The 144179-nt window shown below is 32.8% G+C and overlaps 2 protein-coding genes across 2 annotated transcripts; both read right to left on the bottom strand.

Annotated features, from left to right (window-relative positions):
* Positions 1–28454: 28454 nt before the first annotated feature.
* Positions 28455–119994, bottom strand: LOC139867999 (uncharacterized). Its single transcript, XM_071856341.1, has 7 exons — positions 119853–119994; positions 76491–77048; positions 75082–75172; positions 29462–29608; positions 29041–29380; positions 28874–28946; positions 28455–28819 (listed from the first exon to the last, which is right to left on the bottom strand). Exons 1-7 carry the CDS (start codon positions 119992–119994, stop codon positions 28455–28457), a joined length of 1716 nt encoding a protein of 571 aa, XP_071712442.1.
* Positions 119995–121069: 1075 nt separating this feature from the next.
* On the bottom strand, positions 121070–121606 carry LOC139867998 (uncharacterized). Its single transcript, XM_071856340.1, has one exon. It carries the CDS (start codon positions 121604–121606, stop codon positions 121070–121072), a length of 537 nt encoding a protein of 178 aa, XP_071712441.1.
* Between the last annotated feature and the right edge of the window lie 22573 nt (positions 121607–144179).

Here is a 144179-nt window from a genome sequence, read left to right as displayed (position 1 = left end):
ATTTTGCAAACACCGGTGAAGGGTTATTCCAGAAAACTTATCTAGGGTAAAAGCTAGATCGTATTTTCAAAAGATCAAATGTTTTCATAAAGATCCAATTTCCTTAAGGATCTAAATTTTCATAGTCATGTGGGACTGTAACCACAACGTTACTACCATTATTCATACCGCCGTATAGAAATCACTGATGTACAAAGTGTGAAGAATAAAGAAGTGATTCTAGTATTTTTTTATTTCAAGACTATATTGCTTGAGGACAAGCAACGCTCAAGTGTGGGAATATTTGATAATGCTAAAAACGAACATATATTTCATAGCATTATCCCTCAAGAAAGACAAGCTTTTAGTTGCAATTGTTCTATTTACAAGTGATATTCGTTTAAATAATAAAAGGTGAAGACAAAAGACAGATTCAACGAATTGAAGAAGCAAACGACCAAAAAGCTCAAAAGTACAAAGTACAATCAAAGTGGTTCAAATTATTGATGAGAAATGTCTCAAAATTACAAGAGTACAAGATACGAAACGCAAAGTACAAGATATTAAATTATACGCAAGGACGTTCGAAAAACCGGAACCGGGACCAGAGTCATCTCTCAACGCTCGACGCAACGGACTAAAAATTACAAGTCAACTATGCACATGAATATAATATAATATATAATTAATTCTTAAAATTAATATATATATTATATTATATATTATAAACGTCGGCAAACAAGAAAACAAACATATGTGAGCTGGTACCTACCTCCATGTGATCGCATGGCCTGTAGGCTTGTTTTCCATGCGATCGCATGGGCCACTTTTTGTGGCCACATGCCTATAAATTTCGCGGTTTTGCTCGAACTTTAACACATCTTTTTCCTTTCATCTATCAACGTATATATATTTATATTTATATTATAATTTTAATTTTAATTTTAATTCTAATAATAAGGGTATGTTAGCGAATGTTGTAAGGGTGTAAGTCAAAATTCTGTCCGTGTAACGCTACGCTATTTTAATCACTGTAAGTTATGGTTAATATTATTTTTAAATTAATGTCTCGTAGCTAAGTTATTATTATGCTTATTTAATGCCAAAGTAATCATGATGTTGGGCTAAATATTAAAATTAGGTAATTGGGCTTTGGACCATAATTGGGGTTTGGATAAAAGAACGACACTTGTGGAAATTAGACTATGGACTATTAATGGGTTTTATATTAACTAAATGATACCTCGTTGATTTAATATATAGACTTATAATTTGACGTATTTATGTATAACCACATACACTTGACTGGGCACGGTGGGCGGGATATCTATAAATACCAATAATTGTTCATTTTACCGGATACGGAACTAGATTAATAGTTAATAGACTTGTTGAAACAGGGGTGGATTACATTCAAGGGTAATTGGTGTAATTGTTAACAAAGTATTAAAACCTTAGACTACACGCAGTCGATAACCTGGTGTATTCATTAAACAAAGTATTAAGACCTTGTTACAATTCGAATCCCCAATAAGTTGGAATATTTGACTTCGGGAATAAGAATAATTTGACGAAGACTCTCGCACTTTATGATGATGACTGATGGACTATTATGGACAAATCCGTATAGACATATCAAATAATCCAGGACAAAGGACAATTAACCCATGGGAATAAACTAAAAACAACACGCCGAACATCATGATTACGGAAGTTTAAAATAAGCATAATTTATATATTTCATATTTAATTGCACTTTTAATTATCGCACTTTTATTTATTGTCATTTTATTTAATTGCATTTTTAATTATCATACTCTTTAATTTTTACAAGGAAATACTATTAAATACGATACAATTTTTATTAATTTACGGATGGGATATACCTAAACCTTGCTACAACACTTATAGGCAGTGTACCTAATCGTAGAGTAGTATAGTTTTTAGTAAGTCCGGTTCGTTCCACAGAGAGACGACTTATTTTACACTATATTTTTAAACAATTATATTTGTACAAAATATATTATATATAGTAATAATATATAAAAGGGGGTTTACTGTTTAATGACCGGTTTGTCAATTTTTAAAACTTTAGTCGCAGTTAAAACCTAATGTAAAATATTAAAAATAAATATAACTTAATTTTAAGCGTAAAGTAAATAACGATAATGAAATTGCGATAAATAAAAATGCGATAAATAAAAAGTACGATAATTAAAGAGTACGATAATTAAAAGTGCAATTAAATATGAAATAAAAGAATTATGCTTATTTAAACTTCCGTAATCATGATGTTTGACGTGTTGTTTTTAGTTTATTCCCATGGGTTAATTGTCCTTTGTCCTGGATTATTCGATATGTCCATACGGATTTGTCCATAATAGTCCATCAGTCATAATCATAAAGTGCGAAAGTCTTCGTCAAATTATTCTTATTGCCGAAGTCAAATATTCCAACTAATTGGGGATTCGAATTGTAACAAGGTCTTAATACTTTGTTTAATGAATACACCAGGTTATCGACTGCGTGTAAACCAAGGTTTTACTACTTTGTTAACAATTACACCAATTACCCTTGAATGTAATCCACCCCTGTTTCAACAAGTATATTAACTATTAATCCAGTTCCGTGTCCGGTAAAATGAACAATTATTGGTATTTATAGATATCCCGCCCACCGTGCCCAGTCAAGCGTATGTGGTTACATATAAATACGTCAAATTATAAGTCTATATATTAAATTAACGAGGTATCATTTAGTTAATATAAATCCCATTAATAGCCCATAGTCTAATTTTCACAAGTGTCGTTCTTTTGTCCAAACCCGAATTATGGTCCAAAGCCCAATTACCCCATCTTAATATTTAGCCTAACATCACGATTACTTCGGATCAAACAAGCATAATAATAACTTAAGTACGAGACATTAATTTAAAAAGGAGAACACAACTTACATTGATTATTTATCGCGTAGTGTTACATGGACAGAGCTTCGACTTCAAAACCCGTAAATTAACCTTTACATAACCCAAACTAATCTAATATAAAACTAACCTATACTATATATATATATATATATATATATATATATATATATATATATATATATATATATATTACATAGGGAGTATGATAAAAATTGGTGGTTTAAACTGCCAAACTCGTTGCCTTTTATAGATGTGGCCTGCTTTCTGAAGCCATGCGATCGCATGGAATTTGCTCTTCCAGGCCATGCGATCGCATGGCCAGCTGGATCCAGCTACATTGCTTTGTTTTCTTCTTTGTCGACGTTATTTAATATAATATATAATATATAAATAATTTATATAATTATTTAAATATTTTATTATATTCTTTTGCATAGTAGACTTGTAATTTTTGGTCCGTTGAGTCGGGCGTTGATAGTTGGCTCAGGTCCCGGTTCTGGTTTTCGAACGTCCTTTCGTATAATTTAATATCTTGTACTTTGCGTTTTGCAATTTGTAATTTGCACAAAAATTATTTTCCTTAACTCCCAAAATCAGCGCAAGTCTTTAACTCACTTTTAGTGGCACTTTTGAGTGCACTATGGCTTTAGTGGCACTTTTCAGGCTTTAGTGGCACTTTTTCTTCAATTCTTTAATCTTCGTGCTTTGTCTTCACATTTATTTATTTAAACGATTACAACTTAAAAATAGAATAATTACAACTAAAAACTTTACATATTGGGATGATATTGCGACTAAATATATGTTCGTTTGGAGCACTATCAAATATTCCCACACTTGAGCGTTGTAATTGTATAATTGTTTCATATACCGCTCCTACAAGGATAGTAATTGCATCCGACACGTTATAGACCATAATTAAAAGCATGCCAGGGGACATTGCCTTAACAGTTGATTGTTCAACGCTTTCCTTTATAACCGGACGGTAGTTTATCGAAAGGTAATATACGGAGCAAGTATACTGGACATGTTGCTTTCCCAATACAAGGTTAGCAAGTGGGTGACACAAAACCGCAAGTTTTGAGCTAAAATTTTCAAATATGAAACCCACCAAACCCACAAAAACAATTTGCAAAACACCGGTGAAGGGTTATTCCGGAAAACTTATCTAGGGTAAAATCTAGATTGTATTTTCAAAAGATCAAATGTTTTCATAAAGATCTAATTTCCTTAATGGATCTAAATTTTTATAGTCATGTGGGACTGTAAACCACATCGTTACTACCATTGTTTATACCACCGTATAAAAATCACTGATGTACAAAGTGTGAAGAATAAAGAAGTGATTCTAGTATTCTTATTTCAAGACTATATTCCTTGAGGACAAGAAACGCTCAAGTGTGGGAATATTTGATAATGCTAAAAACAAACATATATTTCATAGCATTATCCCTCAAGAAAGACAAGCTTTTAGTTGCAATTGTTCTATTTACAAGTGATATTCGTTTAAATAATAAAAGGTGAAGACAAAAGACAAATTCGACGAATTGAAGAAGCAAACGACCAAAAAGCTCAAAAGTACAAAGTACAATCAAAGTGGTTCAAATTATTGATGAGAAACGTCTCAAAATTACAAGAGTACAAGATACGAAACGCAAAGTACAAGATATTAAATTGTACGCAAGGACGTTCGAAAAACCGAAACCGGGACCAGAGTCATCTCTCAACGCTCGACTCAACGGACTAAAAATTACAAGTCAACTATGCAAATGAATATAATATAATATATAATTAATTCTTAAAATTAATATATATATTATATTATATATTATAAACGTCGGCAACAAGAAAACAAACTTATGTGAGCTGGTACCTACCTCCATGCGATCGCATGGCCTGTAGGCTTGTTTTCCATGCGATCGCATAGGCCACTTTTTGTGGCCACATGCCTATAAATTTCGCGGTTTTGCTCGAAATTAACACATCTTTTTCGTTTCATCTATCAACGTATATATATTTATATTTATATTATAATTTTAATTTTAATTTTAATTCTAATAATAAGGGTATGTTAGCGAATGTTGTAAGGGTGTAAGTCGAAATTCTGTCCGTGTAACGCTACGCTATTTTTAATCACTGTAAGTTATGGTTAATATTATTTTTAAATTAATGTCTCGTAGCTAAGTTATTATTATGCTTATTTAATGCCGAAGTAATCGTGATGTTGGGCTAAATATTAAAATTAGGTAATTGGGCTTTGTACCATAATTGGGGTTTGGACAAAAGAACGACACTTGTGGAAATTAGACTATGGGCTATTAATGAGCTTTATATTAACTAAATGATACCTTGTTAATTTAATATATAGACTTATAATTTGACGTATTTATATATAACTACATACGCTTGACTGGGCACGGTGGGCGGAATATCTATAAATACCAATAATTGTTCATTTTACCGGACACGGAACTGGATTAATAGTTAATATACTTTTTGAAATAGGGGTGGATTACATTCAAGGGTAATTGGTGTAATTGTTAACAAAGTAGTAAAACCTTGGTTTACACGCAGTCGATAACTTGGTGTATTCATTAAACAAAGTATTAAGACCTTGTTATAATTTGAATCCCCAATTAGTTGGAATATTTGACTTCGGGAATAAGAATAATTTGACGAAGACTTTCACACTTTATGATTATGACTGATGGACTATTATGGACAAATCCGTATGGACATATCGAATAATCCAGGACAAAGGACAATTAACCCATGGGAATAAAATAAAAACAACACGTCAAACATCATGATTACGGAAGTTTAAATAAGTATAATTCTTTTATTTCATATTTAATTGCACTTTTAATTATCGTACTCTTTAATTATCGTACTTTTTATTTATCGCATTTTTATTTAGCGCATTTTTATTTATCGCAATTTCATTATCGTTATTTACTTTACGCTTTAAATTAAGTTATATTTATTTTTAATATTTTACATTAGGTTTTAACTGCGACTAAAGTTTTAAAATCGACAAACCGGTCATTAAACGGTAAAAACCCCCTTTTATAATAATAATACTACTTATATATATTTTTGTATTTTTACAATTATAAGTTAAAAAATATAGCGTTAAACTTGGCTAAGTCTCCCTGTGGAACGAACCGGACTTACTAAAAACTACACTACTGTACGATTAGGTACACTGCCTACAAGTGTTGTAGCAAGGTTTAGGTATATCCACTCTATAAATAAATAAATCACTTGTGTAAAATTGTATCGTATTTAATAGTATTTCTTTGTAAAAATATAAACTATTTTATATACACCTCGCATAACTTCAAGTTTTATCCAAGTTGGATCTGACACGCCAGAAACCCTTATTCAGCATTTATTATGGGGTATTATTTATTATTATTATTATTTAGGGTTATTTATTTTAATATTTAGTTTTAGTTTTAATTTAATTTGTAATTTAAGTTTTAATTAGTTTTATAATTATAAAAAAATTAATACTTTTATAAAATATATAATATAAAATAATATTTTTATAAAATTTGTATTTTTATCATTTTAATTACAATTTGTATTTTTATCATTTATTCGTAATATTTGTATTTTTCGCTCGTAATTAGTTTTAAGTCATAGTTTTTGCCATAGTTATTTTTATTTCTAGATTTTTAGGCTTTGCCGTAAAATCCCTTAAGTGCTTTTTCTTTAGACTAAGATTTAGGTGCTTTAGAATTTTGCGACGCCGTTTTAATATTTTAGTACCTTTTTAAGTAATTTCTGTTTTGGATATAGAATTTTTTTAAGCTTTAATACCTATCGACACAACCTTTAATTCTTAGTTTTAGACTTTTAAGTTTAGACGCGCTACGTTCTTTTTATTATTTTTTGACCTTTTATTTTTCGACGTTTTCCGACGCGATCTTTTTCTTTCTTATTTCTCGCCGCTCTAGTTTTTAGGACATAGAATTTTCTATTTCTTCTCTTAAATTTCTTTCAATTCCAAACGAAAAATTATTTTAAGCGGTTAAATTGATAGACATCCAAATTTTCTGGTTCGTAGTAATAGTTGAATTTTTTAGTGGCGAGTTGTGGGCTTCCAATTTAAAGGGTCCTGGCTACCTGCTGCATCTATTGGCTATTCGAAACGTGGGCAAAATAAGAAAAGTCTATTAATTTGATAACTTATATAATTTTTAGTTTTATAACTAATAAGATAATTAGTAAATGCACCACATTGTAGCTAAAATTTGGTAATAAGCGCATTATGGAAAATCTCGAGAATATTTTGGAAACTCTTTATGACATCCGAAATCAATTTAATCAATACTCTCAAACGGGTGTTGATGAAAATTCGTTCGGTCAATCTTGGATCACGAATGACGAAACAATATCTGGTTGTGAAATCTGTGGAGATTATCACTCAACATGGGAATGTTATTATTACGTTCCTATGGAAAATTATGCACCCATGGAACCTGAATGGAATGATTATGAGGAATACAATTCTAATTGGGATTATTTCCAAGAATATATCCAAACTCAACAACCAAAAGACGAGGAAAACTATGTGTCTGAAAATTCTTTAGATTATATGAAAATCAAACTCGAAGAACTCGATGCTCAAAATGAACAAATGAGAGAGTTTGTAAATAGGCAAGCTGAAACTCTATCAGATTACACACCTGTTGATCTAAGGAATATTGTGCAAGAAAATCTCATATCATCGAATTTTGATGAATTCGAGAGCTCCGAAATCACCAACTATCCCGATGATACTTTTTATTCAGCTTTACCAATTTCACAACATATCGACACATTAGCCTCTACCGACGAAATCAACGATCCATCAATGGATGAAGAAGAAGAAGTAAGGGTGACAAATTGGTACTCTTGGGAAAACGATAACGTTAAAAATTTTACCCCCGAGACCAAAGTGGTGGGACCGATAAGTACCGTTAATGAAAAAGAATCTACTTCGATCCCGAAATTCACCATTCCACAACCTTCCAAACCAATATTCTCAATAGACGAGTCATCTACCGAAGATGATGTAACGACCCGCACTTTTCCGATCGTTCTATACTTATGAGATTAATATTTACATAAATTAAACCTTACCAACATGATAAGCAATCCAAATTGTTGAGACTTATGTTTTTGAAAAGAGTTTTACACAACGTTTGACCGTCTAGTTTGACCGATGATATCACGAACTATACAATATATGATAATTATACATACATATTTAACATGATCTAAGGATGTTTTAATATCTCATTTTGTATTAATAACAAAAAGTCATAAGTATATTTTGAAACTACTAACTTAAGTTTTCAAAACAATAACCTACGTAACGTTATTTGACATAAATACTGATGATTTATAATGTTTATACATATATCGTATAAGTAATGTATTTAATCATTTTTAAAGGGCTTTTATACATAAAACAATATAAGTATATTTACAAAAGATAGTTATATTTGAATTCTCGTTCCGTTTCCTCAATAATCCTATACGTATATCTAGGGTACTATACACAGCTTCTAGAAGTATTTACTATTGGTATATACCAATAGAAATCTTCAATTATTGGAATAATATGTCATTCATGACATAATAAATTTTAACTTATCTTAGATATTTTCACTAAAAACCAAATTTTCAAGCCTATAAATAAGCACCATTTCTAACTCATTTTTACACATTCATTTTCCAAATTTTACTTCCAATTTTCACACACACTTGCAAGAACTCTCTCAACTTTTATTTTACTACTTCTTTCCAGCAACTTTACATTTTAAACTTGAGGTAAAAACTCTACTTCAACTCTTTTTCAATTCATATATTTAAAGCTATATATATAAGAGTTTATAAACTAGAACATAGTTTGAATGATTTCAAACTTGTTCGCAAACTAAATAGATCCTTCTAACTTAACTTTCAAAATACTTCAAGACCTGTAATATATCATAAATATATGCTAATTTAACAAAGTATAACTTAGTTTTTCAAAGAACACCTTAAAAACTGAATTTACGACGTCGAAGTGCAACCGGGGGCTGTTTTGGGTTGGATAATTAAAAACCATCTTAAACTTTGAATTGGAGGTTTATTTTCTGGAAAAATGATTTTTACTATGAATATGATAACACATAAAAATTTCATGATTTAACTCAAAGTATAAGTATTTTTAGAAAAATAATCATTTGAGGTTGTTTACATGATGGAAAATGATTAACTTCATAAGTTTCACTAAAGTTTGACCTATGCCGTGTGATTTAGAATACAAAGTAAGGTATTTACAGTTCATAGTCTTAAAGAGGGATTCGATCCAAGGAAGTGGCAAGTTGAATCAACGAAAACGGAGTTGTAACGAAGAAACTATGACCAAAACGAGATCGGATATCTAAGACTAGTTTAGCTACGAAAATAATTGGAGAAAATTAAATAAATCACATCTTTTTAAAATAACATGATATTTTATATATATGTACTCATAATTTAATTTTATATGGTTCAGGATCACCCGTAAACAATACGAGAAGATTAATCATAAGATCTCATGATTGTACGCAACACGTCATTTGACAACACCGGTACTTTATGTACGCAACACGTCATTTGACAACACCGGTACCATGGGTCAAGATTAATCTCGACCAATACATATACGATGGGGGTTTTATTTATTTCATTGGGGGTTTATTAAACACCTAAAAATGAACCATTAAAATTGAATTACTAACATCGGACTGATAACTATGGACTAAGAAATTATTAAAAGTATTAAAAGTATAATAAGTATATATATGTGACGATTGTTTTAAAAAGAAAAGGTATTGATATATTATATATGGATAGGTTCGTGATATCAATCGGAGACCAAGTCAAAATTTCATATCTTCAAGACGAAAGTGAGTATATAGTCCCACTTTTAAACTCTAAATATTTCGGGATGAGAATACATGTATTTTATGTTTTACGTTATGGACACAAGTAACTGAAAAATATATTCTACGTTGAGTTGTACCACTGGCATACTTCCCTGTAGCTTGGTAACTGTTATTTACAGCGGTATTGTAAACGCGAATCCTGTTGATAGATCTATCGGGCCTGACAACCCCAACCGGACTGGACGACCAGTATTCAACGGTTGCACAGTACTTCGTTTTGTGACTACACTTGGTACGGTGTAGTAAGATTTCATATTAAAGGGTATATGCGACGTGATTAAATGTTAAGTATGGTTACCAAGTGCTCAACCACTTAGAATATTTTTATTAAACTGTTTATATACGAAATCTTGTGGTCTATATATATATATATTGTTGCCGGCACTAAACCTATATCTCACCAACTTTATGTTGACCTTTTAAAACATGTCTATTCTCAGGAGATTACTAAAGCTTCCGCTGCATAATGATGAATTTGAGCAGGATCTTGCGTACGCATATTTGTGTCAAAAATAAAACTGCATACCCGAGGATCTGTGTTGTAAAATATGCTAGAAACCGTGTTGTTATCATTATATGTAAAGTTTGTAAGTCGAAGATTATCGCTAAACGATAATCATTTTTATGTTGTCCAAAGCTTGTAACAAAAATAAGAATCATGGTTTGTAATGTATAATATATGCAGTTTTTCTTTTAAAAATGTCGCATATAGAGGTCAATACCTCGCAATGAAATCATACGTTATTTAACACGTTCTTATGGTTAAGGACGGGTTATGACAGATGAACTACGAGCTGTAATAGATAATGACACCTCGGATTTCACCCAATTGGGTAATAGAGGTGAAAACTTTGATCCAGAGAATAAACGGAAGGAAATGTTAGGAATTGTCCACCCTATAAAAATATATATATCGGTGTATATCGATACATTTGACCAAGAACCAGAAAAGAGACATTTCCATTTACTAAAAGCTACACTTAAAAAAGAATTAAGTAGTGATGATCGGGTGGTTCTAAACTTTAAACCCATTGATATATTATACACCACCCGAGATGTAAATAACTGGCTCACTATTCTAATTCGTGGAACTTATTCTACCGACTTCACATGTCGTCAGCTAAGTGTGGGGAAGTCTAACCCCACTTAACGTTAAATTCGGGGTTCGGGTTAGTGCATAACTCGTTAATAAACATGCATAATAAGTTAGGGTAAAAGACGCATTTTCAAAGATTAGCAAACAGTTCAGAAAAGAAACTGTTTTTGAAGAAAAACATGTGTGATAAAACAAGAAGGAATGAACGATGAGGCGCTATATCTATCATTCGACGAGCTTTGTAATTACAAACTGGGTATCTTTAACTACTTTTCTACACTAATCACCCTCATGAATTTATAATTAGAGTCTGATTTCATGCAAATGAGGGCATTGCATGATCTCAAGTGTGGGGAAGGGTTTTAAATTCTCTCAGGTTTACACTTGGTTTAATTGCCAAATTTTGTGAAAATTTGAAAAATTTTCAACTAAATGAAATCAAAATCATGTTTATACATATTTATGAACGATAAAACTAGGTGATAATACCGAAATTATTGTTACCTTGGAAAGGACATAAATTGAGAAACACCCTAAAACACTTGAATTCATTTAAAATGGAATAAAGGAGAATAAAAAGGCAAAGAAAGAAACTAAGTGTGCGGAGAATGTACCAAGTTATTCAATTAAAAAACTATCTATCACATGTTTCTGTAAAGTTATTGCAGGTGCTTTTGTTTTGGACTAAATTAAATGTTTTACCCGCAATATTATAATAAAGATAAAAGAAAAGATGGATCTACACGATGAATCAATTTCATCATTAAAAGGAAGTAAAGTCTTCCGAAAAAGACACGTGCTTCTTGATTTAGGTCAGGAAGTTGTCGTCCAGACCAGCTGTAGGTTGACGAAAAATCTAGAAAAGTCATCTCTAAAATCAACAGGAAATCCACGGACCTCAGCATCAAACAGGGTCGCTAAGTGGTCAGACTTATCCTAACCATGAGAGGATCTGTCTCATAAAATGGGGAGGACGCCGTACAAATTAGCTTGATAAGACTAATGAATCAAACCCCCAGAAAGGATAATCTCCTTAAAGATTAAAAATCAGCTTTTAAGCCTGATATTACTCAATTCTTGAGGTTGACCTTAAAGATTGAGAATTACAAACTCATGAAATTCGATGAAATCTAAAGTCGAGCTTGAACGAGAAAATATTTTGATCAAATTAAAACCGATTTGTTTTATGAAAGCCTATTTTCAATGCGTTCATTACCATTGAACATAAAATCCAAGGAATTCACCTGGAATTCATTAGGTCACCTGAACCAAATCGGGTGTCAACCGTAAGAACGGTGGTTGCATAGCATGGTCGAAGACAGGACCTTGTGCCAGACCAAAAAATTATAGGGTGATCTTTACTATTTCTCCTACAAAGGATAGTAATTGCATCTGACATGTTTTAGACCATGAACATCTGCATGTCATTAGATATTGCCTTAACAGTTACTTGTTCAACACTTTCCTTTACAACTGGACGGTAGTTTACCGAAAGGTAATATACGGAGCAAGTATACTGGACGTGTGCTTTCCTAATACAAGGTTAGTAAGTGGGTGACACAAAACCGCAAGTTTTGAGCTAAAATTTTAAAATCTGAAACCCACAAAACCCACAAAAATATTTTGCAAACACCGGTGAAGGGTTATTCAGGAAAACTTATCTAGGGTAAAATCTAGATTGAATTTTCAAAAAGATCAAATGTTTTCATAAAGATCCAATTTCCTTAAAGGATCTAAATTTTTAATAGTCATGTGGGACTGTAAACCACATCGTTACTATCATTGTTTATACCGCCGTATCAAAATCACTGATGTATAAAGTGTGAGAATAAAAAAAGCGATTCGAGTGAAGTGTGATTTTATTTCAAAGTTCTGTATTGCTTGAGGACAATCAACGCTCAAGTGTGGGGATATTTGATAGTGCTCCAAACGAACATATATTTAGTCGCAATATCATCCCAATATGTAAAGTTTTTAGTTGTAATTATTCTATTTTTAAGTTGTAATCGTTTAAATAAATAAATAAATGTGAAGACAAAGCACGAAGATTAAAGAATTGAAGAAAAAGTGCCACTAAAGCCTGAAAAGTGCCACTAAAGCCATAGTGCACTCAAAAGTGCCACTAAAAGTGAGTTAAAGACTTGCGCTGATTTTGGGAGTTAAGGAAAATAATTTTTGTGCAAATTAAAATTGCAAAACGCAAAGTACAAGATATTAAATTATACGAAAGGACGTTCGAAAAACCGGAACCGGGACCTGAGCCAACTATCAACGTCCGAATCAACGGACCAAAAATTACAAGTCTACTATGTACAAGAATATAATATAATATTTAAATAATTATATAAATTATTTATATATTATATATTATATTAAATAACGTCGACAAAGAAGAAAACAAAGCAATGTGGCTGGATCCAGCTGGGCATGCGATCGCATGGCCTGGAAGAGCAAATTCCATGCGATCGCATGGCTTCAGAAATCAGGCCACATCTATAAAAGGCAACGAGTTTGGCAGTTTAAACCACCAATTTTTATCATACTCCCTCTGTAATATAATATATATATATATATATATATATATATATATATATATATATATATATATATATATATATATATATATATATAGTATAGGTTAGTTTTATATTAGATTAGTTTGGGTTATGTAAAGGTTAATTTACGGGTTTTGAAGTCGAAGCTCTGTCCATGTAACACTACGCGATAAATAATCAATGTAAGCTATGTTCTCCTTTTTAAATTAATGTCTCGTACTTAAGTTATTATTATGCTTATTTGAGCCGAAGTAATCGTGATGTTAGGCTAAATATTAAGATGGGGTAATTGGGCTTTGGACCATAATTGGGGTTTGGACAAAAGAAAGACACTTGTGGAAATTAGACTATGGGCTATTAATGGGCTTTATATTAAATTAACGATACCTCGTTAATTTAATATAAAGGTTACAATTTGACGTATCTATAAATAACCACATACGCTTAATCAGATACGATGGGCGGGATATTTATAAATACAAATTATTGTTCATTTGACCAGACACGGGGATGGATTAATAGTTAATGGACTCATTAAAACAGGGGTGGATTACATTCAAGGGTAATTGGTGTAATTGTTAACAAAGTATTAAAACCTTGGTTTACACACAGTCGATAACTTGGTGTATTCATTAAACAAAGTATTAAGACCTTGTTACAGTTCGAATCCCCAATTAGTTGGAATATTTGACTTCGGGTGTAAGGTTAAATTTGCCGAGCATTTTATAATTATGACCGATGAACTATTATGGACAAAAACCAGATAGGTTTCAAATGCATCCAGAACAAAGGACAATTAACCCAGGGTAATAAATAATCAAAACGTCAAACATCATGGTTACGGAAGTTTAAATAAGCATAATTATTATATTGTCATTTATATTTACGCTTAAGTTTTAAAATCGACAAACCGGTCATTAAACGGTAAACCCCCTTTTATATATTATTACTATATATAATATATTTTGTACAAATATAATTGTTTAAAAATATAGTGTAAAATAAGTCGTCTCCGTGTGGAACGAACCGAACTTACTAAAAACTATACTACTCTACGATTAGGTACACTGCCTATAAGTGTTGTAGCAAGGTTTAGGTATATCTCATCCGTAAATTAATAAAAATTGTATCGTATTTAATAGTATTTCCTTGTAAAAATTAATACTATTCCGTATACCCCTCGCAAAACATCAGGGGTTGTCTCCAGACATGGAATACTCGTCTCTATTATCTCTGATAGGGATGATAGATTTGTTTCAAGGTTCTGGCAGACGTTGCAACAAGCATTGGGGACTCAACTAGACATGAGTACTGCCTATCATCCACAAACTGATGGGCAGGGCGAAAGGATGATACAAACGCTTGAAGACATGCTACGAGCATGTGTTATTGATTTTGAAAACAGTTGGGATCGACACCTACCGTTAGCAGAATTTTCCTACAACAACAGTTATCATTCTAGTATTGAGATGGCGCCGTTTGAAGCACTTTATGGTAGAAAGTGCAGGTCTCCGATTTGTTGGAATGAAGTGGGGGATAGACAGATTACGGGTCCGGAGATAATAAACTACCGAGAAAATCATCCAAATTCAACAACGATTGAAAACCGCCCAGAGTCGACAAAAGAGCTACACGGACAGTAAAAGAAAAGATATAGAGTTTGAAATTGGAGAAATGGTCATGCTTAAGGTTTCACCTTGGAAAGGTGTTGTTCGATTTGGTAAATGGGGGAAACTAAATCCAAGGTACATTGGACCATTCAAGATTATAGATCGTGTCAGACCAGTAGCTTACCAACTGGAGCTACCTCAACAACTCGCGGCTGTACATAACACTTTCCACATCTCGAATTTGAAGAAATGTTTTGCTAAAGAAGATCTCACTATTCCGTTGGACGAAATCCAAATCAATGAAAAACTTCAATTCATTGAAGAACCCGTCGAAATAATGGATCGTGAGGTTAAGAGACTTAAGCAAAACAAGATACCGATTGTTAAGATTTGATGGAATGCTCGTAGAGGACCCGAGTTCATCTGGGAGCATAAAGATCAGATGAAGAAGAAATACCCGCATCTATTTCCAGAAGATTCGTCAACACCTTCAACAGCTTAAAATTTTGGGACGAAATTTATTTAACGTGTAGGTACTGTAGTGACCCGAACTTTTCCATGTTTATATATATTAATTGAGATTGATATTTACATGACTAAATGTTTCCAACATGTTAAGCAATCAAACTTGTTAAGACTTGATTAAATGAAATAAGTTTCATATAGACAATTGATCACCCATGTTGACCGGCGATTCACGAACGTTACAAAATTGTAAAAACTACATGTTGTGTTATATATAGACATATATATATGGTTGACATAAGATTATGATGAGTAATTATCGTACTAAATATATTAACAATATGTGATATACATAAGAAATGAGATTACTAAGTTAAGAAACTCGAAATGATATATATAACGATTATCGTTATGATAACGTCTACTAAATACATATGTATCATATTAAGATATTGATACACTATATTTAACATGATAAAATGATATTTAAATATATCATTAAGTGTGTTAATAATGAACTACATATGTAAAAACAATACTACTAACCCAAGAATTACGAAACGAGACTTATATGTAACGATTATCGTTGTAACGATATTTTAATGTATATATCACATTAAGAGATATTCATACATCATAATAACATGATAATATAAAAATTTAACATCTCATTTAATATAATAAACATTGGGTTAACAACATTAATTGAGATCGTTAACTTAAAGGTTTCAAAACAACACTTACATGTAACGACTAACGAAGACTTAACGACTCCATTAGAATGTATATACATGTTGTGTTTTGATATGTAATCTTACACTTTTGAAAGACTTCAAGACACATATCAAAGTACTTCTACTTAATAAAATTGCTTACAATTACATTCTCGTTCAGTTTCATCAACAATTCTACTCGTATGCACCCGTATTCGTACTCGTACAATACACAGCTTTTAGATGTATGTACTATTGGTATATACACTCCAATGATCAGCTCTTAGCAGCCCATGTGAATCATCTCACACATGTAGGAACCATCATTTGGCAACTAGCATGAAATATCTCATAAAATTACAAAAATATTAGTAATCATTCATGACTTATTTACATGAAAACAAAATTACATATCCTTTATATCTAATCCATATACCAACGACCAAAAACACCTATATACACTTTCATTCTTCAATTTTCTTCATCTAATTGATCTCTCTCAAGTTCCATCTTCAAGTTCTAAGTGTTCTTCATAAATTCCATAAGTATAGTTTCATAAAAATCAAGAATACTTTCAAGTTTGCAAGTCTACTTCCAAGCTTTCTAATCCATTCCAAGTAATCATCTAAGATCAAGGAACCTTTGTTATTTACAGTAGGTTATCTTTCTACAACTATAACAATCTTATTTCAAGTGAAAATCTTACTTGAACTGTTTTCGTGTCATGATTCTGTTTCAAGAACTTTCAAGCCATCCAAGGATCCTTTGAAGCTAGATCCATTTTTCTCATTTCCAGTGGTTTTATCTAGAAAACTTGAGGTAGTAATGATGTTCATAACATCATTCGATTCATACATATAAAGCTATCTTATTCGAAGGTTTAAACTTGTAATCACTAGAACATAGTTTAGTTAATTCTAAACTTGTTCGCAAACAAAAGTTAATCCTTCTAAATTGACTTTTAAAATCAACTAAACACATGTTCTATATCTATATGATATGCTAACTTAATGATTTAAAACCTGGAAACACGATGAACACCATAAAATCGGATATACGCCGTCGTAGTGAAACCGGGGGCTGTTTAGGTTTGGATAATTAAAAACTTTGATAAACTTTAATTTAAAAGTTGTTCTTCTGGGAAAATGATTTTTCATATGAACATGAAACTATATCCAAAAATCTTGGTTAAACTCAAAGTGAAAGTATGTTTTTCAAAATGGTCATCAAGATGTCGTTCTTTCGACGGAAATGACTACCTCTTTAGTAATTGACATGTAACTTAAATTTCCAACTATAAACCTATACTTTTTCTGTTTGGATTCTTAAATTATAGTTCAATATGAAACCATAGCAATTTGATTCACTCAAAACGGATTTAAAATGAAGAAGTTATGGGTAAAACAAGATTGGATATTTTTGATCTTTTTAGCTACGGGAAATGTTTAACAAATCTATACAAATCATATCCTAGCTAACTTATATTATATTATACATGTAATCTAATATATTATGTAATCTTGGGATAACATATACACGTATGCAAATGTTTTGACATATCATATCGACCCATGTATATATATTATTTGGAACAACCATAGACACTCTATATGCAGTAATGTTGGAGTTAGCTATACATGGTTGAGGTTGATTCCAAAAATATATATACTTTGAGTTGTGATCTAGCCTGAGACGTGTATACACTGGGTCGTGGATTGATTCAAGATAATATATATCGATTTATTTCTGTACATCTAACTGTGGACAACTAGTTGTAGGTTACTAACGAGGACATCTGACTTAATACACTCAAATGTTTAAAACATAATAAAAATGGTTTTAATTATATTTTGATCATTCTTTTATATATATGTACATATTTGTATAGGTTCGTGAATCGATCCGTGGCCAAGTCTTATTTCCGAGGAAGGAAATATCTGTAAAAGTGAGTTATAGTCCCACTTTTAAAATCTAATATTTTTGGGATGAGAATAAATGCAGGTTTTATAAATTATTTACAAAATAGACACAAGTACGTGAAACTACATTCTATGGTTGAATTATCGAAATCGAATATGCCCCTTTTTATTAAGTCTGGTAATCTAAGAATTAGGGAACAGACACCCTAATTGACGTGAATCCTAAAGATAGATCTATTGGGCCTAACAAACCCCATCCAAAGTATCGGATGCTTTAGTACTTCGAAATTTATATCATATCCGAAGGGTGTCCCAGAATGATGGGGATATTCTTATATATGCATTTTGTTAATGTCGGTTACCAGGTGTTCACCATATGAATGATTTTTATCTCTATGTATGGGATGTGTATTGAAATATGAAATCATGTGGTCTATTGTTACGATTTTATATATATAGGTTAAACCTATAACTCACCAACATTTTTGTTGACGTTTAAAGCATGTTTATTCTCAGGTGAATACTAAGAGCTTCCGCTGTTGTATACTAAAATAAGGACAAGATTTGGAGTCCATGTTGTATGATATTGTGTAAAAACTGCATTCAAGAAATATATGTCGATGCAATATATTTCTATTGTAAACCATTATATAATGGTCGGGTGTAAACAGTATATTTTAGATTATCATTATTTGATAATCTACGTAATATTTTTAAAACCTTTATTGATAAAATAAAGGTTATGATTGTTTTAAAAATAAATGCAGTCTTTGAAAAACGTCTCATATAGAGGTCAAAACCTCGTAACGAAATCAATATGAACGGGACATTTCAGTTTGGTGCATCAAAAATCCATTTTACTCCTATCAAACCCTAACCCAAAATCACAATTTTTGCAATTAAGTTTATGGAGTCCTTCCAAGTCAACCTACACCTCAAATTGAAGCTAGTGATGCTAGTAACACAATTAATACATGCATTTATAACATCTAACAACATTTAGGCAACCAAATCTCAAGATCAAACACACCAAACTTTCAAGTTCATGATAATTACTTAAACTAACGAGATCGAGCATATAAATCACATATTCATGTTAGACTTGAGCCATAGACACTAATTCACACTTATACAAGTAAAAATCATCAAGAACACAAAATCTAGTGATTTTAGAAATTAACCAAAATGAGAAGTAATCGGTATGGATTCGAAGAGGAAGATGAAAGGATTCCGAATATGTAATTTGTTTGGATTGGTGCTTGCTCGATTTGATTTAGATGATGAATCTTTGGATTGGTGTTTGAGAGAATTTAGTGAAAGTATTAAAGAAAAAGAGAATGAAATGGAAAATGAAAAGAGGTGGTGGGTGTTGACTAGTCCATCTAGTCACACCTTTGATCAATTGGCGAAACTAGTCCCTCGAGTTCAGTTGTTGGTGCGTGAATTACCTAAACGAGATAATTTAGAAAGGCGTATTAATGGAAGGTGTTATAATTATATAACGGGCTTTAAAATAGTTAAACGAAAAGTAAATGGAAAAAGGAAGGATGTTACATTACCTACTCCTTAAAGGAAATTTCGTCCCGAAATTTAAGTAGGCGTAGTAGTCGTTGTTTCTTCCTCGAGATCTTGCGTTTCCGCATCCGCGAATAGATGAGGGTACTTCCTTTGCATTTGATCTTCCCTTTCCCAAGTAAACTCGGGTCCTCTTTTGGTGTTCCAACGGACCTTAACAATTGAAATTCGGCTTTGTTTTAACGTTTTGACGGAGGTGTCCACAATTTCAACCGGTTCCTCCACGAAATGAAGTTTATCATCAATGGTAAGCTCCTCGAGAGGGATGACGATATTGGGTTCGGCAAGGCAATTTTTCAAGTTGGATACATGGAAAGTAGGATGAACGGAGCTTAATTGAGGCGGAAGATCTAAATGATAAGCAACGGTTCCAACAAGCTCCAAGATTTCGAAAGGACCAATATACCGCGGATTTAGCTTCCCGCGTTTCCCGAAATGGATTACACCTTTCCAAGGTGCGACTTTTAACATTACGCGATCACCGACTTGAAATTCAAGATAGTTGCGTCTTTTGTCGGTATAGCTCTTTTGACTACTACGGGCCGCCCTAAGCCTATCTCGGATTTGAATGATCTTTTCGGTTGTTTTATGAATGATTTCGGGTCCGGTGATTTGTTCGTCACCTACTTCGGCCCAACAAAGAGGTGAACAACATTTTCGTCCATATAAAGCTTCGTATGGTGCGGCGTTAATACTCGCGTGATAACTATTGTTGTAGGAGAATTCGGCGAGAGGCAAGTGCTTATCCCAAGCTTTATCAAAGTCGATAACACAAGCTCGTAGCATGTCTTCCAAAGTTTGAATTGTGCGTTCGCTTTGTCCATCGATTTGTGGATGATATGCGGTGCTCATGTCTAAACGCGTTCCCAACGCTTCTTGTAAAGTACACCAAAATCTAGAAACAAACCGGCCATCTCGGTCGGAGATAATCGATAAGGATACATCGTGACGGACTACGATTTCTTTAATGTAAAGTTGTGTGAGTTTCTCCATGTTGTCGGTTTCCTTCATGGCTAGGAAGTGCGCCGATTTGGTGAGATGGTCAACAATAACCCAAATAGTATCATAACCGCCAACCGTCTTTGGTAGTTTGGTGATAAAATCCATCGTTATCCTTTCCCACTTCCATTGCGGGATTTCGGGTTGTTGAAGTAGTCCGGACGGTCTTTGATGTTCGGCTTTGACTTTGGAGCAAGTTAGGCATTTTCCAACATAAGTAGCAACGTCCCTTTTTATGTTCGGCCACCAATATTGTTCTTTGAGGTCGTGGTAAATCTTATTGGCGCCAGGGTGAATCGAGTATCGTGACTTGTGGGCTTTATCTAGAATGAGGTTTCGTAAATCCCCATAACTAGGCACCCAAATCCTTCCGGTGAAATATTGGAGTCCGGTCTCCTTAACTTCGAATCGAGAGGTGAGGACGTTCAAGTGTTCGAGAGAGATGTTTTCATCCTTGAGAGCCTCGTCTTGGGCTACACGAATTTGACTATTGAGGTTGGTGTGAATGGTGATGTTTAAAGCTCGGACAAGAAGAGGCACCGCCCTTTCTTTTCGACTTACGGCATCGGCCACTACATTTGCCTTTCTGGGATGGTAACGAAGCTCACAATCATAATCGTTTAAAGTTTCAATCCACCGTCGTTGTCTCATGTTTAGTTTCTTTTGATCGAAGATGTGTTGAAGGCGTTTGTGATCGGTGAAGATGGTACTTTTGGTTCCATAAAGATAGTGTCTCTACATTTTAAGTGCGAAGACAACGGCTCCGAGTTTGAGATCATGTGTCGTGTAGTTTCGTTCATGAATTTTCAATTGTCGAGAGACATAAGCAATGACTTTCTTTCGTTGCATCAATACGCACCCAAAACCATGTTTCGAGGCATCGCAATATACAACAAAATCATCATTGCCTTCGAGAAGTGACAAGATAGGAGCGGTGGTTAGCTTTGTCTTCAAGATTTGAAATGCGGATTCTTGTTCGGTTGACCAAATAAATTTCTTTCCATTGTGAGTTAACGCGGTTAGAGGAAGAGCAACCAAGGAGAAGTTTTTGATGAATCTACGATAGTACCCGGTGAGACCCAAGAATTGACGGATGTGAGTAGGAGTAGTAGGAGTCTCCCATTTACTAATGGCTTCAATTTTCGTGGGATCGACTTTAATACCTTGATCACTTACAACATGACCAAGAAATTGAACTTCCTTCAACCAAAATTCACACTTGGAGAATTTGGCATAGAGTCGTTCTTGTCTCAAGAGTTCAAGCACAAGTCGGAGATGTTGTTCGTGCTCTTCTTCGATTTTAGAATAGACCAAGATGTCATCGATGAACACAATAACGAATTTATCGAGATTCAGTTTGCACACGTGGTTCATAAGGTCCACGAACACCGCCGATGCGTTAGTAAGACCAAATGGCATAACAAGAAATTCATAACTACCATAACGAGTCCGGAAAGCTGTTTTAGAGACATCTTCCCCCTTAACCCTTAATTGATGATAACCCGAGCGGAGATCGATTTTCGAATATACACGAGATCCTTGTAGTTGGTCAAAGAGGTCATCGATGCGAGAAAGAGGATATCGGTTCTTAACCGTCAATTTATTTAGTTCACGATAATCAATGCACATTCGTAGGGATCCGTATTTCTTCTTAACGAACAAAATCAGAGCGCCCCATGGTGAATGGCTAGGTTGAATAAAACCACGGTCAAGTAGTTCTTGGATTTGACTTTGCAATTCTTGCATTTTGGAGGGACCAAGTCTATACTTTGCACGTGCTACGGGTGCGGCTCCCAGAATAAGATCGATTTGGAATTCAACCGGTCGATGAGGTGGAAGACCCGGCAATTCGTCGGGAAATACATCGGAAAAGTCACTAACAATTGGCACGTCATCGATATGCTTCTCATCGGACTCGACTTTCTTAACATGGGCAAGGATCGCAAAACAACCCTTACGGAGTAGTTTTCTAACTTTAAGGCACGAAACGAGGTTGAGTCCAGTGCAACTCTTATCTCCATAAAAAATCAAAGGTTCACCATTCTCGATAGGAATTTAGATTGCGTTAAGATCATAAAGGATGTGAGATTTCGTTTTGGCTTACCAATTCATACCGATTATTACATCGAAGCTTCCTAGTTCCATGGGTATCAAGTCAATTTCAAACTCATTACCCAAAATGTTTAACGTACACCCCCGGTAATATGTGTCGGCACTCAATAGTTTCCCGTTGGCCACTTCAATGGTATAAGTGGTACCTAGTGAAAGTGGTGGAGTGCTAAAAGAATGAGTCAAAGTCTTGGATACATAACTCTTATCGGCACCCGAGTCGAATAAACAAGTAACATAAGTGTTATTGAGAAGAAACGTACCCGTGACTAATTCATTATCATCTCGGGCTTCCTCGGTGTTGATGTTAAAAGCTCGGCCGCGCGTATTATGGTTATCTTTCTTCTTCGGGCATGCATTTCTATAATGGCCCGTTTGGCCACATTCGTAACAAGTGACCGTCTTTGGTGCATTGGGCCCCTTTCGAGCGACGGGGGAGATACTTTTACATTCGTTGGTCTTATGACCAACTCCTTGGCACCGATGGCAAATTAGCTTGCCACATTCACCAAAGTGATGCTTGTTGCATTTGTTGCAAAGAGGTAGGTTTCCGGCATAACCCTTCTTGCCGTCGGAGGTGAAAGGCTTCTTGGCAAAGTTGTTTCTTGATTGGGGGGCTTCCCATTTTCTTTTGTTGTTACCCAACTTATCCCCGGCTTTAGGTGCCGGCACTACAATTTCGTCCACCGTTTCTATCAATTTGCAGGCCATGTTCAAAGCTTCTTGATGATTAGTGGGTTTGGATGACATTACTCCGTGTTTGATGCTCTTTGGAAGACCATCCATGTAAAGTTCAACACTTAAAGATTCGGGGTTCACAAGGTTTGGGCACATCAAGGCTAGTTCGAAAAATCGTTGATTATAAGCCTTGAGGTTGTTTCCGACCGCTTTCAAAGTTCTTAGCTCTTGTTCGAGCCTTCGGGTTTCTTCACGAGGGAAATATTCAACGATCATCTTTTCCCATAAGTCGGCCCAAGAGAGGGCGTGAGCTTCATCGGTACCCACCGATTGTACATAGGTGTTCCACCATGTGAGGGCGACACCAGTAAAAGTGTGAGTGGAGTATTTGACCTTATCTTGGTCTCGACAACCGCTTATGCTAAAAACGGCCTCCGTTTGTTCGAACCATCGAGTGAGAGTAACCGGTCCCCCGGTCCCATCAAAAGTATGAGGTTTGCACCCCATGAAAGCTTTATAGGAGCATCCCTCGTTTGAATTACCGGCTCCATTGTTGTTGTTGTTATGGTTGTTGTTATTGTTGTTATTGTTGGATGAGTGACCGGCCATGGCCGCATCCACGTCGGTGGCTATCATTCGTTGTAGAGCTTGTTCGGGAGTCTCATGGCGTGGCACACGACGAGGAGGCATTGTTCCTTCAAAACACAAGAATACCGTTGATTAGTATTTTCAATAATACTAATCATGATATGGAATAAGGATAGAGAGAAAATTTTCCTTGACTCGCCTTAAATTCTTTATGTCATATTGTCGGAACGTTCATATGAGTCACCGTAATATAATCCCGGAAATTATATTACCCTAATTCATATGTGCATTCGACATTATTTCACTAAGTCAAGGTGGCGTGTCAATCAAATTAGACAGGCTGAGATTAAGATGAAATAAGAGTAGATGTGAGTAGAAACATTCGAGTATAAATGCACAAGTAGTCAAGTAATTCCTACTTCAAGTCTATATGCTGGTTGTAGTCTAGACTCACTAATGTACCCTATGACTCGGGGTTGACACCAATGAACTCTAAATCCCTACAACCAACGCTCTGATACCATCTGTAGCGACCCAACAAAATCTTCATTAATGGCGTCGTCTACTTAGGTCCCATTACGTGGTCATAAGTCTTTAAAATAACGTTTGACCAAAGATATGTCGCATTCATTTCAAATGTAAGAGTGTTTCAAATTTTACAAGAATTGTTCAACCAAAAGTTACGATACTAAGTTAAGTACACTTGAAACCTATGCGACACAATTTTAGATAAAGTCAAAAGACGCTCCACGTATGCATGTATACTCGACATCTAAGCAAGTATCAAAAGTAATGAACGGAAGCATGTATCATAAAACGTTCAAGGACCTGAGAAAAACATAGAAATCTGTCAACGAAAATGTTGGTGAAATCATAGGTTTAAGTAAGTAAGTACAAGTGAACCACAAGATTTGTAACATTGAAATAATAGTAGTACATTCTAAAAGTTAATATTCACGAGCACCCAATTATCAATGCTTAACATTCCTTCCATAGAACCTCATCACAATAGTGTTAGAACATACACTGTTTCTCAAAAATATATTTCATTCGTAAACGGTAGCGAACCGTCTGAATGAGGGTTTGTCAAACCCATATGGATCCATACAACATAAGTTCTCTCTTACACCCGGCAAGTGTAACTAATGATAATCGAATTGAGAATTTTGTTCTAAACTCGTATGTAGAATGTTTGTTTTCCTGTACTTGTGTTCACTTAGTAAAAAGAAACATTTATGTTTTCTCATCCCAAATGTAAGTTCAAAAGGGTAAAAGTGGGACTATGATCTCACCTTGAGTGCACGTATGTAAAAGTACTTCAACAAGTAAACGTGTGCAAGAACGAATGCTAGTCTTGACCTAAACAAATAGGTTTGTATCAATATCGGTAAACACAGTGTTCAATTAGTCCTATGGCTCGTTACGACTCGATAACTATAACATGTGAGTCAAGTTGTCACGTTTCATGTAAGATACATGTATAAAAGCATGTTAGAACGATTGCACAAACATTTGGTTAAGTTTGATTAAAAGTCAACTTTGGTCGGGTCAAAGGCAACGAAAAAGTCAACACGTTCGGGTCGGGTCCCGAACTATTTTTCTGAGGTTTTTATTCATATATAAGCATGTTAGAATGAGTTACATGTGAATCGGAGGTGCGTAGCATAGCAAACATTTTTCAAAATTTGACAAAGTATGTCAGAAACCAAACACGGCAAATGCCGCGCCTCGACCAAGGAGGGCCGCGCGGCGACATTTAACATGGTCTGGTGCCTGGTCAGTTTCAATTGTTCAAGTCAAAATTCAATCTTCATTTTAGCACAATTCACAAACCGTAAACACTTAGAACACGTATCTTATATCATGGGAAAGGTAATTTGGAACACAACTAAACACATTTCATCAATCAAAAACATCATTTACAAATATCGAGTTTCCAAATTAAATGATCATATAAATGCTCATCATTAATGCTTCAATTTCATAAATGCACTTTGATGATTTGGGAATTAAATGCACACATATAATACGCCGCTTCGTAGGTAATTACGCACACAATACAACTAAACACTTACAAACAACATTGCATAGCATTTGGTGCATCAAAAATCCATTTTACTCCTATCAAACCCTAACCCAAAATCACAATTTTTGCAATTAAGTTTATGGAGTCCTTCCAAGTCAAACTACACCTCAAATTGAAGCTAGTGATGCTAGTAACACAATTAATACATGCATTTATAACATCTAACAACATTTAGGCAACCAAATCTCAAGATCAAACACACCAAACTTTCAAGTTCATGATAATTACTTAAACTAACGAGATCGAGCATATAAATCACATATTCATGTTAGACTTGAGCCATAGGCACTAATTAACACTTTTACAAGTAAAAATCATCAAGAACACAAAATCTAGTGATTTTATAAAGTTACCCAAATGAGAAGTAATCGGTATGGATTCGAAGAAGAAGATGCAAGGATTCCGAATATGTAATTTGTTTGGATTGGTGCTTGCTCGATTTGATTTAGATGATGAATCTTTGGATTGGTGTTTGAGAGAATTTAGTGAAAGTATTAAAGAAAAAGAGAATGAAATGGAAAATGAAAAGAGGTGGTGGGTGTTGACTAGTCCATCTAGTCACACCTTTGATCAATTGGCGAAACTAGTCTCTCGAGTTCGGTTGCGGGTGCGTGAATTACCTAAACGAGATAATTTAGAAACGCGTATTAATGGAAGGTGTTATAATTATATAACGGACTTTAAAATAGTTAAACGGAAAGTAAACGGAAAAAGGCGGGATGTTACAATTACCACAATGAAGATTGGCCGAACTACACGAGCCATAGTAAATCCGCATCCATACGAGACTAATATCTTCATTACCACAACAACATCGAGGTTGGCCGAACTACACGAGCCTTAGTGAATCCGCAACCACACTAGATCACTACCTCAATAAGATGACCAAACTACACGCGTCATCGTGAATCCGCATCCACACGTGATTCACTTCCTAAATCAAAACCCTCGGTCACGAGATTATAAAATCTACCACATCGGGGCTATCCACATCACAACTCAATACCAACCCTTCGCCATTGGGGTTGTATAATCCACATCACAAGCACATGTGATAACGTATACACAAAGTGTGCACCTCACCAAAGGTGGTCAACCAAAACGCACAACCGTGCCAATTGGACCTATTACACAAGTCCATCAAATCCATATATATGTGAAGTGAGCTCTATAACCGAGAACCACTTCACCCGACCCGTACCCATCCTACACATACATATGCACATAGGATATTAACACTCACCTTGTCGTCTTGATGAATGCTACCGAATAATCCGCAATTCGCCGATGGAATGTACCTATTCCAATATCACAATACAATTAACACACTTAGAGTGAATTTACAAACCAACTCAAAATGACACTTAGTACAATTTCGACCAATTGTACTTCCAAGCACAAACCGCGCCCAAACTAACCAATAATCACTAACACAGTGAAAATTGTCCTAATACACTAATTAAACCCAAACACAAGTGTTAAACACTTATCATTCTTAAAATCACCCATAAACCCTAATTTTGACTCAATTCAAAATTAGTCTTTTAAATACACTAAAATAGGTTTCAACACTTCCATAATCAACAAGCCTAGTGATTAAACCCAATTCCAAGTCCTAAATCATGGCCAAGTCAGTTTCCGACCCAAAACTCACCAACAATAACAATAAACCCGATTACTAGCAACATTAAACTCACTTCATGAGTTTAAATGGGTTTCTCAACAATTTAAATTCAAACCCTAACTTGAATATCAAAATCAAACAATGAAATTCAGAGTTTGAACTTACGAATACTACCACAACGTAGCCGTGAACGAGATGAACAACTTTAAAACCCGAGCTTTGGTGAGAATCCAACTCCTTCTTCTCCAAATGAAGCTTCCTCTCTCTAAAACCCTTCTCTCTCTAGGGTTTGAAGATGAGAGTGTTTGTGGTGTAGAAATTAGGATAAGATGATCAATGGATCAGCTTTGAAGGCTCCAAACCGACCCCAAGTGAAATGACCAAAATTCCCATCATTTAACTCAAAATAGAAAAAGGCTGGAATTCTATCACAGGTGGTGTGCGCGGCATGCTCCCACAAGTGTGCGCGGTGTGCATGATGCCCAAAACAGTCTGTCAGCTTTAATTTAATATCCTGCTTCGCCCACTACACGTACATCACTAATGCTCTATGTACAATCAATATTAGGATCTTACATTAGGGGCTTGTTTTAAACCATATAAGGATTTATTTAGCTTGCAAACTCTATTGTCATTTGGAGAAAAATAGCCCTCAGGTAATGTCGTGTAAACATCTTCAGTTGGATCACCATAAAGAAAGGCATTATTTATGTCAAGTTGAAAAAGTGTCCAATTGTTTTGAACAAAAAGTTTGAGAATGCATCTGACAGTGATCATTTTCACAACAGGGGAAAAAGTTTCCTCATAGTCAATTCCCTCCCTTTGACTGTAACCCTTAGCAACAAGTCTAGCTTTGTATCTCTCAATTTCACCATTAGACTTGTACTTAATCTTATAAACCCATTTAGACCCAGCAGGTTTTCTTCCTTCTGGAAGCTCAGTTAGATTTCAGGTATTGTTCTCATTTAGAGCATTCATCTCACCATTCATAGCATCATTCCAGTGTTGACTCTGGGATGCTTCGTGATAAGATGTGACTGGACTGAAAACATTTATCTTTTTGAGACAGGTTTGAATAGCAGACATAGTTATTTAAGGGATATTTGACAATAGTGTTAATCTCATAATCCATATATTTAATAGGAAATACCCTTTGTCTGTTAGATCTTCTAGGGTTACCCTCTTCTTGATTAGATTGATTTTCTTGATCAAAAACATTTGAAGGATTGCCCTCAGGGGGAATAGCTTCATTCTCTAGTGTTGTAGTGGTATCCTGGCTGCCAGATGGAGAACCATGGTAACCTGAATCACTGCCACTACCCTCACTATCTATTGAGTCTCCCTCTTCATCATTGGGACTTATGGGAGCTTTTGGAGTGTCAAAAACATCAAAAAAGTTTAGGGAATTCAACTCAGAACTTGTGCATACATCATATTCAGAAAACAACTCATTTTTAAAAGGGAAAATAGTTTTATAAAACTTAACATCTCTAGAGAAAATAAAGGATTTGTTATCCAAACTAAACAATTTATAGCCCTTTTTGAAATTTGAGTAACCTAAAAACACACACCTTTCAGATCTTTTATCAAATTTATCATTTTGATTTAAGATAGAAGCATAACACAAAAATCCAAAAGCTCTTAAGTGAGAGAGACTAGGAGAAAAATTAAAAATCATTTCAAAGGGAGACTTTCCAGATAACACGGAAGAGGGTAACCTATTGATTAAATAAACAGCAGTTAAGATGCTTTCAGACCAAAATCTCAAAGGTAGATTAGCTTGAAACAATAAGGATCTAGCAATATTTAGCAAATGTCTATGCTTTCTCTCAACAATTCCATTCTGCTGAGGAGTATAAGCACAACTTATTTGGTGAATTATCCCATTGTTGTCACAAAATTCACTGAATTTATGATTTATGAACTCAGTACCATTGTCACTTCTAATAATTTTGACCCTTTTTTAAACTGCTTTTCAATAAGATTAAAAAAGTTTTTAAAATTGTCAAAGACTTCATCTTTTGACTTGATAAGATAAACCCAAACAGTCCTGGTATAATCATCAACAATTGTAACAACCCGACTTTTTCCGTTAACTCATTTTAACGCCCGTCTTTTTTTTTTAAAATAATATCTTTCGTTATCTAAATTCGTATCTTCCGTTGACTAGCGTTTTAATACCTCCCATTATTTAATTATAACATCTCTTGTTACCCTAGCGTATTCAAATAATTTGTATCGGTTAATTCACGCACCCACTTTTAAACTTGAGGGACTAAAGTTGCCAAGTGGGCAAACTAGTTGACTAGGTCAACTAGTCAACCCACCATCACCACCACTCATTCATTCATCCTCTTCTCTCTTTTCTACTACTTCCATTATTATGCTCTCAAACTCCCAATCCTTAATTCATCATCTAAATTCAATCTAGTAATTAAACATCAAAACAAATTACATATTTGTGATCCTTGCATCATCCTCTTCAATTTGGTACCAATTTCATAGCTTGGGGTAAGTTTTTCAAAATCTCTAATTTTCATAAATTAGACCTTTAGACTTGAAATGGTGTTAATTAGTGTCTATGGCTCATTGTGATGTCGTGTATGTAATTTGTATGCTCGATCTTGTTATTTGGTGTAACTAGCATGAACTTGGAAATGGGTGTGTTTAATCTTGAGTTTTAGGTGACTTAATGTTGTTAAATGTTAAAGCTCATGTATTAAAAGTGTTACTAGCATCATTAGCTTCGTTTTGGTATGTAGGTTGACTTGGAAAAACTTCATTAACATAAATGTTGAATTCATGATTCTTGGTTAGGGTTTGATAAACTTTAAAATGAACTTTTGATGAATTGAATGCTATGAGATGTTATGGGTGAGTGTTTAGTTGCATTGTATGCATAATTACCTTCGAAACGGCATATCGTATGTGTAAATTGGATTCCTGAATCATCTTATGCGTTTTACGAACTTGAAACTTTGATAATGAACATTTAATGATCATTCAACGAGATTTCAGTTATTGTAAATGATGTTTTTGGTTGATGAAATGTGTTTAGTTGTATTTCTCGTTAAATTACCTTTCCAACGATATAAGATAAGTGTTTTGAATGTTTACGGTTCATTAGTTGTGTTTGAAAGAAGCTTGGTTCGTGCACTTGAAAATTTAGCAACAGCACCTGAAACCAGGGGCCTCGCTATAGCGAGCCCTGGTGTGCACAAAATCTCGCTATAGCGAGAATATTTCTGTCCCAATTTTTTTTTTTCAAGTTTCGTTCCCGCTTACTCGCAACTCCGTTTAACATGAAATTTTGCCAACATGCTTATATATGACTACGTTTATATGTGCAATAGTTGGATACCCGAACCGACCCCGTTGACTTTGACATTGACTTTGACCAAGTTTGACTTCTAGTCAAACTTAACCAAACACTTGTGCAATCGTTCTAACATGATTTTATACTTAATTCTTGCATGAAACTTGACACTTGATTCACATGCTATATTAATCGAGCCGTAACGAGCCATAGGACTAATTGAACACATTTCGACCGACCTTGTATTGTAACCGATAATTGATACGACTTATTTGTTTAGGTCAAGACTAAACAACTTTCATTTGCACAACGCTTAATTACAAGCACTTTGGCATGCAACTACGGTGAGATCATAGTCCCACCTTTTCAACAACTTTTACTCTTTAAATTATGGGATGAGAAACATATACGTATCATACTTTTATACTTTGAACACAAGTACGAAAACAAACATTCCACATCGAGTTAGAACAAAAAGCCTCAATTCAATTATCATTAGTTACACTTGCAGGGTGTAAATGTGAACTTATGTTATGTGATCACATGGGCTTGACGAGCCCTCATTCGGACGGTTCGCTACCGTTAGTAGATAAAATATATTTTCGGGTATAGTGTAGGTTCTAACACTAATTCAATGGGGTTCGTATACAGCTAATTCTTGATAATTGGGTGCTCGCGAACACACAACATCTTTGGAATGCAAACGATTTGGATAATCAACTATACAAAATCTTGTGGTTCAAAAACAACGTTTACAAATACACCTATGATTTCACCAACGTTTTTCATTGACAGTTTTCTATATATTTCTAATGTGTGCGAGGTGTAGTACGAAATACTATTATAGCTACTACAAAATACTATTAAATACGCTACAATTTTACACAAGTTATTTATTTATTTATTGAATGGATATACCTAAACCTTGCTACAACACTTATAGGCAGTGTACCTAATCGTAGAGTAGTGTAGTTTTTAGTAAGTCTAGTTCGTTCCACAGGGATCTGCTGAGTTTAACGCTATATTTTTAAACACTATATTTGTATATATATATATATATATATATATATATATATATATATATATATATATATATATAGGTAGTATTATTATTATTATAAAGGGGGGTTTTACCGTTTAATGACCGGTTTGTCGATATTAAAACTTAAGTCACAGTCAAAACCTAATGCAAAATATTAAACTTAATTTAAAGCGTAAAGTGAATGACGATAAATAAAAGTGCTATAATTAAAAGTACGATAAATAAAATGACAATAAATAAAAGTACGATGAGATATAAAATAAAGGAATTATGCTTATTTAAACTTCTGTAATCATGATGTTCGACGTGTTGATTTTAATTTATTACCATGGGTTAATTGTTCTTTGTCCTGGATTATTTGATAAGTCCATCTAATTTTGTCCATAATAGTCCATCGGTGATAATTATAAAGTGCGAGGGTCTTCACCAAATTAACCTTATACCCGAAGTAAAATATTCCAACTAATTGGGGACTTAAACTGTAACAAGGTCTTAATACTTTGTTTAATGAATACACCAGGTTATCGACTGTGTGTAATCCAAAGTTTTAATACTTTGTTAACAATTACACCAATTACCCTTGAATGTAATCCACCCATGTTTTAATGAGTCCATTGACTACTAATCCATCCCCGTGTCTGGTCAAATGAACAATTATTAGTATTTATAAATATCCCGCCCACCGTACCCAGTCAAGCGTATGTGGCTATATATAAATACGTCAAATTATAACCTTTATATTAAATTAACAAGATATCATTTAGCTAGTTAAATATAAAGCCCATTAATAGCCCATAGTCCAATTTCCACAAGTGTCGGTCTTTTGTCCAAACCTCAATTATGGTTCAAAGCCCAATAACCCAGTCTTTAATATTTAGTCCAACATCACGATTACGTCGGCTTAAATAAACATAATAATAACTTAGCTACGAGACATTAATTTAAAAAGGTTGAACATAACTTACAATGAGTATTTATCGCGTAGTGTTACACGGACAGAGTTTCAACTTACAAACTTAAAACATTCGCTACTATAACCTTATCATTATTATTAACTTAATATTAAAATTATAATTATAAAATATAAATATAAATATAAATATATTGAGAGAGTGAGAGATAGTTGATGAAGGTGTACATAATTCGGCCGAATTCGTTGCAATTTATAGGACTTGGCCATCTACAGTACTCCATGCGATCGCATGGATTTATAGCTTCCAGGCCATGCGATCGCATGGCCAGCTGGATCAGACTACTTGCTTGCCAAAAACGTGGGCGGCTTGATTATTAAATAATATATAATATAATATATATAATTATATATATATATATTATATTATATTATATTCTTGTGCATCGTTGACTTGTAATTTTAGCTCTGTTGAGTCACGCGTTGATAGTTGGTTCAGGTCTCAGTTCCGGATTTTTGAACGTCCTTTCGTACGATTTAATATCTTGTACTTTGTGTTCCGCGGCTTGTACTCTTGTAATCTTTAAACGTTTCTCATCAATAAATTGAACCACTTGGATTGTACATTGTACTTTTTAGCGTTTTGGTCATTTGCTTCTTCAAATCATCGAATCTGTCTTTTGTCTTCACCTTTTATTATTTAAACGAATATCACTTGTAAATAGAACAATTGCAACTAAAAGCTTGTCTTTCTTGAAGGATAATGCTATGAAATATATGTTCGTTTTTAGCATTATCAAATATTTCTGCACTTGAGCATTGCTTGTCCTCAAGCAATGTAGAACTTGAATATAACTTTACTAGAATCACTTCTTTATTCTTCACACTTTGTACATCAGTGATTTTGATACGGCGGTATGAACAATGGTAGTAACATTGTAGTTTATAGTCCCACATGACTATGAAAATTTAGATCCTTTAGGAAATTGGATCTTTATGAAAACATTTGATCTTTTAAAAATTCAATCTAGTTTTTACCCCAGATAAGTTTTTCGGAATAACCCTTCACCGGTGTTTGCAAAATATTTTTGTGGGTTTTGTGGGTTTCAGATTTTAAAATTTTAGCTCAAAACTTGCGGTTTTGTGTCACCTACTTGCTAACCTTGTATTAGGAAAACACACGTCCAGTTTACTTGCTCTGTATATTACCTTTCGGTAAACTACCGTCCGGTTGTAAAGGAAAGCGTTGAACAAGCAACTGTTAAGGCAATGTATAATGACATGCTTTTGATTATGGTCCACAATGTGTCAGATGCAATTACTATCCTTTGTAGGAGCAATAGCAAAGATCACCCTATAATTTTTTTCGATCTGGTACAAGGTCCTATCTTTGACCATGCTATGCAACCACCGTTCTTACGGTTGACACCCGATTTGGTTCAGGTGACCTAATAAATTCTGGTGAATTCTTAGGATTTTACGTTCAATGGTAATGAACGCATTGAAAATAGGTTTTCAGAAAACAAATCGGTTTGTAATTTGATCAAAATATTTTCTCATTCAAGCTCGAGTTTAGATATCATCGAATTCCATGAGTTTGTAATTCTCAATCTTTAAAGTCAATCTCAAGGATTGAGTAATATCAGACTTAAATGCTAATTTTTAATCTTTTAAGGAGATTATCCTTTCTTGGAATCTGATTCATTAGTCTTATAAGCTAATTTGCACGGTGCCCCCCATTGTACGAGACAGATCCTCTCATGGTTAGGATAAGTCTGACCACTTGACGACCCTGTTTGATGCTGGGGTCCGTGGATTTCCATCAGATTTTTGAGAAAACCTTTTAAGGTTTTTTCGTAGACTCTACAACTGGTCTAGACGACAACTTCCTGAACTAAATCAAGAAGCGCGTTTCTTTTTCTCGGAAGACTTTACTTCCTTTTAAATTCCATTTATATTACAATAAACTGGGTAAAACTGATTAATATAGTCCAAAACAAAAATATCTTCAATTATTTGTACAAAAATATGTGATATATGTTTTAAATAACTTGGTAATTTTTACCCATACTTGGCTTTTATTTTTCTTTCTATGCCTTTTTATTCTCTTCTATTCCATTTTAAATGAATTCAAGCGTTTTAGGTTGTTTCTCAATTTATGTCCTTTTCGAGGTACCAATAATTTCGGTGTTAACACCTAGTTTTATCGTTCATAAATATGTATAAACATGATTTTGAGTTCATTTAGTTGAAATTTTTTTAAAATTTTACTAGAAGTGGGTAGTCAGTATATAAGACTAGGGATGTTCTTTATTATCAGAGAGCACTAGATTCTAATACAACTACTGCTTTACTAGTATTTTAACGGTGGCTATTAAACCAAGTGTATAAGTCAAATGTTTAAAACCGAAAGAATTTAATCCCGTCCCACACTTAAGATCTTGCAATGCCCTCATTTGCAAGAAATCAGTAACAATTTAAATTATTGAGGGTGATTAGCGTTGAAAAATGATTAAATTTTACCAAAGTTTCCAAACATATTGTTGTTTGTTTGAATGATAAATGGTGCACTTCATTTGTTCATTCCTGTAGTTGTTATTTCACATATTTTTTGCATCTTGTCGTTAAAATTAATAGCTTTTTCCGAACTTAATGTCAGTCTTTGAAAGTGCGTTGTTTTACCCTGTTGTGTATAATTCACAATATACATATAATACAAATATAAACATGCATGGTAATTTGAAATGGGACTTAATATCCACTTTCAAATTATAAATATGAAATATTAGTAACAAAATAATAAAAATGTTAAAAATTACATAAAAATATCAAAATATTAAATGTTTAAACATAAATAGATAAAAATGATAAAAAGATAAGAAATCACCAATGGAACTGTATCAATCTGGATATGGATTCCAGTTCATGTCATCGCTCGGGTTCCATGGCTGGTGATAGGTGTTCTGATTGGCTTGGTTGGGGTTGCACAGATTAAAGGGTGGTCGCATATTAGGCTGATGTGGTGGATAGTATGCAGGTCGAGTCGGAATGTAGTTATATGGTACCTGATATGATAGCTGGCTCATGATCTGGTGCTGATGAATGGCCCATCTATCATGATGGCATTGCCTGGATTGTTCGTACACATCCGCGGATCTCCGCTGCTCATATTGATGATGCCTAGCCTCGTTACTCATTTTCACCTCATCTATACGCTGGAAGACATCAGTATAACTATCCCTAATGACATCCCTAATGTCATCTGCTTCCTCCATTCCTTGTCCGAACCCCTCTCTACCTGTGGATGGGTGACATGATATGGTAGTGGCCTATTGTGTCTCCGAGTTAGTACCTTTGTACCTTGATAAACCGATAGACCTATAGTCTCAGCTTGTCCCTCAATCTCGACCATCAGGCCCCCTCGATATTTATCTACACCTAAATACTCTCCAATGAGAGTAACAAAAATGCCTCCTCCTATTATTCCCCCCTCCTGTATACCTTCCACCATTTTGGATAGATAATAACCAACACAGTAGGGGATGTTAACAAAGCTTCTGGTATTTCGAATGCACTTGAGGTAGAATAAATCGTTTAGGGTCATTTTCTCCTTGTTTCTATCTCTTTGTGTAATCAAGTTCGCTAAAAACCTATAAATTACGTGAAGCTCTACTTTGTTAATATCTAAATAGGAGTGTCTTCCACCCCGCCTAAACTCATTAAAGTTTGACATACGCCTTCATATGGCATTAGCGTCAAAATATCTATCTACCCTTTCACCTTCATAAATTAAAGCTGTACAATCAGGTGATAATAATTCAGCGGGGGTGTAAATCTGTAAAGCCCTAGCCATGTCCAGCATAGACATCCTGTACATCCTACCTCCAAGTAAAAATCTAAGAAAAGTCCTATCATCTATCCTATCTACATCCTTATTTAATGATATAGTACTCATTAATTCAACACACCACTCCTTATATACAGGCCTACGAGTGGTAAACAAACGTTCCCAATCGGGAAAAGAAGAGTTCCCATACCTTTGGATTAGTAACAGCCTAACTGAGTTAGCTAGGTTGACTTCTTCCAAAGGTCTCCAATCTATCACCCTTGGTACCTCCACATTTTTGGTGTAAAGCTTAAATTTATTACTTTGATACGTCGGGTAATCTATCCAATTTCGCTCAAATCTTAGATTGGGATGTAATTCCTGTTCATGAACTCTTGAGTTTATTATTAACTGATGAGGCGGAAATTGTACGTAGGCAGTAAAAAATTGTAGATTCGGTTCATAATATGGTAGGTGTTGATTATGATGTTGCTGCTCTTGTTGTGGCTCAGGCTGTGGTTCTTGTTCAGGTTGTCTAGACAATGATGCACCGTTAGTATTGGTATTTCTCTGCAAAATACATTAAACACAAAATTTGTGCATCCAAATATGCATTAGTGTTAGCAAAATAACAAATTAAAACAATTACAATAACATGTTTAATTCATATTAAACTTATACACATTTTCATAATTTTAACAATTCTACATTTTTTCAATAAGCATATATGAAAATGTATATAATGTTCATAAGCATTCAACTCAAATAACATGTTAAAATAACCATTACTAGCAATTAAACAAGTTTCAAATGGCAATTATATCAAATTAATCAAGTTCATGAATTTTAGACTTAAAAAGTCCACTTTGATGTTCAAAAATCATGTTTAGGATCAAAGTTTTGATCATTTAGTAACCTAAACATGTTACACTACTTAATTTAGCAATAATTCATAGCAAAAATCGGCCATAAACTGTTTATATCAAAAAGCCCAAATTGCTCAAGAACACAAACCCTAGATTTCTAAAAATTTTGAAGTTTAAGGCTTCAAATCATGACAAATAACATCAATCTAGGTTATATAAGCATAATATACTAATAATTTAATGCTAATTAAGCTAGATATCATCAAAATTAAATTAGGTAAAAATTTGCTCAAGAACACTATAATTCGAATTAAAGAGTGTTTTAGGGGTGGAATTGTTACGTTTTTACTCCCCAATCTGAATAAACGCATGATTATAGCTAATTGTAGTGACAAATTTCGTGAATTTTGGTTGAGAAATTGGTGATTTTTGAGAGTTTGCATGTGTATTTTCGTGGATATGTGTGTGTTTTTTGTGAGACAGAGAACAGCTCGCTGAGCTTTTGATCCTGACCAGTTTTCTGTTACCATGCGACTGCATGGTTTCTAGGCACAAACCCCATGCGATAGCATGGGGTGTATTTTCCTTTTTTTATAAACCTTTAACTAATAAAATAATTACTTAAATAATTTAAAATTTTGTTTCTTTTTAGATTGAGGTCGTTTCGGTACGTTTACCTAGTTCGTCCCTCGACAAAATTTTAAAATTTTTCATTTTAAAGCGTTTGTTTTAAAAGAAAATATTTTTTTGGGTTTTTTAATGTTTTTGGCATACTTTAGGTCAATAAAATTAAAAATAATGATAACAAAATTTCTCGTCCCGCCCTTGGGTAAAGAAATTTTGGTTCAACGACCTAGTCTTCAACTCACGACGAATTTTAGAAATCAATTTTTAACTTAATAAAATAAAGTACATTTTTTTTAAAATTCACACCAAACTTAAATTTAAAATGCACATTAATAAAATTTCATATAAATATTATTAATATTTAAATATATTAGTTTTACAAACTTCAAATAACATTATTATATATTAATTTTAAAAACAATATAAAAATAATAAAAATAAAAATCTTTTTGATCTTTTATCCCACTTTAATCAATCAAATATTAACAAAAATATACCTCCCTCTTTTGGGTAAAGTAATTTCGACTATATTACCTAGTTTACTCCTGACGAATTTCTGAAATATTTTGAATTGATTGATTAAAGATATTTATACCTTATGAATAAACGGTAAATTTCGCAGTGATGAATTAAATTTTTGTCTGATATCAATAATTTCGGTTTATTATACCTAATTTTATTGAATATCAATTTAATACTTTATAGCGAACGATTCAGCGTTTATTAACAAAAGGTTAAAAGCAATAAATATAAATAAAATAAAAACTGTACATCCTTACCTATGAGATAGAATTCTCAGAGACCTGCTTTAGTCGACTCATAGGAGAGTCGTTTGATTTGATTTTCCATTGCTACATAAGCGTAACCTCGATTTTTCAATAACTTTTCTTCTAAACATATGAATGGTCCTTCTTTGCATAAAGTAACGAACTCGGTATTGGAATGCGTTTGATTGTTTGAACATTTCCCTTCATGTGACCATTTTCCGCATTTATGACATCTTTCAAGGTGTCGTGCTCTTCTTTTTGTTGTAGATTTTAATTTTCCTTTACCAAAATGAATCTTATTATGATTCTTCCTGAGTTCTTTCCTTACTTCGTCCATTTTGCCTCTTATGAATGATACCAGTTCACTTGGGAAGGTGTTATTATTACATTTAGTAATCATAGCATGTAGTAGTAGACCATGGTTCAGATCAAAGGAATTCTTCATCTCGTAAAACCTATAAAACAAAAATTTAGAATGGAGGGAAAAGACTAGTTCTTTAGGGTCTGCTAGGGAAAGACCATTCGGATTCCATTTTCGAGAACTACACGAAAACATAAAATCTAACTCTAGACAGCATTATATTATCCTTTAAAATATTTGAATCTCCCCACACTTAGTTAATTGTGGTATCGAACTTGTGATTAACTTCATTATCAACTTCCATCGGATCATGTATGTAATGTTTAACTCTGTTACCATTAACTTTAAATTCAATCCCATTTGAATTTATTAACTCTATTGTTCCATATGAAAAAACTCTTTTGACTATGAATGGTCCAGACCATCTTGATTTCAATTTTCCAGGAAATAGCTTGAATCGTGAATTGAAAAGAAGGACTATGTCTCCTTCCTTAAATTCTTTTGAACTTCTGATTCTTTTATCATGCCATTTCTTCGTTCTTTCCTTATAGATTAACTAATTTTCATATGCATCGTGTCTTAATTCTTCTAATTCGTTTAGTTGACCTAACCGTAGACGACCAGCTTCATGCAAATCAAGATTACATGTCTTCAAAGCCCAAAATTCTTTGTGCTCAATTTCTACTGGAAGGTGACATGCTTTTTTGTAAACAAGTTTAAAAGGTGTGGTGCCAATTGGAGTTTTGTAGGCTGTTCTAAAAGCCCAAAGTACATCCTCCAATTTCATGGACCATTCCTTCGGATTTGATCCTACAGTTTTCTCTAGAATACGTTTTAAAGCTCGGTTGGTATTTTCAACTTGTCTACTTGTTTGTGGATGATAAGCGGTTGAGATTTTATGAGTTACTCCATATCTTTTGAGAACTTTCTTAAGTTGATTATTACAAAAATGAGTACCCCAATCACTTATTAAAGCTTTCGGTGTTCCGAACCTAGCAAAAAGACGTTTTAAGAAGTTGACTACAACTCGTGCATCGTTAGTTGGGAGAGCTTGTGCTTCCGCCCATTTAGATACATAATCAATGGCAACGAGAATGTAGAGATTATTATGAGATTTTGGAAATGGACCCATAAAGTCAATACCCCAAACGTCAAATACTTTACATACTTGAATGACATTTTGTGGCATTTCATCACGTTGACTTATTTTTCTGGCCCTTTGACATGCATCACAGGATTTACAAAGAAGGTGTGCGTCCTTGAAAATAGTAGGACAATAGAATCCAGCGTCGTAAACTTTTCTTGCTGTGAGTTGAGGCCCATAATGCCCTCATGTTGGTCCTGTGTGACAATGGTTTAAGATTTGACTAGCTTCATCCCCGAATACGCATCGGCGGATTATTCCTTCTGGACAACTTTTAAACAAATGTGGATCTTCCCAGAAATAGTGTTTTATATCACTAAAGAATTTCTTTCATTTTTGGTACGACAACCCTTTTTCAAGGAATCCACATACTAAGTAGTTTGCAAAGTCTGTAAACCATGGAATTTCACTATAATTGATTTTCAAGAGATATTCATCAGGAAAGTTATCTTGTATAGCCGATTATGACAACCCGGAAATTTTCGACAAAATTTAAACAAAATCTTTACATGATTTCATTTAAATTCGATCAATACCGACGATTCACGAACAATTATTTGTAAATAATTACGTATTAGTATTATTATTAATATTTTTTTAAACAATATTATCATTAATTATTTTTAACATTTACAATCATTATTATTATTATTATCAATTATTATTATTAATAATTATTAATATCATTAATATAAAACTAATATATTATTAATATTATTAGTATTAACACTTCTACTAAAATTATTAAAGATTATTATAAATATCATTATTACTAATACAACTTATTATTAATAATACAACTTATTATTATTATTAATAGTATTATTAACATTTTATAATGAGTATTATCATTATTATTAATTATAATCATATTTATCATATTTATTATTAATATTGTCATATTAATATTAATATCATTATTTTTATTATTATCATTAATAATATTATTATTTGTTATTATTATTATTAGGATTATTATTATTAATATAATTATTATTATTAATAAAAATTTTAATCAGTAATATTAAAAAAAACAAAAGAAACACTAGATTTACCTAATTAGGTCAAGCTGTTTTTTTAATATTTTTTTACTAATTGTGATTTCGAAATCTGCTTTGTATTTTGAATTCCATCGTGATTTTCTACTTTAATTTTTTTTATTAATCGTGATGAATATTTGTTTTATTCTACTGGTTATAATCTTGTATTCTATCGACCTGCAATTGCTTTATAAAACTCGATCAATCCATTGTTATGGGATAACAGTCGACTTTACAGCTCCATCATGAATCCCTTTATTTCAATTCAAATTAAAACAGAAAGGCCGTAACCTCTGTTTCTTTTACATTTTCAAAAACCTTGAATTCGAATCGATTTTCAAAAACTGTAAATGCTATTGTGTTAGGAATCCTTCATTCATACTATCTGTAAAATCCCATGTTCTAATTCCTTCTATCAAGTTCAAATTTTGAGGTCAAAGTTTCTATTTCAAAAAGTCAACTGGGTGTTCATCGAGAAATTCGGATTCGTTGTGATATTTCAAGTCAAATTAATGAATGAAATAGTTTCTATGAGTGATTTAGGATATATTTCATTCAGTAATCGTGGTCTATAACAGTCTCAAAATCAAAATCAAGTATGGAGTTCATACGTGTTCTTAAAGGTCTGTTTCTGATTAAATTCCTATTTGCTTGTTTAAATTAATTCAATCAAGCATTATTAATCGTTTTTGCTTGATAATAAGACCCAATCCTAATCAGAAATTGGTTGTTTTAATTGACTGGAACTCTGGTCGGCTAGCTATAGAAGAAGAAAAGAGAAACAATTAAGATACGAGTTATATAAATTTTGGGGAGATATAAACCAGATAAATTGATACGGAGTAATGGTTAAGAGTGTTAGCGGGGTAATGCGAGGTCACGGGTTCGAGCCCTGTTCGGGGCATTTATTTTTAGAAAAGCTATAAAAGGTAGTTTCTTTTCTCATTATTATTATTATTATTATTATTATTATTATTATTATTATTATTATTATTATTATTATTATTATTATTATTATTATTATTATTATTATTATTAGTATTATTATTATTATTATTATTATTATTATTATTATTATTATTATAATTGTTACTAAAAAGATTATCATTATTATTATTTTGATTTTAATCGTTATTATTATTATTAGTATTATAACTATTATAATTATTATTATTACTAATAAAAGTTACTAAGTATTATTAGCATAATTAAAATTAAAATTATAATTACTATTATTATTGTTACTACTAAAATTATTATTATTACTAGTATTATTAGTAAGTATTATTATTATTAATATTATCAATAGTATTATTAAAAATATTACAAATTTTATCATTTTAAATATTATTATCATTATTATGATTAGAATTATTATTATTATTATTATTATTATTATTATTATTATTATTATTATTATTATTATTATTATTATTATTATTATTATTATTATTATTTTGAAAACAATACCAATTATTATTACTATCATTGTTATTATTATTAGTATCATTTTATATTTATAAGTATTATTATTAATATTATCATTATTATTATTACTAATATGATTATTTTTATTAGTATTATTATTATTAAAAAGTATTATCATTATTATCATTTTTACAAAAATAAACATTTTTGCTATCATCAAGACTATATTATTATTATTATTATTTTAAAATCTTATTATGATTATTATTATTTTTACTACTAGTATTATTATTGTTATTACAAAATGATACAACAATTTATTCATTATCATTATTAAAAATCATTTTATCAAACAAATACTTATACATAGAATATATATATATATATATATATATATATATATATATATATATATATATATATATATATATATATATATATATATATATATATATATATATATATATATATATATATATATATATAGAAATATATAACAAGTGAAATAATATATATAAACTTATTCGATTACGAGTATATGTGTTAATATATATACTTGATATAGGTTCATGAATCCGAGGACAACTCTGCACTTGTTCAGTGCCATCATACACATAATTACTACAAACTATCGTATCGTACCATGAGTTTTCATAGCTCCCTTTTTATATTTATTTTTGGGCTGAGAATACATGCGCAACTTTTGTAACTGTTTTACACGTTAGACACAAGTACTCAAACTTTTATGCTATATACATGCTTTGTCATGCTAAATCCCTACCGTAATATCGTTAATTGCTGAGGTATAAGATGAAAACTTAGTTATTGTGAGTAGCGCTACTGAGAGTGACGTCTCTAACTATTTGACTGATGGTCTTTGGTTACATAATAATGATTCAACGACACTGACAGTACAAGGTGTCACAGGGTAACTTTTGTTTAGTCGCGATATTAAAAACAGCAACTCTTTCGATTGATATATTTGGTATTAATTAACTTTAAACTGAAATCTTGTGGTCTAATGCTATACTGAACTATTGATTTATGATAAACCTATGAACTCACTCAACCTAGTGTTGACTTTTTAAGTATGTTTATTCTCAGGTACTTAAATATTTCTTCCGCTGTATATCTGCTGCTTTGATGATGATTTATTGCCATGCTTGGAGTCTTCATGCATTACTTACCAATTCATTTAAAAATATTTAATGCTCTAAATACAATGTAATCTATTTATCTTCCGCTGCAAAACTCAATAAAACGTTTCATATAGAGTCGTTCTCGTTTATACAACTGTGATTTGATATAATTAGTCACAAATACCCCAGGCCCTATTTGGGGGTGTGACACCGATTCATTTAGAACTTCTAATTCAGGATTTTCAAGACGAGAAAGATGATCAGCTGCGAGATTTTCTGCTCCCTTTTTATCTTGGATTTCAATTTCGAACTCTTGTAAGAGTAAGATCCAACAAATTAATCGTGGTTTGGCATTTTGTTTCGAAAATAGGTATCTAAGAGCATAATGGTCGATATAGACCACCGTTTTAGCTAGAAAGAGATATGAACGAAATTTGTCAAAAGCAAAGACAATAGCAAGGAGTTCTTTTTCAGTAGTTGTGTAATTCGTTTGTGCTCCTTGTAACATCTTACTAGCCTAATAAATAGGTTGAAATCGTTTTTCAATTCTTTGACCTAATACGGCTCTCATTGCAAAATCACTTGCATCGCACATGAGTTCAAATGGTAGATTCCAATTTGGAGTTATCATGATCGGCGCATTAGTGAGTTTTTCTTTAAGAATATTAAAAGATTTGATGCATTCTGTGACGATCGCTCCAAATCCATATGGACGAACACGTCATTCATCGATTTCATTGCGAGGTATTTGACCTCTATATTATACGTTTTGTAAATATTGCATTCTTTTGAAAAGGCACACCATAAATGAATATTTAAATCAAAGGTTTTCGACATCTGATGATTTCTACATATAGACAATCACCGTAATATAATAGTTTACATTAGTACTTCTGTTGACAATGCAGTCAAAATAAGATACATGGTGATGATTTGGTGAATGCAACGTTTCCTTGAAAAATATGCCATGTAAGACTCCATGCACATAGCTTGTCTAACATATAAGCAAACAGCGGAAGACTTCTAGGGAACATGAGAATAAACATGCTAACAAGTGTCAACACAAAGGTTTGTGAGTTCATAGTTTTAATATTTTGCATAATCTGTACATAAAGGTGGATCACAAGATTTCAGTTGTTTCATCCAGAAACGTTTATCAAAATATTCTACAAGATTGAGCACCCTGGTAACTAAACTTTAACGTTATAATAAGTACCCCTGTTTTAACATACATGCAACCAACATGTACAATACACGTAATCCAACGTGTACTAAACTCAAATAGCATACGTCTATTTTATAGTTCAGGCTAGGGTTTCTATACCTGGAACAGACGGGGATGTCAAGCCCTATGGATCCATATACAACTATTCGCGCCCACCAGTTCTTATAACCGGCAGCTACTAGTTACCAAAGCTAAAGAATTTTCGGTTCAAACTCGGTGTAGAATTTTGTATGTACTTGTATCCATTGCGTTTAAAATAAAATGCATGTATTCTCAGCCCAAAAATATAGATTACAAAAGCAATTAAAAAGGGAGCAAATGAAACTCACCTTAGCAGCACATAAAGTCGTTCACCGAAATGTGACCGAAACTCATAATACCAAATAACCGTAGATCTCAACGTATCAATATTGTGATTCAATATTACAGGAAAGTACGTAGACGCAACAGAGATGATAAACACTAGGTTTAACCTTTGACTCATGGTCATAACCCCCAAGCAATACCCATAACCTTCATAGCTATAACCCATAGTTTCCTTAGCTCTATCCCGCTCGAAAACCCATTTCAAAAGTGACCCGCTCATGGCCTCGTCGTAGTATTTTATGTACTAATACTACTAATAATAATAGGATTAATAATAATATTAATCTTAATAATAATAATAATAATAATAATAATAATAATAATGATAATAATAATAATTTAAATAATTTAAATGATACGTAGTAAAATGAATGGGGAAAGAAACTGGAACCAGATTGAGCTTTTATAGATGTCCTGAATCCCCTGCCATGCGATCGCATGGCTAATGTGAGGGGATTCCATACGATCGCATGGATCCCTTTTCCAGCTCACACATGTATTTTAACTCTTCCTCATCGACATATTTATTTATTAATATATAATATATATAATTTATATTAATTAATTATATATTATATTATATTCTCGTGCCTAGTTAACTTGTAATTTTTGTTCCGATAAGTCGTACGTCGTCACACGACTTATGTCCCGGTTCCGGTTTTTCGAACGTCCTTTCGTATACTGAGAAAACTTTTACTTTATGTTTCGTGAGTCGTACCTTTATCAAAAATTAAACTTAATCATTGATAAACTATGTCACTCGAAGTGTAGCTTTAATCAATTAAGTGTTTTGGTTATTTGCTTCTATGAAGCATCGTCTCGTAGTATATATATATATATATAGTAGTATATATATATATATATATATATATATATATATATATATATATATATACATTTTCATTTTAAAATAGTGTTTTACTATAGCAAATAGTGATTTTCGAAAACACTGTAGCTTTTCGGGTACTGTAGAAATTCGAAAATACTGCAGCAAATTAGTGTTTTACTGGTTCATCTTAAATGTTTTAGTTAATTTATCTAAATATCAAACGAATCAATAATCGAATGTTACTATCATTTACTAAATAACTTGAAATCATATATATATATATATATATATATATATATATATATATATATATATATATATATATATATATATATATATATATATATATATATATGCACATTAAGTTATATATATATATTGTTCGTGAATTTTCGAGAACAGTCAAAGAATAATTGATTACATGAATATAGTTCCAAAACTTTCGTGACTTAACATTACAGACTTTGCTTATCGTGTCGAAAATATTAAATCATATCGGGAATTTGGTTCAAAATAAGTCGAAATTTTCCGGGTCATTACACATTCTTCTGAAAAGATGAATGGAGCATCTTTTTCTAGGAGTTTGTTCATAGGAGTAGCAATTTTAGAAAAATCTTTTATGAAATATCGATAAAAACCGGCATGCTCTAGAAAACTCCTAACTCCTCTAACATTGATGGGATGTGGAAGCTTAGTAATTACATCTACTTTAGCTCTATCCACTTCAATTCCTTCACTTGAAATTTTATGACCAAGAACGATGCCTTCTTTAACCATAAAATGGCATTTCTCCCAATTAAGTACTAGATTTTATTGCTCGCATCTAATAAGCATTCGTTCAAGATTAACTAGGCATGATTCAAAAGTATCACCGAAGACTGAAAAGTCATCCATGAAAACTTCCATGCATTCTTCTATCATGTCGTGAAAAATCGCCATCATGTACCATTGAAAGGTTGCAGGGGCGTTGCAAAGTCCAAATGGCATGCGTTTGTAAGCAAAAGTACCATAAGGTCACGTGAAGGTGGTTTTCTCTTGGTCCTCGGGTGTGATTGGAATTTGAAAGTATCCAGAGAAACCGTCAAGAAAACAATAGTAACTGTTCCCAGCTAACCTTTCCAACATTTGATCAATGTAAGGTAAGGGAAAGTGATCTTTTCTAGTGGCGTCATTTAGTTTTCTATAATCAATACAGATACACCATCCTGTTACAGTCCTAGTAGGAATAAGCTCATCTTTTTCATTTGTGATGACAGTGATGCCACCCTTCTTAGGTACGCATTGAACTGGGCTTACCCATGTACTATCAGAGATTGGATAAATTAAACCTGCATCGAGCAGTTTAATAATTTCTTTCTTAACAACATCTTGCATATTAGGATTTAGTCTTCGTTGGCGTTGCACATATGTTTTATGACCTTCTTTCATAAGAATTTTATGTATGCAATACGAAGGACTTATGCCTTTAATGTCATGAATCTTCCATGCAATAGCTGGTTTATGAGCTTTTAGCACAGAAATGAGTTGAGATTTTTCATTTTTCGTAAGAGAAGACGAGATTATTACAGGTAATTCAGATTCACCATGTAAATAAGCATATTCCAAATGGGTTGGAAGTGGCTTTAACTCTAATATCGGTGGTTCTTTCATCTATGATTTTTATCGATATCTGTCTTCCTCTTTCAGCATTTGAAGTTCTTCTGTTGTTGGTTCATATTCATTAGCCATGAGTGTAGTTAACATTTCAGCTTCATCAATTAATTCAGTTCTTTCTCCTAAGGAACATACTCCCATTCCTTGTAATTCGGGAAATTATTGTAACAATTCTGCATGTGAATCTATAGTTTGAACATAATAACATGTATCATCTGCAGATTGTAGTTGTTGCACGGCTCTATCAACAGAAAAGGTAACACTCTCATCCTCTATACTTAGGGTCAGTTTCTTACCGAACACGTCTATTATTGCTTTAGTCGTGTTTAAGAATGGTCTTCCTAATATAAGAGGAACTTGAGAATCTTCTTCCATGTCCAGAATAACAAAGTCTACTGGAAATACTAAAGTACCAACTTTAACTAGCATGTTTTCCATTATCCCTCTAGGATATTTTACTGATCGATCGACTAGTTGTATGCTTATTCTTGTTGGTTTCAATTCTCCAAGGTCTAGTTTAGCGTATAATGAATACGGCATTAAATTTATAGCCAATGCTTCTATTGAACTAAGACTACCCAGAAAACATGGAATTGTGAAACTTCCTGGATCTGAGAGTTTTTCTGGTAGCTTATTCAACAGCACTGCAGAACAATTAGCATTCATTGTAACAGCCGAGAGTTCTTCCATTTTCCTTCTATTTGTGATTAGATCTTTCAGGAATTTAGCATATCTTGGCATTCCTGAATTCACATCAATGAAAGGAAGATTGACATTTATTTGTTTAAACATATCCAAGAATTTGGATTGCTCGGCTTCAAGTCTTTCTTTTCTCATTTTACTCGGGTAAGGAAGCGGTGGTTGGTATGGTTTAACATAAGGCTTTGCCTTAACTGTGTTATCTTCATTAACCTTTTCAACTACCGGTTCTGTTTCCTTCTCTTGATCAGACTGTGGTGCCTGTGTAGTAGGAATAGAGTCATCAGAAAGTACAGGTATTTCAGGTGGTTTAAGTGTTATACCACTTCTTGTGGTAATGGCTTTAGCTGTTTCATTTCGGGGGTTAGCATTTGTATCGCTAGGTAGACTCCCCGGGTTTTTGTCACCTATCAACCTTGCTAGGTTACTTACTTCTTGTTCGAGATTTTGGATTGAAGCTTGTTGATTTCTAAATGTTTGAGCATTTTATTCATTCGTTTGTTTCTGAGATGTGAAAAATTGAGTTTGAGATTCAACTAGCTTCGACATCATATCTTCTAAATTTGGCTTTTTATCATCGGTTTGTGGTGGTTTATTTGAAAAAATAGGTCTTTGCTGATTGTAAGTATTATTAGATACTTGTTGATTACTAGGACCTTGTTGGTTGTTGTATGGAATATTTCGGTTATAATTCTGATTTTGATTGTAGTTTGGTCTTGGCGGTTGATAATTATTTTGATAATTATTTCCAGGCCTTTGGTTCATGTATGAAACATTCTCTCTTTGTTCCATTGTTTGTTCAATACTGAGATAATCTTTTGTCAAATGTGGTCCTCCGCACTGTTCACAACTAATTCGTATTGCGTGAATATCTTTAGTCATCTTTTCCATTCGTCTCTCGAAAGCATCTAGCTTTGCGGAAATGGAATCAAAGACATGGCTAGAATTGGCTCTAGCCGCTTTAGATGAACGAACAATATCTTTTTCTTGATACCACTCATATGAGTGGGAGGCTGTATTATCAATAATTTTGTGAGCTTCAGTTGCGGTTTTCTTCATAATGGAACCACCAGCTGCTGTGTCGATGTCTTATCGTGTAGCAACGTCGCAACCTTGGTAGAATATTTGCACTATTTGATAAGTATCTAAACCGTGTTGAGGACATCCTCTCAACAACTTTCTGAATCTTGTCCACGCCTCATATAGAGTTTCATTTGGCTTTTGCGCGAATGTAACAATTTCTCCTTGAAGTCTCACGGCTTTAGATGCCGGAAAGAATCTTTTAAGAAATTTCTCAACTAAAATATCCCATGTGTCAATCACCCCTTCAGTTAACGATTCTAACCAATCTTTGGCTTCTCTCTTTAAAGTCCAGGGAAATAACATGAGATAGATCTGTTCATCCTCAACTTCTCTAATTTTAAATAGAGTACAGATCCTATTAAAGGTTCGAAGATGTTCATTTGGATCTTCTTTTGCCGTACCACTAAATTGGCATTGATTAGTTACCATGTGTAGAATTTGTCCTTTGATTTCATAATCTGGTGCATTAATGTCTGGTTGAGTAATTGCATGACCTTGGCCCGTGCGTGTGGCTCTCATTCGATCTTCCATACTTAGAGGTTCCTGATTTTCCATGATTGAAATTGTTGAATCTGAATCACTAGAGGATTCTGATTTAATGGTTTCTTCCTTGACAACCTCTGGTTGTATGATTGGTGGTTCCGGAGGAAATATTAGTGGTTCAGGATCTCTGAATTGTCCTTGAATATTGATAATGCTAAAAACGAACATATATTTCATAGCATTATTCCTCAAGAAAGACAAGCTTTTAGTTGCAATTGTCCTATTTACAAGTGATATTCGTTTAAATAATAAAAGGAGAAGACAAAAGGCAGATTCGACGAATTGAAGAAGCAAACGACCAAAAAGCTCAAAAGTACAAAATACAATCAATGAGGTTCCAATTATTGATAAGAAACGTCTCAAAATTACAAGAGTACAAGATTCAAAACGCAAAGTACAAGATATTAAATTGTACGCAAGGACGTTCGAAAATCCGAAACCGGGACCAGAGTCAACTCTCAACGCTCGACGCAACGGACTAAAAATTACAAGTCAACTATGCACATGAATATAATATAATATATAATTAATTCTTAAAATTAATATATATATATTATATTTAAAAACTGTCGGCATAAAAAAACAAAGACTTTTGAGTCTCCCCAGCTGGCCATGCGATCGCATGGCCTGGAGGAAGAAACTCCATGCGATCGCATGGTGCACAGTTCCAGCCCACATGCCTATAAAAATCGAGCTTTGGTGTAACACAAAACATATCTTTTTCTTCTCCTCATTCATACGTAGTATATATTTATATTTATATTTTAATTTTAATTTTAATTTTAATTCTAATAATAAGGGTATGTTAGCGAATGTTGTAAGGGTGTAAGTCAAAATTCTGTCCGTGTAACGCTACGCTATTTTTAATCATTGTAAGTTATGTTCAACCTTTTTACATTAATGTCTCGTAGCTAAGTTATTATTATGCTTATTTAAAATGAAGTAATCATGATGTTGGGCTAATTACTAAAATTGGGTAATTGGGCTTTGTACCATAATTGGGGTTTGGACAAAAGAACGACACTTGTGGAAATTAGACTATGGGCTATTAATGGGCTTTATATTTGTTTAACTAAATGATAGTTTGTTAATTTTAATATAAAGATTTACAATTGAACGTCCCTACAAATAACCATATACACTCAATCGGACACGATGGGAGGGATATTTATATGTACGAATAATCGTTCATTTAACCGGACACGGGAATAGATTAATAGCCACTAGAATTATTAAAACATGGGTGAAATTATGTACAAGGACACTTGGCATAATTGATAACAGAGTATTAAAACCTTGGGTTACACTCAGTCGACATCCTGGTGTAATTATTAAACAAAGTATTAAAATCTTGTTACAGTTTAAGTCCCCAATTAGTTGGAATATTTGACTTCGGGTATAAGGATAATTTGACGAGGACACTCGCACTTTATATTTATGACTGATGGACTGTTATGGACAAAAACCAGACGGACATATTAAATAATCCAGGACAAAGGACAATTAACCCATGGGCATAAAACTAAAATCAACACGTCAAACATCATGATTACGGAAGTTTAAATAAGCATAATTCTTTTATTTCATATTTAATTTCCTTTATTTTATATTTAATTGCACTTCTAATTATCGCATTTTTATTTATTGTTATTGTATTTAATTGCACTTTTAATTATCGTGCTTTTTAATTATCGCAAGTTTATTTTATCGCACTTTTATTATTCGCAATTTCATTATCGTTATTTACTTTACGCTTTAAATTAAGTCTTTTATTTATTTAATATTTTACATTTGGTTTTAACTGCGACTAAAGTTTTAAAATCGACAAACCGGTCATTAAACGGTAAAAACCCCCCTTTATAATAATAATATTACTTATATATATATATATATATATATATATATATATATATATATATATATATATATATATATATATATATATATATATATATATGTATTTTTATAAATTAAACTAATATAGCGTTAAGCTTTGATTAAAAGATTTTCCCTGTGGAACGAACCGGACTTACTAAAAACTACACTACTGTACGATTAGGTACACTGCCTATAAGTGTTGTAGCAAGGTTTAAGTATATCCATTCTCTAAATAAATAAATATCTTGTGTAAAATTGTATCGTATTTAATAGTATTTCCTTGTAAAATTTAATAGTATTTTATACCCTTAGCTTTGACATCAAGTATTTTTGGCGCCGCTCCCGGGGAACTTTCTTGCTTAAAAGCCGGAAGCGCAACGCTAATATAAAAAAAAGATTTTTATTTTTTGTTTACTTTTATTAAAATACGCTTTTGTAAAAATACGTTTTATATATTCGAAAATATAAAAAGAAAACAAAAATATAAATATTTTTAAGAGTTTAGTAAATATTTAAGTTTTATAAAGTTTCTTTATTTCTATTTTTTAGTTTGTAAAAATATAAGTTTTATTTAATTTATAAATATATTTTATAAATATATTTTACAGCAAAAACAGAAAAAAAAAATATATTAAAACTCGAGTCCGGTACTGTAGCAGCCCACTCTGTGGCCCGAAACCCTAGCCCATGCGATCGCATGGCCGGGTAGCTTAGGACTCATGCGGTCGCATGAGCCCGTCTGACACGCCACAGTTGACTGCAACCTGCATTAATTACGAATTATAATTATTATTATTATATTTAAACCCTAATTAGGGTTATATATTATATAATTTAATTTAGTGTTATTTATTTAATTTGTATTTTTAGTTTAATTAGTTTATTTAAATTGTAAAAATTAATAGTTTTATTAAATAAATAATATAAAAATAATATTTTTATAAAAATTGTACTTTTTACAACTTTTAGTATATTTTTATATTTTATTTTTTTAATTGTTTTTAGCGTAATATTTGTATTTTTCGCTCGTATTTAGTTTTAATTCATAGTTTTTGCCATAGTTATTTTTATTTCTAGATTTTTAGGCTTTGCCGTAAAATCCCTTAAGTGCTTTTTCTTTAGACTAAGATATAGGTGCTTTAGAATTTTGCGACGCCTTTTTAAGTTTTAGTTCCTTTTTAAGATATTGCCATTTGGGATACAGTTTACTTGTAAGCTTTAATATTTTTAGACGCCTTTTACCTATGTATCAATTATCATTCCAATTAGTAATCTCAATTTGCGATTATAATTTTAAGTTAGTGATAGTAATAAGGTTGGGTTAGTCAAGTATTTTTAAGTTTTATAAGTCACTCATTTTCTTTCTTATTTTTTCGATTTTTTTTTGACCTTTTTCGACGCGCTCTTTTTCTTTCTTATTTCTCGCCATTCTAGTTTTAGGACATAGATTTTTATTCTACTTCTTATCTATACTTCTTAAAATTACGAAAATTTATTTTAAGTGGTTAAAATTGATAGACATCAAAATTTTATGGTTCGTAGTAATAGTTGGATTTGTACGTGGACCGGGTTATTGGAGCCAAACAGTCCTCAATTATATTGAGACCAAACGAATCCTGTCCCTCTGGTGCATCTTTTGGCTATTCGAAACGTGGGCAAAATCAGAAAAGTCTATTAATTGGATAACTTATATAATTTTTTCTTTCCTTTTAAAAACTAATAGGATATTCAGTGAATGCACCGAGCAAGACGTTCACCACCTTTTGTACGTTCACCACCTGTAACTAGATCAAGACATCTAGCAAATATTACCGCCGTTGATTTTCCTTTAGAATCGTCATCCAGTCGACCAAGTACTCCAATTTAAATTTCCGATAATCCATTTTTTGAACCCGACCTCACAAATGAGAATCCGGATAATATTCATGGATAATTCATAGATCCTGAACCATTAAATTTTCCTCCGGAACCACCAATCATTCAAACAGAGATTGTTGAGGAACGAACCATTAAATCAGAATCCTCTAGTGATTCGGATTCAGCAAATTCAATCATGGAAAATCTGGAACCTTTAAGTATGGAAGACCGAATGAGAGCTAAACGCACTGGCCATCCTGACATTAATGCGCCAGATTATGAAATCAAAGGACAAATTCTACATATGGTGACTAATCAATGCCAATTTAGTGGTGCGCCGAAGGAAGATCCAAATGAACATCTTCGTACCTTTAATAGGATCTGCACACTATTTAAAATAAGAGAAGTTGAGGATGAACAGATATATCTCATGTTATTTCCCTGGACTTTAAAGGGAGAAGCCAAAGATTGGTTGGAATCGTTACCTGAAGGGGCGATTGATACATGGGACGTTTTAGTTGAAAAATTTCTTAAACAATTCTTTCCGGCATCTAAAGCCGTAAGACTTCAAGGAGAAATTGTTACGTTCACACAGAAGCCAAATGAAACTCTATATGAGGCGTGGACAAGATTTGGAAAGTTATTAAGAGGATGTCCGCAACATGGTTTAGATACCTGTCAAATAGTACAAATATTCTACCAAGGATGCGACATCACTACAAGGAAAGACATAGATATTGCAGCTGGTGGTTCCATTATGAAGAAAACCGAAACTGATGCTTACAAAATTATTGATAACACTGCTTCCCACTCACATGAGTGGCACCAAGAAAAAGATATCGTTAGATCATCTAAAGCAGCTAGAGCCGATTCTAGCCATGACTTAGATTCCATTTCCGCAAAGATAGATGCTGTCGAGAGACGAATGGAAAAGATGACTAAGGATATTCACTCAATACGAATTAGTTGTGAGCAGTGTGGAGGACCACATTTGACAAAAGATTGTCTCAGTATTGAATTAACAATGGAACAAAGAGAGAATATTTCATACATAAACCAAAGGCCTTAAAATAATTATCAGAATAATTATCAACCGCCAAGACCGATCTACAATCAAAACCAGAATTATAACAGAAATGTTCCATACAACAACCAACAAGGTCCTAGCAATCAACAAGCATCCAATAATACTTACAATCAGCAAAGACCTAATTTTCAAAACAAACCACCACAAACCGATGATAAAAAGCCAAATTTAGAAGATATGATGATGAAGTTAGTTGAAACTCAAACGCAGTTTTTCACATCTCAAAAACAAACTAATGAACAAAATGCTCAAGCATTTAGAAATCAACAAGCTTCTATTCAAAACTTGGAACAAGAAGTAAGTAACCTAGCAAGGTTAATAGGTGAAAGAAAACCGAGAAGTTTACCTAGTGATACAAATGCTAACCCCCGGAATGAAACAGCTAAAGCCATTACCACAAGAAGTGGTACAACACTTAAACCACCTGAAATACCTGTAACTTCTGATGAAGCTATTCCTACTCCACAAGAACCACAACCTGATCAAGATAAGGAAAAAGAACCGGTAGTTGAAAAGGTTAATGAAGATAACACAGCTAAGGATAAACCTTATGTTAAACCATACCAACCACCACTTCCTTACCCGAGTAAAATGAAGAAAGTGAAACTTGAAGCCGAGCAATCCAAATTCTTGGATATGTTTAAACAGATAAATGTAAATCTTCCTTTCATTGATTTGATTTCAGGAATGCCTAGATATGCTAAATTCTTGAAAGATCTAATCACAAATAGAAAGAAAATGAAAGAACTCTCGGCCGTTACTATGAATGCTAATTGTTCAGAAGTGCTGTTGAATAAGATACCAGAAAAATTATCTGATCCAGGAAGTTTCACAATTCCATGTTTTCTGGGTAGTCTTAGTTCAATAGAAGCATTGGCAGACTTAGGTGCTAGTATAAATTTAATGCCGTATTCACTATACGCTAAACTAGACCTTGGAGAATTGAAACCAACAAGAATAAGCATACAACTAGCCGATCGATCAATAAAATATCCTAGAGGGATAATGGAGAACATGCTAGTTAAAGTTGGTACTTTAGTATTTCCAGTAGATTTTGTTGTTCTGGACATGGAAGAAGATTCTCAAGTTCCTCTCATATTAGGAAGACCATTCTTAAACACGGCTAAAGCAATGATAGACGTGTTTGGTAAGAAACTAACCCTAAGTATAGAGGACGAGAGTGTTACCTTTTCAGTTGATAGAGCAATGCAACAACCGCAATCTGCAAATGATACATGTTATTATATTCAAACTATAGATTCACATGCAGAATTGTTAGAAGAATTTCCAGAATTACAAGGAACAGGAGAATGTTCTTTAGGAGAAGGTAATGAACCAATTGATGAAGTTGAAATGTTAGCTACACTAATAGCTAATGGATATGAACCAACAACAGAAGAAATTCAATTGCTAAAAGAAGAAGACAAATATCGATACAAATCATCGATAGAAGAACCTCCGACATTAGAGTTAAAGCCACTTCCAAACCATTTGGAATATGCTTATTTACATGGTGAATCTGAATTACCTGTAATAATATCGTCTTCTCTTACTGAAAATGAGAAATCACAACTCATTTCTGTGTTGAAAGCTTATAAACCAGCCATTGCATGGAAGATTCATGATATTAAAGGAATAAATCCTTCGTATTGCACACATAAAATCCTTATGGAAGAAGGTCATAAAACGTATGTGCAACGCCAACGAAGACTAAATCCGAATATGCAAGATGTTGTTAAAAAAAGAAATAATTAAACTGCTAGATGCAGGTTTAATTTATCCAATTTCTGATAGTCCATGGGTAAGCCCAGTTCAATGCGTGCCTAAGAAGGGTGGCATGACTGTCATTACAAATGAAAAAAATGAGCTTATTCCTACTAGGACTGTAACAGGATGGCGTGTATGTATTGATTATAGAAAATTAAATGACGCCACCAGAAAAGATCACTTTTCCTTACCTTTTATTGATCAAATGTTGGAAAGATTAACCGGAAATAGTTATTATTGTTTTTTTGATGGATTTTTCGGATATTTTCAAATTCCAATAGCACCCAAAGATCAAGAGAAAACCACATTCACGTGCCCTTATGGTACTTTTGCTTACAAATGCATGCCATTTGGACTTTGCAACGCCCCTGCAACCTTTCAAAGGTGTATGATGGCGATTTTTCACGACATGATAGAAGAATGCATGGAAGTTTTCATGGATGACTTTTCAGTCTTCGGTGATACATTTGAATCATGTCTAGCTAATCTTGAACGAATGCTGATTAGATGCGAACAATCAAATCTAGTACTTAATTGGGAGAAATGCCATTTCATGGTTAAAGAAGGCATCGTTCTTGGACATAAAATTTCAAAAGAAGGAATTGAAGTGGATAGAGCTAAAGTAGATGTAATTGCTAAACTTCCACATCCCACCAATGTTAGAGGAGTTAGGAGTTTTCTAGGGCATGTCGATTTTTACCGACGTTTCATAAAAGATTTTTCTAAAATAGCCACTCCTATGAATAAACTCCTAGAAAAAGATGCTCCATTCATCTTTTCAGATGAATGCATCAAATCTTTTAATATTCTTAAAGAGAAACTCACTAATGCGCCGATCATGATAACACCAAATTGGAATCTACCGTTTGAACTAATGTGCGATGCAAGTGATTTTGCAATGAGAGCCGTTTTAGGACAAAGGATTGAAAAATGATTTCAACCTATATATTATGCTAGTAAGACGTTAAAAGGAGCACAAACAAATTACATAACTACTGAAAAAGAACTCCTTGCTATTGTCTTTGCTTTTGACAAATTTAGTTCATATCTCGTTCTAGCAAAAACGGTGGTCTATACCGACCATTCTGCTCTTAGATACCTATTTTCGAAACAAGATACCAAACTAAGATTAATCCATTGGATCTTACTCTTACAAGAGTTTGATATTGAAATCCGAGATAAAAAAGGAGCAGAAAATCTCGCCGCTGATCATCTTTCTCGTCTTGAAAATCCCGAATTAAAAGTTCTAAATGAATCGGCCATACAAGACAACTTTCCTGATGAATATCTATTGAAGATAGATTATAATGAAATTCCATGGTTTGCAGACTATGCAAACTATTTAGTATGTGGATTCCTTGAAAAAGGATTATCGTACCAAAAACGAAAGAAATTCTTCAGTGAAATAAAACACTATTTCTGGGAAGATCCACATCTGTTTAAAAGTTGTCCGGATGGAATAATACGCCGATGTGTATTCGGAGATAAAGCTAGTAAAATTTTAAACCATTGTCACACAGGACCAACAGGAGGGCACTATGGGCCTCAACTAACAGCAAGAAAAGTTTATGATGCTGGATTCTATTGGCCTACAATTTACAAAGACGCACACCTTCTTTGCAAATCCTGTGATGCATGTCAAAGTGCCGGAAAAATAAGTCAACGTGATGAAATGCCACAAAATGTCATTCAAGTATGTGAAGTATTTGACATTTGGGGTATTGACTTTATGGCTCCATTTCCAAAATCTCATAATAATCTCTATATTCTCGTAGCCATTGATTATGTATCTAAATGGGCGGAAGCACAAGCTCTCCCAACTAACGATGCACGAGTTGTAGTCAACTTTTTAAAACGTATTTTTGCAAGGTTTAGAACACCGAAAGCTTTAATAAGTGATCGGGGTACTCATTTCTGTAATAATCAACTTGAGAAAGTTCTCAAAAGATATGGAGTAACTCATAAAATCTCCACTGCTTATCATCCACAAACAAGTGGACAAATTAAAAATATCAACCGAGCTTTAAAACGTATTCTAGAAAAAACCGTAGGATCAAATCCGAAGGAATGGTCCATTAAATTGGAGGATGCACTCTGGGCTTTTAGAACAGCCTACAAAACTCCAATTAGAACCACACCTTTTAGACTTGTTTATGGAAAAGCATGTCATCTTCCAGTAGAAATTGAACACAAAGCATTTTGGGCTTTGAAGACATGTAATCTTGATTTACATGAAGCTGGACGTCTACGGTTAAGTCAACTAAACGAATTAGAAGAATTAAGACATGAAGCATACGAAAATTCGTTAATCTATAAGGAAAGAATGAAGAAATGGCATGATAAAAGAATCAGAAGTTCAAAAGAATTCAAAGAAGGAGACAGAGTTCTTCTTTTCAATTCAAGATTCAAGCTATTTCCTGGAAAATTAAAATCAAGATGGTCTGGACCATTCATAGTCAAAAGAGTTTTCCCATACGGAACGATAGAATTAATAAATTCAAATGGGATTGAATTTAAGGTTAATGGTCACAGAATTAAACACTACATAGATAGTCCGATGGAAGTCGACAACGAAGTTAATCACAATTTCGACACCACAGCTAACTAAGTGTGGGGAGATTCAAGTCTTTTAAAGGATAATATGTATTTCTGTTAGAGTTAGATTTTCTGTTTTCGTGTAGTTCTCAAAAATGGAACCCGAATGGTCTTTCCCTAGCAGACCCTAAAGAACTAGTTTTCTCCCCCCATTCTGAATTTTTATTTTTTTTTTAGGTTTTTACGAAATGAAGACTGCCTGTGAACTAAACCATGGTCTAATGCTACACGCTTTGATCACTAAACGTAATAATGACACACTTCCGAGTGAAATAGTATCAGTAATCAGAGAAAGATTGGACGGAGTAAGAAAAGAATCCAGATGCGAAGATAATAAGTTACAATTTGGTAAAGGAAAATCAAAATCCGCAGCGAAAAGAAGAGCACGACACCTTGAAAGATGTCACAAATGCGGAAAATGGTCACATGGAGGTAAATGTTCAAATAATCAAACCTATTCAAACACCGAATTTGTTACTTTATGCAGAGATGGACCGTTCATATGTTTAGAAGAAAAAACACTGAATGCTCGAGGTTACGCCTATGTAGCCATGGAAAACCAATTAAACCGACTATCTTATGAATGGGATAGATCATATAACTAAGAATACTATCTCACAGGTAAGTCTGTACAGTTTTTATTTTTTTATTTTTATTTTTAACCTTTTGATAATAAACGCTAATTTGTTCGCTATAAAGTATTAAATTGGTATTGAATAAAATTAGGTTTGGCGACCAAAATTATTGATATCATACAAAAATTTATTACATCACTGCGAAATTTAACGTTTATTCTTAAGGTATAAATATCTTTAATCAATCAACCCAAAATATTTCAAAAATTCGTCATGAGTTAAATTAGGTCATGGAACCGAAATTACTTTACCGAAAAGAGGGGCGTATATTTTTGATAATATTTAATTGATTAAAGTAGGATAAAAGCCAAAAAGATTTTTAATTTTATTTTTACCATGTTTTAAAAATTAATATATAAAAATTAAAATAATATTGTAAACTTTTTAAAATTAATATATTTAAAATTGTAAATATTTGAAAAATTAATCTTTTTAATATAAGTTTGTATGTATAAAAACAAAAATATAATATAAGTTTGGTGTGAATTTTTAATTTTTATTATATGAATTTTTAATTTTATGCATTTTAAATTTAAGTTTGGTGTGAATTTAAAAACAAAAATTTGCTTTATTTCGCTAAGTTAAAAATATGATTTTTAAAATTCGTCGTGAGTTGAAGACTAGGTCGTTGAACCGAAATTGCTTTACCCGAGGGAGGGACGGGAACTTTTATTATCATTATTTTTAATCTTATTGAATTAAAGTATGCCAAAAACATTAAAAAACCCAAAAATCTTTGCTTTTAAAACCGCGCTTTAAATTGACAAATTTTAAAATTTTGTCGAGAGACGGACTAGGACAACGATCCGAAACGCCCTCATTCTAAAAAGAAACAAATTTTTAAAATTTTATTAATTTTATGTTTTATAAAGTATAAGGTTTTATAGATTTAAAAAAAAAAGCTGAAAACACTGTGCCCGGATACCCATACGATCGCATGGGTATTGCACTCCAACTCCATGCGATCGCATGGAGCTGGAAAACAGGCCTGATACATACAGACAGCGAGTCTGTCTTCCTCACCATAAACACACACACATATACGAAAAACACTGAAAACCTCACCAAATTTCATCATTTTTCTACTGTAATTCATCATTTTTCTTGCTCTAATCATGCCTAGATTCTCATTCTTCAGCAAAATGGTAAAAATTACACCCCTAAACTCTATAAATTCCTAGTTTTTGTGATAATTCCAATTTTTTACCTAATGCAATTTTGTTAATTTCTAGTGTAATTAGTGTTAAATTGTTAGTATTTTATGCATGTATAACCTATATTGATGCAATTTAACATGATTTGAAGCCAAAAACTTCAAAATTTTTAGAAATCTAGGGTTTGTGTTCTTGAGTAATTTGGGGCTTTTTGATATAAACAGGTTATGGCTGATTTTTGTCATGAATTATTGCTAAATTGAGTAGTGTAACATGTTTAGATAGTTAAATGATCCAAACATTAATCCTAAACATGATTTTTGGAGATTAAAGTGGACTTTTTAAGTCCAAAATTCATGAACTTGATTAATTTGATATATTTGCCATTTGAGACTTGTTTAATTATTAGTAATGACTATTTTGACATATTATTTGAGTTAAATGCTTATGAACTTTGTATACATTTTCATATGTGCTTATTTGAAAAGTGTAGAATTGTGAAAAATTGTGAAAATGTGTATAAGTTTAATTTTGATTTAACATGTTATAGTAATTGTTTTAAGTTGTTATTTTGCTAACACTAATGCATATTTGGATGCACAAATTTTGTGTTTAATGTGTTTTGCAGAAAGCCGATACTGGAGGTTCAGGAGCATCATCATCTAGACGACCAGTACCTGCACCAGAACCAGAACCAGAAATGCAACACGAACAAGAACCACAACAAGAACCACAACAACAGCCTGATCAGCACATACCTTATTATGATCCGGTACAGTTTGTTAATGAATTCATAGTATTCCCAATGAGGCATCCAGTAGAATTCCCAACGATTCCTGAGCACACTCTGCATCCTAATCTAAGATTTGATAGGAGATGGAGAGATTACGAGACATATCAAAGGAACAAATTCAAATTGGTAACAAAAAATGTAGAGGTGCCAAGGGTAATCGATTGGGCCCCTTTGGAAACGGTCCATCTAGCTGACCGTGTTAGACAGCTTTTAGTTCAAAGGTATGGCAGTTCTTCTTTTACAGATTGGGAACGTCTTTTCACCATTCGTAGACCTGTATATAAGGAATGGTGTATTGAGTTGATGAGTACTGTATCACTTGATACAAATATAGTTAGAATAGATGATAGAAGATTTCTTAGGTTTATCCTTGGCGGTAGGATGTACAGAATGTCCATGCTGGACATGGCCAGGGCCTTACAGATATATACTCCTGGTGAGTTGCTATTACCCGATTGTACAAATTTGATTCATTATGGTGAAAGGGTAGATAGTAACTTTGACGCTGACGCCATTTGGAGGCGTATGTCACATTTTGATGTTTTTACACGAGCAGGAGGACACTCCTATACACATATTGACAGAGCCGAGCTTCATATTATTCATAGATTTTTGGCTAACTCGATTACACAGAGAGGTCACAATAAAGAAAAAATTACCTTACATGATTTATTATACCTAAAGTGTATTCGAGATCCTAGAAGCTTTGTCAATATCCCTTACTGTGTTGCTTTTTATTTATCTAAAATGGTAGAGGGAATGCAGGACGGGAGTATAATAGGAGGAGGTATTTTTGTTACTCTCATTGGAGAGTATTTAGGTGTTGATAGGAACCAAGGGGGTCCATTACAGCTTTGTAGAGAACAGGTTGAGCCCTTAGGATTGAAAGTTTATGTGGGCGCTAAGGTATTGAAAAGTAGACGTAACCAGGCAGTACCCTATGAGGGATCTCATCCTCAGGTAGATAGAGGCTCAGACGAGGAAATGGAGGAGGCGGAAGACATTAGAGATGTCTTTAGAGATGCTATTCTTGATGTCCACGTTCGTATAGATGAGGAAGCAATGACGAACGCGGCCAGACATAGTATGTACGAGCAGTGGAACTCCGAGCGAGTATACGAGGATTATAGGCGACGCCAACACGATAGCTGGTTAGTTCATCAGCACCAAATCATGAGCCAGCTATCATATCAGGTACCAAATAACTATGTACCTACTCGACCTGCTCATTTTCCGCCACACAGCCCCGATATCCGACCACCCTTTAACCGGTATGACTATAACCAAGCCTATCAAAACACCTATAACCAACAATGGAACCCACCTGACGAGATGAACTGGAACCCATATCCAGACTGATTTAGTTCCATTTGGTTATTTATATGATTTTTATGTTTTTATCTTTTTACTTATTCATGTTTAAACTTATGTTATTGAATATACTTATGTAATCTTTATCATTTTTATTATTATTGTGTACTAATATTTCACATTTAGGATTTGAAAGTGGGATATTAAGTCCCATTTCAAATTGCCATGCATGTTTATATTTGTATGTATGTATATTGTAGATTGTACAAAACAGGGTAAAACAGCGCATTTTCAAAGACTGGCATTAAGTTCAGCAAAAGCTACTAATTTTGACGACAAGATGACAAATAAATGTGATGTAACAACAGACGGAATGAACAAATGATATGCACCATTTATCATTCAGCAAACAAACGCCAATATGTTTGGAAACTTTGGTAAAATTTAATCATTTCTACGCTAATCACCCCCAATAATTTAAATTGTTACTGATTTCTTGCAAATGAGGGCATTGCAAGATCTTAAGTGTGGGAAGGGGTTAAATTCTTTCGGATTTTTAAAATTTGTATCTTAAACACTTGGTTACCATTAAAAATACTAGTAAAGTAGTAGTTGTATTAGAATCTAGTGCTCTCTGATAATAAAGAACAGCCCTAGTCTTATATACTGACTACCCAATTCTAGTAAAAATTTTCAAAATTTTCAATTAAATGAACTCAAAATCATGTTTATACATATCTATGAACGATAAAACTAGGTATTAACACCGAAATTATTGTTACCTCGGAAAGGACATAAATTGAGAAACAAACCAAAATGTTAAAATTCATTTAAAATAGAATAGAGGACAATAAAAAGGAAAATAAAAGCCAAGTGTGGGAAAAATTACCAAGTTATCTTAAACATATGTCACATATTTCTGTAACAAATAATTGAAGATACTTTTGCTTTGGACTAAACTAAACTGTTTTACCCGATGAAAGAAAAGAAGAGATGGATCTACACGATGAATCAATTCCATCGTTAAAAGGAAGTAAAGTCTTTCGAAAAAGAAACGCGCTTCTTGATTTAGGTCATGAAGTTGTCGTCCAGACCAGCTGTAGGTTGATGAAAAATCTAGAAAAGTCATCTCTAAAATCAGCAGGAAATTCACGGACCTCAGCATAAAACAGGGTCGCCAAGTAGTCAGATTTATCCTAACCATGACAAGGATTTATCTCGTACAATGGGGGGGCACCATGCAAATTAGCTTGATAAGACTAATGAATCAGATCCCCAGAAAGGATAATCTCCTTTAAAGATCAAAAATCAGCTTTTAAGACTGATATTACTCAATCCTAGAGATTGACCTTAAAGATTGAGAATTACAAACTCATGGAATTCAATGATATCTAAACTCGAGCTTGAACGAGAAAATATTTTGATCAAATTATAAACCGATTTGTTTTCTGAAAACCCATTTTTTCAATGCGTTCATTATCATTGAACGTAAAATCCTAGGAATTCACCTGGAATTCATTAGGTCATCTGAACCAAATCGGGTGTCAACCGTAAGAACGGTGGTTCCATAGCATGGTCAAAGACAGGACCTTGTGCCAGACCAGAAAATTATAAGGGTGAGCTTTACTATTGCTCCTACAAAGGATAGTAATTGCGTCCGACACGTTATACACCATAATTAAAAGCATGTCAAGGGACATTGCCTTAACAGTTGCTTGTTCAACGCTTTCCTTTACAACAGGACGGTAGTTTACCGAAAGGTAATATACGGAGCAAGTATACTGGACGTGTTGCTTTCCTAATACAAGGTTAGCAAGTGGGTGACACAAAACCACAAGTTTTGAGCTAAAATTTTCAAATCTGAAACCCACCAAACCCACAAAAATATTTTGCAAACACCGGTGAAGGGTTATTTCGGAAAACTTATCTAGGGTAAAAGCTAGATTTAATTTTCAAAAAAAAAAAATCAAATGTTTTCATAAAGATCCAATTTCCTAAAGGATCTAAATTTTCATAAGTCATATAGGACTGTAAACCACATCGTTACTACCATTGTTTATACCGCCGTAAAGAAATCACTGATGTACAAAGTGTGAAGAATAAAGAAGTGATTCTAGTATTTCAAGACTATATTGCTTGAGGACAAGCAACACTCAAGTGTGGGAATATTTGATAATGTTAAAAACAAACATATATTTCATAGCATTATTCCTCAAGAAAGACAAGCTTTTAGTTGCAATTGTCCTATTTACAATTGATATTCGTTTAAATAATAAAAGGTGAAGACAAAAGGCAGATTTGACGAATTGAAGAAGTAAACGACCAAAAAGCTCAAAAGTACAAAATACAATCAATGAGGTTCCAATTATTGATAAGAAACGTCTCAAAATTACAAGAGTACAAGATTCAAAACGCAAAGTACAAGATATTAAATTGTACGCAAGGACATTCAAAAATCCGGAACCGGGACCAGAGTCAACTCTCAACGCTCGACGCAACGGACTAAAAATTACAAGTCAACTATGCACATGAATATAATATAATATATAATTAATTCTTAAAATTAATATATATATTATATTATATTTAAAAACCGTCGGCATAAAAAAACAAAGACTTTTGAGTCTCCCCAGCTGGCCATGCGATCGCATGGCCTGGAGGAAGAAACTCCATGCGATCGCATGGTGCACAGTTCCAGCCCACATGCCTATAAAAATCGAGCTTTGGTGTAACACAAAACATATCTTTTTCTTCTCCTCATTCATACGTAGTATATATTTATATTTATATTTTAATTTTAATTTTAATTTTAATTTTAATTTTAATTCTAATAATAAGGGTATGTTAGCGAATGTTGTAAGGGTGTAAGTCGAAATTCTGTCCGTGTAACGCTACGCTATTTTTAATCATTGTAAGTTATGTTCAACCTTTTTACATTAATGTCTCGTAGCTAAGTTATTATTATGCTTATTTAAAATGAAGTAATCATGATGTTGGGCTAATTACTAAAATTGGGTAATTGGGCTTTGTACCATAATTGGGGTTTGGACAAAAGAACGACACTTGTGGAAATTAGACTATGGGCTATTAATGGGCTTTATATTTGTTTAACTAAATGATAGTTTGTTAATTTTAATATAAAGATTTACAATTGAACGTCCCTATAAATAACCATATACACTCAATCGGACACGATGGGCGGGATATTTATATGTACGAATAATCGTTCATTTAACCGGACACGGGAATGGATTAATAGCCACTAGAATTATTAAAACAGGGGTGAAATTATGTACAAGGACACTTGGCATAATTGATAACAGAGTATTAAAACCTTGGGTTACACTCAGTCGACATCCTGGTGTAATTATTAAACAAAGTATTAAAATCTTGTTACAGTTTAAGTCCCCAATTAGTTGGAATATTTGACTTCGGGTATAAGGATAATTTGACGAGGACACTCGCACTTTATATTTATGACCGATGGACTGTTATGGACAAAAACCAGACGGACATATTAAATAATCCAGGACAAAGGACAATTAACCCATGGGCATAAAACTAAAATCAACACGTCAAACATCATGATTACGGAAGTTTAAATAAGCATAATTCTTTTATTTCATATTTAATTTCCTTTATTTTATATTTAATTGCACTTCTAATTATCGCATTTTTATTTATTGTTATTGTATTTAATTGCACTTTTAATTATCGTACTTTTTAATTATCGCAAGTTTATTTTATCGCACTTTTATTATTCGCAATTTCATTATCGTTATTTACTTTACGCTTTAAATTAAGTCTTTTATTTATTTAATATTTTACATTTGGTTTTAACTGCGACTAAAGTTTTAAAATCGACAAACCGGTCATTAAACGGTAAAAACCCCCCTTTATAATAATAATATTACTTATATATATATATGTGTATTTTTATAAATTAAACTAATATAGCGTTAAGCTTTGATTAAAAGATTTTCCCTGTGGAACGAACCGGACTTACTAAAAACTACACTACTGTACGATTAGGTACACTGCCTATAAGTGTTGTAGCAAGGTTTAAGTATATCCATTCTCTAAATAAATAAATATCTTGTGTAAAATTGTATCGTATTTAATAGTATTTCCTTGTAAAATTTAATAGTATTTTATACCCCTTAGCTTTGACATCAAATATCCTCCGGGTTCTCAATTGTGAAGTCGGGTTCAAAAAATGGATTATCGGAAATTTGAATTGGAGTACTTGGTCGACTAGATGATGATTCTAAAGAAAAATCAACGGCGACAATATTGGCTAGATGTCTTGATCGAGTTACAAGAGGTGAACGTATGAAAGGTGGTGAACGTTTTGCTCGGTGCATTCACTGAATATCCTATTAGTTATAAAGATAAAAATTATATAAGTTATCAAATTAATAGACTTTTCTGATTTTGCCCACGTTTCGAATACCCAATATATGTAGCAGGTAGCCAGGACCCTTTAAATCGGAAATTCACAACTCGCCACTAACAAATCCAACTATTACTACGAACCAGAAAATTTTTGATGTCTATCAATTTAACCGCTTAAAATAATTTTTCGTCGAAATTTAAAGAAGATAAAAAGATCTATGTCCTAAAAACTAGAGCGTAGAAATGAAAAAGAAAAAGCATGTCGAAAAATAAGAAATCGAAAAACAAATGTCGAAAGATAATAATAAGAAAGAAAAGCGTCGACACTTAAAAGTCTAAAAACTACAAATTAAAACTTGCGTCTAAAAGTATTAAAGCTTAAAAGGAATTCTATATCCAAAACGGCAATAACTTAATTAGGCACTAAAATCTATTTAAAACTAAAGTGATAAGCGACGTCGTAAAATTCTAAAGCACCTATATCTTAATCTAAAGAAAAAGCACTTAAGGGATTTTACGGCAAAGCCTAAAAATCTTGAATAAAAAAAACTACCCCAAAAACTAAGTTAAAACTAATTACGAACGATAAATATACAAACTACGAAATAAACGTTAAAAATATACAAATTATAAAAAGATATAAAAATGATAAAATTACTTATTTTTATAAAAATATTATTTTTATATTATTATTTTATAAAAGTATTAATTTATATAGTTATAAAAACTTAATTAAACTTAAAAACTAATTAAATTAAATAAACTAATTAATAATAATTAAATCTAAACCTAAATGATTTAAATTATAATAATAATTAACCTAATTCCGTAATAAATGCTAGGGTTTCAGACCTGTCAGACAAGCTCATGCGATCGCATGAGTTCTATGTGTCTGGGCCATGCGATCGCATGGATATGGATACCAGGCCAGTTTGTTGGGCTGCTACAGTGTTCGGCCCGAATACTTTTAATTATTTTTTTCTGAGTTTAATATTTATAGAAAATAATATGTAATTTAAATAAAACTTATATTTTAAAAAAAAATTACTTTAGTTTTTAAAACTTTTAACAAAAGAAATAAAAAATGTAAACTTTTTAATTTAAACACTTAAAAATATAGATATATATTTTTCTTTTTTATGCTTTTATATTTTTTTAAAACTTATATATTTTAACAAAAATAGCTTAAAACTAATTTTTTTTATAGCGTTTCGCTTTCGGATTCCCCGGAAGCGGCGCCAAAAATACTTGATGTGTGCGAGGTGTAGTACGAAATACTATTATAGCTACTACAAAATACTATTAAATACGCTACAATTTTACACAAGTTATTTATTTATTTATTGAATGGATATACCTAAACCTTGCTACAACACTTATAGGCAGTATACCTAATCGTAGAGTAGTGTAGTTTTTAGTAAGTCCGGTTCATTCCACAGGGATCTGCTGAGTTTAACGCTATATTTTTAAACAATATATTTGTATATATATATATATATATATATATATATATATATATATATATATATATATATATATATATATATATATATATATAAGTAGTATTATTATTATTATAAAAGGGGGGTTTTACCGTTTAATGACCGATTTGTCGATTTTAAAACTTAAGTCACAGTCAAAACCTAATGCAAAATATTAAACTTAATTTAAAGCGTAAAGTGAATGGCGATAAATAAAAGTGCGATAATTAAAAGTACGATAAATAAAATGACAATAAATAAAAGTACGATGAGATATAAAATAAAGGAATTATGCTTATTTAAACTTCTGTAATCATGATGTTCGACGTGTTGATTTTAATTTATTACCATGGGTTAATTGTCCTTTGTCCTGGATTATTTGATAAGTCCATCTGATTTTGTCCATAATAGTCCATCGGTGATAATTATAAAGTGCGAGGGTCTTCGCCAAATTAACCTTATACCCGAAGTCAAATATTCTAACTAATTGGGCACTTAAACTGTAACAAGGTCTTAATACTTTGTTTAATGAATACACCAGGTTATCGACTGCGTGTAATCCAAGGTTTTAAAACTTTGTTAACAATTACACCAATTACCCTTGAATGTAATCCACCCCTATTTTAATGAGTCCATTGACTACTAATCCATCCCCGTGTCCGGTCAAATGAACAATTATTAGTATTTATAAATATCCCGCCCACCGTACCCAGTCAAGCGTATGTGGCTATATATAAATACGTCAAATTACAACCTTTATATTAAATTAACAAGATATCATTTAGCTAATTAAATATAAATCCCATTAATAGCCCATAGTCCAATTTCCAAAAGTGTCGGTCTTTTGTCCAAACCCAATTATGGTCCAAAGCCCAATAACCCAGTCTTTAATATTTAGTCTAACATCACGATTACTTCGGCTTAAATAAACATAATAATAACTTAGCTACGAGACATTAATTTAAAAAGGTTGAACATAACTTACAATGAGTATTTATCGCGTAGTGTTACACGGACAGAGTTTCGACTTACAAATTTAAAACATTCGCTATTATAACCTTATAATTATTATTAACTTAATATTAAAATTATAATTATAAAATATAAATATAAATATAAATATAAATATATTGAGAGAGTGAGAGATAGTTGATGAAGGTGTACATAATTCGGTCGAATTCGTTGCAATTTATAGGACTTGGCCATCTACAGTACTCCATGCGATCGCATGGATTTATAGCTTCCACGCCATGCGATCGCATGTCCAGCTGGATCAGACTACTTGCTTGCCAAAAAAGTGGGCGGCTTGATTATTAAATAATATATAATATAATATATATATATAATTATATATATATATATTATATTATATTTTTATGCATCGTTGACTTGTAATTTTAGCTCCGTTGAGTCGCGCGTTGATAGTTGGTTCAGGTCTCGGTTCCGGATTTTTGAACGTCCTTTCGTACGATTTAATATCTTGTACTTTGCGTTCTGCGGCTTGTACTCTTGTAATCTTTATACGTTTCTCATCAATAAATTGAACCACTTGGATTGTACTTTGTATTTTTTAGCGTTTTGCTCATTTGCGTCTTCAAATCGTCGAATCTGTCTTTTGTCTTCACCTTTTATTATTTAAACGAATATCACTTGTAAATAGAACAATTGCAACTAAAAGCTTGTCTTTCTTGAAGTATAATGCTATGAAATATATGTTCGTTTTTAGCATTATCAGTTTTTCAGGTTCATACTTGGCTACTTGATACATGCTTCTGCACACTTTGATTTCTTACTTGGGGTCAAGTATACATGCATACGCTAGTGATAGCACCTTGGGATTTAAACGTAATATTTACATGCATACGCTATTGATAGCATTCATGATTTTCAACTTATATTATGTCGCAAGTTATTTCATTTATACTTTACAACTTTTGTAAACTTAAACTTGTTGTCAAACCGTTTGGTAACTTAAAACTTTGCAAGTCATGCACGTTTCAAATGAATGCGACATAATTTTGGTCAAACGCGTCTCATTTAGGGACTATGACCACGTAATGGGACCTAATTTAACGGCGCCGTCAATGATGATTTTGTCGGGTCGTTACAGATGGTATCAGAGCTGGTTTAACCTTAGCCATAAAGGTAGTCACGCGTCTGGCTGTCACGCCGGGCACCCTGAACGGACTATGCTTTTTGGCGGGTTAATCGTAGAGGGGGTTCTCACAGGTAACCTGTGACGATGCATTGGCTATTAGCCCAGAAATGCGGGCCGTAAAATCAGTGTTTGAGGTATGCTCAGTGGTCACCAAGCGGTTAGCTGGAAAGGCACTTGGTGGGTTTCTACCCCATCTGTCATTACAGATGGTATCAGAGCATTGGTTGTAGGGATCTAGGATGTGCATTAGTGTGTCTGACAGAGTCGTTAGGACGCATTAGTGAATCTAGACTACAACCGGATAGTTAATCATTGCATTCTGACTTGCATTTGCTATAGATAGCACTTACTTGACTACTTATGCATTTATACTTGAACCATTCTTAGGTGAACTTCTTAATGGTACCAAATTTTCATCATATGAACTCGTACTCTGCCACTTTTGGGTAACACACGTAAACTTAAGATTTATACACGTGAGGATGACGATGACTTCATTAGTTATACTAGTTCGGGAACTCTGTCTCCCAGGTTGTTAGTCATCACCGTCCCGGCTTACTATCCACAAGTGCTGTAAAGTTTTCACCACTATGGCAATCACTGACCTCTACCGATGTTACACCGGTGTTCTTCACTATCTACCACTTCTTGTTACTACCGCCACTACTCTAGGTGAGTATCGTCATCACTGCTTATCACTACGGTTGCGTACTACTCGTTATCATAATTCGTTGCTCTTTTCGTACCTAAAGACATTATCATTTGACTTGAACCGCATTGACATGAACAATCATTTATTTACTTTCCCTCGGGAAACGCATCTTCAGAGTTGCACTAATTCTTTCAATTAAATACGAGTCACGTTAGAGACGTCGTTACACTTTGTTCATTTTAAATCTTCACGATTACACGAACTTGATTTTATGGAGTGATGTGGGAATGGAGGTATGAGTTAGTGTAATATAACGACACTCGATCAACGTGGTTATATTATAGTAAGTCATACCAAAGTTCTAATGACACGTGATGGTGATTGGACTCGATCAACCTAGTCACCACCATGTGCCATGTACATGACTTCATATTTTTGTTTTAAACATCCGAAAACTCCGTGAATACTGATAACAACCATACCAAGGACACACCTTTGGCTATTTCCAAACCATATTGATGCTTCTGAATAAATAACCAATTCTTTCAACTTCAAAACATATGCTACACCTGTAAACTCTCTCGTTTTCGCACAAGTTTTATCGACGAACTACAACATACCTGATATGCTCACATCGAGGCGGAAACTCCTCTCGCATTACAATCGTACATCCATGTAAGGAAATCCTTTATCTAAATTCTCAATGGAGAGAGAGACTCTTCACGTTATACTAGTATTCACCACGAGGGTGAATAGTCCTAACAAATGTTTTTCAGAAACCGATAAGAAACTTGTTCTAGCAAACGATTTTCATAAACCGACAAGATGGGAAAAACTTTTACAACTATACATTATAGGAATTCTATCTCAACACGGTGTGCCATTATCATTTATTTCATATTGAGATACTCGTTTCACTTCTAAATTTTGGAGTGCATTACAAAAAGCCTTGGGAACACGTTTAAACATGAGTACCGCGTACCATCCACAAACCGACGAACCAAGCAAACATACAATTTAAACCTTGGAAAACATATCACGAACTTGTATTGTTGCCTTTAATTGATTCCTCTTACAACGATAGTTATCATTCTAGTATTAACGCCGCACCTTTTCGAAACTTTATATGGCCGCAAATGTCGTTCTCCTATTCGTTGGACCGAAGTAGGTGACAAGCAAACCACCGGACCGGAACACATTCATGAAATAACCGTTAAGATCGTTCAAATCCAAGAAAGACCCAAGACGACCCGTAATCGCCACTATGCCAATGTTAGACGTAAGCCTATCGAATTCCTAGTGGGTGACAGCGTAATATTAAATATCGCACCTTGTAAAGGTGTAATCCATTTCAGAAAACATAGAATGCTAAATCCCCGACATTTGGATCCTTTTAAAATCTTGGAGCGTATTGGACTCGTTGTTTACCGTTTCGAACTCCCAACTCAATCGAAATCCCGTTCATCCTACATTCCATGTATCAAACTTAAAGAAGCGTCTTGCCGAACAAGAACTTGTTATTTCTTTTGATGAACTTACTATCGATGACAAACTCCACTTCATAGGAAAACCGGTCGAAATTATGGATCGTGTAACCAAACCTTAAAACAACGTAAAATCCCGATCGTCAAAGTTCATTGGAATGCCAAGATCAAATGCAAAAAAAGTACCCTCACTTATTCGTAGAATTTGCAACGCAAGGTCTCGAGAAAGAAACAACGACTACTACTTCCAACTAAATTTCGGGATGAAATTTCTTTTAAGGTGTGGGCAATGTAACAACCCGACTTTTTCCGCTAACTCATTTTAACGCCCGTTTTTTTAAAAAAAATAATATCTTTCGTTATCTAAATTTGTATATTCCGTTGACTAGTGTTTTAATACCTCCCGTTATTTAATTATAACATCTCTCGTTACCCTAGCGTATTTAAATAATTCGTATCGGTTAATTCACGCACCCGCTTTTAAACTTGAGGGACTAAAGTTGCCAAGTGGGCAAATTAGTTGACTAGGTCAACTAATCAACCCACCATCACCACCACTCATTCATTCATCCTCTTCTCTCTTTTCTACTACTTCCGTTATTATGCTCTCAAACTTCCAATCCTTAATTCATCATCTAAATTCATTCTAACAATCATACATCAAAACAAATTATATATTTGTGATCCTTGCATCATCCTCTTCAATTTGGTACCAATTTCATAGCTTGGGGTAAGTTTTTCAAAATCTCTAATTTTCATAAATTAGACCTTTAGACTTGAAATGGTGTTAATTAGTGTCTATGGCTCATTGTGATGTCGTGTAATTATATGTTATGGGTGAGTGTTTAGTTTTATTGTATGCGTAATTACCTTCGAAACGGCATATCGTATGTGTAAATTGGATTCCCGAATCATCTTATGCGTTTTACGAACTTGAAACTTTGATTATGAACATTTAATGATCATTCGACGAGATTTCGGTTATTGTAAATGAGGTTTTTGGTTGATGAAATGTTTTTAGTTGTATTCCTCGTTAAATTACCTTTCCAACGATATAAGATACGTGTTTTGAATGTTTACGGTTCATTAGTTGTGCTTGAAAGAAGCTTGGTTCCTACACTTGAAAATTCAGCAACAGCACCTGAAACCAGGGGTCTCGCTATAGCGAGCCCTGGTGTGCACAAAATCTCACTATAGCGAAAATATTTCTGTCCCAATTTTTTTTTGATTTTTCAAGTTTCGTTCTCGCTTACTCACAACTCCGTTTAACATGAAATTTTGCCAACATGCTTATATATGACTACGTTTATATGTGCAATAGTCGGATACCCGACCCGACCCCGTTGACTTTGACTTTGACTTTGACCAAGTTTGACTTTTAGTCAAACTTAACCAAACACTTATGCAATCGTTCTAACATGATTTTATACTTAATTCTTGCATGAAACTTGACACTTGATTCACATGCTATATTAATCGACCCGTAACGAGCCATAGGACTAATTGAACACATTTCGACCGACCTTGTGTCGTAACCGGTAATTGATATGACTTATTTGTTTAGGTCAAGGCTAAACAACTTTCATTTTCACAACGCTTAATTACAAGCACTTTGGCATGCAACTACGGTGAGATCATAGTCCCACCTTTTCAACAACTTTTACTCTTTAAATTATGGGATGAGAAATATATATGTATCATACTTTTATACTTTGAACACAAGTACAAAAACAAACATTCCACAACGAGTTAGAACAAAAAGGCTCAATTCAATTATCATTAGTTACACTTGCAGGGTGTAAACGTGAACTTATGTTATGTGATCACATGGGCTTGATGAGCCCTCATCTGGACGGTTCGCTATCGTTAGCAGATGAAATATATTTTCGGGTATAGTGTAGGTTCTAACACTAATTCAATGGGGTTCGTATACAGTTAAGTCTTGATAATTGGATGCTCGTGAACGTACAACATCTTTGGAATGCAAACGATTTAGATAATCAACTATACAAAATCTTGTGGTTCAAAAATAATGTTTACAAATACACCTATGATTTCACCAACGTTTTTCGTTGACAGTTTTCTATATGTTTTTCAGGTTCATACTTGGCTACTTGATACATGCTTCCGCACACTTTGATTTCTTGTTTGGGGTCAAGCATACATGCATACGCTAGTGATAGCACCTTGGGATTCAAACATAATGTTTACATGCATACGTTATTGATAGCATTCGTGATTTTCAACTTATATTATGTCGCAAGTTATTTCATTTATACTTTACAACTTTTGTAAACTTAAACTTGTTGTCAAACCGTTTGGTAACTTAAAACTTTGCAAGTCATGCATGTTTCAAATGAATGCGACATAATTTTAGTCAAACGCATCTCATTTAGGGACTATGACCACGTAATGGGACCTAAGTTAACGGCACCGTCAATGACGATTTTTTTGGGTCGTTACAATAATGGTCAAAAAGAATCTATAACCTTCTCTGCCGGTGACTTTATATGGCGCCCACAAGTCTAAATGAACCAGCTCAGCAAGTTCATTAGACTTGTGATCACTTAAGGAAAAAGGTTCCCTAGTTTGTTTGGCCTTATGACATGTGTCATAGGCCAGGTCAGCAGGTTGAGTTTTAACATTAAGTTTTTCCTTTAACACATTCAAAACTTGAGAAGCAGGGTGTACAAGTCTACTATGCCATAGAGAATGAGACACATAACACTTATTCACATAGTTTGAGTCATTACCTAACTCTGAATCAAAAATGTAAAGACCATTAACCATACTACCAGTCCCTACAATCTTCTGTATCAACAAATCCTGAATGTAACACTTTTCATCATTAAAACCAGCAAACAGATTTTTATTTTTGGACAACTTATGCACAGATATAAGATTCACATAGTATCCTGGAACAACCAACACATTGTTTAAAGTATTGTTATTAGTTAATTGTAGATCACCCACTTTAGTAATTAGGGCAACAGTACCATTTGGGTGTCCAACAGTCATGCCAAGTTTTGACACATTGATAGTTAAAGCTAAGGGGTATAAAATACTATTAAATTTTAGTAGGAAATACTATTAAATACGATACAATTTTACACAAGATATTTATTTATTTATTGAATGGATATACTTAAACCTTGCTACAACACTTATAGGCAGTGTACCTAATCGTACAGTAGTGTAGTTTTTAGTAAGTCCGGTTCGTTCCACAGGGAATCTTTTAATCAAAGCTTAACGCTATATTAGTTTAATTTATAAAAATACGAATATATATATAAGTAATATTATTATTTTAAAGGGGGTTTTTACCGTTTAATAACCGGTTTGTCGATTTTAAAACTTTAGTCGCAGTTAAAACCAAATGTAAAATATTAAATAAATAAAAGACTTAATTTAAAGCGTAAAGTAAATAACGATAATGAAATTGCGATAAATAAAAGTGCGATAAAATAAACTTGCGATAATTAAAAAGTACGATAATTAAAAGTGCAATTAAATACAATAACAAAAAATAAAAGTGCGATAATTAGAAGTACAATTAAATATAAAATAAAGGAAATTAATTATGAAATAAAAGAATTATTCTTATTTAAACTTCCGTAATCATGATGTTTGACGTGTTGATTTTAGTTTTATGCCCATGGGTTAATTGTCCTTTGTCCTGGATTATTTAATATGTCCATCTGGTTTTTGTCCATAACAGTCCATCAGTCATAAATATAAAGTGCGAGTGTCCTCGTCAAATTATCCTTATACCCGAAGTTAAATATTCCAACTAATTAGGGACTTAAACTGTAACAAGATTTTAATACTTTGTTTAATAATTACACCAGGATGTCGACTGAGTGTAACCCAAGGTTTTAATACTTTGTTATCAATTATGCCAAGTGTCCTTGTACATTATTTCACCCCTGTTTTAATAATTCTAGTGGCTATTAATCCATTCCCGTGTCCCGTTAAATGAACGATTATTCGTGCATATAAATACCCCGCCCATCGTGTCCGATCGAGTGTAAAATGGTTATTTATAGGGACGCCCAATTGTAAATCTTTATATTAACATTAACAAACTATCATTTAGTTAAACAAATATAAAGCCCATTAATAGCCCATAGTCTAATTTCCACAAGTGTCGTTCTTTTGTCCAAACCCCAATTATGGTACAAAGCCCAATTACCCAATTTTAATATTTTTAGCCCAACATCATGATTACTTCGGATTAAATAAGCATAATAATAACTTAGCTACGAGACATTAAATTAAAAAGGTTAAACATAACTTACAATGATTAAAAATAGCGTAGCGTTACACGGACAGAATTTCGACTTACACCCTTACAACATTCGCTAACACACCCTTATTATTATAAATTAAAATTAAAATTATAATATAAATATAACTATTATACGTTGAATGAGGAGAAGAAAAAGATGTGTTTTGATGTTCACCAAGCTGCGAATTTTATAGGCATGTGGGCTGGAAAAGTGGCTCATGCGATCGCATGAGCTTTACCCTTCAAGGCCATGCGATCGCATGGCCAGCTGGGGAGGCTCACATGCCTTTGTTTTTTCTGCCGACGGTTTTTAATAATATAATATATAATATATAAATAATTATAAGAATTATTTAAATATTATATTATATTTATGTGCATAGTTGACTTGTAATTTTTAGTCCGTTGCGTCAAGCGTTGAGATTTGACTCTGGTCCCAGTTCCGGATTTTCGAACGTCCTTGCGTACAATTTAATATCTTGTACTTTGCGTTTTGAATCTTGTACTCTTGTAATTTTGAGACGTTTCTTATCAATAATTGGAAACTCTTTGATTGTCTTTTGTACTTTTGAGCTTTTTGGTCGTTTGCGTCTTCAATTCATCGAATCTGCCTTTTGTCTTCACCTTTTATTATTTAAACGAATATCACTTGTAAATAGGACAATTGCAACTAAAAGCTTGTCTTTCTTGAGGAATAATGCTATGAAATATATGTTCGTTTTTAGCATTATCAAATAATCCCACACTTGAGCATTGCTTGTCCTCAAGCAATATAGTCTTGAAATACTAGAATCACTTCTTTATTCTTCACACTTTGTACATCAGTGATTTCTTTACGGCGGTATAAACAATGGTAGTAACGATGTGGTTTACAGTCCCACATGACTATAAAATTTAGATCCATTAAGGAAATTGGATCTTTATGAAAACATTTGATCTTTTGAAAATTAAATCTAGTTTTTACCCTAGATAAGTTTTTCGGAATAACCCTTTACCGGTGTTTGCAAAATATTTTTGTGGGTTTGGTGGGTTTCAGATTTGAAAATTTTAGCTCAAAACTTGTGGTTTTGTGTCACCCACTTGCTAACCTTGTATTGGGAAAGCAACAAGTCCAGTATACTTGCTCCGTATATTACCTTTCGGTAAACTACCGTCCGGTTGTAAAGGAAAGCGTTTGAACAAGCAACTGTTAAGGCAATGTCCCCTGACATGCTTTTAATTATGGCCTATAACGTGTCGGACGCAATTACTATCCTTGGTAGGAGCAATAGTAAAGCTCACCCTTATGATTTTTCGGTCTGGCACAAGGTCCTGTCTTTGACCATGCTATACAACCACCGTTCTTACGGTTGACACCCGATTTGGTTCAGGTGACCTAATGAATTCCAGGTGAATTCCTAGAATTTTACGTTCAATGGTAATGAACGCATTGAAAATGGGTTTTCAGAAAACAAATCGGTTTGTAATTTTGATCAAAATATTTTCTCGTTAAAGCTCGAGTTTAGATATCATTGAATCCCATGAGTTTGAATTCTCAATCTTTAAGGTCAATCTCAAGGATTGAGTAATATCAGGCTTAAAAGCTGATTTTTGATCTTTAAAAGAGATTATCCTTTCTGGGGATCTGATTTATTAGTCTTATCAAGCTAATTTGCACGATGCCCCCCATTATACGAGACAGATCCTCTCATGGTTAGGATAAGTCTGACCACTTGGCGACCCTGTTTTATGCTGAGGTCTGTGGATTTCCTGCTGATTTTAGAGATGATTTTTCTAGATTTTTCATCAACCTACAGCTGGTCTGGACGACAACTTCATGACCTAAATCAAGAAGCGCGTTTCTTTTTTGAAAGACTTTACTTCCTTTTAACGATGGAATTGATTTATCGTGTAGATCCATCTCTTCTTTTCTTTCATCGGGTAAAATAGTTTAGTTTAGTCCAAAGCAAAAGTATCTTCAATTATTTGTTACAGAAATATGTGACATATGTTTAAGATAACTTGGTAATTTTTCCCACACTTGGCTTTTATTTTCCTTTTTATTGTCCTCTATTTCATTTTAAATGAATTTTAACATTTTAGTTTGTTTCTCAATTTATGTCCTTTCCGAGGTAACAATAATTTCGGTGTTAACACCTAGTTTTATCGTTCATAAATATGTATAAACATGATTTTGAGTTCATTTAATTGAAAATTTTGAAAAATTTTACTAGAATTGGGTAGTCAGTATATAAGACTAGGGCTGTTCTTTATTATCAGAGAGCACTAGATTCTAATACAACTACTACGTTACTAGTATTTTTAATGGTAACCAAGTGTTTAAGATAAAAATTTTAAAAATCCGAAAGAATTTAACCCCATCCCACACTTAAGATCTTGCAATGCCCTCATTTGCAAGAAATCAGTAACAATTTAAATTATTGAGGGTGATTAGCGTATAAATGATTAAATTTTACCAAAGTTTCCAAACATATTGGCGTTTGTTTGCTGAATGATAAATGGTGCATATCATTTGTTCATTCCGTCTGTTGTTACATCACATTTATTTGTCATCTTGTCGTCAAAATTAGTAGCTTTTGCTGAACTTAATGCCAGTCTTTGAAAATGCGCTGTTTTACCCTATTTTGTACAATTTACAATATACATACATACAAATATAAACATGCATGGCAATTTGAAATGGGACTTAATATCCCACTTTCAAATCCTAAATGTGAAATATTAGTACACAATAATAATAAAAATGATAAAGATTACATAAGTATATTCAATAACATAAGTTTAAACATGAATAAGTAAAAAGATAAAAACATAAAAATCATATAAATAACCAAATGGAACTAAATCAGTCTGGATATGGGTTCCAGTTCATCTCGTCAGGTGGGTTCCATTGTTGGTTATAGGTGTTTTGATAGGCTTGGTTATAGTCATACCGGTTAAAGGGTGGTCGGATATCGGGGCTGTGTGGCGGAAAATGAGCAGGTCGAGTAGGTACATAGTTATTTGGTACCTGATATGATAGCTAGCTCATGATTTGGTGCTGATGAACTACCCAGCTATAGTGTTGGCGTCGCCTATAATCCTCGTATACTCGCTCGGAGTTCCACGGCTCCTACATACTATGTCTGGCCGCGTTCGTCATTGCTTCCTCATCTATACGAACGTGGACCTCAAGAATAGCATCTCGAAAGACATCCCTAATGTCTTCCGCCTCCTCCATTTCCTCGTCTGAGCCTCTCTCTACCTGAGGATGAGATCCCTCATAGGGTACTGCCTGGTTACGTCTACTTTTCAATACCTTAGCACCCACATAAACTTTCAATCCTAAGGGCTCAACCTATTCTCTACAAAGCTGTAATGGACCCCCTTGGTTCCTATCAACACCTAAATACTCTCCAATGAGAGTAACAAAAATACCTCCTCCTATTATACTCCCTTCTTGCATTCCCTCTACCATTTTAGATAAATAAAAAGCAACACAGTAAGGGATATTGACAAAGCTTCTAGGATCTCGAATACACTTTAGGTAGAATAAATCATGTAAGGTAATTTTTTCTTTATTGTGACCTTTCTGTGTAATTGAGTTAGCCAAAAATCTATGAATAATACGAAGCTCGGCTCTGTCAATATGCGTATAGGAGTGTCCTCCTGCTCGTGTAAAAACATCAAAATGTGTCATACGCCTCCAAATGGCGTCAGCGTCAAAGTTACTATCTACCCTTTCACCATAATGAATCAAATTTGTACAATCAGGTAATAGCAACTCACCAGGAGTATATATCTATAAAGCCCTGGCCATGTCTAGCATGGACATTCTGTACATCCTACCGCCAAGGATAAACCTAAGAAATCTTCTATCATCTATTCTAACTATATTTGTATCAAGTGATACAGTACTCATCAACTCAACACACCATTCCTTATATACAGGCCTACGAATGGTGAAAAGACGTTCCCAATCTGTAAAAGAAGAACTGCCATACCTTTGTACCAAAAGCTGTCTAACACGGTCAGCTAGATGGACCGTTTCCAAAGGGGCCCAATCGATTACCCTTGGCACCTCTACATTTTTTGTTACCAATTTGAATTTGTTCCTTTGATATGTCTCGTAATCTCTCCATCTCCTATCAAATCTCAGATTAGGATGCAGAGTGTGCTCAGGAATCGTTGGGAATTCTACTGGCGGCCTCATTGGGAATACTATGAAGTCCATATCGATTACAAACGATTCACAACAGTTGATTACATCACGAGGTAATTGACCTCTATATGATAAATTTTACAAACATTGCATTCGTTTTTAAAAGACAAACTTTCATTACATCGACAGTTGACAGGCATGTAAAGCATTTCATAATATATCCAAATATAATTGACTTAATAATAATCTTGATGAACTCAACGACTCGAATGCAACATCTTTTGAAATATGTCATGAATGACTCCAAGTAATATCCTTTAAATGAGTAAATGCACAGCGAAAGATTTATTTCATACCTGAGAATAAACATGCTTTAAAGTGTCAACCAAAAGGTTGGTGAGTTCATTAGTTTAACATAAATAATTATTTCATAATTTTAATAGACCACAAGGTTTCATATTTCCATTTCTCATAAACATACGTCCCATGCATAGAGACAAAAATATCATTCATATGGATTGAACACCTGGTAACCGACATTCACAATATACATATAAGAATATCCCCATCATTCCAGGATCCTCCTTCGGACATGATATAAATTTCGAAGAACTAAAGCATCCGGTACTTTGGATGGGGCTTGTTGGGCCCGATAGATCTATCTTTAGAGTTCGCGTCAATTAGGGTGTCTGTTCCCTAATTCTTAGATTACCAGACTTAATAAAAAGGGGCATATTCGATTTCGATCATTCAACCATATAATGTAGTTTCAATTACTTGTGTCTATTTCATAAAACAGTTATAAAAACAGCGCATGTATTCTCAGTCCCAAAAATATATATTGCAAAAGCATTTAAAAAGGGAATAATGAAACTCACGCATATAAGTATTGTAACACAGTTAGTAAAGCATTTGCATGTATTCTCAGCCCAAAAACGTAAAGAGTAAAAAGGGAGTAAATGAAACTCACCTAATGTATTTTGTAGTAAAAATACATATAACGATAATGAACAAAAGTAGAGTTGGCCTCGGATTCACGAACCTATAATGATTGTATATCTATTAAAACATATAATCGAAATCGAATAAATCTATCTATTATTATTTATGATATAATTATTTATCTTATTAACTTATATCCTTAAATATTAAATCTTGTTATATTATATGTGTTAAATATATATATATATATATATATATATATATATATATATATATATATATATATATATATATATATATATATATATATATATATATATATATATATATATATATATATATATATATATATATATATATATATATATATATATATATATATATATATGTATTTCATTTGTTTATCAAAACAGTAGTTTTAATTATACTAATTTAATATCAGTAAAAAAAATAATGATAATAACATTTAATAAATAACTTTATTAGTGATTATAACAATTGATATTAATAATGTTTAATAATAATAATTATATATCAATGAGGATAATAATAATAATTATATTAATATTACCATTACATCACAAAGTAATTATACCTTAAAAATCCTAACAAGGTTTCAATCAAATAATCATAATACTAAAAATAATAATAATAATAATAATAATAATAATAATAATACTATTAATAATAATAATAATAATAATATAAAGATCAATACCTCATCAAAATGGCTGAAAAATAAAGAGGTGTCACCAGCGAGACTCGAACCCGAGACCCCTCGTTAACCCACAACCCCTCCAACCGTCTGGGCTATTGCCCATCATCTGCTATAACACATCTTTTAATAAATATAAACTGTTGTTCTGTTTATGCCCCATTCATCTCCCTCAATCCAGTCGAACACGAATCAAAACCCATGTAATCCTTTCTATTTGAGGTATTTAAAATCTCAACACTAAACCTCAACAATCCATAACCTCTGTATGATTCAAGTAACTCGAAAAGAGAAAAAAAAAATGGCTGTACAGCCTTCGGTTGAGTATTGAAGAACACAAAATCGAATTTCAAATTTCGTGGCGTTTTAGACAAAAGTTTTAACACGAATTGTGTTGCAAATCATCACTAAAAACTTTATGAATTATCAATTTAACTTGAAATATAAAACTGAGTTTGAATTTTGCTAAGATCAATCGTTTTGACTTTTAAAACTAAAGTTTGACTTCGAAATTCGTATTCAATAAGAAAAATTGGGAATTGATACTTTACAGGTAGTTTGAAACACAGATTTCAAACATAACTGCATTCTTAGATTTTTAAAATTGTTTCAAATTCGAATTTTTTTACAAAAAGCAACACATACAGAGTGTTTTACCTGTGTTCATCATTTTATCAGTTTAAATCCTATAATTTGGGCTGGTTAAATTTATATCTGATATTGGTGAGGAGTAAACGAAGTGAGTTAACCAATAATACCAAGTAATTCGATATACTTATAGCTTGACAGACAGAAACGAGTCAGGAAGAACAAATAAATAAAAAAAATAAAAATAAAAAAAAACAGAAAAGACTCTCAACTGCTTTTGGAGTTATCCTGGTGGATTTGATTGTGGTTGTACGAATTGTGGATGGGAGAATCAATTTAACACAGTTTGAAAGCTATAGGTAACAGATTTGAATTTTTCCTCAATCATACGTATGATATTATCTATTTTTTTTATAGTTACTAATTGTTGTTATATTAATAATAATCTAAATATAAATAATAATAATAATAATAATAATAATAATAATAATAATAATAATAATAATAATAATAATAATAATAATAATAATAATAATAATAATAATAATAATAATGATGATGATAAGCCACAAAATAATAAGGATTTAATGAAATTGATAATAATAATATTATTAATGATAATTATAATAGTATTGCTAATTATATTATTATTTATATATATCCAATTTTTATTTCTATATGTTATATTTGTAATATGAGGATATTAGTTACACAAGTATTTGTATTAATATTTAAAAGTACTAACAATAATATTATTACAACTATATTTAACATATTATAAATTACGTAATATAACTATACAATATATATAATAAGGAGTATTAACTTTTTATGTATAATGACATTTAATAATAATGAAGGTATAATAAGTTACCTGTTTACATAATAAGTTTATTAACACTGATGTGGATATTATAAATAATGATACTATAGTAAATACATATGTGTGTATATATATATATATATATATATATATATATATATATATATATATATATATATATATATTCATTTTAATAATACTTAATTATTTTATATCTTATCTTACATATTTAAATTCTTAATGTTTAAATTATATTTTAAAATTTTAAATTTTAAAAAATCCTGCATTAGTATATATACATGTTTATTTACAAACATTCGTTCGTGAATCCTCGGGAACAGTCGAAGGTCAAATGTATACATGGACACAGTTCAAAGTTTTTGAAATTCAGTTTAACAGACTTTGCTTAACGTATCGAAATCATATAAAGATTAAGTTAAATTTATTCGGAAATTCCCGGGTCATCACAGTACCTACCCGTTAAAGAAATTTCGTCCCGAAATTTGAGTGAGGTCGTCATGGCTAACAATAAATATGTTTTTCTTGACAAATATGAGCTGATAAATAGAGTTTTCATCATTACAGAATAATACAGATAAAGTAATTCGATTATTCGAAGAGCACGAATGAAACTATCACAAAAAGATTGAAATAGGAAAAAAATAAGGATTCGTCTTAACTTTTGACGGAGACAGGGTTGAATTCCGGAATTCAAGGGATTTATAGAAAATCTTCGAAATCAAAAGATTTGATTCTTCGGTGAATAAGGAAATTAAGATATCTCGAATTAAATGCGGTGATCTGCTTTGATTACTCTGTCTGATATTTTCATTATAAATTAAACTCTTCCGTTCTATTATTCTCACCCTTCCCATACTTTCCTTCTTATTTCATACATCCAAAAGATTCTGAAAATGCTTAATCCAGTTCTGATCCTTGTCCTCATCCTTATTATCGCAACAATCATTCTCCTTTTCCAACTTCCACCAGAGGAATCTGTTTTCTTCTACTTCGCCCTCGGGATTATAATGTTTTTAATTCTCCCGTGTCTTTATGTTGCGATAAACATTGATCTACACGGTTTGTAATTTATGTGTTGTTATCGGCTTAATATTCTCCCTTATATTTCAAAGCTCTATGCTTTTATTTTCTCTTCTCGACTTCCAGTCAAGCGGTTAATGGTCCAGAATTTGTAGATATAGAGTCTCGAATGATTATAATGTTCTAAGCAGGAAGGAACGTGATAGCACGATTTGATTTTCAAATTTATCAACATCACGGAAGGTAGAACCATCAAGAATACATTTTCTTGATTTGTTCCGGAGTTAAGTAGGATGGGAGAGTTATGTAACATGGAACATGATGACGTTATGATCTGTGAATCATCACGTTCCATTTAGAAACTCAGCATGACTTACTGTAATATAATCACGTTGATCAAGTGTCATTATATTATACTTACTCATGCATCAGTTCCCAACACTACTTCAAAAACATCCATATTTTAAGCTCGAAAGTTTACAGAATATAGAAACTAACAGTTTCTATATGATGTAACACTGATAGCACGAAAAGATTAATAATTTCAGATAAGAATAGTTATGAAAATATCTCCAGAAATATGGAGGATATTTATAATGAAAGATACGATGGTATCTTGGAATTTCTAATATCGATGGATGATGAAGAAGATTTATCTGTAAGGGTTTAGATTCGGAAGCAAGGTATTCATTAAAGATTTCATTTGAAACAGAATCATTTGAATTCTTTGAAGTTAAACTTATTCTTTGTGATTTGTCCACAGATTTCTTCATAGTTTCGCATAATCTACTTTTCGGTACTAAATTTTCTATTGAATATTTCCAATATAATGATACACATGAAGCACGAGGAGGTATATAATTTCGGACGAGAATATTTATGAAAATATCCTCATAAATATCGAAGATATTAATGATGCTATTTTGAAATTTCTAAGTTCGATGGTTGATGGGGAAAGACTTTCCGCAAGATTTTAACATGAGTACGGAGCAAGATATTCATTGAAGGTTTCATCGGATCCAGAATTACCTGGATTCTTTGAATATATGGTATGGTCCTTGTATTTGTCCTTGGTCTCCTTCATAGATAGTTCAATCTGTTTTTCAATACCCAATTTTCTATCGAGCGTTCCCAACACTCCTTTCTTTATCATCAAACTTTTGGTCGTTTAGACCATCTACCATTTTTCTGTTTCCTCTGCATTTAATGCTATGATATCTAAATCATCGGTTATTAATTCAAGGTGGTTTCAGGAAAATTGTGTTTTTAGATGATCAAACGCTGATGGTAATATGATGGAATATGAAAGGTTCCCTGGTAACAATAAAAGAGCACGCGTATATATCAAGATTATAATAAGGTTGTTTCGAACGAAAAGTCGAAGTTGACTTGCTGGAGCTGTGACAAAATTGACTAATTTTGAAAAGGAATTGAAAAGTTATTTTTGGTATTAACAATGCCAAAAGAGCTAGCACAGATACGTGTTAAATGTTTACTCAGGTTCCGAGTGTCTTTTCAGAGGCATAACTATATGTATCAATCTTTTCTTCCGTAGATGAAGTGCGGTTGGTTCATCCTATCGATTGAGGTGTTTTCAAGAATCATTGAAGAGTTTGAACGTAGATTGTAATCGTCGAGATACAATGAGGTTTAAGATGAAATCAAGTGGCAACTTGAAGAATTGTTTAGTTTCATATGTTATAATCAATATTTTAATTCATTTTAATTGTCCAGTGTTGGTAGTCCACAGTTGATATTCCACAGTAACAGTCCAGTAATTCATATATAATTTAATATATAATATTCGAATTGATTACTAAATATCGTGACCCGTGTACATGTCTCAGACTCGATCACAACTCAAAGTATATATATTATTTGAGAATCAACCTCAACCCTGTATAGAGAACTCGATCATTACTGCATATAGAGTGTCTATGGTGATTCCAAATAATATATATAGATGCGTCGATATGATATGTCAAAACCTTGTATACATGTCCCGATATTTAAAGTGCGTAAAATAAATAACAGAAATTAAATGACGATAAATACAGTGCGTAAAGTAAATAACAGAAATTAAATGACGATAAATAAAATTGCGAGAATGTAAATTGCGATAAATAAACTGCGATAAATAAATTGCGATAATTAAATGGTAATACGGAATTAACAGTTAGCTAGGATTTTGTCAGCGTGGATTCTTAATAGAATTTCATATTGTTAATTAATCTGTTTCTAATCAATTTTTATTATGTCAATTATTTCTTCATTATGCCACTTGTTGGATTCTGATAGGTCAAAATCCAAATATGTATTTGGATGAATATGGTTATTCGGTGGTGAACGGATTTGTATATCGGTGAATGTAAGTAGGATAGTATATGACTGTTAAAACAGATTCGAAGAACGTACAATGTAACTTATTAATGTGAAATTTAAATATTCCTCGGGTATTACCTACCCGTTAAAATATTTTCACCATTAACAGTTTGTACAAGAGAATTTTTAATTACAATCTTTATGAAACCATATATACATATATATTTTCTTCAGATGTATTCATGGATTTAATGAGTTAATATGATATTAACTCATTTGCTTTTTGGTTGGAACTAGAATAAATAATCTCTAAAACTTTAGAGATTACATATTCGCCATGTCGAACGAAGATAAATGAGGTAGAACAATACGTAGAACGAAGATCATACTCGAAGTACAGATAGTGATATTGAAGCATGGATTGTTGATGGTACTGGTGCTGTTATTGATGGTACTGTTGGTGCCGGTGATGTTGCTGAAGCTGGTACATTTTGCACCATATTCTCTGAATTGATTATTCGAGCGCGAAGTTCGTTGACCTATTACTTCAGGATGATTGTCGGTCGGAACGAGCGGATGAATAAGGTTCAGAATTGTGGATAGAATATAATCTTGTCAAGTTACCCTGGAAATGAGACTGAAAATGGTGTCTCGAACAGGTTCGCCGGTAAGCGCTTCAGGTTCATTGTCAAGAGGTGAATTCGGTTGGTGGAAGGGATCGCCTTCTTCGCTTCTCCATTGTTTAAGTCGGCTACGAACTCATCAAATGAATTGGGGATGACTGATTGAGTGATTCATTCTGGTGACACCGCTTTCGGAATTTAGATGAATATCCATGTCGAAATAGCTGTCAGAATAACTATCAAAATAGCTATCGAAATCGGTGGGACTCGAACTGTTTGTGGGATTCATCTCGTACGATCAGATGAAGAATTTTCGATAAGAACTAGATTATAGGATGTAGATTAGTGCCCTGCAATACATAATTTACATATGCATATATAATACTAAAATCTCATAAGTTATGGAGGAATCGACGGAAGCTGTCAGGCAATGTTTACAGTAACAGATACGCTAAGATATGAATTAGCAGATACCCTAAGATACGAATTTTATCTATACACTATTCATGCAATCATTGCAGTAAGATGTGTCTAGACTAAGAATGATAAGCAGGTAATTTCCTAAGGATGATAAGCAGATGATTTCTGACAAAAATGATAAGCAAAACTTTCGACATGCAGACACGGTCGAAGTCCAGACTCACTAATGCATCCTAACGACTATCAGTTAGACACACTAATGCAAGACCCGGTTCACTAAGACCACCGCTCTGATACCAACTGAAAGGACCCGTCCTAATCCATCCGGACGAAGTCCATATCGATTACAAACGATTCACAACAGTTGATTACATCGCGAGGTAATTGACCTCTATATGATAAATTTTACAAACATTGCATTCGTTTTTAAAAGACAAACTTTCGTTACATCGACAGTTGACAGGCATGTAAAGCATTTCATAATATATCCAAATATAATTGACTTAATAATAATCTTGATGAACTCAACGACTCGAATGCAACATCTTTTGAAATATGTCATGAATGACTCCAAGTAATATCCTTTGAATGAGTAAATGCACAGCGAAAGATTTCTTTCATACCTGAGAATAAACATGCTTTAAAGTGTCAACCAAAAGGTTGGTGAGTTCATTAGTTTAACATAAATAATCATTTCATAATTTTAATAGACCACAAGGTTTCATATTTCCATTTCTCATAAACATACGTCCCATGCAGAGAGACAAAAATATCATTCATATGGATTGAACACCTGGTAACCGACATTCACAATATACATATAAGAATATCCCCATCATTCCGGGATCCTCCTTCGGACATGATATAAATTTCGAAGTACTAAAGCATCCGGTACTTTGGATGGGGCTTGTTGGGCCCAATAGATCTATCTTTAGAGTTCGCGTCAATGAGGGTGTCTGTTCCCTAATTCTTAGATTACCAGACTTAATAAAAAGGGGCATATTCGATTTCGATCATTCAACCATATAATGTAGTTTCAATTACTTGTGTCTATTTCGTAAAACAGTTATAAAAACAGCGCATGTTTTCTCAGTCCCAAAAATATATATTGCAAAAGCATTTAAAAAGGGAATAATGAAACTCACGCATATAAGTATTGTAACACAGTTAGTAAAGCATTTGCATGTATTCTCAGCCCAAAAACATAAAGAGTAAAAAGGGAGTAAATGAAACTCACCTAATGTATTTTGTAGTAAAAATACATATAACGATAATGAACAAAAGTAGAGTTGGCCTCGGATTCACGAACCTATAATGATTGTATATCTATTAAAACATATAATCGAAATCGAATAAATCTATCTATTATTATTTATGATATAATTATTTATCTTATTAACTTATATCCTTAAATATTAAATCTTGTTATATTATATGTGTTAAATATATATATATATATATATATATATATATATATATATGTATTTCATTTGTTTATCAAAACAGTAGTTTTAATTATACTAATTTAATATCAGTAAAAAAAATAATGATAATAACATTTAATAAATAACTTTATTAGTGATTATAACAATTGATATTAATAATGTTTAATAATAATAATTATATATCAATGAGGATAATAATAATAATTATATTAATATTACCATTACATCACAAAGTAATTATACCTTAAAAATCCTAACAAGGTTTCAATCAAATAATCATAATACTAAAAATAATAATAATAATAATAATAATAATAATACTATTAATAATAATAATAATAATAATAATAATAATATAAAGATCACTACCTCATCAAAATGGCTGAAAAATAAAGAGGTGTCACCAGCGAGACTCGAACCCGAGACCCCTCGTTAACCCACAACCCCTCCAACCGTCTGGGCTATTGCCCATCATCTGCTATAACACATCTTTTAATAAATATAAACTGTTGTTCTGTTTATGCCCCATTCATCTCCCTCAATCCAGTCGAACACGAATCAAAACCCATGTAATCCTTTCTATTTGTGGTATTTAAAATCTCAACACTAAACCTCAACAATCCATAACCTCTGTATGATTCAAGTAATTCGAAAAGAGAAAAAAAAATGGCTGTACAGCCTTCGGTTGAGTATTGAAGAACACAAAATCGAATTTCAAATTTCGTGGCGTTTTAGACAAAAGTTTTAACACGAATTGTGTTGCAAATCATCACTAAAAACTTTATGAATTATCAATTTAACTTGAAATATAAAACTGAGTTTGAATTTTGCTAAGATCAATCGTTTTGACTTTTAAAACTAAAGTTTGACTTCGAAATTCGTATTCAATAAGAAAAATTGGGAATTGATACTTTACAGGTAGTTTGAAACATAGATTTCAAACATAACTGCATTCTTAGATTTTTAAAATTGTTTCAAATTCGAATTTTTTTACAAAAAGCAACACATACAGAGTGTTTTACCTGTGTTCATCATTTTATCAGTTTAAATCCTATAATTTGGGCTGGTTAAATTTATATCTGATATTGGTGAGGAGTAAACGAAGTGAGTTAACCAATAATACCAAGTAATTCGATATACTTATAGCTTGACAGACAGAAACGAGTCAGGAAGAACAAATAAATAAAAAAAAATAAAAATAAAAAAAAAACAGAAAAGACTCTCAACTGCTTTTGGAGTTATCCTGGTGGATTTGATTGTGGTTGTACGAATTGTGGATGGGAGAATCAATTTAACACAGTTTGAAAGCTATAGGTAACAGATTTGAATTTTTCCTCAATCATACGTATGATATTATCTATTTTTTTTTATAGTTACTAATTGTTGTTATATTAATAATAATCTAAATATAAATAATAATAATAATAATAATAATAATAATAATAATAATAATAATAATAATAATAATAATAATAATAATAATAATAATAATAATAATAATAATAATGATGATGATAAGCCACAAAATAATAAGGATTTAATGAAATTGATAATAATAATATTATTAATGATAATTATAATAGTATTGCTAATTATATTATTATTTATATATATCCAATTTTTATTTCTATATGTTATATTTGTAATATGAGGATATTAGTTACACAAGTATTTGTATTAATATTTAAAAGTACTAACAATAATATTATTACAACTATATTTAACATATTATAAATTACGTAATATAACTATACAATATATATAATAAGGAGTATTAACTTTTTATGTATAATGACATTTAATAATAATGAAGGTATAATAAGTTACCTGTTTACATAATAAGTTTATTAACACTGATGTGGATATTATAAATAATGATACTATAGTAAATACATATGTATATATATATGTATATATATATATATATATATATATATTCATTTTAATAATACTTAATTATTTTATATCTTATCTTACATATTTAAATTCTTAATGTTTAAATTATATTTTAAAATTTTAAATTTTAAAAAATCCTGCATTAGTATATATACATGTTTATTTACAAACATTCGTTCGTGAATCCTCGGGAACAGTCGAAGGTCAAATGTATACATGGACACAGTTCAAAGTTATTGAAATTCAGTTTAACAGACTTTGCTTATCGTATCGAAATCATATAAAGATTAAGTTAAATTTAGTCGGAAATTCCCGGGTCATCATAGTATTACTTAAAAAGTCCACTTTAATCTTCAAAAATCATGTTTAGGATCAATGTTTGGATCATTTAACTATCTAAACATATTACACTACTCAATTTAGCAATAATTCATGACAAAAATTGACCATAACCTGTTTATATCAAAAAGCCCCAAATTACTCAAGAACACTAACCCTAGATTTCTAAAATTTTTGAAGTTTTTGGCTTCAAATCATGTTAAATAGCATCAATCTAGGTTATACATGCATAAAATACTAACAATTTAACACTAATTACACTAGAAATTAATAAAATTGCATTAGGTAAAAAATTGATAATTATCACAAAAACTAGGAATTTATAGAGTTTAGGGGTGTAATTTTTACCATTTTGCTGAAGAATGAGAATCTAGGCATGATTAGAGCAAGAAAAATGACGAATTACGGTGGATTTTGGTGAATTTTGATGAAGATTTGAGAGTATTTTTGTATGTGTTGTGTGTGTGTTGGTGTGAGGCAGAAGCAGGTCGACTGGGACTTTTGTGTCTAGCCTGATTTCCAGGGCCATGCGATCGCATGGCTGCGAAGGCCAAACTCCATGCGATCGCATGGAGTCCCGGGTACAGTACTTTGCCCTTTTTTTTTTTTTTTTTTTACAAAACCTTATAACTTCTAAAATATATAATTAATAAAATTCTAAAAATTTTGTTTTCCTTTAGGAGCGAGGGCGTTTCGGATCGTTGTCCTAGTCTGTCCCTTGACAAAATTTTTAAAATTTGTCAAATCAAAGCGCGGTTTTAAAAGTAAAGATTTTTGGGGGTTTTTTTTTTAATGTTTTTGGCATACTTTAATTCAATAATATTAAAAATAATGATAATAAAAGTTCTCGTCCCTCCCTCGGGTAAAGCAATTTCGGTTCAACGACCTAGTCTTCAACTCACGACGAATTTTAAAAATCATATTTTTAACTTAGCGAAATAAAGTAAATTTTTGTTTTTAAATTCACACCAAACTTAAATTTAAAATGCATAAAATTAAAAATTCACACCAAACTTAATTAAAAATTCATATTATTAATTTACACCAAACTTATATTATATTTTTGTTTTTATACATATAAACTTATATTAAAAAGATTAATTTTTCAAATATTTACAAACTTAAATATATTGATTTTACAAAGTTCAAAATATTAATTTAATATTTATATATTAATTTTAAAAACATGGTAAAAAATAAAATTAAAAATCTTTTTAGCTTTTATCCCACTTTAATCAATCAAATATTATCAAAAATATACGCCCCTCTTTTCGGTAAAGTAATTTCGGTTTCATGACCTAATTTAACTCATGACAAATTTTTGAAATATTTTGGGTTGATTGATTAAAGAATTTTATACCTTAAGAATAAACGTTAAATTTCGCAGTGATGTAATAAATTTTTGTATGATATCAATAATTTCGGTCGCCAAACCTAATTTCATTCAATACCAATTTAATACTTTATAGCGAACAAATTAGCGTTTATTATCAAAAGGTTAAAAATAAAAATAAAAAAAATTAAAAACTGTACAGACTTACCTGTGAGATAGTATTCTTAGTTATATGATCTATCTCATTCATAAGATAGTCGGTTTAATTGGTTTTCCATAGCTACATAGGCGTAACCTCGAGCATTCAGTGTTTTTTCTTCTAAACATATGAACGGTCCATCTCTGCATAAAGTAACAAATTCGGTATTTGAATAGGTTTGATTATTTGAACATTTACCTCCATGTGTTCATTTTCCGCATTTGTGACATCTTTCAAGGTGTCGTGCTCTTCTTTTCGCTGCGGATTTTGATTTTCCTTTACCAAATTGTAACTTATTATCTTCGCATCTGGATTCTTTTCTTACTCCGTCCAATCTTTCTCTGATTACTGATACTATTTCACTCGGAAGTGTGTCATTATTACGTTTAGTGATCAAACCGTGTAGCATTAGACCATGGTTTAGTTCACAGAAAGTTTTCATTTCGTAAAAACCTAAAAAAAATAAAAATTCAGAATGGGGGGAGAAGACTAGTTCTTTAGGGTCTGCTAGGGAAAGACCATTCGGGTTCTATTTTCGAGAACTATACGAAAACAGAAAATCTAACTCTAACAGAAATACATATTATCCTTTTAAGACTTGATTCTCCCCACACTAAGTTAGCTGTGGTATCGAAATTGTGATTAACTTTGTTGTCGACTTCCATCGGATTATCTATGTAATGTTTTAACTCTGTGACCATTAACTTTAAATTCAATTCCATTTGAATTTATTAATTCTATCGTTCCGTATGGGAAAACTCTTTTGACTATGAATGGTCCAGACCATCTTGATTTCAATTTTCCAGGAAATAGCTTGAATCGTGAATTTAAAAGAAGAACTCTGTCTCCTTCTTTAAATTCTTTTGAACTTCTGATTCTTTTATCATGCCATTTCTTCGTTCTTTCTTTATAGATTAACGAATTTTCGTATGCTTCATGTCTTAATTCTTCTAATTCGTTTAGTTGACTTAATCGTAGACATCCAGCTTCATATAAATCAAGATTACATGTCTTCAAAGCCCAAAATGCTTTGTGTTCAATTTCTACTGGAAGATGACATGCTTTTCCATAAACGAGTCTAAAAGGTGTGGTTCCAATTGGAGTTTTGTAGGCTGTTCTAAAAGCCCAGAGTGCATCCTCCAATTTAATGGACCATTCCTTCGGATTTGATCCTACTGTTTTCTCTAGAATATGTTTTAAAGCTCGGTTGGTATTTTCAACTTGTCCACTTGTTTGTGGATGATATGCGGTGGAGATTTTATGAGTTACTCTATATCTTTTAAGAACTTTCTCAAGTTGATTATTACAGAAATGAGTTCCCCGATCACTTATTAAAGCTTTCGGTGTTCCAAACCTTGCAAAAAGACGTTTTAAAAAGTTGACTACAACTCGTGCATCGTTAGTTGGGAGAGCTTATGCTTCCGCCCATTTAGATACATAATCAATGGCGACGAGAATATAGAGATTATTATGAGATTTTGGAAATGGACCCATAAAGTCAATACCCCAAATGTCAAATACTTCACATACTTGAATGACATTTTGTGGCATTTCATCACGTTGACTTATTTTTCCGGCCCTTTGACAAGCATCACAGGATTTGCAAAGAAGGTGTGCGTCTTTGTAAATTGTAGGCCAATAGAATCCAACATCATAAACTTTTCTTGCTGTTAGTTGAGACCCATAATGCCTTCCTGTTGGTCCTGTGTGACAATGGTTTAAAATTTTACTAGCTTCATCTCCGAATACACATCGGCGTATTATTCCATCGGGACAGCTTTTAAACAAATGTGGATCTTCCCAGAAATAGTGTTTTATATCACTGAAGAATTTCTTTCGTTTTTGGTACGATAATCCTTTTTCAAGGAATCCACATACTAAGTAGTTTGCATAGTCTGCAAACCATGGAATTTCAGTATAATCTATCTTCAATAGATATTCATCAGGAAAGTTGTCTTATATGGCCGATTCATTTAGAACTTCTAATTCGGGATTTTCAAGACGAGAAAGATGATCAACGGCGAGATTTTCTGCTCCTCTTTTATCTCGTATTTCAATATCGAACTCTTGTAAGAGTAAGATCCAACGAATTAATCTTGGTTTGGTATCTTGTTTCGAAAATAGGTATCTAAGAGCAGAATGGTCGGTATAGACCACCGTTTTTGCTAGAACGAGATATGAACGAAATTTGTCAAAAGCAAAGACAATAGCAAGGAGTTCTTTTTCAGTAGTTGTATAGTTCGTTTGTGCTCCTTGTAACGTCTTACTAGCATAATATATAGGTTGAAATCGTTTTTCAATCCTTTGTCCTAAAACGGCTCCCATTGCAAAATCACTTGCATCGCACATTAGTTCAAACGATAGATTCCAATTTGGTGTTATCATGATCGGCGCATTAGTGAGTTTCTCTTTAAGAATATTAAAAGATTTGATACATTCATCTGAAAAGATGAATGGAGAATCCTTTTCTAGGAGTTTATTCATAGGAGTGGCAATTTTAGAAAAATCTTTTATGAAACGTCGGTAAAAACCGGCATGCCCTAGAAAACTCCTAACTCCTCTAACATTGGTGGGATGTGGAAGTTTAGCAATTACATCTACTTTAGCTCTATCCACTTCAATTCCTTCTTTTGAAATTTTATGTCCAAGAACGATGCCTTCTTTAACCATGAAATGGCATTTCTCCCAATTAAGTACTAGATTTGATTGTTCGCATCTAATCAGCATTCGTTCAAGATTAGCTAGACATGATTTAAATGTATCACCGAAGACTGAAAAGTCATCCATGAAAACTTCCATGCATTCTTCTATCATGTCGTGAAAAATCGCCATCATACACCTTTGAAAGGTTGCAGGGGCGTTGCAAAGTCCAAATGGCATGCGTTTATAAGCAAAAGTACCATAAAGGCATGTGAATATGGTTTTCTCTTGATCTTCGGGTGCTATTGGAATTTGAAAATATCCGGAAAAACCATCAAGAAAACAATAGTAACTGTTTCCGGCTAATCTTTCCAACATTTGATCAATAAAAGGTAAGGGAAAGTGATCTTTTCTGGTGGCATCATTTAATTTTCTATAATCAATACAAACACGCCATCCTGTTACAGTCCTAGTAGGAATAAGCTCATTTTTTTCATTTGTAATGACAGTCATGCCACCCTTCTTAGGCACGCATTGAACTGGGCTTACCCATGGACTATCAGAAATTGGATAAATTAGACCTGCGTCTAGCAGTTTAATAATTTCTTTTTTAACTACATCTTGCATATTCAGATTTAGTCTTCGTTGGCGTTGCACATACGTTTTATGACCTTCTTCCATAAGGATTTTATGTGTGCAATACGAAGGACTTATTCCTTTAATATCATGAATCTTCCATGCAATGGCTGGTTTATGAGCTTTCAACACAGAAATGAGTTGTGATTTCTCATTTTCAGTAAGAGAAGACGATATTATTACAGGTAATTCAGATTCACCATGTAAATAAGCGTATTCCAAATGGTTTGGAAGTGGCTTTAACTCTAATTTCGGAGGTTCTTCTATCGATGATTTGTATCGATATCTGTCTTCTTCTTTTAGCATTTGAATTTCTTCTGTTGTTGGTTCATATCCATTAGCTATTAGTGTAGCTAACATTTCAGCTTCATCAATTGGTTCATTACCTTCTCCTAAAGAACATTCTCCTGTTCCTTGTAATTCTGGAAATTCTTCTAACAATTCTGCATGTGAATCTATAGTTTGAATATAATAACATGTATCATCTGCAGATTGCGGTTGTTGCATTGCTCTATCAACTGAAAAGGTAACACTCTAATCCTCTATACTTAGGGTCAGTTTTTTTACCAAATACATCAATCATTGCTTTAGCCGTGTTTAAGAATGGTCTGACTATTATGAGAGGAACTTGAGAATCTTCTTCCATGTCCAGAACAACAAAATCTACTGGAAATACTAAAGTACCAACTTTAACTAGCATGTTCTCCATTATCCCTCTAGGATATTTTATTGATCGATCGGCTAGTTGTATACTTATTCTTGTTGGTTTCAATTCTCCAAGGTCTAGTTTAGTGTATAGTGAATACGGCATTAAATTTATACTAGCACCTAAGTCTGCTAATGCTTCTATTGAACTAAGACTACCCCGAAAACATGGAATTGTGAAACTTCCTGGATCAGATAATTTTTCTGGTATCTTATTCAACAGCACTGCTAAACAATTAGCATTCATAGTAACAGCCGAGAGTTCTTCCATTTTCTTTCTATTCGTGATCAGATCTTTCAAGAATTTAGCATATCTAGGCATTCCTGAAATCACATCAATGAAAGGAAGATTTACATTTATCTGTTTAAACATATCCAAGAATTTGGATTGCTCAGCTTCAAGTTTCTCTTTCTTCATTTTACTCGGGTAAGGAAGTGGTGGTTGGTATGGTTTAACATAAGGTTTAGCCTTAACTGTGTTATCTTCATTAACCTTTTCAACTACCGGTTCTTTTTCCTTATCTTGATCAGGTTGTGGTTCTTGTGGAGTAGGAATAGCTTCATCAGAAGTTACAGGTATTTCAGGTGGTTTAAGTGTTGTACCACTTCTTGTGGTAATGGCTTTAGCTGTTTCATTCCAGAGGTTTGCATTTGTATCACTAGGTAAACTTTCCGGTTTTCTTTCACCTATTAACCTTGCTAGGTTACTTACTTCTTGTTTCAAGTTTTGAATAGAAACTTGTTGATTTCTAAATGCTTGAGCATTTTGTTCATTAGTTTGTTTTTGAGATGTGAAAAACTGCGTTTGAGTTTCAACTAGCTTCGTCATCATATCTTCTAAATTCGGCTTTTTATCATCGGTTTGTTGTGGTTTGTTTTGAAAATTAGGTCTTTGCTAGTTGTAAGTATTGTTAGATACTTGTTGATTGCTAGGACCTTGTTGGTTGTTGTATGGAATATTTCGGTTATAATTCTGGTTTTGATTGTAGATCGGTCTTGGCGGTTGATAATTATTCTGATAATTATTTCCAGGCCTTTGGTTTAGATATGAAACATTCTCTCTTTGTTCCATTGTTAATTCAATACTGAGACAATCTTTTGTCAAATGTGGTCCTCCACACTGCTCACAACTAATTCGTATTGAGTGGATATCTTTAGTCATCTTTTCCATTCGTCTCTCCACATCATCTATCTTTGCGGAAATGGAATCTAAGTCATGGCTAGAATCGGCTCTAGCTGCTTTAGATGATCTAACGATATCTTTTTCTTGGTGCCACTCATGTGAGTGGGAAGCAGTGTTATCAATAATTTTATAAGCATCAGTTTCAGTTTTTTTCATAATGGAACCACCAGCTGCTATATCTATGTCTTTTCTTGTAGTGATGTCGCATCCTTGGTAGAATATTTGTACTATTTGACAGGTGTCTAAACCATGTTGCGGACATCCTCTTAATAACTTTCCAAATCTTGTCCACGCCTCATATGGAGTTTCATTCGGTTTCTGTGTGAACGTAACAATTTCTCCTTGAAGTCTTACGGCTTTAGATGCCGGAAAGAATTGTTTAAGAAATTTTTCAACTAAAACATCCCATGTATCGATCGCCCCTTCAGGTAACGATTCCAACCAATCTTTGGCTTCTCCCTTTAAAGTCCAGGAAAATAACATGAGATATATCTATTCATCCTCCACTTCTCGGATTTTAAATAGAGTGCAGATCCTATTAAAGGTACGAAGATGTTCATTTGGATCTTCCTTCGGCGCACCACTAAATTGGCATTGATTAGTCACCATGTGTATAATTTTTCCTTTGATTTCATAATCTGGCGCATTAATGTCTGGATGAGTAATTGTGTGACCTTGGCCAGTGCGTTTAGCTCTCATTCGGTCTTCCATACTTAAAGGTTCCAGATTCTCCATAATTGAATTTGTTGAATCGGAATCACTAGAGGATTCTGATTTAATGGTTCGTTCCTCAACAATCTCTGTTTGAATGATTGGTGATTCCGGAGGAAAATTTAATGGTTCAGGATCTATGAATCGTCCCTGAATATTCTCCGGATTCTCAATTGTGAGGTCGGGTTCAAAAAATGGATTATCGGAAATTTGAATTGGAGTACTTGGTCGACTGGATGACGATTCTAAAGAAAAATCAACGGCGGTAATATTTACTAGATGTCTTGATCGAGTTACAGGTAGTGAACATCTTGCTCGGTGCATTCACTGAATATCCTATTAGTTTTTAAAAGGAAAGAAAAAATTATATAAGTTATCCAATTAATAGACTTTTCTGATTTTGCCCACGTTTCGAATAGCCAAAAGATGCAGCAGAGGGGCAGGATTCGTTTGGTCTCAATATAATTGAGGACTGTTTGGCTCCAATAACCCGGTCCACGTACAAATCCAACTATTACTACGAACCAGAAAATTTTGATGTCTATCAATTTAACCACTTAAAATAAATTTTCGTAATTTTAAGAAATTTAGATAAGAAGTAGAATAAAAATCTATGTCCTAAAACTAGAATGGCGAGAAATAAGAAAGAAAAAGAGCGCGTCGAAAAAGGTCGAAAAAGTAAAGATCGAAAAATAAAAGGCGTCGAAAAATAAGAAAGAAAAAAAAATGACTATAAAACTTAAAAAAAAAACTCGACTAACCCAACCTTATTACTATCACTAACTTAAAATTATAATCGCAAATTGAGATTACTAATTGGAATGATAATTGATACATAGGTAAAAGGTGTCTAAAAATATTAAAGCTTACAGGAAAAACTATATCCCAAATGGCAATATCTTAAAAAGGTACTAAAACTTAAAAAGACGTCGCAGAATTCTAAAGCACTTAAATCTTAGTCTAAAGAAAAAGCACTTAAGGGATTTTACGGCAGAGCCTAAAAATCTAGAAATAAAAATAACTATGGCAAAAACTATGTCTTAAAACTAAATACGAGCGAAAAATACAAAAGTTACGCTAAAACAATTAAAAAAGGACAAAATATAAAAATATACTAAAAGTTGTAAAAATTACAATTTTTATAAAAATATTATTTTTATATTATTTATTTTATAAAACTATTAATTTTACAACTTAATTAAACTAATTTAACTATACTAAATAATAAAATATTAAAACCTAATTAGGGTTTATTAAATAATAATAATAATACACCGTAATAAATGCAGTTTTAGGGTTGCAGTTGGCGTATCAGACACTCTCATGCGATCGCATGAGTTTATACCTTCGGGCTTATGCGATCGCATGAGCTGAGGTTTTGGGCCAGGTTACGGGCTGCTACAGTAGCAGGCCCGAGTGTTTTTATATTTTTTTTTCCTGTTTTGAATTTTCTGTTTTATATATTTATGTAATATATTTATATAAATTAAATAAAACTTATATTTTTATAAAATAAAGATAAAGAAACTTTTATAGAACTTAAATATTTAACAAACTCTTAAAAATATTTATATTTTTGTTTTCTTTTTATATTTTCGAATATTTAAAACGTATTTTTACAAAAGCGTATTTTTTTTATATGTGTGGCGTTTCGCTTCGGCGTTCCCCGGCAGCGGCGCCAAAAATACTTGATAGTTAAAGCTAAGGGGTATAAAATACTATTAAATTTTAGTAGGAAATACTATTAAATACGATACAATTTTACACAAGATATTTATTTATTTATTGAATGGATATACTTAAACCTTGCTACAACACTTATAGGCAGTGTACCTAATCGTACAGTAGTGTAGTTTTTAGTAAGTCCGGTTCGTTCCACCGAGAATCTTTTAATCAAAGCTTAACGCTATATTAGTTTAATTTATAAAAATACGAATATATATATAAGTAATATTATTATTTTAAAGGGGGGTTTTTACCGTTTAATGACCGGTTTGTCGATTTTAAAACTTTAGTCGCAGTTAAAACCAAATGTAAAATATTAAATAAATAAAAGACTTAATTTAAAGCGTAAAGTAAATAACGATAATGAAATTGCGATAAATAAAAGTGCAATAAAATAAACTTGCGATAATTAAAAAGTACGATAATTAAAAGTGCAATTAAATACAATAACAAAAAATAAAAGTGCGATAATTAGAAGTGCAATTAAATATAAAATAAAGGAAATTAAATATGAAATAAAAGAATTATGCTTATTTAAACTTCCGTAATCATGATGTTTGACGTGTTGATTTTAGTTTTATGCCCATGGGTTAATTGTCATTTGTCCTGGATTATTTAATATGTCCGTCTGGTTTTGTCCATAAAAGTCCATCAGTCATAAATATAAAGTGCGAGTGTCCTCGTCAAATTATCCTTATACCCGAAGTTAAATATTCCAACTAATTGGGGACTTAAACTGTAACAAGATTTTAATACTTTGTTTAATAATTACACCAGGATGTCGACTAAGTGTAACCCAAGGTTTTAATACTTTGTTATCAATTATGCCAAGTGTCCTTGTACATAATTTCACCCCTGTTTTAATAATTCTAGTGGCTATTAATCCATTCCCGTGTCCGGTTAAATGAACGATTATTCGTACATATAAATACCCCGCCCATCGTGTCCGATCGAGTGTAAATGATTATTTATAGGGACGCCCAATTGTAAATCTTTATATTAACATTAACAAACTATCATTTAGTTAAACAAATATAAAGCCCATTAATAGCCCATAGTCTAATTTCCACAAGTGTCGTTCTTTTGTCCAAACCCCAATTATGGTACAAAGCCCAATTACCCAATTTTAATATTTTTAGCCCAACATCATGATTACTTCGGATTAAATAAGCATAATAATAACTTAGCTACGAGACATTAAATTAAAAAGGTTAAACATAACTTACAATGATTAAAAATAGCGTAGCGTTACACGGACATAATTTCGACTTACACCCTTACAACATTCGCTAACACACCCTTATTATTATAAATTAAAATTAAAATTATAATTATAATATAAATATAAATATTATACGTTGAATGAGGAGAAGAAAAAGATGTGTTTTGATGTTCACCAAGCTGCGAATTTTATAGGCATGTGGGTTGGAAAAGTGGCTCATGCGATCGTATGAACTTTACCCTTCAAGGCCATGCGATCGCATGGCCAGCTGTGGAGGCTCACATGCCTTTGTTTTTTCTGCCGACGGTTTTTAATAATATAATATATAATATATAAATAATTATAAGAATTATTTAAATATTATATTATATTTATGTGCATAGTTGACTTGTAATTTTTAGTCCGTTGCGTCAAGCGTTGAGATTTGACTCTGGTCCCGGTTCTGGATTTTCGAACGTCCTTGCGTACAATTTAATATTTTGTACTTTGCATTTTGAATCTTGTACTCTTGTAATTTTGAGACGTTTCTTATCAATAATTGGAACCTCTTTGATTGTCTTTTGTACTTTTGAGCTTTTTGGTCGTTTGCGTCTTCAATTCGTCGAATCTGCCTTTTGTCTTCACCTTTTATTATTTAAACGAATATCACTTGTAAATAGAACAATTGCAACTAAAAGCTTGTCTTTCTTGAGGAATAATGCTATGAAATATATGTTCGTTTTTAGCATTATCAAATATTCCCACACTTGAGCGTTGCTTGTCCTCAAGCAATATAGTCTTGAAATACTAGAATCACTTCTTTATTCTTCACACTTTGTACATCAGTGATTTCTTTACGGCGGTATAAACAATGGTAGTAACGATGTGGTTTACAGTCCCACATGACTATAAAATTTAGATCCATTAAGGAAATTGAATCTTTATGAAAACATTTGATCTTTTGAAAAATAAATCTAGTTTTTACCCTAGATAAGTTTTCCGGAATAACCCTTCACCGGTGTTTGCAAAATATTTTTGTGGGTTTGGTGGGTTTCAGATTTGAAAATTTTAGCTCAAAACTTGTGGTTTTGTGTCACCCACTTGCTAACCTTGTATTGGGAAAGCAACACGTCCAGTATACTTGCTCCGTATATTACCTTTCGGTAAACTACCGTCCGGTTGTAAAGGAAAGCGTTTGAACAAGCAACTGTTAAGGCAATGTCCCCTGACATGCTTTTAATTATGGCCTATAACGTGTCGGACGCAATTACTATCCTTGGTAGGAGCAATAGTAAAACTCACCCTTATGATTTTTCGGTCTGGCACAAGGTCCTGTCTTTGACCATGCTATGCAACCACCGTTCTTACGGTTGACACCCGATTTGGTTCAGGTGACCTAATGAATTCCAGGTGAATTCCTAGGATTTTACGTTCAATGGTAATGAACGCATTGAAAATGGGTTTTCAGAAAACAAATCGGTTTGTAATTTTGATCAAAATATTTTCTCGTTCAAGCTCGAGTTTAGATATCATTGAATCCCATGAGTTTGAATTCTCAATCTTTAAGGTCAATCTCAAGGATTGAGTAATATCAGGCTTAAAAGCTGATTTTTGATCTTTAAAAGAGATTATCCTTTCTGGGGATCTGATTTATTAGTCTTATCAAGCTAATTTACACGGTGCCCCCCATTGTACGAGACAGATCCTCTCATGGTTAGGATAAGTCTGACCACTTGGCGACCCTGTTTTATGCTGAGGTCCGTGGATTTCCTGCTGATTTTAGAGATGACTTTTCTAGATTTTTCATCAACCTACAGCTAGTCTGGACGACAACTTCATAACCTAAATCAAGAAGCGCGTTTCTTTTTCGAAAGACTTTACTTCCTTTTAACGATGGAATTGATTTATCGTGTAGATCCATCTCTTCTTTTCTTTCATCGGGTAAAACAGTTTAGTTTAGTCCAAAGCAAAAGTATCTTCAATTATTTGTTACAGAAATATGTGACATATGTTTAAGATAACTTGGTAATTTTTCCCACACTTGGCTTTTATTATCCTTTTTATTGTCCTCTATTTCATTTTAAATGAATTTTAACATTTTGGTTTGTTTCTCAATTTATGTCCTTTCCGAGGTAACAATAATTTCGGTGTTAACACCTAGTTTTATCGTTCATAAATATGTATAAACATGATTTTGAGTTCATTTAATTGAAAATTTTGAAAAATTTTACTAGAATTGGGTAGTCAGTATATAAGACTAGGGCTGTTCTTTATTATCAGAGAGCACTAGATTCTAATACAACTACTACGTTACTAGTATTTTTAATGGTAACCAAGTGTTTAAGATAAAAATTTTAAAAATCCGAAAGAATTTAACCCCTTCCCACACTTAAGATCTTGCAATGCCCTCATTTGCAAGAAATCAGTAACAATTTAAATTATTGAGGGTGATTAGCGTAGAAATGATTAAATTTTACCAAAATTTCAAAACATATTGGCGTTTGTTTGCTGAATGATAAATGGTGCATATCATTTGTTCATTCCGTCTGTTGTTACATCACATTTATTTGTCATCTTGTCGTCAAAATTAGTAGCTTTTGCTGAACTTAATGCCAGTCTTTGAAAATGCGCTGTTTTACCCTGTTTTGTACAATTTACAATATACATACATACAAATATAAACATGCATGGCAATTTGAAATGGGACTTAATATCCCACTTTCAAATCCTAAATGTGAAATATTAGTACACAATAATAATTAAAATGATAAAGATTACATAAGTATATTCAATAACATAAGTTTAAACATGAATAAGTAAAAAGATAAAAATATATAAATCATATAAATAACCAAATGGAACTAAATCAGTCTGGATATGAGTTCCAGTTCATCTCGTCAGGTGGGTTCCATTGTTGGTTATAGGTGTTTTGATAGGCTTGGTTATAGTCATACCGGTTAAAGGGTGGTCGGATATCGGGGCTGTGTGGCGGAAAATGAGCAGGTCGAGTAGGTACATAGTTATTTGGTACCTGATATGATAGCTGGATCATGATTTGGTGCTGATGAACTACCCAGCTATAGTGTTGGCGTCGCCTATAATCCTCATATACTCGCTCGGAGTTCCACTGCTCGTACATACTATGTCTGGCCGCGTTCATCATTGCTTCCTCATCTATACGAACGTGGACGTCAAGAATAGCATCTCGAAAGACATCCCTAATGTCTTCCACCTCCTCCATTTCCTCGTCTGAGCTTCTCTCTACCTGAGGATAAGATCCCTCATAGGGTACTGCCTGGTTACGTCTACTTTTCAATACCTTAGAACCCACATAAACTTTCAATCCTAAGGGCTCAACCTGTTCTCTACAAAGCTGTAATGGACCCCCTTGGTTCCTATCAACACCTAAATACTCTCCAATGAGAGTAACAAAAATACCTCCTCCTATTATACTCCCTTCCTGTATTCCCTCTACCATTTTAGATAAATAAAAAGCAACACAGTAAGGGATATTGGCAAAGCTTCTAGGATCCCGAATACACTTTAGGTAGAATAAATCATGTAAGGTAATTTTTTCTTTATTGTGACCTCTCTGTGTAATTGAGTTAGCCAAAAATCTATGAATAATACGAAGCTCGGCTCTGTCAATATGCGTATAGGAGTGTCCTCCTGCTCGTGTAAAAAATCAAAATGTGACATACGCCTCCACATGGCGTCAGCGTCAAAGTTACTATCTACCCTTTCACCATAATGAATCAAATTTGTACAATCGGGTAATAGCAACTCACCAGGAGTATATATCTGTAAAGCCCTGGCCATGTCCAGCATGGACATTCTGTACATCCTACCGCCAAGGATAATCCTAAGAAATCTTCTATCATCTATTCTAACTATATTTGTATCAAGTGATACAGTACTCATCAACTCAATACACCATTCCTTATATACAGGCCTACGAATGGTGAAAAGATGTTCCCAATCTGTAAAAGAAGAACTGCCATACCTTTGTACCAAAAGCTGTCTAACACGGTCAGCTAGATGGACCGTTTCCAAAGGGGCCCAATCGATTACCCTTGGCACCTCTACATTTTTTGTTACCAATTTGAATTAGTTCCTTTGATATGTCTCGTAATCTCTCCATATCCTATCAAATCTCAGATTAGGATGCAGAGTGTGCTCAGGAATCGTTGGGAATTCTACTGGCGGCCTCATTGGGAATACTATGAATTCATCAACAAACTGTACCGGATCATAATAAGGTATGTGCTGATCAGGCTGTTGTTGTGGTTCTTGTTGTGGTTCTTGTTCGTGTTGCATTTCTGGTTCTGGTTCTGGTGCTGGTGCTGGTCGTCTAGATGATGATGCTCCTGAACCTACAGCATCGGCTTTCTGCAAAACATATTAAACACAAAATTTGTGCATCCAAATATGCATTAGTGTTAGCAAAATAACAACTTAAAACAATCACTCTAACATGTTAAATCAAAATTAAACTTATACACATTTTCACAAATTTTCACAATTCTACACTTTTCAAATAAGCACATATGAAAATGTATACAAAGTTCATAAGCATTTAACTCAAATAACATGTCAAAATAGTCATTACTAATAATTAAACAAGTCTCAAATGGCAATTACATCAAATTAATCAATTTCATGAATTTTGAACTTAAAAAGTCCACTTTAATCTTCAAAAATCATGTTTAGGATCAATGTTTGGATCATTTAACTATCTAAACATGTTACACTACTCAATTTAGCAATAATTCATGACAAAAATTGACCATAACCTGTTTATATCAAAAAGCCCCAAATTACTCAAGAACACTAACCCTAGATTTCTAAAAATTTTGAAGTTTTTGGCTTCAAATCATGTTAAATAGCATCAATCTAGGTTATACATGCATAAAATACTAACAATTTAACACTAATTACACTAGAAATTAATAAAATTGCATTAGGTAAAAAATTGATAATTATCACAAAAACTAGGAATTTATAGAGTTTAGGGGTGTAATTTTTACCATTTTGCTGAAGAATGAGAATCTAGGCATGATTAGAGCAAGAAAAATGACGAATTACGGTGGATTTTGGTGAATTTTGATGAAGATTTGAGAGTATTTTCGTATGTGTTGTGTGTGTGTTGGTGTGAGGCAGAAGCAGGTCGACTGGGACTTTTGTGTCTGGCCTGATTTCCAGGGCCATGCGATCGCATGGCTGCAAAGGCCAAACTCCATGCGATCGCATGGAGTTCCGGGTACAGTACTTTGCCCTTTTTTTTTTTTTACAATACCTTATAACTTCTAAAACATATAATTAATAAAATTCTAAAAATTTTGTTTTCCTTTAGGAGCGAGGGCGTTTCGGATCGTTGTCCTAGTCTGTCCCTTGACAAAATTTTTAAAATTTGTCAAATCAAAGCGCGGTTTTAAAAGTAAAGATTTTTGGGGGTTTTTTTTTAATGTTTTTGGCATACTTTAATTCAATAAGATTAAAAATAATGATAATAAAAGTTCTCGTCCCTCCCTCGGGTAAAGCAATTTCGGTTCAACGACCTAGTCTTCAACTCACGACGAATTTTAAAAATCATATTTTTAACTTAGCGAAATAAAGTAAATTTTTGTTTTTAAATTCACACCAAACTTAAATTTAAAATGCATAAAATTATAAATTCACACCAAACTTAATTAAAAATTCATATTATTAATTCACACCAAACTTATATTATATTTTTGTTTTTATACATACAAACTTATATTAAAAAGATTAATTTTTCAAATATTTACAAACTTAAATATATTGATTTTACAAAGTTCAAAATATTAATTTAATATTTATATATTAATTTTAAAAACATGGTAAAAAATAAAATTAAAAATCTTTTTGGGTTTTATCCCACTTTAATCAATCAAATATTATCAAAAATATACGCCCCTCTTTTCGGTAAAGTAATTTCGGTTTCATGACCTAATTTAACTCATGACGAATTTTTGAAATATTTTGGGTTGATTGATTAAAGAATTTTATACCTTAAGAATAAACGTTAAATTTCGCAGTGATGTAATAAATTTTTGTATGATATCAATAATTTCGGTCGCCAAACCTAATTTCATTCAATACCAATTTAATACTTTATAGCGAACAAATTAGCGTTTATTATCAAAAGGTTAAAAATAAAAATAAAAAAAATTAAAAACTGTACAGACTTACCTGTGAGATAGTATTCTTAGTTATATGATCTATCCCATTCATAAGATAGTCGGTTTAATTGGTTTTCCATAGCTACATAGGCGTAACCTCGAGCATTTAGTGTTTTTTCTTCTAAACATATGAACGGTCCATCTCTGCATAAAGTAACAAATTCGGTATTTGAATAGGTTTGATTATTTGAACATTTACCTCCATGTGACCATTTTCCGCATTTGTGACATCTTTCAAGGTGTCGTGCTCTTCTTTTCACTGCGGATTTTGATTTTCCTTTACCAAATTGTAACTTATTATCTTCGCATCTGGATTCTTTTCTTAATCCATCCAATCTTTCTCTGATTACTGATACTATTTCACTCGGAAGTGTGTCATTATTACGTTTAGTGATCAAAGCGTGTAGCATTAGACCATGGTTTAGTTCACAGGAAGTCTTCATTTCATAAAAACCTAAAAAAAAATAAAAATTCAGAATGGGGGAGAAGACTAGTTCTTTAGGGTCTGCTAGGGAAAGACCATTCGGGTTCCATTTTCGAGAACTACACGAAAACAGAAAATCTAACTCTAACATAAATACATATTATCCTTTAAAGACTTGATTCTCCCCACACTTAGTTAGCTGTGGTATCGAAATTGTGATTAACTTCGTTGTCGACTTCCATCGGATTATCTATGTAATGTTTAACTCTGTGACCATTAACTTTAAATTCAATTCCATTTGAATTTATTAATTCTATCGTTCCGTATGGGCAAACTCTTTTGACTATGAATGGTCCAGACCATCTTGATTTCAGTTTTCCAGGAAATAGCTTGAATCGTGAATTGAAAAGAAGAACTCTGTCTCCTTCTTTAAATTCTTTTGAACTTCTGATTCTTTTATCATACCATTTCTTCATTCTTTCTTTATAGATTAACGAATTTTCGTATGCTTCATGTCTTAATTCTTCTAATTCGTTTAGTTGACTTAATCGTAGACATCCAGCTTCATGTAAATCAAGATTACATGTCTTCAAAGCCCAAAATGCTTTATGTTCAATTTCTACTGGAAGATGACATGCTTTTCCATAAACGAGTCTAAAAGGTGTGGTTCCAATTGGAGTTTTGTAGGCTGTTCTAAAAGCCCAGAGTGCATCCTCCAATTTAATGGACCATTCCTTCGGATTTGATCCTACGGTTTTCTCTAGAATACGTTTTAAAGCTCGGTTGGTATTTTCAACTTGTCCACTTGTTTGAGATTTTATGAGTTACTCCATATATTTTAAGAACTTTCTCAAGTTGATTATTACAGAAATGAGTTCCCCGATCACTTATTAAAGCTTTCGGTGTTCCAAACCATGCAAAAAGACGTTTTAAAAAGTTGACTACAACTCGTGCATCGTTAGTTGGGAGAGCTTGTGCTTCCGCCCATTTAGATACATAATCAATGGCGACGAGAATATAGAGATTATTATGAGATTTTGGAAATGGACCCATAAAGTCAATACCCCAAATGTCAAATACTTCACATACTTGAATGACATTTTGTGGCATTTCATCACGTTGACTTATTTTTCTGGCCCTTTGACAAGCATCACAGGATTTGTAAAGAAGGTGTGCGTCTTTGTAAATTGTAGGCCAATAGAATCCAGCATCATAAACTTTTCTTGCTGTTAGTTGAGGCCCATAATGCCCTCCTGTTGGTCCTGTGTGACAATGGTTTAAAATTTTACTAGCTTCATCTCCGAATACACATCGGCGTATTATTCCATTGGGACAACTTTTAAACAAATGTGGATCTTCCCAGAAATAGTGTTTTATATCACTGAAGAATTTCTTTCGTTTTTGGTACAATAATCCTTTTTCAAGGAATCCACATACTAAGTAGTTTGCATAGTCTGCAAACCATGGAATTTCAGTATAATCTATCTTCAATAGATATTCATCAGGAAAGTTGTCTTGTATGGCCGATTCATTTAGAACTTCTAATTCGGGATTTTCAAGACGAGAAAGATGATCAGCGGCGAGATTTTCTGCTCCTCTTTTATCTCGGATTTCAATATCGAACTCTGTAAGAGTAAGATCCAATGGATTAATCTTGGTTTGACATCTTGTTTCGAAAATAGGTATCTAAGAGCAGAATGGTCGGTATAGACCACCGTTTTTGCTAGAACGAGATATGAACGAAATTTGTCAAAAGCAAAGACAATAGCAAGGAGTTCTTTTTCAGTAGTTGTATAGTTTGTTTGTGCTCCTTGTAACGTCTTACTAGCATAATATATAGGTTGAAATCGTTTTTCAATCCTTTGTCCTAAAACGGCTCCCATTGCAAAATCACTTGCATCGCACATTAGTTCAAACGATAGATTCCAATTTGGTGTTATCATGATCGGCGCATTAGTGAGTTTCTCTTTAAGAATATTAAAAGATTTGATACATTCATCTGAAAAGATGAATGGAGCATCCTTTTCTAGGAGTTTATTCATAGGAGTGGCAATTTTAGAAAAATCTTTTATGAAACTCGGTAAAAACCGGCATGCCCTAGAAAACTCCTAACTCCTCTAACATTGGTTTGATGTGGAAGTTTAGCAATTACATCTACTTTAGCTCTATCCACTTCAATTACTTCTTTTGAAATTTTATGTCCAAAAACGATGCCTTCTTTAACCATGAAATGGCATTTCTCCCAATTAAGTACTAGATTTGATTGTTCGTATCTAATCAGCATTCGTTCAAGATTAGCTAGACATGATTCAAATGTATCACCGAAGACTGAAAAGTCATCCATGAAAACTTCCATGCATTCTTCTATCATGTCGTGAAAAATCGCCATCATACACCTTTGAAAGGTTGCAGGGGCGTTGCAAAGTCCAAATGGCATGCGTTTGTAAGCAAAAGTACCATAAGGGCACGTGAATGTGGTTTTCTCTTGATCTTCGGGTGCTATTGGAATTTGAAAATATCCGGAAAAACCATCAAGAAAACAATAGTAACTGTTTCCGGCTAATCTTTCCAACATTTGATCAATAAAAGGTAAGGGAAAGTGATCTTTTCTGGTGGCGTCATTTAATTTTCTATAATCAATACAAACATGCCATCCTGTTACAGTCCTAGTAGGAATAAACTCATTTTTTTCATTTGTAATGACAGTCATGCCACCCTTCTTAGGCAAGCATTGAACTGGGCTTACCCATGGACTATCAGAAATTGGATAAATTAGACCTGCGTCTAGCAGTTTAATAATTTCTTTTTTAACTACATCTTGCATATTCGGATTTAGTCTTCGTTGGCGTTGCACATACGTTTTATGACCTTCTTCCATAAGGATTTTATGTGTGCAATACAAAGGACTTATTCCTTTAATATCATGAATCTTCCATGCAATGGCTGGTTTATGAGCTTTCAACACAGAAATGAGTTGTGATTTCTCATTTTCAGTAAGAGAAGACGATATTATTACAGGTAATTCAGATTCACCATGTAAATAAGCGTATTCCAAATGGTTTGGAAGTGGCTTTAACTCTAATTTCGGAGGTTCTTCTATCGATGATTTGTATCGATATCTGTCTTCTTCTTTTAGCATTTGAATTTCTTCTGTTGTTGGTTCATATCCATTAGCTATTAGTGTAGCTAACATTTCAGCTTCATCAATTGGTTCATTACCTTCTCCTACAGAACATTCTCCTGTTCCTTGTAATTCTGGAAATTCTTCTAACAATTCTGCATGTGAATCTATAGTTTGAATATAATAACATGTATCATCTGCAGATTGCGGTTGTTGCATTGCTCTATCAACTGAAAAGGTAACACTCTCATCCTCTATACTTAGGGTCAGTTTCTTACCAAACACATCTATCATTGCTTTAGCCGTGTTTAAGAATGGTCTTCCTAATATGAGAGGAACTTGAGAATCTTCTTCCATGTCCAGAACAACAAAATCTACTGGAAATACTAAAGTACCAACTTTAACTAGCATGTTCTCCATTATCCCTCTAGGATATTTTATTGATCGATCGGCTAGTTGTATACTTATTCTTGTTGGTTTCAATTCTCCAAGGTCTAGTTTAGTGTATAGTGAATACGGCATTAAATTTATACTAGCACCTAAGTCTGCTAATGCTTCTATTGAACTAAGACTACCCCGAAAACATGGAATTGTGAAACTTCCTGGATCAGATAATTTTTCTGGTATCTTATTCAACAGCACTGCTAAACAATTAGCATTCATAGTAACAGCCGAGAGTTCTTCCATTTTCTTTCTATTCGTGATCAGATCTTTCAAGAATTTAGCATATCTAGGCATTCCTGAAATCACATCAATGAAAGGAAGATTTACATTTATCTATTTAAACATATCCAAGAATTTAGATTGCTCGGCTTCAAGTTTCTCTTTCTTCATTTTACTCGGGTAAGAAAGTGGTGGTTGGTATGGTTTAACATAAGGTTTAGCCTTAACTGTGTTATCTTCATTAACCTTTTCAACTACCGGTTCTTTTTCCTTATCTTGATCAGGTTGTGGTTCTTGTGGAGTAGGAATAGCTTCATCAGAAGTTACAGGTATTTCAGGTGGTTTAAGTGTTGTACCACTTCTTGTGGTAATGGCTTTAGCTGTTTCATTCCGGAGGTTTGCATTTGTATCACTAGGTAAACTTTCCGATTTTCTTTCACCTATTAACCTTGCTAGGTTACTTACTTCTTGTTCCAAGTTTTGAATAGAAGCTTGTTGATTTCTAAATGCTTGAGCATTTTGTTCATTAGTTTGTTTTTGAGATGTGAAAAACTGCGTTTGAGTTTCAACTAGATTCGTCATCATATCTTCTAAATTCGGCTTTTTATCATCGGTTTGTGGTGGTTTGTTTTGAAAATTAGGTCATTGCAGGTTGTAAGTATTGTTAGATACTTGTTGATTGCTAGAACCTTGTTGATTGTTGTATGGAATATTTCGGTTATAATTCTGGTTTTGATTGTAGATCGGTCTTGGCGGTTGATAATTATTCTGATAATTATTTCCAGGCCTTTGGTTTAGATATGAAACATTCTCTTTTTGTTCCATTGTTAATTCAATACTTAGACAATCTTTTGTCAAATGTGGTCCTCCACACTGCTCACAACTAATTCGTATTGAGTGGATATCTTTAGTCATCTTTTCCATTCGTCTCTCCACAGCATCTATCTTTGCGGAAATGGAATCTAAGTCATGGCTAGAATCGGCTCTAGCTGCTTTAGATGATCTAACGATATCTTTTTCTTGGTGCCACTCATGTGAGTGGGAAGCAGTGTTATCAATAATTTTATAAGCATCAGTTTCAGTTTTCTTCATAATGGAACCACCGGCTGCTATATCTATGTCTTTTCTTGTAGTGATATCACATCCTTGGTAGAATATTTGTACTATTTGACAGGTGTCTAAACCATGTTGCGGACATCCTCTTAATAACTTTCCAAATCTTGTCCACGCCTCATATAGAGTTTCATTCGGTTTCTGTGTGAACGTAACAATTTCTCCTTGAAGTCTTACGGCTTTAGATGCCGGAAAGAATTGTTTAAGAAATTTTTCAACTAAAACGTCCCATGTATCGATCGCCCCTTCAGGTAACGATTCCAACCAATCTTTGGCTTCTCCCTTTAAAGTCCAGGGAAATAACATGAGATATATCTGTTCATCCTCCACTTCTCGGATTTTAAATAGAGTGCAGATCCTATTAAAGGTACAAAGATGTTCATTTGGATCTTCCTTCGGCGCACCACTAAATTGGCATTGATTAGTCACCATGTGTAGAATTTGTCCTTTGATTTCATAATCTGGCGCATTAATGTCTGGATGAGTAATTGCGTGACCTTGGCCAGTGCGTTTAGCTCTCATTCGGTCTTCCATACTTAAAGGTTCCAGATTCTCCATAATTGAATTTGTTGAATCGGAATCACTAGAGGATTCTGATTTAATGGTTCGTTCCTCAACAATCTCTGTTTGAATGATTGGTGGTTCCGGAGGAAAATTTAATGGTTCAGGATCTATGAATCGTCCCTGAATATTCTCCGAATTCTCAATTGTGTCGGGTTCAAAAAATGGATTATCAGAAATTTGAATTGGAGTACTTGGTCGACTGGATGACGATTCTAAAGAAAAATCAACGGCGGTAATATTTGCTAGATGTCTTGATCGAGTTACAGGTGGTGAACGTACAAAAGGTGGTGAACGTCTTGCTCGGTGCATTCACTGAATATCCTATTAGTTTTTAAAAGGAAAGAAAAAATTATATAAGTTATCCAATTAATAGACTTTTCTGATTTTGCCCACGTTTCGAATAGCCAAAAGATGCAGCAGAGGGGCAGGATTCGTTTGGTCTCAATATAATTGAGGACTGTTTGGCTCCAATAACCCGGTCCACGTACAAATCCAACTATTACTACGAACCAGAAAATTTTGATGTCTATCAATTTAACCACTTAAAATAAATTTTCGTAATTTTAATAAATTTAGATAAGAAGTAGAATAAAAATCTATGTCCTAAAACTAGAATGGCGAGAAATAAGAAAGAAAAAGAGCGCATCGAAAAAGGTCGAAAAAGTAAAGATCGAAAAATAAAAGGCGTCGAAAAATAAGAAAGAAAAAAATGACTATAAAACTTAAAAAAAAAACTCGACTAACCCAGCCTTATTACTATCACTAACTTAAAATTATAATCGCAAATTGAGATTACTAATTGGAATGATAATTGATACATAGGTAAAAGGTGTCTAAAAATATTAAAGCTTACAGGAAAAACTATATCCCAAATGGCAATATCTTAAAAAGGTACTAAAACTTAAAAAGGCGTCGCAGAATTCTAAAGCACTTAAATCTTAGTCTAAAGAAAAAGCACTTAAGGGATTTTACGGCAGAGCCTAAAAATCTAGAAATAAAAATAACTATGGCAAAAACTATGTCTTAAAACTAAATACGAGCGAAAAATACAAAAGTTACGCTAAAACAATTAAAAAGGGACAAAATATAAAAATATACTAAAAGTTGTAAAAATTACAATTTTTATAAAAATATTATTTTTATATTATTTATTTTATAAAACTATTAATTTTACAACTTAATTAAACTAATTTAACTAAATATAAAATAAATTAAAAACTAAAATTAAACTAAATAATAAAATATTAAAACCTAATTAGGGTTTATTAAATAATAATAATAATACACCGTAATAAATGCAGTTTTAGGGTTGCAGTTGGCGTGTCAGACACTCTCATGCGATCGCATGAGTTTATGCCTTAGGCTTATGCGATCGCATGAGCTGAGGTTTTGGGCCAGGTTACGGGCTGCTACAGTAGCAGGCCCGAGTGTTTTTATATTTTTTTTTTCTGTTTTGAATTTTCTGTTTTATATATTTATGTAATATATTTATATAAATTAAATAAAACTTATATTTTTATAAAATAAAGATAAAGAAACTTTTATAGAACTTAAATATTTAACAAACTCTTAAAAATATTTATATTTTTGTTTTCTTTTTATATTTTCGAATATTTAAAACGTATTTTTACAAAAGCGTATTTTTTTTTATATGTGTGGCGTTTCGCTTCGGCGTTCCCCGGCAGCGGCACCAAAAATACTTGATAGTTAAAGCTAAGGGGTATAAAATACTATTAAATTTTAGTAGGAAATACTATTAAATACGATACAATTTTACACAAGATATTTATTTATTTATTGAATGGATATACGTAAACCTTGCTATAACACTTATAGGCAGTGTACCTAATCGTACAGTAGTGTAGTTTTTAGTAAGTCCGGTTCGTTCCACAGGGAATCTTTTAATCAAAGCTTAACGCTATATTAGTTTAATTTATAAAAATACGAATATATATATAAGTAATATTATTATTTTAAAGGGGGGTTTTTACCGTTTAATGACCGGTTTGTCGATTTTAAAACTTTAGTCGCAGTTAAAACCAAATGTAAAATATTAAATAAATAAAAGACTTAATTTAAAGCGTAAAGTAAATAACGATAATGAAATTGCGATAAGTAAAAGTGCGATAAAATAAACTTGCGATAATTAAAAAGTACGATAATTAAAAGTGCAATTAAATACAATAACAAAAAATAAAAGTGCGATAATTAGAAGTGCAATTAAATATAAAATAATGGAAATTAAATATGAAATAAAAGAATTATGCTTATTTAAACTTCCGTAATCATGATGTTTGACGTGTTGATTTTAGTTTTATGCCCATGGGTTAATTGTCCTTTGTCCTGGATTATTTAATATGTCCGTCTGGTTTTTGTCCATAACAGTCCATCAGTCATAAATATAAAGTGCGAGTGTCCTCGTCAAATTATCCTTATACCCGAAGTTAAATATTCCAACTAATTGGGGACTTAAACTGTAACAAGATTTTAATACTTTGTTTAATAATTACACCAGGATGTCGACTGAGTGTAACCCAAGGTTTTAATACTTTGTTATCAATTATGCCAAGTTTCCTTGTACATAATTTCACCCATGTTTTAATAATTCTAGTGGCTATTAATCCATTCCCGTGTCCGGTTAAATGAACAATTATTCGTACATATAAATACCCCGCCCATCGTGTCCGATCGAGTGTAAATGGTTATTTATAGGGACGCCCAATTGTAAATCTTTATATTAACATTAACAAATTATCATTTAGTTAAACAAATATAAAGCCCATTAATAGCCCATAGTCTAATTTCCACAAGTGTCGTTCTTTTGTCCAAACCCCAATTATGGTACAAAGCCCAATTACCCAATTTTAATATTTTTAGCCCAACATCATGATTACTTCGGATTAAATAAGCATAATAATAACTTAGCTACGAGACATTAAATTAAAAAGGTTGAACATAACTTACAATGATTAAAAATTGCGTAGCGTTACACGGACAGAATTTCGACTTACACCCTTACAACATTCGCTAACACACCCTTATTATTATAAATTAAAATTATAATATAAATATAAATATTATACGTTGAATGAGGAGAAGAAAAAGATGTGTTTTGATGTTCACCAAGCTGCGAATTTTATAGGCATGTGGGCTGGAAAAGTGGCTCATGCGATCGCATGAGCTTTACCCTTCAAGGCCATGCGATCGCATGGCCAGCTGGGGAGGCTCACATGCCTTTGTTTTTTCTGCCGACGGTTTTTAATAATATAATATATAATATATAAATAATTATAAGAATTATTTAAATATTATATTATATTTATGTGCATAGTTGACTTGTAATTTTTAGTCCGTTGCGTCAAGCGTTGAGAGTTGACTCTGGTCCCAGTTTCGGATTTTCGAACGTCCTTGCGTACAATTTAATATCTTGTACTTTGCGTTTTGAATCTTGTACTCTTGTAATTTTGAGACGTTTCTTATCAATAATTGGAACCTCTTTGATTGTCTTTTGTACTTTTGAGCTTTTTGGTCGTTTGCGTCTTCAATTCGTCGAATCTGCCCTTTGTCTTCACCTTTTATTATTTAAACGAATATCACTTGTAAATAGGACAATTGCAACTAAAAGCTTGTCTTTCTTGAGGAATAATGCTATGAAATATATGTTTGTTTTTAGCATTATCACACATCAAAAAAATTTTTAAGGATTTTAGGGATCCAGTCATGTGTTGAGATGCTCCAGAGTCAATGATCCACCCAGGATCATTATTAAGATCACATTCAGAAACATTACTTTTAAAGAAGTTTTTGAAATTTTCATTAAATTTAAGACTAAAATTGAAAAATGTACCTGCTGCATTAGCTTGCACATTTCCAGACCCAGACTTATCATTAATTAACTCCATCAACTTCATCATTTGCTCATTGCTTAATCCCAGATTTTCAGACTTTAAATTTCCAGGTTTATTTTCAACAAAAATATCATTGCTCATAGCAGATTTATTAAAGTTTTGACTATTTCCAGCCCTTTTAACTAGGGGTGTTCATTATAACCGAATCCGAATCCGCAATCCGAAAAATTCGAAAATCCGATCCGAAAATATCCGAAAAATCGGATATCTGGATTTTCGGATATCCGATTTTTGGGATTCGGGTTTCGGATAGAGCTTTTCAAAATATTCGGATAATCGGATATCCGATATCCGAAAATATATATTACTAATAAATGATATTTGTATATTTGTAATATATTATTGTAGGAGAGGACTGGATAAGGCCCAAGGCCCAAAAGGTGAAAAGAAGCGTACAATTTGCATTTACATTTCCACTTATAATTTAGAAAACCCTAGATCTAAGTAACAAACTACGGAGTACTTTCTTTCTCTCTGACTAGAAGCCGATTTCATCTTCTATTCTCATCAGTCATCGCATCTTCATCTCTTCATCTAATAATCTCGTCTCAAATAAATCGTAATAATGTATGACCTCATGAGACTTAAGCTTCCGAAGGTGCAACTCTGAATCAACAACTTTGATTTTACTCTTACAGTCCGAGCTGCACTGTAGTCCAACACCAAATTGAGTTTTAATTATATCTTTTAAATCACGACCACTACTGTATACTTTATTTTAATGGACTATTGGAGATTTGGTACATAATCTATTGTGTTCTGTTATTGCTTATAGTGTTGTATAATAAGTTCATGTACATATTTATCAATTTTCTTGGTAGAATCATTTTCTATTAGTTCTCCATTTTGTGTTTGTCATTTGTTTTTTTTTTTTACAATTTTTATATATTTAATATAGATTTCGGATATTTGGATTATCCGGAATCCGAATCCAAAATTTCGGATATTCGAATTTCGGATATCCGAAATTTCGGATTCGGATTTCAGATGACCAAAATCACTATCCGAATTTTCGGATATCCGAATTTTCGGATATCCGGTTTTGAACACCCCTACTTTTAACCCAACGAGGTGGGAATCCCACAATCTCATAACACCTTTCAATGGTATGGCCAGTTTTATTGCACTAAGAGCATTTAAGATTAGGGTTTGGTCCTCAACAAAATCTTTTTGTGTTATCAAAAGTTTTAGACACCAGAAAAGATGAGTTTGGGGTTTTACGAACATAATTGACTTTTGAAATTTTTTTATGTGATTCTTCTCTTGAAACAATTGAAAAAGCAGTTTGAACATTAGGGAGAGGATCTTGCATTAAGATATTACTCCAAATGTTCACATAGTAATCATCTAACCCCATCAAAAATTGCATTAGTTTGATCAAATCATTATGCTTTTTAAACTCAGCATTAGCAGTGCAGGTGCAAGAAGGTAATTTGACCAAAGCATCAAGCTGTTTCCATAAAGCATTAAGTTTGTGATAATAATCAGAAATAGGACTGCCATTTTGAGACACGGTGTTAACACTTTGATAAAGATTAAAGGTAATAGAACCATCAATTTGGTCATAGGTTTCCTTTAATTTATCCCAAACAGTTTTAGCAAGTTGAGAAAAAACTTGTCCTGAAAACAATTCCTCAGATATTGAATTAAGAATCCAAGCGAGCACAACAGAGTTACACCTATCCCATTGCATAGCAAGCACATTATCAGTTTAAGATTTTGCAACAGAACCATCAATGAAGCCAAGCTTATTTTTAGTTTGTAGGGCTAATAACATAGCTATACTCCATACATTATAATTTTCAGTACCCTTTAATTTTAAAGAAATGATGGCAGTGGTACTGGTGTCACTTGGGTGCAAATAAAGAGGGTCTCCAAAATCAAGATTACTCATTTGGGTGTCCCTAGTTTCCCCCTTCAAGTTCAGACATTGTAGTGACCCGAACTTTTCCATGTTTATATATATTAATTGAGATTGATATTTACATAAATAAATGTTTCCAACGTGTTAAGCAATCAAACTTGTTAAGACTTGATTAAATGAAATAAGTTTCATATAGACAATTGACCACCCAAGTTGACCGGCGATTCACGAACGTTACAAATTTGTAAAAACTACATGTTGTGGTATATATAGACATATATATATGGTTGACATGAGATTATGATGAGTAAGTATCTCACTAAGTATATTAACAATGTGTGATATACATAAGAAATGAGATTACTAAGTTAAGAAACTCGAAATGATATATATAACGATTATCGTTATGATAACGTCTACTAAATTCATATGTATCATATTAAGATATTGATACACTATATTTAACATGATAAAATGATATTTAAATATATCATTAAGTGTGTTAACAATGAACTACATATGTAAAAACAAGACTACTAACTCAAGAATTACGAAACGAGACTTATATGTAACGATTATCGTTGTAACGATATTTTAATGTATATATCATATTAAAAGATATTCATACATCATAATATCATGATAATATAATAATTTAACATTTCATTTGATATAATAAACATTGGGTTAATAACATTAATTGAGATCGTTAACTTAAAGGTTTCAAAACAACACTTACATGTAACGACTAACGAAGACTTAACGACTCCATTAGAATGTATATACATGTTGTGTTTTGATATGTATTCTTACACTTTTGAAAGACTTCAAGACACATATCAAAGTACTTCTACTTAACAAAAATGCTTACAATTACATCCTCGTTCATTTTCATCAACAATTCTACTCGTATGCACCCGTATTCATACTCGTACAATACACAGCTTTTAGATGTATGTACTATTGTTATATACACTCCAATGATCAGCTCTTATCAGCCCATGTGAGTCACCTAACACATATGGGAACCATCATTTGGCAACTAGCATGAAATATCTCATAAAATTACAAAAATATTAGTAATCATTCATGACTTATTTACATGAAAACAAAATTACATATCCTTTATATCTAATCCATATACCAATGACCAAAAACACCTAAAACACTTTCATTCTTCAATTTTCTTCATCTAATTGATCTCTCTCAAGTTCCATCTTCAAGTTCTAAGTGTTCTTCATAATTTCCATAAGTATAGTTTCATAAAAATCAAGAATACTACCAAGTTTGCAAGTTTACTTCCAAGCTTTCTAATCCATTCCAAGTAATCATATAAGATCAAAGAACCTTTGTTATTTACAGTAGGTTATCTTTCTAATTCAAGGTAATATTCATATTCAAATTTTGATTCAATTTCTACAACTATAACAATCTTATTTCGAGTGAAAATCTTACTTGAACTGTTTTCGTGTCATGATTCTGCTTCAAGAACTTTCAAGCCATCCAAGGATCCTTTGAAGCTAGATCCATTTTTCTCATTTCCAGTAGTTTTATCTAGAAAACTTGAGGTAGTAATGATGTTCATAACATCATTCGATTCATACATATAAAGCTCTCTTATTCGAAGGTTTAAACTTGTAATCACTAGAACATAGTTTATTTAATTCTAAACTTGTTCACAAACAAAAGTTAATCCTTCTAACTTGACTTTTAAAATCAACTAAACACATGTTCTATATCTATATGATATGCTAACTTAATGATTTAAAACCTGGAAACATGATGAACACCATAAAATCGGATATACGCCGTTGTAGTGAAACCGGGGGCTGTTTTGGTTTGGATAATTAAAAACTATGATAAACTTTGATTTAAAAGTTGTTCTTCTGGGAAAATGATTTTTCATATGAACATGAAACTATATCCAAAAATCTTGGTTAAACTCAAAGTGAAAGTATGTTTTTAAAATGGTCATCAAGATGTCGTTCTTTTGACGGAAATGACTACCTCTTTAGTAATTGACATGTAACTTAAATTTCCAACTATAAACCTATACTTTTTCTGTTTTGATTCTTAAATTAGAGTTCAATATGAAACCATAGCAATTTGATTCACTCAAAATGGATTTAAAATGAAGTTATGGGTAAAACAAAATTGGATATTTTTGATCTTTTTAACTACGGGAAATGTTTAACAAATCTATACAAATCATATCCTAGCTAACTTATATTGTATTATACATGTATTCTAATATATTATGTAATCTTGGGATACCATAGACACGTATGCAAATGTTTTGACATATCATATCGACCCATGTATATATATTATTTGGAACAACCATAGACACTCTATATGCAGTAATGTTGGAGTTAGCTATACAGGGTTGAGGTTGATTCCAAATATATATATACTTTGAGTTATGATCTAGCCTGAGACGTGTATATACTGGGTCTTGGATTGATTCAAGATAATATATATCGATTTATTTCTGTACATCTAACTGTGGACAACTAGTTGTAGGTTATTAACGAGGACAGCTGACTTAATACACTCAAATCTTTAAAACATAATAAAAATGGTTGTAATTATATTTTGATCATACTTTGATATATATGTACATATTTGTATAGGTTCGTGAATCGATCCGTGGCCAAGTCTTATTTCCGAGGAAGGAAATATCTGTGAAAGTGAGTTATAGTCCCACTTTTAAAATCTAATATTTTTGGGATGAGAATACATGCAGGTTTTATAAATGATTTACAAAATAGACACAAGTACGTGAAACTACATTCTATGGTTGAATTATCGAAATCGAATATGCCCCTTTTTATTAAGTCTGGTAATCTAAGAATTAGGGAACAGACACCCTAATTGACGCGAATCCTAAAGATAGATCTATTGGGCCTAACAAACCCCATCTAAAGTACCGGATGCTTTAGTACTTCGAAATTTATATCATATCCGAAGGGTGTCCCGGAATGATGGGGATATTCTTATATATGCATCTTGTTAATGTCGGTTACCAGGTGTTCACCATATGAATGATTTTTATCTCTATGTATGGGATGTGTATTGAAATATAAAATCTTGTGGTCTATTGTTACGATTTGATATATATAGGTTAAACCTATAACTCACCAACATTTTTGTTGACGTTTAAAGCATGTTTATTCTCAGGTGAATACTAAGAGCTTCCGCTATTGCATACTAAAATAAGGACAAGATTTGGAGTCTATGCTTGTATGATATTATGTAAAACTGCATTCAAGAAACTTATTTTTGATGTAATATATTCTTATTGTAAACCATTATGTAATGTAATGGTCATGTGTAAATGGTATATTTTAGATTATCATTACTTGATAATCTATGTAATGCTTTTTAAACCTTTATAGATAAAATAAAGGTTATGGTTGTTTTAAAAATGAATGCAGTCTTTGAAAAATGTCTCATATAGAGGTCAAAACCTCGCAACGAAATCAATTAATATGGAACGTTTATAATCAATATAAACGGGACATTTCAGTTGGTATCCGAGCGTTGGTCTTAGAGAACTAGAAAATTTTGCATTAGTGTGTCTTATCGAGTTTGTTAGGATGCATTAGTGAGTCTGGACTTCGACGGTGTTTTCTTTAAAAATGATTGCTTAACATTTTTGTTGGAAACTATATATTATTAACATGTAAATATTATGTCATATATTAATCTCTTAACATGTTTGATATTGTGTGATAGATGTCTACCTCTAGCACAAATCCCATTGACTCACCTAATAATAACGAATAGTCGAATATATATTAGCAAGATTCACAAGTTCCTGAAGAACCAGAAGAAGAGGAAACAGAACCGGAAGAAGAGGAACCGGAAGAAGAGGAACCAGAAGAAGAGGAACCGGAAGAAGAAGAGGTTCCGGAGGGGGGAATAGTAGGAACCACAGAAAACCGGTCAAATAAAAGAAAATCCTCAACCAATGGACCAAAGTTAATAATGGTCAATGGTGTTTCCGCTAAGGAAGCAAAATATTGGGAAAATTATCAATTTTTCGATGAATCGGATCCTGATGAGGATTCCGATGATGTTATAGAAATGACCCCTACCCAATTTAATGAGGCAAAAGAAAATAATAAGGAAAAAGGCATCAAAATAGAGAAATTTGATTCCGACCCCGATGAACTTTATATGTACCGTCAACACCCATATTTTCAATATCGTGACAATAACCCGGGAACCTCTAAACCACCAGGTTTTTCTAAACTAATGTGAAAAATGACGGCTCGTATTAGAGGAACATCATATATCCCTAGAAGATTAGGAAAAAGAACCAAGTTCGAAGAAGAAGAAACCAGTGATTCAGATTAGAGGGGTGTGAGCATGTTGTGTAATAAATGTATTGTAGTGTGCTTGTACTTTTATGTTCTATGTAAAAATTGATTGTATTGTTTGTTATTACAAATCTGATCCTTGTCTATTTTACAGTATAAAAACAAAATGGACATTAAGGGTAGACAACCGAATATTTTAGAAGACCTACCAGAGGATATGATTGAGGAAATCTTGTCTAGAGTCGGTCAGAATTCATCAACACATTTAGTTATGGCGAAATTAACTTGTCAAACATTTGAAAGACTTTCCAGAAATGCATTAGTTTATAAAAGGCTTTCCTTTGATAGGTGGGGTATATCACATTAGGAAGACTTTAAGTTAAGCCGTGTTTTCTTTAAAGCGTTAAATGCGGGGAACCCAAATGCAATTTTACGCTACGGGTTAAGAACCTATTTTGACTCAACATATCCCAACATAGGATTTCGTGAATTAGAAAGAGCTTCTAACATGCGACATAAAGAAGCATGTTATGCTTACGGGTTAGTGATGTTCGCTTCTTACCAAAGTGAGAAAAAGAACATCGGATTGCAGCTTTTAATTAAAATTTTCCCACAAGTGACGGATTCAGTAGTTGGGGTGAGAAACAAGGTTTTTAGATTATTACGGGGTTGTTGGACATTACGAAACCCTCGTCCTTTTGATGACATTACAACATGCTGCCTAGCCAATGGTCATAACGGTTATTTTCCACAAGACCAAGGATTGGAAGTCGTCTTAGTAAAACCAGAATGCATGACTTGTTTCTGGACTTATGAATTACGTGTCTTTATTTCCTTTGCTGAACAACTTGCGTATTAACTAGATTTATCTTCAAAACTGTCCTGTATCATAGTGTACTATATTTCATGTTATATGTAATATAGCGAAGTTGTAAGTTTGAAGAATATTTGTATGTGATATATTATTATAATCAGTTTTTCATATGGAATTGTAGTAGTTGAATTGTATATTAGCTACTAAGTATGAACTTAACAGCTAGGTAGTACCCGAATTTAAACTTATAAAACGCTCATATGAAGAAAAATCTTTTATAAATGAGTTCATATTATGCTACGAGATACTATTGACTACTCTTAATATTCTGTATGATTAAATTGTTTCATTTGACTATTTTGAAGGAAATGGCACCGACTACTCGACACACCTTGAATATGAGCGAAGAGGAATTTCGTGCCTTTCTTGCTTCAAACATAGCCGCAGTACAGGCCGCGCTACATACCAACAATAACTCTGAATCTAGCAATACAGTTAACGGCGCAAGAAATCGTGTAGGATGCTCCTACAAGGAATTCACTGCCTGCAAACCTTCAAAATTTGATGGGACCGAAGGACCAATCGGATTGAAACAGTGGACCGAGAAAGTTAAATTGGTGTTTGCCATAAGTAAGTGTGCTAAATGAGACAAAGTGAAGTACGCTACGCATACCTTCATAGGTATTGCGTTAACATGGTGGAATACCTATCTAGAGCAAGTAGGACGAGATGCTGCTTACGCGCTACCGTGGTCAGCATTCAAGCACTTGATGACCGAGAAGTACCGTCCCAGAATCAAGGTCAATAAGCTCAAGTCAGAACTTAGAGGGTTACGAACACAGGGATTCGATATTACTTCGTATGAAAGACGATTCACAGAATTGTGCCTATTGTGTCCGAGAGCGTTCGAAGATGAGGAAGAGAAGATCGACGCATTTGTGAATGGGTTACCGGAGAGAATCAAAGAAGATATAAGTTCACACGAGCCTGCCTCCATACAAAAGGCATGTAGAATGGCTCACAAACTAGTGAACCAGATTGAGGGAAGAATTAAAGAACAGGCGGCCGGAAAGGCCAACGTGAAGCTAGTCAAAAGAAAGTGGGAGGAAAACGGTGATAAGAGTCACCAAAACAACAACAACTATCCCAACAATCGCAACATCAATCGCAACTACAACAAACGGTACAACAACAACAACAACTACTACAACAACCATCCCAACAACAATAACAACCGCAACAACAACAACAATCAGAAGCAGCTATGCCAAATGTGTGAAAAGTATCACTCGGGGTTCTGCACCAAATTTTGCAACAAGTGTAAAAGAAATGGTCATAGTGATAATGCTAAAAACGAACATATATTTCATAGCATTATTCCTCAAGAAAGACAAGCTTTTAGTTGCAATTGTTCTATTTAAAAGTGATATTCGTTTAAATAATAAAAGGTGAAGACAAAAGACAAATTCGACGAATTGAAGACGCAAACGACCAAAAAGCTCAAAAGTACAAAAGACAATCAAAGAGGTTCCAATTATTGATAAGAAACGTCTCGAAATTACAAGAGTACAAGATTCAAAATGCAAAGTACAAAATATAAAATTGTACGCAAGGACGTTCGAAAATCCGGAACCGGGACCAGAGTCAACTCTCAACGCTCGACGCAACGGACTAAAAATTACAAGTTAACTATGTATATAAATATAATATAATATATAATTAATTATATTAATTATATATATATTATAAACCGTCGGCAAGAAAGACTCCAAAAGGGACTGAGCTGTAATTTCAAACTCCGCGACTCGCGGAGTTTGAAGGCAAAAATGCCGCGAGTCGCAGAGCCCCAAAAGTCGAAAATCCCTATAAAAGCAAACGAATTCTGATCGCAAAAATCACAAAATATATCCATCTCTCTATCTATATCGTATATATTTATATTTATATTTTAATTTTAATTTTAATTTTAATTTTAATCCTAATAATAAGGGTATGTTAGCGAATGTTGTAAGGGTGTAAGTCGAAATTCTGTCCGTGTAACACTACGCTATTTTTAATCATTGTAAGTTATGTTCAACCTTTTTATATTAATGTCTCGTAGCTAAGTTAGTATTATGCTTATTTAATCCGAAGTAATCATGATGTTGGGCTAATTACTAAAATTGGGTAATTGGGCTTTGTACCATAATTGGGGTTTGGACAAAAGAACGACACTTGTGGAAATTAGACTATGGGCTATTAATGGGTTTTATATTAACTAAACAATACCTTGTTAATTTAATATACAAACTTATAATTCGACGTATTTATATATAACCACATACGCTTGACTGGGTACGGTGGGCGGGATATCTATAAATACCAATAATTATTCATTTTACCGGATACGGAACTGGATTAATAGTTAATAGACTTGTTGAAACAGGGGTGAATTACATTCAAGGGTAATTGGTGTAATTGTTAACAAAGTAGTAAAACCTTGGTTTACACGCAGTCGATAACCTGGTGTATTCATTAAACAAAGTATTAAAACCTTGTTACAATTCGAATCCCCAATTAGTTGGAATATTTGACTTTGGGAATAAGAATAATTTGACGAAGGCTTTCGCTCTTTATATTTATGACTGATGGACTATTATGGACAAATCCGTATGGACATATTAAATAATCCAGGACAAAGGACAATTAACCCATGGGCATAAAACTAAAATCAACACGTCAAACATCATGATTACGGAAGTTTAAATAAGCATAATTCTTTTATTTCATATTTAATTTCCTTTATTTTATATTTAATTGCACTTCTAATTATCGCATTTTTATTGTTATTGTATTTAATTGCACTTTTAATTATCGTACTTTTTAATTATCGCAAGTTTATCGCACTTTTATTATTCGCAATTTCATTATTGTTATTTACTTTACGCTTTAATTTAAGTCTTGTATTTATATTTATTATTTTACATTTGGTTTTAACTGCGACTAAAGTTTTAAAATCGACAAACCGGTCATTAAACGGTAAAAACCCCCCTTTATAATAATAATATTACTTATATATATATTTGTATTTTTATAAAAGTAAACTAATATAGCGTTAAGCTTTGTTTAAAAAGATTCTCTGTGGAACGAACCGGACTTACTAAAAACTACACTACTGTACGATTAGGTACACTGCCTATAAGTGTTGTAGCAAGGTTTAAGTATATCCATTCTCTAAATAAATAAATATCTTGTGTAAAAATGTATCGTATTTAATAGTATTTTCTGCAAAAATTTAATAGTATTTTATACCCCTTAGCTTTGACATCAAGTATTTTTGGCGCCGCTGCCGTGGATCTCTTTTAAAAGCCGGAAGCGCAACGCTATATAAAAAAAAAGATTTTTAGTTAACTTTTATTAAAATTCGTTTTTGTAAAAATACGTTTTAATTATTCAAAAATATAAAAAGATAAACAAAAATATAAGTATTTTTAAGATTTTGTTAAATATTTAAGTTTTATAAGTTTCTTTATTTTTATTTTAGTTTATAAAAATATAAGTTTTATTTAAATATCTTTTATTTATATAAAAACAGAAAACAGAAAATAAAAAAAAATAAAGAAAAACGCGTCGAATTTAAATAACCTGTCAGTTGAAAACTGGAACCCCGCGACTCGCGGGGTTTGATGCTTTGAATACCGCAACTCGCGGAGGGTACCTGACACGAGACAGAACCCTAATTCTGCATTAATTACGGGTAATTAATTATTATTATTATTATTTAACCCTAATTATTATTATTATAATTAGTTTTATTTTAAGTTTTACTATTATTTAATTTGTTTTATTTAGTAAATTAGTTTAATTAAATTATAAAATTAATAGTTTTATAAAATAAATAATATAAAAATAATATTTTTATAAAAATTGTAATTTTTACAACTTTTTGTATATTTTTATATTTTGTCCCTTTTTAATCGTTTTAGCGTAATATTTGTATTTTTCGCTCATATTTAGTTTTAAACTTAGTTTTTGCAATAGTTATTTTTACTTCTAGATTTTTAGGCTATGCCGTAGAATTCCTTAAGTGCTTTTTCTTTAGACTAAGATTTAGGTGCTTTAGAATTTTGCGATGCCTTTTTAAGTTTTAGTTTCTTTTTAAGTTATTTTCATTTGGGATTTAGTTTTCCTGTAAGCTTTAATATTTTTAGACACCTTTTACCTATGTATCAATTATCATTCCAATTAGTAATTTCAATTTGCGATTATAGTTTTAAGTTAGTTGTAGTAATAAGGTTAGGTTAGTCAAGTATTTTTAAGTTTTTATAAGTTTCTTTAATTTTTTTTCGTCACCTTTTATTTTTCAACCATTTTTCTTTTTTGATCTTTTTCGACGAACTCTTTTTCTTTCTTATTTCTCGCTATTCTAGTTTTAGGACATAGATTTTTATTCTACTTCTTATCTAAATTTCTTAAAATTACGAAAATTTGTTTTAAGTAGTTAAATTAATAGACATCAAAATTTTCTGGTTCGTAGTAATAGTTGGATTTGTACATGGACCGGGTTATTGGAGCCAAACAGTCCTCAATTATATTGAGACCAAACGAATCCTGCCCCTCTGCTGCATCTTTTGGCTATTCGAAACGTGGGCAAAATCAGAAAAGTCTATTGATTGGATAACTTATTATAATTTTTCTTTCCTTTTAAAAACTAATAGGATATTCAGTGAATGCACCGAGCAAGACGTTCACCACCTTTTGTACGTTCACCACCTGTAACTAGATCAAGACATTTAGCAAATATAACCGCCGTTGATTTTTCTTTAGAATCGTCATCCAGTCGACCAAGTACTTCAGTTCAAATTTTCGATAATCCATTTTTTGAACCCGACCTCACAATTGAGAATCCGGAGAATATTCAGGAACGATTCGTAGATCCTGAACCACTAAACTTTCCTCCGGAACCACCAATCATTCAAACAGAGATTGTTGAGGAACGAACCATTAAATCAGAATCATCTAGTGATACCGATTCAACAAATTCAATTATGGAGAATCTGGAACCTTTAAGTATGGAAGACCGAATGAGAGCTAAACGCACTGGCCAAGGTCACGCAATTACTCATCCAGACATTAATGCGCCAGATTATGAAATCAAAGGACAAATTCTACACATGGTGACTAATCAATGCCAATTTACTGGTGCGCCGAAGGAAGATCCAAATTAACATTTACGAACCTTTAATAGGATCTGCACACTATTTAAAATCCGAGAAGTGGAGGATGAACAGATATATCTCATGTTATTTCCCTGGACTTTAAAGGGAGAAGCCAAAGATTGGTTGCAATCGTTACCTGAAGGGGCGATCGATACATGGGACGTTTTAGTTGAAAATTTTCTTAAACAATTCTTTCCGGCATCTAAAGCCGTAAGACTTCAAGGAGAAATTGTTACGTTCACACAGAAACCGAATGAAACTCTATATGAGGTGTGGACAAGATTTGGAAAGTTATTAAGAGGATGTCCGCAACATGGTTTAGACACCTGTCAAATAGTACAAATATTCTACCAAGGATGTGACATCACTACAAGAAAAGACATAGATATAGCAGCCGGTGGTTCCATTATGAAGAAAACTGAAACTGATGCTTATAAAATTATTGATAACACTGCTTCCCACTCACATGAGTGGCACCAAGAAAAAGATATCGTTAGATCATCTAAAGCAGCTAGAGCCGATTCTAGCCATGACTTAGATTCCATTTCCGCAAAGATAGATGCTGTGGAGAGACGAATGGAAAAGATGACTAAAGATATCCACTCAATACGAATTAGTTGTGAGCAGTGTGGAGGACCACATTTGACAAAAGATTGTCTAAGTATTGAATTAACAATGGAACAAAGAGAGAATGTTTCATATCTAAACCAAAGGCCTGGAAATAATTATCAGAATAATTATCAACCGCCAAGACCGATCTACAATCAAAACCAGAATTATAACCGAAATATTCCATACAACAACCAATAAGGTCCTAGCAATCAACAAGTATCCAATAATACTTACAATCAGCAAAAACCTAATTTTCAAAACAAACCACCACAACAAACCGATGATAAAAAGCCAAATTTAGAAGATATGATGACGAAGCTAGTTGAAACTCAAACGCAGTTTTTCACATCTCAGAAACAAACAAATGAACAAAATGCTCAAGCATTTAGAAATCAACAAGCTTCTATTCAAAATCTGGAACAAGAAGTGAGTAACCTAGCAAGGTTAATAGGTGAAAGAAAACCAGGAAGTCTACCTAGTGATACAAACGCTAACCCCCGGAATGAAACAGCTAAAGCTATTACCACAAGAAGTGGTACAACGCTTAAACCACCGGAAATACCTGTAACTTCTGATGAAACTATTCCTACTTCATAAGAACCACAACCTGATCAAGATAAGAAAAAAAAACCGGTAGTTGAAAAGGTTAATGAAGATAACACAGTTAAGGATAAACCTTATGTTAAACCATACCAACCACCACTTCCTTACCCGAGTAAAATGAAGAAAGAGAAACTTGAAGCCGAGCAATCCAAATTCTTGGATATGTTTAAACAGATAAATGTAAATCTTCCTTTCATTGATGTGATTTCAGGAATGCCTAGATATGCTAAATTCTTGAAAGATCTAATCTCAAATAGAAAGAAAATGGAAGAACTCTCGGCTGTTACTATGAATGCTAATTGTTCAGCAGTGCTGTTGAATAAGATACCAGAAAAATTATCTGATCCAGGAAGTTTCACAATTCCATGTTTTCTGGGTAGTCTTAGTTCAATAGAAGCATTGGCAGACTTAGGTGCTAGTATAAATCTAATGCCATATTCACTATACACTAAACTAGACCTTGGAGAATTGAAACCAACCAGAATAAGCATACAACTAGCCGACAGATCAATAAAATATCCTAGAGGGATAATGGAGAACATGCTAGTTAAAGTTGGTACTTTAGTATTTCCAGTAGATTTTGTTGTTTTGGACATGGAAGAAGATTCTCAAGTTCCTCTCATATTAGGAAGACCATTCTTAAACACGGCTAAAGCAATGATAGACGTGTTCGGTAAGAAATTGACCCTAAGTATAGAGGATGAGAGTGTTACCTTTTCAGTTGATAGAGCAATGCAACAACCACAATCTGCAGATGATACATGTTATTATATTCAAACTATAGATGCACATGCAGAATTATTAGAAGAATTTTCAGAATTACAAGGAACAGGAGAATGTTCTTTAGGAGAAGGTAATGAACCAATTGATGAAGCTGAAATGTTAGCTACACTTATAGCTAATGGATATGAACCAACAACAGAAGAAATTCAAATGCTAAAAGAAGAAGACAGATATCGATATAAATCATCGATAGAAGAACCTCCGAAATTAGAGTTAAAGCCACTTCCAAACCATTTGGAATACGCTTATTTACATGGTGAATCTGAATTACCTGTAATAATATCGTCTTCTCTTACTAAAAATGAGAAATCACAACTCATTTCTGTGTTGAAAGCCCATAAACCAGCCATTGCATGGAAGATTCATGATATTAAAGGAATAAGTCCTTCGTATTGCACACATAAAATCCTTATGGAAGAAGGTCATAAAACGTATGTGCAACGCCAACGAAGACTAAATCCTAATATGCAAGATGTAGTTAAGAAAGAGATTATTAAACTGCTAGATGCAGGTTTAATTTATCCAATCTCTGATAGTCCATGGGTAAGCCCAGTTCAATGCGTGCCTAAGAAGGGTGGCATGACTGTCATTACAAATGAGAAAAATGAGCTTATTCCTACTAGGACTGTAACAGGATGGCGTGTGTGTATTGATTATAGAAAATTAAATGACGCCACCAGAAAAGATCACTTTCCCTTACCTTTCATAGATCAAATGTTGGAAAGATTAGCCGGAAATAGTTACTATTGTTTTCTAGATGGATTTTCCGGATATTTTCAAATTCCAATAGCACCCGAAGATCAAGAGAAAACCACATTCACGTGCCCTTATGGTACTTTTGCTTACAAACGCATGCCATTTGGACTTTGCAACGCCCCTGCAACCTTTCAAAGGTGTATGATGGCGATTTTTCACGACATGATAGAAGAATGCATGGAAGTTTTCATGGATGACTTTTCAGTCTTCGGTGATACATTTGAATCATGTCTAGTTAATCTTGAACGAATGCTCATTAGATGCGAACAATCAAATCTAGTTCTTAATTGGGAGAAATGCCATTTCATGGTTAAAGAAGGCATCGTTCTTGGACATAAAATTTCAAAAGAAGGAATTGAAGTGGATAGAGCTAAAGTAGATGTAATTGCTAAAATTCCACATCCCACCAATGTTAGAGGAGTTAGGAGTTTTCTAGGGCATGCCAGTTTTTACCGACGTTTCATAAAAGATTTTCAAAAATTGCCACTCCTATGAATAAACTCCTAGAAAAGGATGCTCCATTCATCTTTTCAGATGAGTGTATCAAATCTTTTAATATTCTTAAAGAAAAACTCACTAATGCGCCGATCATGATCACGCCAAATTGGAATCTACCATTTGAACTAATGTGCGATGCAAGTGATTTTGCAATGGGAGCCGTTTTAGGACAAAGGATTGAAAAACGATTTCAACCTATATATTATGCTAGTAAGACGTTACAAGGAGCACAAACGAACTATACAACTACTGAAAAAGAACTCCTTGCTATTGTCTTTGCTTTTGACAAATTTCGATCATATCTCGTTCTAGCAAAAACGGTGGTCTATACCGACCATTCTGCTCTTAGATACCTATTTTCAAAACAAGATGCTAAACCAAGATTAATCCTTTAGATCTTACTCTTACAAGAGTTTGATATTGAAATCCGAGATAAAAGAGGAGCAGAAAATCTCGCCGCTGATCATCTTTCTCGTCTTGAAAATCCTGAATTAGAAGTTCTAAATGAATCGGCCATACAAGACAACTTTCCTGACGAATATCTGTTGAAGATAGATTATAATGAAATTCCATGGTTTGCAGACTATGCAAACTACTTAGTTTGTGGATTCCTTGAAAAAGGATTATCGTACCAAAGACGAAAGAAATTCTTCAGTGATATAAAACACTATTTTTGGGAAGATCCACATCTGTTTAAAAGTTGTCCAGATGGAATAATACGCCGATGTGTATTTGGAGATGAAGCTAGTAAAATTTTAAACCATTGTCACACAGGACCAACGGGAGGGCATTATGGGCCTCAACTAACAGCAAGAAAAGTTTATGATGCTGGATTCTATTGGCCTACAATTTACAAAGACGCACACCTTCTTTGCAAATCCTGTGATGCTTGTCAAAGGGCCGGAAAAATAAGTCAACGTGATGTAATGCCACAAAATGTCATCCAAGTATGTGAAGTATTTGACATTTGGGGTATTGACTTTATGGGTCCATTTCCAAAATCTCATAATAATCTATATATACTCGTAGCCATTGATTATGTATCTAAATGGGCGGAAGCACAAGCTCTCCCAACTAACGATGCACGAGTTGTAGTCAACTTTTTAAAACGTCTTTTTGCAAGGTTTGGAACACCGAAAGCTTTAATAAGTGATCGGGGTACTCATTTCTGTAATAATCAACTTGAGAAAGTTCTTAAAAGATATGGAGTAACTCATAAAATCTCCACCGCATATCATCCACAAACAAGTGGACAAGTTGAAAATACCAACCGAGCTTTAAAACGTATTCTAGAGAAAACCGTAGGATCAAATCTGAAGGAATGGTCCATTAAATTGGAGGATGCACTTTGGGCTTTTAGAACAGCCTACAAAACTCCAATGGAACCACACCTTTTAGACTTGTTTATGGAAAAACATGTCATCTTCCAGTAGAAATTGAACACAAAGCATTTTGGGCTTTAAAGACATGTAATCTTAATTTACATGAAGCTGGACGTTTACGATTAAGTCAACTAAACGAATTAGAAGAATTAAGGCATGAAGCATACGAAAATTCGTTAATCTATAAAGAAAGAACGAAGAAATGGCATGATAAAAGAATCAGAAGTTCAAAAGAATTTAAAGAAGGAGACAGAGTTCTTCTTTTCAATTCACGATTCAAGCTATTTCCTGGAAAATTGAAATCAAGATGGTCTGGGCCATTCATAGTCAAAAGAGTTTTCCCATACGGAACGATAGAATTGATAAATTCAAATGGGATTGAATTTAAAGTTAATGGTCACAGAGTTAAACATTACATACATGGTCCGATGGAAGTTGACAATGAAGTTAATCATAATTTCACCACCCAAGAAAACCTTCAAAATGAAAACATAAATATGTTATCAACAACATATGAAAAATCAAAACTGGAATATATGGAGGATTCAAATTTGAGTGATGAAGAAGAATTCCTATACAAACCTCCCATTCCAAGAAACGAAGAAAAATGTGAACAAGAAATTCAAATAGAAATGAAAGAACCAAGGAAAGAACACCCGAAAAAGGTTTGCAAACCAACTCGACTTACTAAAGCAGGAGACCCGGGTGAATTTATCATTTCTTGCTTACTTAATGATGGTGCTGTATATAATGGACTCGCAGATTTAGGAGCAAGTGCAAATATTATGCCTCTTTCCTTATACAAAAGAATAGGCATGGGTAAATTAAAACCAACCAAAATAGGTGTTCAATCATTTGACCAAACCATTAAACACCCGGTTGGAATAGCAAATAATTTACTTGTTAACGTGGGAAGTTTGACCTTTGTTACAAACTTCATAGTGATTAATATGGAGGAAAACCTTGATATTCCTCTAATTCTAGGTCGCCCATTTTTAGCAACCACCGAGGCATTCATTGATGTAAGAGAAGGTAGAATAACACTTAGGAATGGTGATACATTGATCACCTTTGTGAACCGAAAGTTTAGATCTCCACAAACCAAAACTGTTAGACCAATAAAAATGCATAAGTGTGGGGAAGATGAAGAAACACTTAATGATGATCCAATCACAAAGAATGCCGTTGATGATACGAAATTAGATGAATCCATTTTTAACAGTTCAACGAAGAAACTTTATAAACGGATTCACGATGCTAAGATTAAAGGAAACTTTAAGTTATATAACCGATAAATATCCAATTTATCGTCAAAAGAAAAGGCAATGTTAGTTGAATTTGTGAAAGTTACGGAGGAAATCAACAAATGGATTGAAGTAAAAGTCAAAGATATACAAGTTGTTGATGATTCAATTGAAAATAATGTTAATCACAATTTCGATACCACAGCCAACTAAGTGTGGGGAGAATCAAAGGGGTTTATGTATTTCTGTTAGAGTTAGATTGTCTGTTTTCGTGTAGTTCTCGAAAATGGAACCCGAATGGTCTTTCCCTAGCAGACCCTAAAGAACTAGTCTTCTTCCCCCATTCTGAATTTTTATTTTTTTTAGGTTTTTACGAAATGAAGACTGCCTGTGAACTAAACCATGGTCAAATGCTACACGCTTTGATCACTAAACGAAATAATGACATACTACCGAGTGAATTAGTATCAGTAATCAGAGAAAGAATGGACGAAGTTAGAAAAGAATCCAGATGCGAAGATAATAAGTTACAATTTGGTAAAGGAAAATCAAAATCCGCAGCGAAAAGAAGAGCACGACACCTAGAAAGATGTCACAAATGCGGAAAATGGTCACATGGAGGTAAATGTTCAAATAATCAAACCTATTCAAATACCGAATTTGTTACTTTATGCAGAGACGGACCGTTCATATGTTTAGAAGAAAAGACACTGAATGCTCGAGGTTACGCCTATGTAGCTATGGAAAACCAATTAAATCGACTATCTTATGAATGGGATAGATCATATAACTAAGAAATCTATTTCACAGGTATGTTTGTACAGTTTTTATTTTATTTATTTTAATTTTTAAACCTTTTGATGATAAACGCTAATTTGTTCGCTATAAAGTATTAAATTGGTATTAAATAAAATTAGGTTTGGCGACCGAAATTATTGATATCATTCAAAAATTTATTACATCACTGCGAAATTTAACGTTTATTCTTAAGGTATAAATATCTTTAAACAATCAACCCAAAATATTTCAAAAATTCGTCATGAGTTAAATTAGGTCTTGGAACCGAAATTACTTTACCGAAAAGAGGGGCGCATATTTTTGATAATATTTGATTGATTAAAGTGGGATAAAAAGCCAAAAAGATTTTTAATTTTATTTTTACCATGTTTTTAAAATTAATATTTAAATCTTAAATTAATATTGTAAACTTTGTAAAAACAATATATTTAAAATTGTAAATATTTGAAAAATTAATATAAGTTTGGTATGAATTTATAAATTTTTAAATTAAGTTTGGTGTGAATTTTTAATTTTTAAAATATGAAATTTTAATTTTATGCATTTCAAATTTTAAGTTTGGTGTGAATTTTTAATATTAATTTTGAATTTTATATTTAAGTTGTGTGAATTTAAAAACAAAAATTTACTTTATCTCATTAAGTTAAAAATATGATTTTTAAAATTCGTCGTAAGTTGAAGACTAGGTCTTTGAACCGAAATTGCTTTACCCGAGGGAGGGACGAGAACTTTTATTATCATTATTTTCAATCTTATTGAATTAAAGTATGCCAAAAACATTAAAAAAATCCAAAAATCTTAGCTTTTAAAACAATCGCTACAAAAAGACAAATTTTAAAATTTTGTCGAAGGACGGACTAGGACATCGATCTGAAACGACCTCGTCCTAAATAACAAGGGAAACAAAATTTTAAAATTAATTACTTAATTGTTTTATAAGTTAAAGATTATAAAAAAAAAAATTAGCAAACTCCGCGACTCGCGGAGTTTGAAGGGTAATTCACCGCGAGTCGCGGAGGGACGAAAAATCAGAAAAAAATAAAATCGAGCAGAACAGCTCAGAACACACACAAAACTAAAAAAAAATACTGCGAAAACTGTCGAAAAAACCACCAAAAACACCCCCAAAATCACAATTTTTAACCGTTAATCACCAAATCTTTTACTAAAATCATGTTAAGAAGGATGCTATCAAGGAATTACTCAAGAAAAACGGTAAATTTCTACACCTAAACACCATTTAATCCGAAATTAGTGTTCTTGAGCAATTTTTTTCCCAATTTGATTTTGATGCTTTTTAGTGTAATTAGGCTTAAATTGTTTATGTATTATGCTTGTATAACCTAGATTGATGTTGTTTAACATGATTAGAAGCCTTAAACTTCAAATTTTGAGTAATCTAGGGTTTGTGTTCTTGAGCAAATTTGGGACTTTTTGATATAAACAGGTTATGGCCGATTTTTGTCATGAATTGTTGCTAAATTAAGTAGTGTAACATGTTTAGGTAGTTAAATGATCCAAACTTTGAGCCTAAACATGATTTTGAGAATTAAAGTGGACTTTTTCAAGTCTAAAAATTCATGAACTTGATTTTTGAAAGATAATGCCATTTGAGACTTGTTTAATTGCTAGTAATGATTATTTTGACATGTTATTTGAGTTGAATGCTTATGAACTTGGCGAACATTTTCGTATATGCTTATTTGAAAAAGTGTAGATTTGATAAAAATGTGAAAATGAGCTTAAGTTTGATATAAATTGATCATGTCATTGTAATTATTTTGATTGATGATTTTGCTGACACTAATGCATATTTGGATGCACAAAAATTGTGTTTGATGTGTTTTGCAGACTGAAAGGGGTGAATCTTCATCCCAAGCCCGCAATGCTCCTGCTGAGAATGCGGAACAACAGGAGGTGGATAACTACTACAAGTAGGATATACCTCATCCAGTCATGACCTTTTCTGATATGCACTTGGAAGAGTTGCACCCGAACCTGAGATTTGACAGACTTTGGATAGATTATCCAAAATATCAAAGGAGTTTGCATACTCTTCATTCTAAGGTTGTTGAGGTACCAAGGGTCATAGAATGGGGACCCTTAGAAGCTGTAGAATTGGCCGGGCCAATTAGGGAATTACTTGTACAGAGGTATGGTAATTCTACTTTTAATGACTGGGTACGTTTATTCACCATGCGTAGACCTGTATATAAAGTATGGTGTGAAGAATTGTTATGTAGTATAGAGTTGAATGATCGGGTAGCTAGTTTAACCGATCGTTCTTTTATTAGATTTTTGTTAGGCGGTTCGATGCGCCACATGTCTTTACTAGACATGGCTCAGGCTTTACGTATATATACGCCTGAGGAGTTAGCATCTGCCGATTGTAGAGGATTGATACTAAATGGTAGAAAGATAGATGAAAATTTTGATACACACGGTGTGTGGAGTCAAATGACAAGCCATCACCGTTTCAAAGGGGGAAATTACTCTTATTTGGACATAGATACAGCTGAATTAAGAGTAATTCATAGGTTTTTAGCTAATTCGATTACACAAAGAGGTAAGAACAAGGAAAAGGTAAATGAACAGGATTTGTTTTACCATATGTGTATTCGAGACCCACAAAGCGCTGTAAGTATACCATATTGTGTGGGTTATTATTTATCAGCTATGGTTAGGGGGATGAGACCGCATAGCATAATAGGAGGTGGTATTTTTATTACCGAAACCCATCTTCCCTCCCTGGTCTATAGAGATGCAGCCACCGTATCCTACGTATAACCCTGCTGAAGCATTCTATAGCACCTATAGTTATGCCTGGAACCCCTATTGGTATCAATATCATCCCTAGTTTACTTATTATATTTTTTATTTTTATTTTGTAATTTGTAATGATTGATACGTTTAATACTTTTGTTAATATTGTAATAGTTTTTATAATTGTCTAACTTTTATTCTTAGATTTTAATAATTTTTGAATGTAGGGTAATATACCAAACTTCAAAAATATGTATATATGTTTGCAGTTTATCTTATGTACACAACAGGGTAAAACAACGCATTTTCAAAGACTGGCATTAAGTTCAGCAAAAGCAACTAATTTTGACGACAAGATGCAAAATATATGTGAAATAACAACAAGACGGAATGAACAAATGATGTGCACCATTTATCATTCAGCAAACAAACGCCAATATATTTGGAAACTTTGGTAAAAATTTAATCATTTTCACACAAATCACCCTCAATAATTTAAATTGTTACTGATTTCTTGCAAATGAGGGCAATGCAAGATCTTAAGTGTGGGAAGGGGTTAAATTCTTTCAGATTTTAAAATTTTTATCTTAAACACTTGGTTACCATTAAAAATACTAGTAAAGCAGTAGTTGTATTAGAATCTAGTGCTCTCTGATAATAAAGAACAGCCCTAGTCTTATATACTGACTACCCAATTCTAGTAAAATTTTTCAAAATTTTCAATTAAATGAACTCAAAATCATGTTTATACATATTTATGAACGATAAAACTAGGTTTTAACACCGAAATTATTGTAACCTCGGAAAGGACATAAATTGAGAAACAAACCAAAATGTTAAAATTCATTTAAAATGGAATAGAGGACGATAAAAAGGAAAATAAAAGCCAAGTGTGGGAAAATTCTCCAAGTTATTCAAAACATATATCACATATTTCTGTAACAAATAACTGAAAATACTTTTGCTTTGGACTAAACTAAACTGTTTTACCCGATGAAAGAAAAGAAAAGATGGATCTACACGATGAATCAATTCCATCATTAAAAGGAAGTAAAGTCTTCCGAAAAAGACACGCACTTCTTGATTTAGGTCATGAAGTTGTCGTCCAGACCAGCTGTAGGTTGACGAAAAATCGAGAAAAGTCATCACTAAAATCAGCAGAAAATCCACGAACCTCAGCATTAAACAGGGTCGCCAAGTGGTCAGATTTATCCTAACCATGAGAAGGATTTATCTCATAAAATGGGGGGGCACCATGCAAATTAGCTGGATAATACTAATGAATCAGATCCCCAGAAAGGATAATCTCCTTAAAGATTAAAAATCAGCTTTTAAGCCTAATATTACTCAATCCTAGAGATTGACCTTAAAGATTGAGAATTCAAACTCATGGAATTCAATGATATCTAAACTCGAGCTTGAACGAGAAAATATTTTGATCAAAATTACAAACCGATTTGTTTTCTGAAAACCCTATTTTCAAAGCGTTCATTACCATTGAACGTAAAATCCTAGGAATTCACCTGGAATTCATTAGGTCACCTGAACTAAATCGGGTGTCAACCGTAAGAACGGTGGTTGCATAGCATGGTCAAAGACAGGACCTTGTGCCAGATCGAAAAATCATAAGGGTGAGCTTTACTATTGCTCCTACCAAGGATAGTAATTGCGTCTAACACGTTATAGACCATAATTAAAAGCATGTCAGGGGACATTGCCTTAACAGTTGCTTGTTCAACGCTTTCCTTTACAACCGGACGGTAGTTTACCGAAAGGTAATATACGGGACAAGTGAACTGAACGTGTTGCTTTCCAAATACAAGGTTAGCAAGTGGGTGACATAAAACCATAAGTTTTGAGCTAAAATTTTCAAATCTGAAACCCACCAAACCCACAAAAATATTTTGCAACACCGGTAAAGGGTTATCCCGGAAAACTTATCTAGGGTAAAAACTAGATTTAATTTTCAAAAGATCAAATGTTTTCATAAAGATCTAATTTCCTTAATGGATCTAAATTTTTATAGTCATGTGGGACTGTAAACCATATCGTTACTACCATTGTTCATACCACCGTATAGAAATCACTGATGTACAAAGTGTGAAGAATAAAGAAGTGATTCTAGTATTTCAAGACGATATTGCTTGAGGACAAGCAACGCTCAAGTGTGGGAATATTTGATAATGCTAAAAACGAACATATATTTCATAGCATTATTCCTCAAGGAAGACAAGCTTTTAGTTGCAATTGTTCTATTTAAAAGTGATATTCGTTTAAATAATAAAAGGTGAAGACAAAAGACAGATTCGACGAATTGAAGACGCAAACGACCAAAAAGCTCAAAAGTACAAAAGATAATCAAAGATGTTCCAATTATTGATAAGAAACGTCTCGAAATTACAAGAGTACAAGATTCAAAATGCAAAGTACAAAATATAAAATTGTACGCAAGGACGTTCGAAAATCCGGAACCGGGACCAGAGTCAACTCTCAACGCTCGACGCAACGGACTAAAAATTACAAGTTAACTATGTATATAAATATAATATAATATATAATTAAATATATTAATTATATATATATTATATATATATTATAAACCGTTGGCAAGAAAGACTCCAAAAGG

The sequence above is a fragment of the Rutidosis leptorrhynchoides genome, chromosome 9 (assembly GCF_046630445.1).
Source record: "Rutidosis leptorrhynchoides isolate AG116_Rl617_1_P2 chromosome 9, CSIRO_AGI_Rlap_v1, whole genome shotgun sequence".
Classification (NCBI taxonomy): Eukaryota; Viridiplantae; Streptophyta; class Magnoliopsida; order Asterales; family Asteraceae; genus Rutidosis; species Rutidosis leptorrhynchoides.
The sequence above is the reverse complement of the archived record's forward strand: the minus strand, read 5'-3'. Positions and strand labels throughout refer to the sequence as shown.

Bases quoted from the DNA above. Each gene is read 5' to 3' on its own strand.
- LOC139867998 (XM_071856340.1), bottom strand. From the start codon at position 121,606: ATGCAATGGGATAGGTGTAACTCTGTTGTGCTCGCTTGGATTCTTAAT.
- LOC139867999 (XM_071856341.1), bottom strand. From the start codon at position 119,994: ATGAGCAATGATATTTTTGTTGAAAATAAACCTGGAAATTTAAAGTCT. The intron at 75,173-76,490 runs GTTATAGATTCT...TGTGCACACCAG, and splicing joins TAAAGTCACCGGCAGAGAAG to GGCTCGCTATAGCGAGACCC. The intron at 29,609-75,081 runs GTAAACATTCAA...TTTAATCAATAG, and splicing joins TCAAGCACAACTAATGAACC to GTTACCCTCTTCCGTGTTAT.